The sequence below is a fragment of the Drosophila yakuba genome, chromosome 2L, assembly GCF_016746365.2.
Source record: "Drosophila yakuba strain Tai18E2 chromosome 2L, Prin_Dyak_Tai18E2_2.1, whole genome shotgun sequence".
Classification (NCBI taxonomy): domain Eukaryota; kingdom Metazoa; phylum Arthropoda; class Insecta; order Diptera; family Drosophilidae; genus Drosophila; species Drosophila yakuba.
In genome coordinates this window covers 10,288,592-10,430,204 of record NC_052527.2, presented here as the reverse complement: position 1 = coordinate 10,430,204, position 141,613 = coordinate 10,288,592, and the positions used below count along the sequence as shown (strand labels likewise).

The 141,613-nt window shown below is 43.5% G+C and overlaps 9 protein-coding genes and 3 long non-coding RNA genes across 22 annotated transcripts; 6 read left to right on the top strand and 6 right to left on the bottom strand.

Annotated features, from left to right (window-relative positions):
- The first annotated feature begins 18,526 nt into the window (after positions 1–18,526).
- Positions 18,527–19,636, top strand: LOC6527428 (high mobility group nucleosome-binding domain-containing protein 5). Its single transcript, XM_002088484.3, has 2 exons — positions 18,527–18,752; positions 18,861–19,636. The coding sequence occupies exons 1-2, from the start codon at positions 18,597–18,599 to the stop codon at positions 19,551–19,553; spliced, it is 849 nt and encodes a 282-aa protein (XP_002088520.1). The 5' UTR covers positions 18,527–18,596; the 3' UTR covers positions 19,554–19,636.
- A 7,817-nt stretch (positions 19,637–27,453) lies between these two features.
- On the top strand, positions 27,454–31,713 carry LOC6527429 (V-type proton ATPase catalytic subunit A). The gene is made up of 5 exons (XM_002088485.4): positions 27,454–27,588; positions 28,720–28,818; positions 29,171–29,868; positions 29,980–30,957; positions 31,025–31,713. The coding sequence occupies exons 2-5, from the start codon at positions 28,743–28,745 to the stop codon at positions 31,115–31,117; spliced, it is 1,845 nt and encodes a 614-aa protein (XP_002088521.1). The 5' UTR covers positions 27,454–27,588; positions 28,720–28,742; the 3' UTR covers positions 31,118–31,713.
- A 46-nt stretch (positions 31,714–31,759) lies between these two features.
- Positions 31,760–34,514, top strand: LOC6527430 (V-type proton ATPase catalytic subunit A). The gene is made up of 2 exons (XM_002088486.4): positions 31,760–33,169; positions 33,269–34,514. The coding sequence occupies exons 1-2, from the start codon at positions 31,889–31,891 to the stop codon at positions 34,349–34,351; spliced, it is 2,364 nt and encodes a 787-aa protein (XP_002088522.2). The 5' UTR covers positions 31,760–31,888; the 3' UTR covers positions 34,352–34,514.
- A 12,244-nt stretch (positions 34,515–46,758) lies between these two features.
- Positions 46,759–53,731, bottom strand: LOC6527431 (protein YIPF5). Its single transcript, XM_002088487.3, has 6 exons — positions 53,550–53,731; positions 53,282–53,487; positions 52,746–52,780; positions 50,851–50,961; positions 50,482–50,666; positions 46,759–47,273 (listed from the first exon to the last, which is right to left on the bottom strand). The coding sequence occupies exons 1-6, from the start codon at positions 53,642–53,644 to the stop codon at positions 47,111–47,113; spliced, it is 795 nt and encodes a 264-aa protein (XP_002088523.1). The 5' UTR covers positions 53,645–53,731; the 3' UTR covers positions 46,759–47,110.
- A 164-nt stretch (positions 53,732–53,895) lies between these two features.
- LOC6527432 (V-type proton ATPase catalytic subunit A) lies at positions 53,896–57,405 on the bottom strand. The gene is made up of 5 exons (XM_002088488.4): positions 57,281–57,405; positions 56,818–56,949; positions 55,786–56,483; positions 54,713–55,690; positions 53,896–54,654 (listed from the first exon to the last, which is right to left on the bottom strand). Exons 2-5 carry the CDS (start codon positions 56,891–56,893, stop codon positions 54,562–54,564), a joined length of 1,845 nt encoding a protein of 614 aa, XP_002088524.1. The 5' UTR covers positions 56,894–56,949; positions 57,281–57,405; the 3' UTR covers positions 53,896–54,561.
- A 368-nt stretch (positions 57,406–57,773) lies between these two features.
- On the top strand, positions 57,774–66,541 carry LOC6527433 (serine/threonine-protein kinase Tor). The gene is made up of 7 exons (XM_039371591.1): positions 57,774–58,301; positions 58,357–58,577; positions 58,740–59,306; positions 59,693–60,426; positions 60,482–62,423; positions 62,488–65,043; positions 65,117–66,541. The coding sequence occupies exons 1-7, from the start codon at positions 58,076–58,078 to the stop codon at positions 66,281–66,283; spliced, it is 7,413 nt and encodes a 2,470-aa protein (XP_039227525.1). The 5' UTR covers positions 57,774–58,075; the 3' UTR covers positions 66,284–66,541.
- A 208-nt stretch (positions 66,542–66,749) lies between these two features.
- LOC6527435 (ubiquitin conjugation factor E4 B) lies at positions 66,750–72,668 on the bottom strand. The gene is made up of 9 exons (XM_002088491.4): positions 72,303–72,668; positions 71,364–71,687; positions 69,692–71,104; positions 69,056–69,627; positions 68,525–68,921; positions 68,350–68,462; positions 67,718–68,042; positions 67,317–67,659; positions 66,750–67,256 (listed from the first exon to the last, which is right to left on the bottom strand). The coding sequence occupies exons 2-9, from the start codon at positions 71,580–71,582 to the stop codon at positions 66,988–66,990; spliced, it is 3,651 nt and encodes a 1,216-aa protein (XP_002088527.1). The 5' UTR covers positions 71,583–71,687; positions 72,303–72,668; the 3' UTR covers positions 66,750–66,987.
- Positions 72,669–72,928: 260 nt separating this feature from the next.
- On the bottom strand, positions 72,929–74,738 carry LOC6527436 (GON-4-like protein). The gene is made up of 3 exons (XM_002088492.4): positions 73,631–74,738; positions 73,310–73,438; positions 72,929–73,243 (listed from the first exon to the last, which is right to left on the bottom strand). The coding sequence occupies exons 1-3, from the start codon at positions 74,588–74,590 to the stop codon at positions 73,190–73,192; spliced, it is 1,143 nt and encodes a 380-aa protein (XP_002088528.1). The 5' UTR covers positions 74,591–74,738; the 3' UTR covers positions 72,929–73,189.
- A 606-nt stretch (positions 74,739–75,344) lies between these two features.
- On the bottom strand, positions 75,345–113,584 carry LOC6527437. Of its 7 annotated transcripts, none has more exons than XM_002088493.4 (7): positions 112,508–113,578; positions 103,307–103,348; positions 83,205–84,887; positions 82,353–83,127; positions 81,259–82,001; positions 79,969–81,196; positions 75,345–78,961 (listed from the first exon to the last, which is right to left on the bottom strand). In XM_002088493.4, the coding sequence occupies exons 3-7, from the start codon at positions 84,818–84,820 to the stop codon at positions 76,808–76,810; spliced, it is 6,516 nt and encodes a 2,171-aa protein (XP_002088529.2). In that variant the 5' UTR covers positions 84,821–84,887; positions 103,307–103,348; positions 112,508–113,578; the 3' UTR covers positions 75,345–76,807. The 7 variants fall into 7 exon arrangements, with proteins under 7 accessions (XP_002088529.2, XP_015053114.2, XP_039227446.1 ...); XM_015197628.3 differs by having other exon boundaries at positions 81,259–81,989; XM_039371512.2 differs by having other exon boundaries at positions 80,503–81,196; positions 112,508–113,576.
- Positions 113,585–117,764: 4,180 nt separating this feature from the next.
- LOC120320653 lies at positions 117,765–122,145 on the bottom strand. 3 transcript variants are annotated; one of them, XR_005560174.2, is made up of 4 exons: positions 121,302–122,145; positions 118,304–120,528; positions 118,145–118,227; positions 117,765–118,075 (listed from the first exon to the last, which is right to left on the bottom strand). It is a non-coding gene; the product is annotated as an uncharacterized LOC120320653 (long non-coding RNA). The 3 variants fall into 3 exon arrangements; XR_005560172.1 differs by having other exon boundaries at positions 117,765–118,227; XR_005560173.2 differs by having other exon boundaries at positions 117,765–118,227; positions 118,304–119,031.
- Positions 122,146–122,928: 783 nt separating this feature from the next.
- Positions 122,929–126,221, top strand: LOC120320654. Its single transcript, XR_005560176.1, has 2 exons — positions 122,929–125,047; positions 125,241–126,221. It is a non-coding gene; the product is annotated as an uncharacterized LOC120320654 (long non-coding RNA).
- Positions 126,222–135,063: 8,842 nt separating this feature from the next.
- On the top strand, positions 135,064–136,429 carry LOC26535644. Of its 3 annotated transcripts, none has more exons than XR_001454349.3 (3): positions 135,087–136,064; positions 136,144–136,301; positions 136,360–136,429. It is a non-coding gene; the product is annotated as an uncharacterized LOC26535644 (long non-coding RNA). The 3 variants fall into 3 exon arrangements; XR_005560142.1 differs by having other exon boundaries at positions 135,091–136,064; positions 136,144–136,286; XR_005560141.2 differs by having other exon boundaries at positions 135,064–136,064; positions 136,144–136,429.
- Positions 136,430–141,613: the final 5,184 nt, after the last annotated feature.

The following is a 141,613-nucleotide window of genomic DNA, read 5'->3' as shown; positions in this document are numbered from 1 at the left end:
TAAAAACGAACTACGAGTACTCTGCGAATACATATATCATAGAAAAAAATAAATGGAATAAAATCATCATTTAATTGAAAAACTCATCGCTTTTTGCAATTATCTTTGCAAATTGCTTAAACAAATGAAAATGAAATGAAAATATTTTTTAAAATATTTTTTAGCACAAAATTAATATATGTTTTTCCATTTAATGGAGGTGGTAATCAGCAACTTTTTGCATTTATATATTTTCAAAAATCTGCTAGTATCTTATAGACTGTTGTTGAAACGCACGAACGGGTTGCCAAATTAAACCCTTTAATAAAAAATTGGCTAAGGACTATGCTAATAAAATGTAGTATGATTTAACCAGTTTTTATTACCACTCGCAAACGTATTCCCCGAGTCATTATGCTCCTCCTGCAACAAGCCACGCCCCCGACCCCCGACTACCCGCCTTACCCTTGCACGCCGTCAAATAAACAACAAAGTCACTGAAATTTAATTTCCAAGCATCAGCAGGAAGAACAAAAAAGCCGAAGGATCCTGACTGAGCAGCGGGTGCGAGCGAGCGAGCGAGATAAAGAAAGAGATGGAGAGCACTTGGCAGCATGTTCATGTTGCTGCTGTTGTCATGTAGCGACAGCGTTCTCCCCTCTCGCTCTCGCACTGCCGCCGCTGCAGTAGCCGAAAAGTTGCCTTATCACTTGGGCGCATTTACATAAAAAAACCACAAATAAAAGTTGCCAACTAACGCAGCACCAAGGAGCCAAGGAAGCAGCAGCGCCACCAGCATCACCATCTCCATCAGCATCTGAATCGGAATCAGAAGAAGAGCTAAAGAAATAGGAGCGCAATCACAATTGCGTTTTGTGCACTGAAAAAAAACCTAAGGCATACTAAAAATTTAGTCCATAAGTAGTATGGAAAAAATAAGTTTACCTAAGATAACTTATGCAGGATTTTTAAAAATGTACCAACTAAAAAAATATGTCGAAACATTCGAAACCATTGACTCCTTTCCCAGTGCTATCCAGTCGAAAACCAACTTTTCTCTCGGTGTAGGCTGCTGCTGAGTGAGACTGGCTGTGGCACTGAGTGACTCTCCAAGTTCGTGGGGATTGTGAAGTTTGAAGGGGGAAGAGGGGAAAGGCCGGGGCGTAATGAAGGGGGCACAGCTTAAGCATTAAAAACTTTTCACATTAAAGCACATTACAACAACAAATCATAGAGCAAACAAAACAAACAAACGCACACAAACACAGACGCGCACACACTGACACACACACTCGCATATGTGGAGCAACACATTTAGATAATATGCTACAACTGCTGTGGCGCAAATGACAACACGAGGGGCGGCGGGGGGCTAAAAGGGGGGGCTGGAAAACTCATGCGAGTTGTAAAAAGCTTTGGCAACAATGTCGCCTGAATGTCGCGCATTGTTTCCAGGCCGCTGCCTCTGACACTACCAAAACTGAAGAGTAACGCCCCATTCCTATTCCAACTGGGGGGGGATTACCCCGCCCCCGCCCCCGCCAACGACGCCAGTGGCCAAAGTTTTTTAAACTTTATTTTTTGTTAAGCACATTTGCGCGTTTTCCTTACTTATAGCACACTTTTAAGCGCCAAAGCGCATTAGCCAGACAATGCATGAAATTAAATTACACATCGCGGCGTCTTCGCCGAAACATGACAGACCAGCACCGAAGTGCAAGAAAAGCGGGGGTTTTCTGATTAAAAATCTGGAAGGCATAACCCGACATTAGTGTTAAACTAACTGACTAGTTAGGAAAGAAATTTTAACACGCATTAGAAAGTATTAAACAATATTACCAAACACAATTAAGGCCTATAAATTCTATTTGATAGATTCTACAGTAAAGTATTAATACCTAAAGTCTTTAAGATCTTGAGCTGAGCATCTATTATCCGTTGCCTCCATCTGCACAAGGACATCTCTCATCGCATTTGCAGCACTCGACAGTTTCCGTTTCAGCCATAACTCTCTCGAATTAAGCTCTTCAAACGTTCTTGAAGATTGTTTCATTTGCAGCTAACAATGCGCTTTGCCGCCCCCAGAAGCAGACACTTTGCTCCGCTCCTTTATGCAATGACCTGCACTCAAAAATCAACGCGTTGTCGCTGACAACCCTGAGAGCCCGGAAAATCCGGAAAACCCTGGACAATGTCGCCTCGCCGATGGCTCGGTCGCCAGGGGGAATGGGCGAGCGCGGACATTGCTCGGCGAAAACTTGTTATGTCGTTAAGTGTGAAACTTATTTCGCACATGACGCCGCTTCAATGGAGGTGAAATTTGTATGGAGATGGGTTGGAGGAGGTCGAAGTGGTGTGGGGCTTCAGGGGGCGACTGCGGGGGCAGCTGCCGAAAATCGCAAAAGAAATCAGCAACAAAAGTTTACTTTCCGTTGATGCCGCGACCCCCTAGTCCACTGTTTTTACTTACACCCTATAAGTAAAGGCATGTCAGGCTGCTCATAATTTGAAAATATTAAAGTTATACCATACTGAAAATGTAACATAAGCATCTACTTTAAATACCACTGATAAGAGAACTATATTACCCCCTTACAATCTTAATTCCTTTTTTATTTTTATCTTTTCTTAAGTTATAGTAGAGCATTTTCGTTTTCGGTGCTTTGACCTCCGTTTAATTTTCATTCCCCTCCTCAGAGCGACACTTCAACTCTCTTTTTGTTTCTTAAAAATCAAAATAGCCAAAAAGTAGCGACAAGTGTTAGGGGGAGTGGGGAAGGAAGGAGCAGGAAAGTGTGACGAGAGTGGAAAACTTTTCGGCCAGCGAAAAGTAAGCGAAAAGCGTTAGCGATGCCACCGAAACAAGGCAACCAACCAACCAAAGTGGGAGGGGGAGGTGATGTTGCCACCCGGCCAATCTTAAAATAAACTGCAGCTGCGCGTAAAAAGTGACAAGTTTTGAGCGGACGAGGACAGTTCTCAACTAAAAGGAACATGTGTCCGCTGTCCGCTGTCCGCTGTTCGCCAGTTTTCCTGCCAGCCAGGATTTCATCCGGCCCCACTTTCAGTTCCTTCACTTATTGGCACTCGGACTTTTCAGCACGTGACATATTTTGCAACATAAATGTGTTTTCTTTTCTCTCTATTTGCGGACTTTGGCTTAAACTTAAGACAAGGTTGCGTAAGGAAAAAATGGAGGAGGAGGAAAACCTGATGGGCCAATGTGTTGACATATTGCGTGGTTTCCATTTGGCCATGGAATGAGGTGTGATGAGGGGGCAGAACTGAGAACAGCATGATGTTCGGAAAAGTGTTAACGATTTTTGGTTTCTTTTGGTGTAAAAGAAAAAAGCTGAACTGAAAGCAAGCATACAAATCTTTAGGTAATTTATAAATTTTGAACCCTCAACTAAGGAATTGGCAAAAAGGTAAACCAAAATCAATAAAAGGGCAAGTTTCTACGCAAAACTCGCACCTCAAATCCCCAAGAACTTCCTTGACTGAAATCCGCAATTTTCGCACTCCCTCCTTTGGAATTCAGCTGCATTTGCTCAGCTGACAATTCATCTCTCGTCCTTTGTTTTTTGGGCCATCCAGATGGCTTTTTCGTAGGTAAGACTGCGCCTGTGGTTAAAGGAAAATGCAAATGCCAAGGCAATTTATCAGCTTGGCGGCAACATTCAAAATTAAACGCAATCACATACAAAAACCCAAAAGTGCGAACCAGAATCGGGAATGGTGGAAAACTAAAAGAAAAGGCGGACGCAGCGGCGGCTGAGCAGGAAAAAATACAATTGAAAACTTTTGCAATACGCGGCTGAGCGAAAAAAGAAGAGCGAAGAGGCGGCTTTCCACTTGGCGGGGAAAATGAGAACTCTGCTCGGTGCGTTTTCATATCAAACTTTGGCTATTGCATTTTCATGTGTCTTACTTTCTTTTCACAGATAAAACGGCCGAGGCGGAGGCGGGAAGTTGGGGAGTGGTGAAGTCGGCGCATATCGTTGTCAGCCAAATGCACTTTAGCCGAGTTATCAAAGAGTTGAAATTGCATTGCCCAGGCCCAATGCGTCGCCAGTCGAGGAAAAGAGGAAGGCGCCACTTTTAGCAACAATTTCAAGCGCATTATCCAAAAAGCTCTGAAAGGAAGTGAGCAGAGAATGCAGCTGTAAGCAGGAATATGCCCCTATGACACTGGACATTTTCAATGCTAGAACTCTTTCTTTAAATCACAAATTGATACTAAGTGAATATTTAGTAAAGTAAGCGAGTCTAATCAGTATTGGGAAAGAATATGCTAATAAGACAAGGCACCCTTTCAAGTCCTAAAAAAAATGGTTAAGTTGATTTCACATCCCTAATTTAATGCTGAATAAAGTAATTTGTTTAAACAGCAGTTAGTAAGAATATAAAACTGTGATAATTTGACATTTTAAAATGCTAAAACAATGTTTCACATTTATTCGTTCGAAGAGCTTTAATAAGCAGCGCCTTATTGGAGAAGTAATGCAAGCAGTGTAATATAAGTACGCAAAATATGAAATACTTAAATGAAAATCCAAGGAGTAGTGTCATAGCAGCTGAAACAGCGGCAGCCGAGGAGGAGGAGCAGTATTCGCCCTGCGCTCCAGAGGCACAAAAGACAAAAGTCAAACTTGGCTGCTCAGACAAAGCCTGCGTCGGTCTGTTTATCTTGTAAGGTAAATCATTCGAGACTGAAAGTCAAACAGCAGCCAAGGGAGTCCACGAGAAATCGAGGAGGGACTCCAAATATGGGGGGCTGTGCGCAACTTTCGCCAAAGTAGTAGAGGCGACAAAGGCGGGAATTGAATTCAAACAATAGCCGTCATGGGACACAGCCGAGTTGCACCATAGCCTGCACCTCAGCTGCACCTGCTCCTTCTCCGCCTGCCCCACCCGAAATCCCCGCACCATCCCGCACATCCCATCCATTGACTCTGCCGCATTGCGTCGCTGTCGTGTCCTGCAAATTAGTTGCATATTAAAAATGCGTTGGCCAAACAATGACGAGTGCCTTGGGTGAAGTCGAAGCCGAAATTTCTTAGAAGTACTATAGAGCCAAGAACCTTGTTAGGAACACTTGAAAAATATTTATTTATCGACTACTGGGAGTTATCCTTGTTGAAGGATATTGTACAAATGTAAAACTATTTATGTTATTCAACATCAATATAACACTATTATAGTTTGACAAAAGCGTTAACTATTTAAAGATTTTATCAAATGTTGACTCATATTTTCTCCAAGTGCCCTGCTTATCGAGAAGCCAGTGCAACCCTCCGCTTTCCCGCCCCCTCCCCCTCCCCCTCATTGAGTACTCGATTGCAAAAGCGGCAGCAGGACTAAGTTTTGCGCTGGCGTCGCTGCTGCCGCCGCTGCCATCAAATGAGAAAAGTTTAAATGACGCTGCAGTTTGCAAATGCCAAGCCGTTAAAAATGGGGATATCTGTATAAGGAGTCGGAGGATTTGCAGTGCCAGGAGCAGGGGCAGCTGATTGGACAGGATGCGGGGAAGCAGCAGCAGCAGCAGCACCGAGCAGCAGGACGCGAACCAAGACCACTGGAAGGAGCAACAGGAGGAGCAGCTCCAAGGGCCCGAAAGGAAAGGAATGCCACTTAGGAGAGAGGGAGGTGCTAAAGATGGAGCACTGGAGGCAGCCCAATTTGTTATCTGCGGAAAAGTCGTGGACCATGGTCAGGGAATCATCAGTTAGCCGCCTTGATCCTGGACAATGAGGAGATGGGAAAAAGCGTTAAGATGATGGACGATGCGGCAGGGAGACAGCCAGATAAATGAGCAAATTATTCCAGATTCGAATGGAAAAACTCTTTGTACATTCGATGGTGTGGGAAAATACGAATTTGGTAACGAATTATTTAGTGCTCTAATTTCATTTATATCCTTTAAGCATTTACATGAAAGTGGCGTAAGTCGATTGATAAGTTTATTCATGAAAATTATTCAATAAAATAAGTTTTTAAAGAAGTATCGACAATTGAGGTAAGGTAGAACCAATCTGCAATTTAAAATACGCCATTCTTAGATACCCCTGATTAACGGGAAGAATATATATATTTTATCTGGAACTTGTTCCACTTTCTAATCAACTTTTCCGCATTCTTTAATCCACTTCAATTCATCCATAACCGGCATTAAAACGCAATCATTGTTTAGCATGTCCAGTTCCTATTTTCGTGCTTGTTTCTCTTGCTTACACTAAAACCACTTCAGATTCTTTCTGAATGTGGAAGTACTATGTGTGAGGGGGGGTCAGGGATTTTTCCCATTTTCCGCCACAATCACGAAGGCAAGTTGGGTTCCACGTTTTCCGATTTTTTGCCTTCCCACGCGACTTTGTCTAACTTTTTCATTAAATGTATTTCAATACTTTTCGGACCACACCCTTGAACTCACCACCAAGAGCACTGCCAATTTTTCCACTTGACCAATTCATTTTTGGCCAACTCCCATCCCACACAGTGGGATCCACCCGCTGCTCAGTCCACCCACCTAAATTTGATTTTGTTTTTTCTTCGCACCAACTTTTAGTTGATTTAGCTGCCCCGCGACGCGAATTGAACTCGCTTGCTCTGCTCAACTGATTGCTTACAGTGAGTGCAAACAGTATTCTGATTGGTTCAGGGCAATCAGTGGCTGGAGATCCCAGAACTACATCGAGATTTCGCCATTTTTGTTGCACTTTTTTGCAAAGCGGTCAAAAGCTGAAAGGATACATTCAATTACCAATTGAATTCCGCAAAGAAGGTAGAATTATACTTTATATTTGTCGGCGAAACACGAATGCTGTTAGCCTTAGACTTTTCAAACCAAACTCTTTGGACACTTTAAGCTCCGTAGCCAAGCCAAGGTTTACTTTGTTAATTAAAGCTAAAAAAGTATGCAGGTGACATGACCAACCAGCCTAATATTGCCAGCATGTGGTTTCACTTTAATTTGGCTGCACACTTTGCAAGCCCACTGTTTTGGGGGCAGTTCCAGCCAAGGATGTTCGAAATGAAATTCGGCCGTCAAGGTGATTGTTTTCAAACCTCAAGCGCTTCAGTTGGTTTACTTAGAGGGCCAAGTTTACAACAGTTGTGAAGCTGGCCGACAAGCCCCTCACATCCTCTTTTCTGGAGGTCTTGGAAGGCATTTGTAGGCGTTCGACTTAACTGGCATATACATATACATTTTTACGGTCAATTGCCGTTTGTCTGTCCTGTGGACTTCAACCCCAACCCCAACCCCAACCACATACCCTTTAACCCCAGTTGCCCCAATTCGCTGGTTTGCTCTCCTGTTACTCTGTTTGTTTGCTTGTTTGCCCAACTCGAATTTGATTCGACGAAAACGAGAAATAAAAAAAAAAAAAACAAAACAAGAAAAACCCAAAAGAGATTTGTGTGTGCGAGCCGCCTGGCGACGAACTTTTGACCGGGGCGAACGCTGAGCAAAAGTTTTTAATTTTATTTATTGAAAAGTTTGTCCTGTTATTTATTTGCTAGCCATGTTGAAAATATGACCAAACACGGTTGGGCCGCTCAACTAGCTTAAAGCCCCATTTTTGCCCCATTTCACTTTGTTTGACTTGCAGATGGAACCGAAAACTGAAAACACAAACTAAACCAGAAGCTCTTAATATCTTGCCTCTCACACTCCAAAAAAATGATGCAACAAACCATTGGGCATTCAGGTGGGTAATCGCTCTAAAGCCAAACAAAAATGTAAACCAAAGTTTACACAGATTTGATTTACTTTAACTGATAATATCGTTGGCTGCATAGTCTTTCTAAATTACTAAGCCATATGGAACATAAATATCGAAAACTCGCCCTGACACCCAAATAAATGATGCAGAGAATGGAGAACACAAGTTTAAAGCATTTTAAGCAAAGCTCTTAAGATGGTCTAATTATTTTTCTTAGTGGTGGCTCTTAGGCTTTTTGCCGGACATGCCGGGCTTCATTAAAAACTCATTGCCACTTGCAAGTTTCGTTTATCATTAGAAGGATCTGTCAACTGTTACGGTTTTACAGTTTTCAACAGTTTTCCAGGAGAGGCGGAGGGTCTGCGGAAAAACTCGCCAAAAATGTTGTTTGTTTGCTTCTGAAAAGTTTCTGTCCGAAGCCCATTTAAAAATAGCTTAAGACATGGACATGGAGGGCCAGTCCCTCGGCAAACTTTCAGCTACGAGTACCATAAATTATGGTTAGTTAAAAGTTGATATAGCCGAAAGAAAAACATGCTCAACCATTGACGGTACAGTCGCGCTCCCTAATTAACAGTTGACTTTGGGATTTCCTTTGCCTAAAGTGAAAATAGATTCGCGGATAACTTTCCCAGGGTTCCAAGTTAGTGGCAACTTTAGAATGACATTATAATTCTATTAGAATTACTTCCAAAATGTTCTCAAAATGAAATTCCTTTCAAGCAACTAAGATGGAACCCAATGTAAGTAAAACGACGGTTAAAGCTGTCAAGAAGTATAATTCATATCATACTTATGAGCACATGGAATTCTGTAACTTCTGTCATTCATTTTACAACATTTTTCCATTCTATTCCTAGAACACTTACCCAAATTTGAGCTCAAAATCCCAATTGCAATGCTTCATTTAACTCGACGCTCATAAATTTGCGCAAATCATTTTAAAGGAAGACCAAAATGATTTGAGCACAAAATTTTACATTTTTAATTGCTCGTTGCGTTTGTTTTGTCAACGCTTGTTGTTGTTGTTGTTGTTGTTGTTGTTAATCTAATTTACTGCCTGCAACTTTGCTGAGGAGAGCTTCTGTTTTTGCTTTTATTTATTTATTTATTTTCTTTTTTTCCTTTTTTTTTGGGTTTCTGTTTTTGTTCTGGCGGGCGGAATATGAGATGGCATACAAGTCTATGGGGCCACGCATTATAATGGAGGAACATTCTAATTAACTTTTGTTTTAGCACAAACTTGAGTGGAGTGCCGTGCTGCTGCCTTTTGCAAGTCAGGCAATGGTCTTGTGTCTAGTGGATACAACAATGACTGGGTAGCATATACTTGTACTCCTCTACTCCCACTCATTTATGAACTTGTGCCCTTGCAGTAAAATTAACATTGACAAAGCAACAAGACCAACACGAAGGATCCTTGTGCCTCTTCCTTTTCAGTTTTACTGGGGACAGGCAATTAAATTCGCTTTGTGTGCTGGGTTTATTGCTTTTCGGTAGATTTTTTGTTTTTTGTAATTTTTTTTTTTTTTTGGCACTCCCCCGTCGCTTTCCGCTTGTGTTTGTCTTTGCGCTTATTTGACAATTTTATTCGCCTTTTTGTGCATTTTCCTTTTTTAATTCAACTTTGTTTGCACATAATTTTTCGGAAACAAGCGTCAGAAAGCAAACAAATGCATGAATAAATACACACGAGATGAAACAAATGACAATGAATGCGAATGAGTGAATTGTTGCTGTTCATATGACCGCTTTTATTGTTGGTTTTTGTATGAAAAATGCTAAAGTCAAACAAAACACTGGCCGACGTTTTATTTCCTCTGATTTGATTTGATTTGATTTGATTGCTTAGCCGGAGGGAAAAACGGAAGAATGACTATTGGAGTTTAATGATTGATTATATTGTTGCAGTCCAGTTAACAGGAAATGGGTGCAAAATCTAAAGCGAAAATGTAAACTCAAAAATACACTTTAAATAAATGTATAAAGTTTTCGTTTTTGGATACAAAGGATCGTTGCTGTATTAACATTTCATCTGTTCTTTCGTTGGTTAAACTTTTTTAACATAATAGTATATAGTAGCATAATAGTATAATTTAGAATATAGCAAATGTTTATGTTTACACATTTATATTAAATTTAAGATGTTGGATTACTTTTGTTTGAAAAAAGTAATTTTTCGTCACATATCAGAACTTTTGTGTGTAGAGGTGCGATCGTCACTAGTTGTAACCTCCATAGAGGTGTTTTGTTTGACTTTAATAAACTGTTCAAATAATTCTTTGTTATTTGACTGATGTTAGTTAGATTGACTGTATGCAAATAAAAATAGCGAATAACTTTATAATTATTTTCAAATACAAAATGTCATACGAGTTTATCTCGATTGAGTTAATTTTAAAATGCAGTCCAATTAGGACTTACAAAACCCTAGTAATAATGTTTACGCCTAGCAAAAATATCCAAGTAAGCTGAAGTAAGCTAAACAAGCAAAAACCGTTTTGCAAGCGACATACCAAGTCAATTTTCGACTCAATTTCAGCCAGTTTATCATGGGATAATTCTCCTTAAATATTCAAGATGATTTTGCGTCCACCCCTTCACCCCTCTCCAATAACTCTCCCCTTTCCTGAAATTTCTGCATAAAGTTCTCCTCTGGCTAAGCTCTTTCCATCGACTACTTCAAAGTAACAATCTCTGGCCTTTGATTTGTGCACAAATAACCATAAACAAATTACAAATTAATAACATACTTCACTGCTTAGTGGCAGACAGGGACATTGTGTCTGTGTGTGTGTGTGTGTGTGTGTGTGTGTGTCTGTGTGTGTGCGGAAGGAGAGAAAAAAGCTTTGGCCATAACTTGGAGCTATCAAATGTTGCCGATGAGCAACAGCCGGGATAGGAACCACACTCGGAGAAAAGTCCATCCATTAGACGAACAAAGGTATTTTAAACATTTTTTAAAACATTACAGCTTTGTCCATATTCTTGGATATTATTAAATGTTATAGTGCATGATCTACCCTCTAATTACCTCGAAAATAACATTATTATACTATTATATCCTATGACTTTATTTAGAAAATCTAGCGCAGTAGTATTTAGCTGGCTTTGTTCCAAAACAACACATCTTTTGATGCGGTGCAAAGAGAGTCAAGTTCTGGACCAGGACCAAAAACAGGGGCCACAGACAAAATAGGCAGAGAAGTGGGAAAATATTGGGCTGAGCGGAAGGAGGACAACAGAATGCGGTATAAATTTACATATTTTATTGAAAATTGAATAGCGCCAAGCAGCAGAAGCAGAAGCAGCAGAAGTAGAAGCCACCAGCTCCTCGTCAGACAGCAACAGAAATAACAAAGTTAACAAAATCCAGAAGAGCATATCTGCCCCCTAAAACGAAAGAAGCATTCAATAGAAGGGCAAGCACAATAATAACAAAGGGAGCAGTGGAGGGGATGGATTTTCCGGGGGGAAAAACTGGGAGCCATAACTAGATGAAAATATGACAGTAAGTTATATGCCAAAGCCAAAACAGGAAAAGGAGCGGAAATGGTAGCAGTTACAGAAGCAGTAGTATCGACAAACTGCCGAGCATCGCATCGCAAATGGTCTTTGCAAATTTAAGCGCTGCTTTAATAATTGAACAAGTACTAAACAAAAAACCTGGTTCGTAATTGGAATTATTTTAGCTTAATAACTGCGTTTAGCTGTGCATTGTTGTAAAATATTGTATTATTATGGTCTGTCATAAAATGAAATAATAACAAATTTGAAAGCTAACAAGAAGATCAAAAAAAATCGAAATATAAATGACTAGGTGTATTGAAAAAGTGTTGAGGAAACAAAGCTATGATATATATTAACTTAATAGGAGCATATATTATGCATTGTTTGAATTAAATTATGTAAAAAATGCAATTATTTTAAATCGCAGTTATAGTATTTTGTTAAGTTTTCTCAAAGGAATATTCGATTGGTACGAGGGTCGTTTGATAAGTCCGTGACTTTTTGTATTTGCCGCGCACCTGCTCTAAATACAACACTGCTCCTGTCAGCAGTTATCGATTAACAGCTGACTGTAAAATTTTGAGAAAGCTGCGTTTTTTGACTTGCGTTTTATAGGCATTGAAAGCAGACGATCTCGTGAATTTTAACGAAAATGGAAAAAAGTGAATTTCGTGTGCTAATTAAGCATTATTTTTTGCGTAAAAAATCCATCACCGAAACCAAGGAAAGACTTGATAAATATTATGGGGACTCTGCACCATCAATTTCAATGGTTAAGAAATGGTTTACTGAGTTCCGTTGTGGTCGTACCAGTACAAGTGATGCCGAACGTTCAGGTCGCCCAAAAGAGGTCGTCATGCCAGAAATCGTCGACAAAATCCATGGAATGATATTGGATGATCGGAGAATGAAAGTGCGTGAGGTAGCTGAGGCTGTAGGCATCTCAACTGAACGGGTACATCACATTTTACATGAATATTTGGACATGAAAAAGCTTTCCGCGCGATGGGTGCCGCGATTGCTCACACACGACCATAAGCGCAACCGTGTGACCATTTCAAAGGAGTGTTTGGCGATGTTCAACCGCAATCCAAACGAATTTTTGCGCCGTTTCGTTACCGTAGACGAAACATGGATCCACCACACCACACCAGAGACCAAAGAACAATCAAGACAGTGGGTTTCTCCGGGTGAACGTGCACCAAAGAAGGCCAAGGTGGGTCTGTCGGCCAACAAGGTCATGGCCACAGTTTTTTGGGATGCACAAGGTATCATTCACATCGATTACCTTGAAAAGGGTAAAACGATCACCGGCGAATATTATTCAGAGCTTTTGGACAGATTCGATATTGATTTGAAGCAGAAACGACCGCATTTGGCGAAAAAAAAAGTGCTGTTCCATCAGGACAATGCACGGGTGCACACGTGTGTAGTCAGCATGGCAAAATTTCATAAATTGGGCTACGAACTGCTACCCCATCCAGCATATTCTCCAGATTTAGCCCCCTGTGACTATTTTTTGTTTCCAAACATGAAGAAATGGCTCGGCGGTAAGAGATTCGGGTCAAATGAAGAGGTCATCACAGAAACAAACGACTATTTTGAGGGCCTTGAGAAAACCTATTATTTGGAAGGAATAAAAAAATTGGAAAAACGCTGGACTAAATGTATAGAGCTAAAAGGAGATTATGTTGAGAAATAAAACGCTTCTTTGACGAAAAAAATATATTTTATTCAAAAAGTCACGGACTTATCAAACGACCCTCGTATATTTCTTCAGACCAAGACTTCCAAAATACCCAGTACTTTGAAACAATGCAATTCGTAGTTGCGAGTGGTGTGGTGCAGAAGGTGGTGTTACTGCAGTTATTGTGTTGGCTGACTCCGATTCCGAAGCGGATTCTGCGCTTGGCCTCGCTTACACGGAGATTCATTTCAAATCAATACACATAAAGAATAAAGGTAGCAAAACCACTGAACCACTGAGCACACGATAGGAAAATCGGAAGGGGGCTGAATGGTGGGTAGCTGGGAAAATGGAAAAGCTGAATCGAAATAAGCTGATGTCGGTGTGAGTGCCTTCGCAGGGCATCCCATAATTTAGACAACGTCTGTCAATGAAGTCGACCAATTGGATGCCAACGCCATCCTGCGAAATTCTGCATTCAATTTGGGAATCTATCTCAGGTGTCGAAACAATGTGAGATATTTGCCGTGTGCCTGGAAAGCTGTCATAAACTTCGATTATACCAGGGGAATCATATATAGGGCTCAGATCACCAGAGACTCCAAGTAATTCCCTGAATTAAGGTTAGTCGTTTGATGGGTTGGAAATATAACTCTTACTCATATTAAGCACATACATAAATCTGTAACTTAACTACAAAGAAAATCACACTCAGGAAATTTAAGTAGACTAACTAAATCTAACTGCCAAACAACCAACTGAAAAATTTTTAATCTGCTATATGTCAATAAAGGTTTTGCCGTGAAAATCATACCACGAAAACCACTTTTATATGCCGGATCAGCCCACCTTTTAAGCTGTAAAATAACAATGTAATTCCAGGAAAAAGTTCAAAAAAGCTAACACCTGTGCATGGAAGCCGCCAGCAGACAGACATATTGCTCATACGCCACGGTGGTCGCATTCCCACTCTCGCCAATCTGAGTTAATTAGCTTTATTCCGCAAGTTTAGCTGCTTTCAACTTTACTTATCGATTGGCGAGCACACCCATTTCCCTTTCCACCTCGGCTTAAAGTCAAGCCACAGAATCTCTGTTCTCCCGGGGCAAAGACTCGGCGTTTGGCCTTAATGAAAACTCGCGCTTTAACAACAACCACACATCGGATCCACGCCCCCAGCACATCATTTAAAATTGTACAGACACATGCCACGCCCTTGCCGCCCTTACACACACACACACACACACACACAAAGAAACGCGCATGGGACTGGAAAAAGAAGCAGCAGCCGCAGAGACTGAAGGTGAAATTGTTGATAAAAATGCGGAGCGTAAAAGTGCAGCGTACGTGCAAAATGTACCGCAAGCAGGGGCGTAGCTGAAAGGGGGTAGTAAGTCATGTTGCCCCATGGAAAGCCAACAAACCCTGGCTCAAAGTTTTCAATGCGCGCGTACCGAAAACAAAAGGTTTTTTATTGAATTTTGAAATGCTGCGCTGGTTGGTGAAGTTCCTTCTGTTACATCTCCAACCACAAAACTACCCACCACCTACTCCCTATTGCACTTCCGTCAACCCTTCGACCCACATTTCAATACCGCTGGTGTACAGGTGTATATGTGCGCTTAGTGAGAAAGCCGCGACTGTCACGCTGCATTTGCTGCAAGCTGCAAGCTGCAGCAGCATCAGCCAGAAGAATACCTCAGCCAGGTGCGACTTGGCACCTCAAGCAAAGCCAGCACGTGCCAGAGGGGGGCTTACACTTCGAGAATACACTATGGCATGTTTTGTTCCTTAAGGGGTCATATGTATTACCTTAAAAAAGTTGCAAAGGTCAGAGAAATCTCTAAAGACCATAGCTAGTATATTTTAGAGTATAGACAGCTTCTTAGCAAATACTAACAGATATTTAACTAAAATATATGGTTAGCATATCTGAAAGCAAAGGTGCAACCCTAAAGAACTAATACGCTGATGCGCCACCACATTTCCACATAAACTTCAATGCCACATTTTCCGTGCTTCGCTGTTTTATAAATGGTTTTCCTTACTGCATCGCCATCTCTGCCGACGCGGTGGCAGATTTTCCACATCGCCAGTGCGATCAAAGTTTAGCGGGGAAATTTTAAAGCTTGTCAAAAAAGGTTGCAATAAATAAACGTGGCGAGCTAAAGTCCCCGCCCTTCAACGTCTTGGGGCAAAAGGTGGCGGGAAAAAGGTGGCAAAGGCATTTGAAAGCGCTTGCGGGTAAATAACGCTTAACGGACATGCTTGCACCTTCGGCTAGTTGCCCCCAGGCACCTGTCAGTATTTAAAGTAGCCAGGTGAAAGGAAGCCAACTGGAGCGAAGAGCATTTAATTCACACGAAGAATTAAATGCATACAAAAATGTATCTGCAGTAAAATTCGCAGCTCAAAGAAAATTGAAATGGCTTTTGAATCCCTTGCTGTTATTGATTAAAAGAAAAGCGGTTTATCTTTAATAAAACTGGCTTACTTTTGCCCAGATGTTTCGATGGCCTTCCGTGGATAATCACTATTTTGATTCAGGAACGCACTACAAAAACGGTCTATCAAATTAGGGCAAAAGTTGTTGGCCCAAATCGAAGGAATTACTCAGAAATGACCTGGCCAATGGAATGATTACCTGAAGAGGATTCCGAGATTTCTTTTCATGGCAAATCCCACACATAGAGCCACAATTAAGCCTTTAGTCAATGCCTCTTGATCTTTCCCCTTTGCGACGTGATTACATAAATCCCAAGCAAAAAAGAAAAACGGACTGCGGAGGTCGTGGAGGTCGTGGGCGAACCTTTTTTGATTATGATTGGGACACATGGCGAAATGACTGCTGGTCAACTCAATATGGCTAAAAGCCAAGCGAGAAAGCCAGCAGGTCCTTGGGTATTAGGCTAATTCCTGAACCAACCTGAAAAGATATCCCCGGATGCGGATTGAATCTGTGGAGTGGATGAAACTCCTTGACTCATGTCAATGCCAAGCCCAGTTTAATCAACGTTCCACAGACTTTTTCTCCCTCACTTAGTTTTTGCCGGCATTTTTTAAGTCCTATAGTTTCGCATACTCTTTCTGTAAGTTGTCTTTTAGGGCAAATGTAAAACGAGTACTCTAAATATAAAATATATTGGACTTCCTTTGAAGCAAATAGTTTTGAGGAAATGTATTGATTAAATAATTCAAAAATATATGTATGTCTGCACGCAATTTCGTACTACTTATTTTGATTTATTTAAATGCAAGCGGAATTTTTTATCAATTATGAAATAATTAAATTCTTTTAAGCATTGAACAAATAACAGCTTACAATAAAGGTGACTTGTGACTATATTATTTTTATACTGCCCTGATTTTCCATTGCATTTTAGAAGAAGATTTTTTTCGTAAGAGTATTCGCAGCGTAGTCTCGTTGTTTATTCTTTTTTTTTTTTGTATATGTGCAGCCTGATGTCGGCAAATTAATTCAGGAAATTCAATAAAAACAAGCACCAAAACATGGCAAACAAAACTCGTCGAGTCGTCGAGAATTTGCCCTCAATGCTCGCAGCTCCGTGCAATCAAAGAGTGCATAGATAAATCACCCGGCCAAATCCAGAGAGCCTGGGACATGGGTGGGTATTTGGGAGGGGGTTCTGGATGCCTGTGCCGGGTGGCGGGGTTGCAGGGTTGCGGGGTTGCGGGTGGCGGTGGGTTAAAAAACACGGCCAAAATGTCAATGCAAATTTAATGGCTGACAATTTATATGCATGCCAAGTGACTTTTGGCCAACTACTGAACTTTGTGTGAATGCGAAAGCAGCCGGGGAACTGGGGACAGTTTGGAGCAGCAGCGGCACAAAAACCGGATGCGGATGCGGATGCTGGTGGCTAGATTCGATGGTTGGGCTAGAAAAAAGTTCCGAAGGTGCCAAGTGGCTGTCAAACTTTTGCCAGCCAGGCGAGTTGTTGGAATTCTCCTCGCCCAAATCGAATCGAATCGAATGGAATGAAAATGCGAAATCGAATGGAATTCCTCGTTTGTCCTTGCTGCCGCGGCTCATAAATTAAGCCAACGCAACCCCCCCTTCGCCGCCGCGCCACCGCCCATGTCCTTCCATGTCCTTCCCTGCACTCCATGTTAACATTAACGGTTTATTTATGCCGCCGCCGACATTTAAAATGCATTTCCTGCGACCAGGTTGGCCCCGCTGGTCCTCAGATGAAAGCAGCTGGCCAAGAGAAATGGCCAAAAAGCGATGGATAAACAGAGCTGGCAAAAAAGAGGATTAAGACGCGCCGCACGAAGAAATAACTTTAAGACGTGTATTTATAACGCAACCGGGCAACTTTATGGCGACGCATCGGGCGCATAAATACGGCAAGGTGTCGACGTGACTCCGGAAATAGCCGGTGACGTAGTCCCCAAAATGCCTCCGGGAGTAGTTGAGAACGCCAAGAAGTGGGTCAACTAAAAGTTAAATTTAACTTTGAACAACTTTTAAATGTGTTTTATGTGTTCTTACTCATGGCGATTTTTGATAAAAATAATTAGTTCCCATGTTTTGGCATTGCTAATTAATATAAGCTAAATACCAAAAATTATATTAAATCCTAAGTATAATAATAGTTTCAGACACATAAAGGAGTAATTGATTCGGTATGGAAGTCGTGACCACTTGCCACATAGCCGTCACTTACGTCTCACATTTGTCAAAATCGCCACTAAAACGCAGTCCCATCGCTTCTAAAATTAGCCCAAATTTTGTGGTCAAGAGCCCTTTGTCGTTATCAATCAGCCGCATACAAGACACTCACAAGTGGTTAATAAATTATTAATTAAGTTGAAAATCAAGACAGCAATGTCCATGATTGATGGGCATTTGCAGAGTGGTGGAGCGAACTTAACCAATCGAAAGGCAATAATGCCCATTGTGCCACTTGGGCATTCGGTTTCGGTCTTCTGGTCCCATGATTTCCAATGAAAACAACAAGGGGGGCAGTGGAATTGGATCGGTTTTGCAATGTGCAGCGTAACAAAGTCGCTTGTGTTTTGGCCAACGGCAGCAGCGGCAGCAACAGTGGCAAGAAAGAGCTCCCAAACCGCAAGAAGTTGGCCCGATCGAAGGGTTTTTTGTCGGGAACAACGTTATGCACTTAAAGACAAAAGAAATACGGCAAACAAGCAACCGAAAAGTAAAAAACAAATAACAGAGTAAAAAGGGTGCTGTATTTACAAATATTTCGAATGTTTGACACCTCTTATAAGGTGTGTATTATTATTTCAATGCAATATGACGAGTATTGAATTTATCCTAATCAGTATCTTTGTTGATACTGATACTAATATAGAACACACAAGTACACAGGACGAGCTAAAACGCTTAGAAGGAATATTGAATAGAATTATTTAGCACAATACATACCTTTGCAATACCTACTACTAAACGCAAAACACCGAAACGAAACCCAAATAAAAAGGGGTGCAAAAAGCTGGCAGCAAAGTTGGCAAATCAGCCGCAAACTGCGGCAGGGCGAGAAGGGTTTGGATAAAAAGCTTCGGCGGCTCGAGGCAAGTCCAGTAGACTGCGATAAGCGGGCGTGGCAGCCGCACCAGGAGCAGGGGCAAAATAAGCGGCCAACAGCAACCAGCCAGGATAACAGGGAGCAGCAGTGGCAGCAGTGGCATCAGTGGCAGTGGCAATGTGGCCGGCTTGGCAAGTGATAACGCTGCTGGGGCTTCTGGCCGGGGCTTTGGCCCTCCACTCGACGCCAGATGGGGCAATGGCCATAAGCGCGGCGCTTCTCGGCCAGGACTTTGAGGATTTTCAGCCATACTTCGGACATAAACAGGAGCAGGTAAGGAATTCTGTATTTCAAGAGATTAAGCTGTCGTTGGGAAAGAATTATAGAAATTTGCTAAAAGTATGAATATTAAGTATACGCCTCATAAACCACACCATTTAGGAAGAGGATCAGCTAGTGGCCGCCACAAAGCACGAGGAGCACTCCGAGGGCGGCGAGGAGGAGTCTGGGGAGGAGCACCACAGCGAGCACTTCCACAAGAAGGGGGGAAAGAGCAAGAAGGGCCACAAGCATGGCGAGCACTCCGAGAAGGGGGAGAAGGGTCACCACGACAAGGAGGGCAAGAAGGGGGAGCACGGCGAGGAGGAGGGTCACGAGAAGAAGCACAAGCACTCCGAGTCCCATCACAAGAAGAAGAAGAAGGGCTCCAAGGGCGAGAAGGGCAGCGAGTTCGAGGATCACGGCTCCTACAAGAAAGGACACTCCATCAAGGGCAAGCACAACGTGCACAAGCTGGACGAGAACAAGAAGGAGAAGAAGTTCTACGACGAGGATCACAACGAGGGCGGCGAGGAGAAGCACGGCGGCTTCGAGGAGTCCAAAAAGCACAAGAAGGGCAGCAGCTTCAAGAAAGGACACCACAAGAAGGGCGGCCACGAGGAGCACTACGGCAAGAAGGGGCACAGCAAGAAGGGCCACAAGAAGAAGGGCCACAAGGGGCACAAGAAGAAGAACGAGGAGTCCAAGAAGTGGGGCCACAAGAAGGAGCACGGCAAGAAAGGTGGCGAGGAGCACAAGAAAAAGTGGCACAAATCCCACAAACAGAGCAGCGAACACGACCATGGACATCACTAAATCTGAAGGCGACCTTCCTGCGACTTTCATTATTTTTCTTGTATTTTATAAGCATTAAAAACAGATAACTCAGACCCAGTAAAGAAGTAACTTTTTTACTGTAGTTCTAGCTTTATACAAGTAGATAGAGCTAGTTTCCAAATCAACCAACTAAAGAGTGTAACATAAGTCACCTCCATAATAGAATTTTCTTCGCAGAATCTGTTCCAATGCAGGATATTTAATTGGAAGTGCAATTCATAAGTCCTTCTTCATGCAGATAAATTATTCAAGAGGCACAAGGCCCATTCGGGTCACTAGAAATGACGTTCATGCCCCATATAGCCCAGCATGTACATGTGAGTACGAGTATAATGAATACAAAATGTCATTTGGGGATTTGGCATAGTTATCTTTAAATTACGACCCGAAAGCAGCCACTACTCATGTACGCAGCTGCTTAGAAAGAGATTACGCAGGACCCACAAGCTCATCATGCTGATTAAAGAAAACATAATTAGGAGGCAAATCGTAGTCATCTTTGGCCAAGGGCTCACAGTTCAATTGGCGATGCTGGGTCCTTCGCCTTTCGTCCTTGCACACCTGCAACCAAGCGATGGCCAAGTAAAATGGCTAAGTGAAATATGAATGTGCCAGGACTAAAGAGTGAGACGGAGCAGGGCGGACTAACCCGTTCGTGTCAAAGGTTAATTACGCATACTGCATGTCATTCCCTTACCCCTTACTCCCTCCGCCCTCCTGTCGCAACACACACACACACACACCAGCAGCACTCAACTATGCACACTACAGCCCACATATACGAGTAGTATGCATGTGGCATGTTTGCTTAGCCATTTCCGGTTCGATTTTAGCCCAAATCTTGTCCATTTTCTAGCCTAAGCAAACAAACGGAAACTGGCTTAGTTGGAGCAGTTGGAGCCGTTGGGGACTCTTGGCAAGCGGCTCTGTTTGGTCTCATATGCTAATCCCTACGACCAGCGTCATAAATCATTTTCAACCAACTGGAGAATGGATGGTGGCCGGTGGCCGGTGACCGGTGGCCAAGGGACAATGGAGGTCGGGGTTAAGTAAAGTTCGTCTGGGCCTAAAAGCATTTGAGGATGCCCTCTCAGCATGTGAGTTCAAGCACACATCCAAGGCGCATCTTGATTTTGGCTATACAATTTATGGCATGTTTTTATTAAAGTTAAGAACATATTTTGATTTTGCATAAAACGTTTGGTGTTTTGTAGATTGAATCAATTGCATGTGAACAATTTGTATTTATGGAATGCAGAAAATCATACAAAATGTATATAAAACCGAAAACGATCAATTCAAATTAAGAGCAATGCACATGCTTTCATAATTTTTTAAAGCATTAAAGGAACAGTATTTTTAGAAGCCAAATTCCAGTTCATGTAAGCAAACGTGCTCAGGATCATTTCCATCATCTGCCCTAAACTTTCGTGCGCATTCTTCAAGGGGGTTATCCTTCTTACCGGGGATGAGTTATGCTGCAATCTGTGGGAAGCAGGGTATAAAAAAAAGTATGCCAGATCCATAGGGATCTGGATGCTGCAATGCCCCACAACAATTGCAAGGACCCATAACAATGGCATGAATATAACAAAAGCTGCAGTCCCATAAGCAGCCAAAAAGTAGCTTCAACTGGGGCTCAAGAAGCGAGTTTTTGTGTGACTCAGCCTCTGTCTTTTTGGATTTTGAGTGAGTTGCAACTGCAAGGTGAACAGTCAACAGTTGAAATCCGCATAAAGACGACTACACTGAAATAAAAGCGAATGCTAAAAATGCCAAACTTTTAAAACAAGGCAAAACAGGTCTAGAACTAGTTTGAAATGTAGTCAGCCATTTAGATAATATAACACCTTTTAATAAAAGTGTGATAGCTGATTGAAATGCGTACTTCTCAAGCAAAAGCAGTACATTTTCTCTCTGTGCAGTGGTGCGTATTTGTGGTATCTGTTATTGTTTTTGGAAAATTGCCTGAGCTGCAACGACAAATATGGCAGCAGCAACGAGAATCCCACATGGCCAGTGCAAATGCATTAAGGAAAGTGGCTGAGAGTGCAACAGTGGCGCCGGCTTTAAGGGGGTGCTACTCACAAAGGGGGTGCGCGGGGGTGGTGGCAAGGAGGGGAGCTAACCTGACGCTGCCGTGTGGCCTGGTGTACCAGCACTAAGAGATCATAATTCACACAAGTCGGCTAATAATTCAGTTAAGTTGAAATGCGCAACACACAAGTTGCACAGCTTCCACGGCAAGGGGGGGGCAGGGAAAGCGAACGCTGATGAAGTTGGGCACAAACGGGGGGCAGGGGGCAGGGGGCAGAAGGGGGTGGGAGGGGGTCGAAGGATAAGTGCCACCACACACACATACACGTACGCTTGGGAGCCATTTGGAGGAGCGGAGGGGCATGGCGAGTAGCTCTCCAATTTGGGTTTATGGCCTTTGTTTGAGAACTCGTTATGGAGGGGCTATCAGTTGCGGTTCGAAATGATCCATAAATTAATATTTAGATATGCCATTTAAATGCAGTAAACCGAAGTTCGAGATAGCGAATTGCAACCCTTAACGATTTTAATTTATTTTTTTTTATAATATATAAATGATATGTTATAGAATCTTACAATAAATCTTACGATCTTAGGAGTATAGTTTATATTCCTCAACTTAGTAAGTGTAGCATGAGCAAATTTACAATTATTTTTCTGAGCTCAAGCACTACATGTGAATCAGTTTGGTTTTTACCAACTTTTTAGTTATACCATCCATTTTACCATGTAACTGATCCATAGCGCAGCAGTTTTAAGGGAATTTCAATGTTCTTGCAAATTAGTTTCAGTCTCCCACGTGGTTGAGTTTGTGTGAAAAAGTTTATTGCTTATAAGGACCAACTGCTCGACCTCCCCGTTGGTCCTGAATGAAGCCCGAGTTTTGGCCATGTTGTTGTTTGGCTCGTTGCGCTTGCCAAGTATTAGCTCTGTTTGCTATGGTAAAGTGCATCCTTTTCCTTAGCCCAAAAGACTTTACTGAAACTAATTTTGCTGACTTAATAAAGTATGAAATTACAGCCAAAAAAAGGAAACCTTAAATCGCGCACTCTTTAAAAGGTACAATCATTTTGTGACCTTTTCCTTGGTTACCATCAAAACTATAGTTTTATACAGAAAAATACAATATTGTTTCATTCGAAATGTATAAAACTCCGTTGGGTTATGTAAATTGGCTCATAATTTAAATATTTAGGCCACCGAACGGCAGGAGTGCGACCAACAGAACCAAGCCCCAAATGAGCTGGCAGCCTTGGGGCCTGAAACAGGGAGCGATGGGGCGATGCATCTGCTTGGGGACAATTAGTGCAGCTCGTAAATATGCCAGAATGCGCTCGGATGCATCAATGAATGTGTCAATGATTAGGCACGCCGGGACAAAGGACACGATGCCCACGATGATGGCGCAAATCGCAATGTTGCACTCCACGTTCGCTGGTCGCTTCGGGTGGGGAGGAGGAGCAGTGCGGGGAAGGGGAGACCTCGTCGCCTAATGCAACTGCAGTGAAATGGAGTAGGGCAAGGGGAGTGAGGGGTCCGATCGCCGACGGGAAGGCCATAATCAAGCGAATGGGAACAAAGGACAACGGCTGCCACAATACCCAGTGCACTGGGAGAAATTTTATAAAATTATTTAATAAATTAAGATATTTAAATTTAAATAATTCCATCCGAAAAGTAATTAATTGAGATATTTAGGTTTCCAAATAGATGGTATAAAAAGTAATTCCATCTGAAATGTATTTAATGTATGTGTTTAATAAAAATATTCAATAAATTGAGATTTATTATCCTAATAGATAATATAAATAGTAATTCCATCTGAAATCCATTAAATGTATTTAATAAAAATATACCACAATTGAGTTATTTAAGTTTTCTAATAAATGAGATAAATTTCTATTTCTATCTGAAAAGTATTTAATAAAAATTTAAAAATTTGAGATATTTAAGTTTCCTAATGATAAATAGAAATTCCATTTGAAACATATTGTAAATAAGATGCATTCATAAATGGGTAGTCACATTATACACCCAAATGACATCTACACATTTTTTTAAGTATCATTGAGCTGATAAGCAACCCGTGTTATCTTTTCGATAAGAAAATAACAAAAGTGGTGAACATGTGAGCCATTTCCAATCGTATTCATAATGCATGGCAAACATGCAGAGAAACTTTTAATGCAACTATCCACTTTCCAGTATAAAATATGGATAAGAATTGTCTGAACATTGAATATTTTCTAGTGCACACACCCACATGCGGCGAAAGATACACACACACACACACACACACGTGGTAGTGCCATCGCAGTCAATTTATTGTGACCAATATTACGCCGGACTGACTCGCCGGATAGCTTCCGTTTGGCGGAGGCCACAGAGAGGGGGAGGGGCAAATAGGGGGTGGCAAATGGGAGGGGCTGGGGTGCACTGGGTGCATGTAAATTGAAAATTATGGCAATGCGCAACAAGATTAGCCAATGGCCAATGGCTGCTGGTGGTGCTGGTGGTGCTGGTGGTTCGGAGCATTCCTAACAAGACCCAAATGAATTTATCGAGAGATGGAGATGTGTGGAGATGGTGGAGATGGAGGAGATGGGGAGGGGGCAGCGGTACGCGAGTTGCACAGACATAAACTAAATGAATGCCCATGGCCGCCAAATGAAGTTATGACTTAATGTATACAGTTATCCATATATGTATGAATATGGAGGTCGGGGAAAACGGGCAGATAGCAGTCGAAATATCTCTCAGTTATACGGAATATAAATACATACTCGCACTCGTATGATATGCAGATTTGCAGCAAAAGTTAGCACAGCCTAGAGCTCAAAATGAATCAACATCAGCGAATGGAAACCAGTAATACGCAAAATTATGAGCATTTTATTTTTCTGACTAACAGAACAAATCAGTTTCGAAAATGTACGGCTAGAAATAAAACAAGAGAGAACGCTATAGTCGAGTTCCCCGACTATCTGATACCCGTTACTCAGCTAGTGGAAGGGAGAAGGAGAGTCTTAAACACAGTTTTTGCCGGTTTGTGGGCGTTAGAGTGGGCGTGGCAAAAAGTTTTTTGGCAAATCGATAGAAGTTTACAAGACCAATACAAAAATGAAAAAATATCAAAACATTTTTCAAAAGTGTGGGCGTAGCAGCTTTGGGCGGTTTGTGGGCGTTAGAGTGGGCGTGGCAAAAAGTTTGTTGGCAAATCGATAGAAATTTACAAGACCAATACAAAAATACAAAAATATCAAAACATTTTTCAAAAGTGTGGGCGTGACAGCTTTGGGCGGTTTGTGGGCGTTAGAGTGGGCGTGGCAAAAAGTTTTTTTGCAAATCGATAGAAATTTACAAGACCAATACAAAAATGAAAAAATATTAAAACATTTTTCAAAAATGTGGGCGTGGCAGTTTTGGGCGGTTTGTGGGCGTTAGAGTGGGCGTGGCAACCTGAATCGACAAACTTGCGCTGCGTCTATGTCCCTGGAGTCTGTATACTTAATCTCAACATTCTAGCTTTTGTAGTTCCTGAGATCTCGACGTTCATACGGACAGACGGACAGACGGACAGACGGACAGACGGACAGACGGACAGACAGACGGACGGACAGACGGACATGGCCAGATCGACTCGGCTATGGTCGGAAACGCTTCCTTCTGCCTGTTACATACTTTTCAACGAATCTAGTATACCCTTTTACTCTACGAGTAACGGGTATAATTAATTTCTGTTAAATGAAATGCGTATGATATTCAAGAACATGTATCTTAGTAACAAACGAAGTTTTCGATGCTACAAGAATACATCCTAGATGGTTTTCACACTAAAAACTTGACGCAAATGGTGATTTCAATGCATATTTTTGATAAACACGACAAGGATCTCATGCAGGACACTGCAACACACCGAAAAACTCTGGAAAGTGGCCCAGGAATCGAGTGGATGAGGGTGTGCACATCCCAGCTTCGATGTGTCAAATTCATTCCACTTTGGCGCTCTGCAGTCAGCAGAGTCAGTCGAGCACTTTTCTGCGCCATTTTGACACCGAATCAGAATCCGACACACTCAGTCACTCACTCACACTAACACTCACTCACACACACACACACACACATCTGCAGTGCGGGGAATCCCCGTTCGCAGAGCTGATAGAAATTTGCAATGAATCGCAGGCAGAGATCCTCATGCCACATTCACAGCTGCCTTATTATGCAAATGCTGCGACTCGAGATGCGCTCTCGCCTGCCAACGTCATCGATTTATAAGTTATGCAAAGAACTTACATACCTACCCACTGGCAGGTCCTTCGTATCCTTCGCAGCTGGGAAACATCGAGGCTTTCGCTGTTCGACTTCTATGTTAGCATGGCTTTACGTTGTAGTTGCCACTTTTGCTGACTGCAATCCGAAAGTTTAACTAAATCAAGCTGAGTGCAGCGACACTGAAAGAAACTAAGCGGAACTCATAAAATAATATATGCACTTAATTATACATATGTAAGGGGCACAACGCTTTGAATAAGTTCAAACCCCATCGCGATTTAAGGGAATGTAACTAAAGTGCACTTCAATTGTTATCTTCGCTATCAAATATTTTACGTAATGATTTCATACAAAAATAATGACTTGTATACATTTACACAGTTATCAAATTGCACAAAATATAAAAATATATATTTGTAATATATAATATAAAAATATATATATATATAAATATAATTGAAATTAATATTAATTTATATTTAAAGGTGGAAAAAGAACAATTAGCAATGGAGAATATAAATACATACATATGTACATATATCAACATACTGGAAATGTTTAAAGTTTCAATTAAAAATGAATTTGGTTATGCGAATTTAGCTTTACACAAAAGAACACTTTTAAAGAAATTACATAACTAGTGCATTTTGTAGTATTTACAACGTTAAAAAGTATCTTTGAAATAGCACACAAATTATCTGCACGGTTAAATCTTAACTTTTTTGCCGCTCCATTCTCATTGATTACTGCCGCACAAAAACAAAGTGGGGCAAAAATGGAATCCTAACTAGAAGAACAGGAGATGGAAGAATGGATAAATTGGGTAAATAGGAGGGCAGCAAAAACTTAAATCATTGGCAAATATCTGTTTACGATGCGGATTTTAATCAACGTTTTTGCCACCGCAGTAATTTTCATTTTTTGCCTTACATTGTATTAAACAAAACTAAAGAAACGTTGTGCAAAATTGGCAAACACCGTGTAATGGTTAACTTATTAGGCGACCCTCGCACATTATCGCCAATTAATTAATTTAAAATTGCTTTTCAGGGCATTTAAGTAGGGAACTAATAGAGTGTGTAATTAATTGATTGCCATTTTTATTGATGGTATTTTACATCATGCAAAATACAAATGTATTGTTTTGCATGATTTTCCCTATAACATACGAAGGTAACTTAAGTATTGATTTAAATGGAAACATAAACAAAATGTTAATGTGGTTAATGTTTTCTTAGTTAAACCTAGATACACGACTTTAAAAGTTACCCACGAATTGCACATTTCTTTTACGGTACTTACATGCAGTTGATTTAGTCCGATTAATAATTGATTTCATATTTATTGTATATTAATAACCTATAAATGAAATCGTTAAGTCCTAAAACTTCAGTAACAGCCCACGAACTTCTTTAGGCCAGTGTGACCCCACCCGCTCTTCAGCTCTCTTTCGCTCCGTCTCGCTTCCGCACATCGATTGGCGAAAGCTCCGCTCGCACTCGATATCAGCTCACAACTTCGCTTGCAAGCTCGCCGCGGAAAGCTCGCGATCACACGGGTCGAAATCGAAATCGAATCGCGGAAGGGAGCTTTTCGAAGTGCGAGCGTCGACGTTTTATTTCTGCGGCTCAGTCGGTTTTAGTTCGTTCTGTTGGAGAAAAGCAGCAATCACACGTTCGCAAGGTGAACGCGAAGACACAGCAAAGTAAGCCCCCCCACCACCCGCCCAAAGCAAATAAGTAATCATAAATAATGGTTGCAAAACAGTTCTGGGCGATTTAAGCAATTAGCAAAAGAAAGCGGCATTGAAATCCGTCTTGAATTCGCCCCGAAAAAGTGACGAAGCAGCGATCAAAGCGCAGAGCGAAAACACGCACACAGACTGCAAGTGTGTTAGATAATAAGTGCAGCGCAAGCCCAAACTTGAGTAAAATAATAATAAAAAAGCCGACTATAAAATAGTTTTCGAAGGAGCTTGAGAAAGTGCGGTATGAAAACGTGAAAATTTGCGCGTGGAAAATTATTTTGCCTTGTCAGCTGACCCCCTTCCCCGTGTTGCTCCGTCTCTGTCGCACCACGGGTCTTGTGATCGCCGCCTCTCTGGCGCTCGCTTGCTCTCCCGTTTAAAAACTCGAAATACAAGTGGGAGTTTTTCGTATGCCGATAATGAAAAACCAATATGGAGAACAAGAGAGCTGAAAAGGCGCCCCCAAGATTTTTACCATTTCCCTTACCCACTTTTTTTTTCATTTGTCAGCTGACGGCAATGACAGTAGTCTTGTGATCAACGTCAAAAGCAATTGTCAAATATTCGAACTCGAATGGAGAGCGAGAGAGCCGTAGCGGAGAGTTACTCTCCCACTCCACTCTCTCTTGTTTTTTTCGCTGATAAATATAAAACCCGCATATTTTAAAAAACAAGCGTTTCAGTTACATTCCTACGTTGAATTTGTCAACCTGTGTGTGCATTTTCACAGTAATTATTTTATTTATTTTGCGATTAGTTTGATAAATTGCTCTGTTCGAACTTTCAAAGCTCTGTCACGTGAAGCGAAAGCTCTTCTTTTAAAGTTTTACGCAGCATAACCAAAGAGGGGGAGTTAAAAAATAATTAAATCAATCGAAATTAGTAGCTGCTCACTTACCACTTTATAACCTATAATCGAAAAATAGGGAGCTGTGGACTTAACCTGTAAATGCAGCAGATACACCTGCCCTTTGTCAGCTGACAGAGGGCCAAGCCAGAAATTAGTGATGAGAATGTGGTCACCTTTATCTTTGCCCTTTTGCAGCCAGCATTTTACAATTTTCCTCCTCTATTTTCCCTCCATTGCAGTCGTTAAAACAGAATAAAGCAAAATGTCCAACCTTAAGCGTTTCGATGATGAGGAGCGTGAGTCCAAATATGGACGTGTCTTCGCTGTCTCCGGTCCTGGTAAGCACCCAACTACACTGACTAACCATAACTCATGCTATTTAAAAGTTAATGTAAGCTATACAAGTGAACTGAAAACCTTAATTCTATGAATTCACATCTACACTTATATTTAATAATGGCGTCTTAGAAAACGAGCCAACTATTTATTATTATTCAACAAGTTGAAACAATAATATTTTTTCGAAATGTATTATTTAAAAATAAATACAATTAAATATCATTAACAGTAAAATGTTGTTATAAAAGAAAAATATCATGGCTTAAATAGGTTCCGTCTTCCTTGGCTGAGTTATGAAAACTTTATGAGAATCATGTAGCCTCTCTAACGCAAGTAACCGCTTTATTCCAGTCGTCACTGCCGAGGCCATGTCTGGATCAGCTATGTACGAGTTGGTCCGCGTCGGCTACTACGAGCTGGTGGGCGAGATCATCCGTCTGGAGGGCGACATGGCCACCATCCAGGTGTACGAGGAGACCTCTGGCGTGACTGTCGGCGATCCGGTGCTGCGTACCGGCAAGCCCCTCTCCGTGGAGCTGGGACCCGGTATCATGGGCAGCATCTTTGACGGTATCCAGCGTCCCCTGAAGGACATTAACGAGCTCACCGAATCTATCTACATCCCCAAGGGTGTGAACGTGCCCAGTTTGTCGCGCGTGGCCAGCTGGGAGTTCAACCCCCTGAATGTCAAGGTCGGCTCCCACATTACCGGAGGTGACCTGTACGGTCTGGTGCATGAGAACACTCTGGTCAAGCACAAGATGATCGTGAACCCCCGCGCCAAGGGAACAGTGCGCTACATTGCCCCCTCCGGCAACTACAAGGTCGACGATGTCGTCCTGGAGACCGAATTCGATGGAGAGATCACCAAGCACACCATGTTGCAGGTGTGGCCTGTGCGTCAGCCCCGTCCCGTGACCGAGAAGCTGCCCGCCAACCACCCACTGCTCACCGGACAGCGTGTCCTCGACTCGCTCTTCCCCTGTGTCCAGGGCGGTACCACCGCCATTCCCGGAGCCTTCGGTTGCGGCAAGACTGTGATCTCGCAGGTGAGAGAAGTCACTTGAATTGAGCGTTTAAGGAGCGATGCCATGTGTAGCCTCCATACACTCAAGTGTCAATAAAATATAATTCCTGACATATCCTTTATTTGCCCGCAGGCCCTGTCCAAGTACTCCAACTCCGATGTGATCATCTACGTCGGTTGCGGTGAGCGTGGTAACGAGATGTCTGAGGTACTGCGTGACTTCCCCGAGTTGTCTGTGGAGATCGACGGTGTGACTGAGTCCATCATGAAGCGTACTGCCCTGGTGGCCAACACCTCCAACATGCCTGTGGCTGCTCGTGAGGCCTCCATTTACACTGGTATCACCTTGTCCGAGTACTTCCGTGATATGGGTTACAACGTGTCCATGATGGCTGATTCCACCTCCCGTTGGGCTGAGGCTCTTCGTGAGATTTCGGGTCGTCTGGCTGAGATGCCTGCCGATTCCGGTTACCCAGCCTACTTGGGAGCTCGTCTGGCCTCCTTCTACGAGCGTGCCGGTCGCGTCAAGTGCTTGGGTAACCCTGAGCGCGAGGGATCCGTGTCCATTGTCGGAGCTGTGTCTCCTCCTGGTGGTGACTTCTCCGATCCCGTGACATCCGCCACTCTGGGTATCGTACAGGTGTTCTGGGGTCTCGACAAGAAACTGGCCCAGCGCAAGCACTTCCCCTCGATCAACTGGCTGATTTCGTACTCCAAGTACATGCGTGCCCTGGATGACTTCTATGACAAGAACTTCCCCGAATTCGTGCCACTGCGTACCAAGGTCAAGGAGATCCTGCAGGAGGAAGAGGATCTGTCTGAGATCGTGCAACTGGTCGGCAAGGCCTCTCTGGCCGAGACCGACAAGATCACGCTGGAGGTGGCCAAGCTGCTGAAGGACGATTTCCTGCAGCAGAACTCCTACTCCTCGTACGATCGTTTCTGCCCCTTCTACAAGACCGTGGGCATGCTGAGGAACATCATCGACTTCTACGACCTGGCCCGTCACTCCGTGGAGTCGACGGCTCAGTCCGAGAACAAGATCACCTGGAACGTGATTCGTGAGGCTATGGGCAACATTATGTACCAGCTGTCGTCCATGAAGTTCAAGGTGGGTCAACAAACAGATGTGGTCATTTCGTAGAGACTGTGTAATCACATTTTCCAATCCATTTCAGGACCCTGTTAAGGATGGTGAGGCCAAGATCAAGGCTGACTTCGAGCAGCTGCACGAGGACCTGCAGCAGGCCTTCAGGAATCTGGAGGACTAGAGACCGCGTTGGCCCTACTTTTACACTCTAATCTTATATTTGTTATATAGTTAACGTTTAAAAATGAAAGCAGTCAAAAACCACCCGAAAAGCCTAATCAAACACCAACAATTCCGTGCTGCATTCGATGAAAAACAAAAGTCCAACAAATACCACAACTTCTTGGTGCCTGCGAGAGATGTAAACATTCCGGCCTGCGGTTAATACTTCCCCTAACCACGCCCCCTCCGCCCGCTGAAGGGCAACTCAAGGCAACAACAACTACAACGTCCTGCTATGTACTTCCATTTACAACAACAACGACAACGCACACTTGAATAAAAGTACACGGACTTGGCGCACACACACAACACATACATAAAAGACACAAATACAAATGCATGCATAAATAGTATTATTGTTTAATGAATGGAAATTCTTGTTTATTTGTGAAAAAGTCATGTTTTCTCCTGTTTGTTTGTTAAATTTATGTAAATATTTAAAGTATGAAATATTAAATGTACGAATAAAGTGCAACAACAAATACATTTAATGTAATTGAAAGTGCATTTCACTGGCAGCAAAAAAGGATTAAAAAACTGTGTCATCGATAAAAAGATAATAATTTTGTAACTTCAAATATTTCTGTTTTTCATTATGAACTTAGTTTGGAAATTGATTTAAAGTTAAAAGGTGATAAACTTACTATAGTCACTTGACTACATAAACCCACAAAAGCAAAGAAAATATTGTTTCCTTTAAAAAAGTTACTATAATATAAAAAGGTCAAATATGATAAAATCTTATATTAATAGCAGTCATCATCCTAGTCTTTCCATACACTTCTGCCCATTTTATTCTATTTATTTGACAATATTAGCAAAAATTGTAAAAAGTAAAAAATTGTGTATATATTTAAACGAAATGGAAAAGAAGTCCTGGGTTGCACCGCTTACCTCGTTCACTCAAAGTAATACAAGTCAAGACGACTCCGTAGCCCGCAGCTCGGGATCGGCAAACCAAGATGCGGAGCCAAGGTCCATGCCAAAGCCACTCAGGAAGTGCACCTGTATCTCCTGCGCATGTCCACGACCTGACCGAAAAGCCCATCCGGTAGTCCCTGCCACCCAGCTTCGCAAACCTGTAGCCGAGCCGGAAAGCCCAGCCGATAAAAACGTTGACGAAGATAGACCCTCGAAACCATCGACGAGAGGGTCGGACCAATCCCACAAAAGCCTTCACATCACCATGGAAGACAGGAATGAGGACTCGGGCTTTGCGATCGAGCAGGTGGTTGAAACGCACAAGTATTCGTCGGATGAGGACGAAGACGAGGCGCCAACGGGTCGCATTTTCGGAGTTTCCGGCCCGGTGGTGAATGCCGAGGAGATGGCCGGGGCAGCCATGTACGAGCTGGTCCGCGTGGGACACTCCCAGCTTGTGGGTGAGATCATTCGCCTGGAGGGCGACATGGCCACCATCCAGGTGTACGAGGATACTTCCGGTGTGAGTGTGGGAGATCCTGTCTACCAGACGGGAAAACCGCTCTCCGTGGAACTGGGACCCGGCATCATGGGCAGCATCTTCGATGGCATCCAGCGTCCCCTGAGATCGATCAGTGAACTGACCAACTCCATATACGTGCCCAAGGGCATCGATACGCCCTCGCTGCCCAGGAACATTTCGTACCAGTTCACACCTGGAAAATTGAAGGTCGATGCACTGATCAACGGCGGGGATATCTACGGATCTGTTTTCGAAAACAGCATGATGCACGATCACCGCCTGATGTTGCCGCCCCGCTGCAAGGGGCGCATCAAGTGGTTGGCCCCGCCTGGAAACTACTGCGTGGACGAGGTGATCGTGGAGACGGAGTTCAACGACGAGATCACCAAGCACTCCATGCTCCAGGTGTGGCCGGTACGCAAGTGTCGTCCGGTGGAGGATAAGCTCCCCAGCACTTCGCCACTCCTCACTGGCCAACGCGTTCTGGACGCCTTCTTTCCATGTGTCCAGGGCGGCACCACCGCCATTCCGGGCGCGTTTGGGTGTGGAAAGACCGTCATCTCACAGGTGAGATTGAACCTTTTCTGATTGGCGTTTTCCTTGTCCTTGATGGCAAGGATTTATGGCCTTAAGAATTATTATTATTATATGAACTTATTACCCTAGTCCCTGTCCAAATACTCCAACTCCGATGTCATCATCTACGTGGGCTGCGGCGAGCGCGGCAACGAGATGTCCGAGGTGCTGCGGGACTTTCCACAGCTGGAGGTGGAGGTCAACGGCACCATGGAGTCGATTATGAAGCGCACCGCCCTGGTGGCCAACACCTCCAACATGCCGGTGGCTGCCCGAGAAGCCTCCATCTACACGGGCATCACCCTCTCGGAATACTTCCGTGACATGGGCTACCATGTGTCCATGATGGCGGACTCCACATCTCGGTGGGCGGAGGCGCTGCGAGAGATCTCCGGACGTCTGGCCGAGATGCCTGCCGATGCTGGCTATCCGGCTTACCTGGGAGCCCGCCTGGCCTCCTTCTACGAGAGAGCCGGACTGGTGCAGTGCCTAGGCAGTCCCGAACGTGAGGGTTCCGTGTCCATTGTGGGAGCTGTGTCGCCTCCTGGTGGCGACTTCTCCGATCCCGTGACATCCGCCACCCTGAGCATCGTTCAGGTCTTCTGGGGTCTGGACAAGAAGCTGGCACAGAGAAAGCACTTTCCATCGGTAAACTGGCTGCAATCCTACTCCAAGTACATGCGCACTCTGGACACCTTCTACGAGGAGTCCAATCCGGAGTTCAGCCTTCTGCGTGCCAAGGCCAAGAAGGTGCTGCAGGAGGAGGATGACCTGGCGGAAATCGTCCAACTGGTGGGAAAGTCGTCGTTGAACGAGGAGGACAAGATTACCCTCGAGGTGGCCAAGATGCTGAAGGACGACTTCCTGCAGCAAAACTCCTACTCCTCGTACGATGCCTTCTGTCCCTTTTACAAGACAGTTGGCATGCTGAAGAACATGATGGCCTTTTATGATGCGGCGATCCTCTCGGTGCAGAATACGGCGGACAATGAGGCGCGGGTAACCTGGGGATTGATCCGGACAAAAGGCGCTCACATTCTCTACGAGCTCTCCACCATGAAGTTCCTTGATCCCAAGGTGGGCGAAGCGTCTGTTCTGGAGAGCATGGACAAGCTGCATGACAATATCCTTGCCACTTTTCGGGATATAGAGGAGAATGTCGAGGACTATTAGAGGTTATAAGGGATTAGTACTGGCTAAATCAAAAATTACATGTATTGAAGCTTTTTATAATGGTATTATTACTGACTAAATCAAAAATTGCAAGTGTTTCCAATTTAGTTACTTGTCATAGCATTTTATATAAAGAATGAAATATGTTTATTGTTTAATATTATTTCAGAGGTATCTTTTAAATTTTGCCATATTGTTATACTTATAAAAAATGGTATAACAAATATTTATGCATATACTATTATTTTAATGGGGCTTTTATATTACAAGCTGTTTATTAAAACCCTGATTTTATTGAATTCAAAAATAAAAGCGCCCATTAGATAATTATAATCAAAATAGTACTTACGTTTGCCTGCAAATGAAGAAGAAATCCACTTTGAACCGAAGCGCCACCGAACAGCGATTATCGAGTAGTAATTGCACCCAACTTATCGCAATCATTTTCCAGTCGGTGAAAAGTCATTTACCCGCCAACGCGTTTTGCTCATTAGAAGCCATAATGGTGCATCGTCTGGCTGCTCTGAAATGTTCCACCTCCACACCAGCATCCCTGCGGATGCCAGCCGCAGTTAATCCTTTGCCGAACGTCGGTGGGAACGCAAAGGAGATTATAAAAAATTTGGTTGATTTATAGGAAAAGTTTGTTAATGCGCCAAAAGCGGCCACGCCCCAACAATACGGGACCGAATTTCCCAGCTCGCACCTCTGGCAGCCGCAATCGGAAAAGCAAACGTCAAGGCCCTGTGAAGGGCTTTTTTCCGCAGCAAGGGAGCGAGAGATCGATTTCGATTCAATTAGTGGAAATTAAATGTAAGTATATATGTATGTAGAAGTCGCCACCACGCTCGCTGCAGCGGCCCCGCCCCCTTGCCACCCACCCGGGGGATTGCGATGATTACATTTCCGCAGCCCGCCTGCTACCGCCCACTGCCCCACCCCGCCCACTATGGCAAACCAAGTCAGCCATAAAATGAGCGCCCAGCAAAAGAAGCAAGCCAAAAAATCAGAATCAGTTCAATTGCAAATTGAAAATCCCCCTACAACTTCCGTTTCCGCTATGCGAGGGGCTCTCACTGAGAGAAAAGCGAGTGCACTCGCATAAAATGGGTAGAACGACAGTTGGTGAACTGATTCATCTCTGTGTAAATTGTAAGAGAAAGTCTTGAAAGAGGCGTGATATGGAAACATTGACTATAATATTTATTTCATTAAGAAATAAAAGAAAATTCACATTTTCTTTATTTTAATCAGATATTCTAGCACTGAAACTCTAATACCAAAAACCGTGTATAATTTTAACAAATGGGGTACCAAATCTATGTAAACTAAATGGAAATTCACTTTTTGGAGTGTGTCTGCCTTTTGCAGACGTGTGTGTGTGTGTGTGTGTGTGTGTGCGAGAGAGAGAGCGGAAGAGTGCAAGTGTATGTGTGGGAGTCTGGCTGCCATGACAAACGTGGCGTATGAGCAATGCGCGCTAATTGGCTGCCATTCGATGCTCGCTCCGTTCCGTTCCGTTTCGTTGGCATCGCTCTGGATCTCAGAGAAGACGAGTATCCTTGCTTCACATCCCGACATCCTGCCCCCTTCCCCTTGCCCCCCTTAAGTCCCTGAACCATTTGCCATTTGCGAACTGCGAACTGCGAGTTGGGAGCTGAAAGCTGCTTGGGCTCAGCTTGGGATTGCGTTGCTGGCGGCGGAGTTTCACAGGACGAAAGTACAGACGATGATGGGGCTGGGGGTTTTGGGGGTCTGGGGACTTATTGCATAATTTGAAGGGGTTAAGCCATTGAGCTTTAATGCAAAATTTCAATTGAACGTCAAACAGTCAATTTTGCTTTAGCGGCGATAATCGTAAAAGGATAATGGCGCTAAGAGCGCATAAAAAGGCGGCAGTCAGGCGGCAAGGACTTCTAAAAGCCTGGTTGGTGTGAGTATGAGAGTGTGTGGTTGTGCTGGTGCTGGTGCGCTGTGTGTGTGTGTGTGTGTGGGTGAGTGTCTTTTTTGCTCTTCCGTCTGCTGCTTGGCCTAAGTGTGCACTCAATTAAAGGATTTTTTTCGGGACTGAGGCTAACGGCCACACAATATTGGAATGGTTAGATAAGCCCTGCGCCACTCGTTACCCTTTGCCAGATATTTGCCCCTCTCGGCATTTTTAAGCCGATCTGTGCAGCATCAGACTGCGCAAATACAAAATATAAGCGGGCTTGGAAATCCAAGTGAGTGCCATAAATAAGAACATCTAAATATGGACTTATTCGATGCGCCTTTGAGATTTGAGCTACAGATTGAATGAAATTAAACCGTGAAGCGTCAAAGCTGAAAATGGCATAAACATTTAGAAAATCTAATCTTATCTCCTAATAAACGTATCAAAATGTATTTATCAAAAAGTATCTATGCAAGTAGAATATAAAATATCAATTAATTGATTTATCGCAATTTTCTATAAACAAAAAACATTTATATGAGCTTAATTGGACACAGTCTTATCGTGTTATTAATAGATACGAGCGTAATTACCTAATGACGTTGCAATTGCGATTAAAATTGCTTACGTAACTAATCTAATCAACAGCTCTTGATTCCCATTAGCCAAAATAAACAAGCTTATAGATAGATTCAGTGGGCTTTTAACAGATTATACATTTCTCAACAATCGCAATTTACATGTTCACTGAACAATTAAAATTCAGAAAAATACGCCTAATCGCAGGATCGTTCAACTCCTGGCAGTTTTTTCTTGATATCCTATCTGTTAATTTAAGGTCTCAGCACCCAATCCTTAACCCATGCCCCCAACTCACCGCAAACGCTGACAAGTTTAACCCGAATGGGAAGCGTGTGCCGAGGCCAAGGACATGTCTCACTGCTGGTTATTGTTGTTTCTGGTTGCTGTTCCTTGGCCGCAGGGCCAAAAGGATATCATAAGCACATAAGATGATGAAGTTGGAAATGCTGTGGAAAACCCGGGCTGCGGGGAAAGGCAGGGCGCAACAAGGACATGAACAAATGGCAAAAAAGGGGGCGTGGGAACACGGATGAGGGCAACTTAATTTGCAACTTATACGCAAAATCCTTTTGATTTTGTTATGTCGCTGCTTAAAGGTCTTCAGTGTCCCCTGGTATATCCTTTTCCTCTGCTTGTGTGTGTGTGTGTGTATGTGTGTGTGTGTGTATGAGTCTCCACGGCTAGCCTGCAGTTATTTACCAAACTTAAGGGTGCAACCTTTTCGCCCGGTTTCCCCCGATTTTCCAAGTTCTTTTCGGTTGTTCTTCGGTTTCGGCTTGGCCAAGTTTTCATTTTCGGTGGAAAAAAGGTCCGCTGATCATTGTCCTTTTTGGCCCTAACCATACATACACACACACACGCACACACATAGGCGAAGACATATCGGGCTGCTGTTTAAGGGAATTTAAATTAAGCCTATGCAAATTCGCCTCAGGATGCTTTTCTTTCTTCAGCGCCTGTTTTTCTTGATTTTTTAAGGGAGATTGAACCGCCAACTGCTGGCTGTATTAACGCCGCATTATGGCTGCAGTCACGCCCTTTTTTGGACTCTCCCATTCCTTACAGTACAGTACAGTACAAAAGCATAAGATTGTTGATAAAATGAGGTTCAGGATCAAATACGTATATTTAAGATATGTATTGGAAATAAAAGTAATCTTATAAATATGGATAGTTAATAAGCACTAACCAGTTCTAAGCCAAAGCTCTGAGCAATGTTTCATTTCAACATACAAAAATGAATTTTAACTTAACCCTTAGAACCATTTTCCTTTTGAAGCATTTGGATGTTCAAAGCTTGTCAGTTCTCCCTTAACCAAGGCCAGTTTATTGGGTTTCCACTGTGCACACATGAATCAGCGCCTTAATGTATGCTCTGAAAAATGCTATGAAAAAGTTTTTGCCATAAAAATTTGCTCGCTTCTTGAAGCGTCGCAGGGAGGGGCAGAAGGAGAGGGAAGTGGGACTGGGAATGGGAATGGAGGAAAGTCCTCTGCCACTTGCTGCGGCGTGTCGCCTGTCACACAACAACTGCCCTATCACTCACTTTCCCCCACTTTCCCTCACCGCTGCTCCGCAGATAATGAAATTGTTGCGAGCGCAGAGAGAAAAAGAAACTTTTCGCTGTGTTCTGTGTTCATCAGGCGAAGGCAGGCAAACATTTTAAATACAAAAGGATATGCGTGGGCCAGGACGAGGAGTCCCTTTACAGTGACATTGATGAAACGCTTGAAATTTACTGCGCTACGACCTCCTCCACGCCTTGTTTCTCTTTAAAATAAAGTAAAGCGCACTCAAACAAATAACTACAACACGAATCTAGGCAATAAATGCATTTAATAATGGATAAATCACAGATAATCAAACAATTAAACCAAATATTAAAACCCATTTATTGGTTATTTAGATAAGGAATGGTTTCTTTAGCCACTGCTATAAATACTTTAAAGATGAAACACATTTTGCTGAGTGTAAGGGAACCACATTTTATGTCCTTTTTTAAACTTTGTGGTTTCCTCGCATCCTGGTCCTGGCTCTGGTCCTGATTCTGTTTCTGCTTGCCGGCATTGTTGTGCTTACTTATCCTTGTCGAAAAATTGCCGAAACTTGGTGGAGCGCGTCCTTGAGGGGGGGTGAAAATGGGGAGGGGGGGAGAGCGTGGGAGACTGACTGAATGAAGGAAGGAATGAAAGGAAGCTCTCCAGCTCGTAGTCAGTGCATTTAGTCAAAAGTGATTGAAAAGGCATTTTGTTATAATGCCAACTTAATGACAACGAAATTACACCAAAAGCCAAGCCGAGGGAAAGGCAACAACAATCGCTGCTAAACAAAATGAGTTTCCAAATACTTTGGGACCGAAACTTTGTCTCCGCCACGCATAGAGCGCATAGAGCGCCCCAAAATACAACAATTTCCCGCCATTTTCCCCTAGCTGCTATTCTTAAAAGAGTGTGTGTGTGGGTGTCCGCTTTTCCCGACCGCTTTTCCGGCCCGCCTTTTCCCCAAACACTCAGCTGGCCTGTCATGCTGGCAAAGCGTTTTAATTGTTTGTCGTGGCCATAGATTTCCCAGAATGTTTAAGTAATCGAATCAAGGCTGAAATCTTCTTTAAGATTAACTCGGTGCTGAAACTGATTGCAAAACTTTCGCCAACGGCTGCTAGACAGATAGAACTGAAGCTGAAGTCGGGATAATTAAATTGGTCGAAGAATTAAATGCGCGAAAACTTGGCTTAGCTTCAAGGAGAATATGTGCGCTTAATCGCAACAGCATATATATTATAGATTTTGGTAAATTTCCACTAAACTTCAGGCAACATTTTTTGTACGGTGAAAGCTTATCAAACCCATTTTAAGTTAGTTAGTAGTCTCTTAAAAAATGCAACCATAAATGCACTTATTTTACTTAATCAAAATCAATGTTCTCGATTCCTAGACTTTCTCTTTTTTTTTTGATAATAGTCTGCACAGCTTATCGCTTGTTTCCCAATTTCTGAGCAAATCGAATAGGTATTTCCTGCTGCTTGCACTTCATGGGCTCGATGAACTGCGAAATCCGGAAAGTTTTGTGCCTTTCATTGGCAGGCTCTGGGTTAAAAGGCAAAAGAGTTTCAATTATTCACGTTGAATAAAACGCATCAGAGCGCACACACACGCACTCATTCGCACATTTCCGAAGCAACTTTTGTGTTGCAAGTAGTGTAGGTGCAGATGGTGTTATTTCAACTTTAGCATTGTGAACAAATATATAATATAATATTAAAAAAATGCATTTTAAACATTTCCAGGCCAAGAAAATACCTATTTGGTATGTTGTATAATTCAATAGAATAAGGTTTTAATTTGTAAATAAATTTAACATTACTAGTATTAAGTATTATGCATATTAAGTATTTTCAACGAACAGTGTAAGCCTATAAATTTATAAATACAAGCTACGTTTATTATATTCAAAACTCTTTTACAGAAAGAGCTTTTCAATATGTTTAATACATATTCATATTTATATTTAATTAAAGGGTGGTATTTAAGTTGGCTACCGTTATTTTCACCGCTGCCTTGTGCTACACACACACACCCACACACACAAGCAGGAAGAGATTTCTGGGAGTTCCCTGCTAAACTGGCATCTGCATCTGGAGTTGGACTTGGAGCACGTAGCCGAAAAGTATGCTATTGAAATATTTATGCATGCTCGCCTTGCTCGTTTTCTTTGTTTGCGTCCGTCTACTTTGCATTCTTGTGTGTGTGTGTCTCGCTCTCTGTGTTAGAGAGGGCGGCGAGTGTGTGAGTGAGAGTGCAGGCGCAAGTGTGTGTGCGGCTGATTAAGCATTTGACATACATATTTTCCTGCTGCAACGACGAGTTCAAGGCGCATTAGGCATGCAAAACAAACACGTGCCGACACACACACACACACACACTCTCTATCTGCATCTCTCTCAGACACACTCTAAGCCAGGGGCGTGTTGTAAGGGGGTTTTAACTGTTTAATAGAGTGCTAGATGGTAGTAATAAAATACTAAATGTTTGATCTGAACTAGCACTTAACTTAAGGGGAGTTTAAACCCCCCAAAAAAATCCCCTTCACTGCTCGCTGCACATTTCGCTGGCCTATGTGTCGCATTTTCCTATTAGCAGGCAGTCGAGCAATTCGCAACAAAATATGCAAATGCAGCCAAGCGAGTGAGCCCAACTCCCCTGCCATCCCGATCCCTTTGACGCCCCTTTTTTGGGTTCCCTCAAATGTGTCTTTGCTCGGGATTTGCCGCATTGTTTTTCTGTGTGTTTGTTTGTTGTCGCCTGAATGGTTTCTAGCCGAACATTTGCCAGACAAATTTGCAGCACGTGATGCTTCAAATAACAATATTAAATAACTCCGTCAAAGGGAGTGTTAGGCCAAAGTGAAACTGTTGAGGACATGCCACAAATTTTTAATCACCTGAAAATGTATTGTTTTACGTTCTTTAATTTTCCAATGAAATAAATAATAATAATCAATTTTAAGCATTATATGGGTAGTTGCGGAGCTTACAACTCTTATCTGCAAGCTACCAGCTAGCACAGCAAATCAAAGTCTATTAAGATATGCATATTCAGAATCCTTGAGTCGTAAACTCAACTTTCACACTATGTGTAAGTGCTCGAGTTGAAGTAAAACGAATTGCTCCCAAAGTTCCTATATATTTTGGCCAACTTGTCGTGCTGATAAAACCCATTGAAACCACATTTTTGGCACCCGCTCACTCGATCCACCATTTTCCCCTTTTCTTTCAATTGTTCCTGCCTTATCTCAGTGAGTTCAGCTGTGGAGAGTCGGGGGGAAAGTAAGGAAAGTAAAGTAAGGAGCCAGCTCTGAAGGACAAGAGAACTGTTATGTTGGCTTTTAATTGAATTTTGAAACCGCATAACTGAAATCGCCAGCCAGCAGCCAAATCTTGACCTCCGCCCCGATTTCCCACTTCCATTCGACAGGCAATAAAAGTGTTGTAAAAATTTCGCCAAGAGTAATTTGCGCTAAGCAAGTCGCTTCCTTCAAGCGGGCTAGCATCGAAGCTGTATTACCCTCTATAGGGTACAATAAAAAATCATTATCAAGAAAATATGCGTAAAAGGGTATACATATACTATTTAAAATAAAATTCTGTTTTAAATATTTACTTTTGGGAGAGAGAAATCCATTGTCACTATGTATGATATGCCCCGTCGATAGTTTTGCACCCCTTTTGCAGCCTTAGTTTTTGGAGGAAATCCACCCGGCGGATTACAAGCGATTGCCACTTGGCGATAGCGCTGCCAACAGCTCGACCGAGGAGCAGAGGAGCCCATCCTTCGGATTGGCCCCCCATCCAACCCGTATGGCCCCGGTCAATTAGTTAGCGCATTAAAGGGGATTGCAGAGCTTTCGAGGCAGCGAGTTGGTAGGAGTGCGCCTGGCCGGTCGGTCAAGGAATTTATTGTGCTCCCAAGTCCAAGTCGGTTATCGCTGTAACCAGGCTGCTGGATGGGTGGATGGATAGAGGGAACCATTCTCGGATCGACTCGCACCGTAATTGACTTGTTGCCAAGTAATCGTTGCCTGTTAACTGCTGTTGTCAGGGGATTATCTACAGTTCACTTGAAATCGACTGCTCCACACACATCCGTAGGTCCCTAGGTAGCTACAAGTCAAAGTTCAGTCAAGTGCATAAGAAGTGAAAAACAATAAACATCATGGGGTGGCTACTTTGTCCAGTGCCTGCACCACCACCACCACCACTGAGTTGGGTGGGCTGATAATTTAATTTAAAACGGAATTCGATAGAATACTTGGTGTCTAAGGCTTTGCCCATTTATCCCTTGTGCAATATCATTTTAATTGGTACACTGAGCACTTAACTTCTCGCTTCGAAACTTCGAGGGAATGTCTTTAACTTTATTGTAAAAAAGAATGCACTTCGCACATTTCGCATAAATTGTAAGATGTTTCTAGCAGCTTAATGAAATCCCATTATTTTGATCGCAAATGAAAATGTACCTAAAGCGTGTACCTATTATAAATTCGAAACTGCCAAATCTCCCACTGCATGGAAACCAAACCACTCTGCAGCTAATTGGTTCTGCAATGGTCGAGTGTCCTAGAATATTTACCTGGCCCCTCGGCCACCCACCCATCCATCATCTCGCCGGCATGCTCAATCTCTGTCTGCAACTGGCGCACCGGAAGTGTGGCCGCAGCAATCAACGCGCCAAGTTGCAGGCAGCTCATCCCCTTTGTGCTGCACTGGCGGCCATTTTGGGAGCTTAACCATAAATGTTGCATTTCGCTTTTAAGCTGCAACCTAACGATGTGTGTGTGGCAGCCGATGCAGGGGGATCGAACAGCTGTGGGCGGTGCGGGGCGTGGCGGGTCAGGAATGGCGGAGGTCGGGGATGAGGCTTACCAGCAATTTGGGTTGGCTTTTGCCAGTCAAATGGGATGCGAGCTGGTAACCAGGCAGCATCTGGCCACCTTTTTACACGTGCCTCGGCTGCGGCGCGTCCTTCAGCCAACCGCTCATCTCCGGCTAATTCTCTATGCATTTCAGTGCCGCAGTTCAGGAAGAATCCACCTGCCATTATGGCCTCCTCCTCCCTGGCGAGTCCCTTTGGCCGGAGATGTGGTCTATTTGAATCTTCCACTTGTTGGTGCTCAGTTGGCCATCGGCATTCTTTGGTTAGTAATTACTTTTACTGTGTAGACTAAGATTCATAAATTTATTTATTTAAAATGACATTACAAATACAAAGATATATTGAAACAAAAAGACTTTAAGCGGAATTTACAAACATGGTTCCTTTAATGCAAAGTTGAATCTAAACTCTTGTTCCCTGTCTTCTTTTAATCAAATTATTAAATTTATTATTCAAGAAATTATGTCTCACATGTTGTATTGCTAAGCTGAATCTAATTTCTTATCATAAGTTGGTGGAAGAGGTGATGAATATCGTAATGATTTGCTAAATAGTAAAATTGTCAAAGCGATAATTCCAATGTAAAAATCATCAGCAGTTTTCATACAAAGTGAGCGCTGACTATACGCTCAAGATGAATACTGTGTGTAATTCACTGCTGAACACGTAATGAATGAAACTTGTTTCGCTTTAGCTCCTGCTTCGTTTACGTTTTTTTTTCGACCATTCAATGAGCTTTTAAGAGCGCTAATTAAAAATGTGGCAAGTGTAACCAATGCAGACGTCTCCGCCCCCTCCTCCCACCGCCTTTCATGCCATTAAGGCCTGGCCCGAAAGGATGCCACATAATGTGGCTGTCGTCTCCGTTTCTATTGGCTGCCGTTGAGCGTTTTGCGTTTCGGGGAGAGCGCAATTAACGCCTTTACTCTTGGCATTGGCAGCCCTGGAAAAACTAAGGAAAACCGCAGGAAAACCCTCAAACCCCCCACCCCCATCCCCGCAACGCTTTTCTTGCGCCCACCCAAAAGCCCCTGTGGTTATTGCGGCTTTGTTTGTGTGGAAAGCGTTTTAGATTGCATATTTATTAAAATGCAGCCAAAGTTGCAGCACATGAAAGCACAAACGCAAGACGAACGCGCCGAGGAAAAGCTAAAATGTAATAACTCTTGTTGGGAAAATTCCCATTCCACCCCTCGCCGCTTCTCTTCTCCCACCACCGCTTTCCGTTTTTCCTGGGCTATGCATTTCCGTAAGCAGCTTTTGTCCGCAGGTGTTTGCTATTGTGTTGGCTCAACGCTTAACGCTCGATGGAAAGCGGTGCGTTAAGGGACAGGCACTTGAAAAAATTATACACTTTAATATGGTTTCAAAATATTTATTTGAAGACTTAAAGGATATCAAAAACTTAATTTAAGACCATGTAATTATCGCCATAGGATTAAGTGGTCTAAAGCATTTTTAGATATACCTACCTGTTTTCAACTAAGAAACCAAAGAAGTTTGTCAAAAATATCAATTCATGTCAAGTTTTATCAATTGATCAAATTAAATATTACACATTTTTCTACATTTATGTTCTATTCAAAGAAGGCAAGCCAGGTGCAAGAGTTTTCATCAGTGAGCGTTCATTTCGTTGGCAAGGATTTTTCAAGACCAAGCTGCTTATTATCGCGAAAAATGCGAAAATGGAAAAACAAAAATGAGCGGCAACTAATAAGCTTATGGCCATGCAACCAGCCGAAGAGCCAGCCATCATCATCATCGTAGTAGTCGGTTCCAGCTAATTGTGAGCTAATTCTAATTATCAGCAACACATTCGAGAGGCACTGGCTCTCGATGTGGTCCTGGTTCCGGCACCACCAGGACTCTACCAACCCACGACCCCACCACGCCCCGCTCCCGCTCCCGCTCCCGCTCCCGTTCCCGCCCACGTCCTGTCTGGCAGCTAACGAGTGTTTATTAATAGCGCTAATGGCAAGCGACGCCTTTGATGAGCGCAAAATGCTTAAGCACACAGATCCTGGCCGGGCTTTTTGCTCCTCCTTCTTCATTCGGGCCACGCAATTAGCGCACAAATATTTCCGCGTCTATATATATACATATTTCTTCTCCTCTTTTTTTTGTGTTGTTGTATTCCCGCTGCCTTTCCGTTTTGGCCATAAAAATGCTCAACCGAATTGTAGTAATTACAACAATTTGCATAAGAGCAAAAGGGGCAAAGTGGTGGGGGCGGAAATCAAAAAGCGCAAAGCGCCGCGCCAAGCTCACAGAAGTATGCTACGCATTTTGCAATTTATTCAGGCAGCCAAACGGGAAAAGGACAACCCAAGCCAGGAATTTCGAAAAAATACAAAAGAGCGCTGTGAGAGAAAACGCTAATTATGTAATATGAAAATGCGAGGACAACGTTGAATTATTTGCATATGGTAAGGCAGCAGAAGAGGACAACTTGGAACCCTTTCTTTGCCCGATCCTTTTGAGTCATTTTTTATGCTGATTTGTTTTTTCAATCATTATCAAATTAAATTAACACTCCGCACGCGGTCAGGAATTTAGTGAATAATTTGTATTACTTTTACAAGAATAAATCGAATATTTATTTATATTTGGCCTGCATCTGCTGCACTTGAAATTTCAATTAGGCCAACGAATTCACAACTGAATGGATTCAAAAAACCTGCAAAGCTTTGAACACTGGATGTCGATTAGTGCCGCAAAGTGCAACGAACGAGCGGAAGGCAGAAGCCTTCATAAATTTCAACAATCGGAGGTGGAAAATTCAATTTTCATTCTAGGTTCAGTTCGGCAAGGTAAACGTGCTGGAAATTGCAGAAAAGTGCAAAGAGGATATACCCGAGTGATTCACCGAAATATGTAAACATTTCTTGCATCGATTCATGAATGTGAACAAAGCCGATTGCCAAACAGGAAATGAATGTTATCGTATATATATTTAATTCAAATGCAACAGTACATGTGAAAAGTTATAAAAGCTTCTTAAAATATTTCGTTCTTTAATCTGAAACATTTGGTAATAAAGAGATGTGTAATTTTTGTTGAAAAATACAAAACACGAAGATTACTGTTTTTCAATCTTCATTTTGATTATACTTAAACATAAATATTTATATTAATTCACTTACCCCATCTGGTTTCGCATGTTTTCCAAAGCTCATGCAATCGATTAACCAACCAGGTGAGTTTTCGCCTGGCGATTCGTGGCATAATACCCGTATAAATACCCACAACGCAATGCCAGAGTTCTTAAAACAAAAAACAATAATTGCACAAATATAGGGTGAACACGAAGAGTATTCCGAAAAAAAAGGGGGGCATATTGCCTGAGTCGCGTTAATTTTGCATGCCCCAAAAAGTGTTCAGTGCGACGGAAACGGAAACGAGAGCGCGAAATTTCAATATGCTGCTTACCACGACTACAATTGTGCATGGCAAAAAACCAATTTCAATTTGTTAACCATTTTTTTATTCGCAATCAAATTTATTACATCGGCTGACAACAAAAGTATTGAGTAAACGTGGAGCTTGGCCAGCGAAAAAGAAGAATATGGAAAACAAATTCGCAATCGGCGCTTATTTCCTTATAAATATACATATCCGTATGTGGTGTGGGTTGGCTTCTCTTGTTGCTTCTCCTCCTGACATCTGCCTCTGTGTGTGTGTGTGTGTGTATGTGTGTGTATTTATTGTGCTGCAAGAGTGTGTGTTTGCAGGACAATTAAAACCAGGCAAACACAACAACAGAGGGCGTGGTGGTGGTGCTGGTTGTGGAATAGCAGCAGGGATCTCGTAGACCTAGTAAATGGTAATCAACGCAAATCCTCCATAGAGCACCGCACACGGATAGGCAATCAGCAGCTGTTGATGGTCCATGGAGTAGGCGGTGGCGAACAGTTTCGAGGCCGATATGGCGCACCAGAATATGGAGATGCCGCTCACAATTAGGCCGAGTGTGCCTCTGCAAGAGTGAAACGAGATACCAACTCAGTCCAGATAGATATAGACGTCGGTGAAATCAATAAACAATGCATATGCATGAAGCACCAGCCCTACAGAGTAAGAAAATCCTAATCCTAACGCTCTTAACCTCCGATTTTAAGGCATAGATTAATGTGATCGACATCTAAGAACAGGAAATGTATTTACCTTCAATTTGAATCTGAAATTGATCTTAATTACTAATACTTGCGATATGATGTAGTTAAGCAATATACGTTAAATATAATTTAGATCCTTTATTTAACTTTAGATAGGCCTTCAATCGCGATCAGATAAAATGTTATTTTGTAAACCCCAGATAATTGAAATAATGATTGCTTTTGACGCATTTTTTCTCAGTTTATCGACTTGGGATACACTCTATTCGGCCGAGTGTTCATAAAAAAGGATGAGTGTGCATGTGGGTGTGGGTAAGTCTGAGCGTGTGTGCGAATGAATGGGCAGGGCAAACAAAGACAGCAGGCGATGTGCCGGCAAAAGGATGTGCAAACACAGTCCAACTACAAAGCGCACACATAACCAACACACACACACAACGCCCACACACGGGGAAAGCCCAGCGGAAAATGAAAAATTGATTTCAAAGCGATATACGGAAAATGTTACCTTTATTCCCTAACGCACAAGTCGGCGAAAGATTAAAGGCGAGCTTTGAGATAGCATCCGAATAATTACTTTGGTTTTACCGGTTTGAAGAAATATTTTACACATTATCCTTCCAAAGCAATTACTTATTTACTTTGAACTCAGAATGTTAGGCAAACATCTCGAATCCCAATATCTTACGATCAACAAACCAAAAAAAGGAAACAATATCAAAGTTATGTATACTTGAGTGAGATATAAGATTAAACACTTGAAAAGCGGAGAAAAAGTTGTGATCCCAGAATCTCGTTCTGTAAACCCATAAAATCCGACAAAGAAATCAATTTAGAAAACCAAAACATAAATCCCCATATTCCAGAGTTCCAATTTTCAGCTACACGCACCCGTTTAATGGATTGCCTTTCTGTGGTCTCGGCGGCTCGGCTGCTCTCCTCCGCTGTCACCTCCACCTTCACCTCCACCTCCAACGCCCTCCGTTTTCAGCCACTCAAACGGGCACCCGTTTTTTCATGGTCCCTGCAATCTTGCCCAGAACTGTGTTGTTGCCTGCTGGTCACAGTGTCCAGCAGTGCTGGTGCCAAGTGATTTTTTGGCCCCAAACTGGGCAGCTTAAATGGTCCGGCACTAGCCTAAAAACCAATCAAAACAATACTATGTAGGGCCGGATAACTCGACTGTCTGTGTAATTTTTGCGCACTTTTGCATCACCAAACAAACTCAATTAAAAAGTCTGTCTAAAAAAGGGAGCAAAAGGGAAATGGACAGCGGGGAATCGCAAAAATATTTACTGTAAACTTGGCCGGCACTCGCAGGACTCGCAGGACTATATGAACATCAAAGCTGGCACACACACACACACACTAACACTAACACACATACCACCACCCACAAAAGTGCAAGCGCTTAAAGCCAACAAATAAAAAATGCAGGCAAACAGGCAACCAAAATGGCAATTGCACTGGGCGGTTGGTTGGGTTGGACAGTTTGGTGATAGGGTTGTGTTGTGGGTGGGAAATCGGTGGTGTGGATTGGATGGCAGGATGGGGCAAACAAAACGCGCTTGGTGTCGAGTAAGCTCGGGCAATAGTTGTTTTCCACACACACGCTCATTTCCACCCATGACCACCCATGCCCACCCAGCACAGCACTTAGTTTCCCCGCGCTGCTCTGAAATTATGACGTGCCGACGGGGTGGTGGCTGCTGGGCAGGAGGAGGTGCATCCACCAGCAGAGAAAGCGCTAAAAACTCACGCAGCATTTGCGTGTTGCTCCTCGCATGGCCATCATAAAAAGCGTGGCGAGTGAGTGGAGTCAGTAAAAAAAACAAAAACGGAAATAAGAACACAAAAAATGCCGGACAAGAAAGGCGGGGAAAAGTGAGGTGCGGGCAACGGGGTTGGGGCGGAAAACGGCAGGGAAAAGTGGGCAGAAAGCCTGGACGAGCAAGTGCTGGACACATATTTGAAAAGGAAACTACGTGAACGAAACTCAACGGGTGGCAAAACAGGACATGGAACGTTAGACAGATGGACACTGGACCGCTGGGCAGCAGCGTTTCCACCACCAAAACCGCCCACTCCAAACGTTCTCAGCGCGAAAATTAAACGGCGCATAGTTGGCGTTATTCGGCTCCGCTTTTTGCCTGTCTTGCCTTGGCTTCAATGAAGTCCAAGCCTCTCCGTCCGTTTTGTCCGTAGTTGGTAGTCCTCCGTCCTCCGTCCACGGTCCTCGGTCCGCAGTCCGTAGTCCGTAGTCCGTAGTCTGTAGTTTGGCAGTTGTGGCCCTGGAGTGCACTAAAAGCGCAAATTAAGTTGGCTACTCGCTTTTTATTCGCATCCGTGTGTATGCATCGCTGGCCCAAAACTGCAACAAAATTAAAAACCTAAATTGTGCGAAAAGAGCCAAGGGGAAATCAAGCCCAAAGGATGCGCAGATAAAGAAAAATTAAACGCTGGCCGTGGAGGAATAGTAGTTACATACGAGAAATTAAGAATCCGGCTTCCATCATACATAGTAATAGATGCAAATTCAGCATTGAATATATCGTTGTATGACAACAATAGAACTAGCAAATTAAATAAAATATTCTCATTTCATTTGCGCCAAAAACTACAGCGACTACAGCCCCCCACTGGAAGATTTTCGTCGTTGCAAGGGCAACCATTTCATTGCAGTTACATGACCATATCAAACAGAACTGCAGACTCAAATCAAACAATCGAAAAACAACGCCCGCAATAACAATAGTAATAACAGCCAGAAGTGATCAACTTGAATGGGCGAGGAGCAGCAGCCGGAGTCAAAGCATCAATAGAACAAATTTCAGCGGTTGGAGCGGATCGAAAACGTGCTGCAGTCGCAGCTGGACGAGCTTAGGCAAAAGTTTGTAATTACAGGCCACAAACAATGAGGATTCGACGCCAATGCATTGGCAACTTTTCAATTAAAAACATAAATATAAAGCACAGCGACTGATGGCATGAATGGTTGTTGCTTCACTGCCCAGCGAAATGAATGGAGGCCAGATGAAAAGCCAGCGACTTGTGTCAACAATTACTTACTGAATGGTGATTAAAATGTTGATGCCCGACAGCACCACCATGGGCAGCAGACAATAGCCCAGCACGGAGGCCACTGCTCCGAAGGTAACCTGCGACCGGCTGACCATCAGGGACAGCAGGCAGTAGAAGAAGATGCAGCCCATCACTCCGATGCCGTAGATGTACGAGAACGTCACCTTACCGCTCTGTGAAAAGAGAGGATTTGGTTAGCTTAAAGATTGCTTTTTAATGTATTTTATAGGAAATATAAGTATAAATAGAATCAGTGATGAAATGTAGGCACAATATAGACATTAAAACGATAACCCTCACTTAAAACATTAATTGCAATTAATTTCGGACACATTTAAAGTTATCTGTAAAACTTACCAGCAGCAGGAAGCCGCCAAGTGTGAGGCAAAACACCAGTGGACCCGCCATGTCCGTGTCCTGGAGGATTTGCTGGTCGGTGCTGCGCAGCGGATTCAGCACGGCGAGCGTCTAAAATGGAATAGGGAGCGCGAGAGTAATACGATTAAAATTAGAGCAAGTGAAGGATTACACAACGACAGGAATAGGGGTTGGGTCGACCGAAGTCCGTCCGGCAACAGGCCATCATCACTCATGGAGCTGGCGGCAGGACACGGAATTCGGAACACGGGACTTTGGACACTGGAAACTACACAACACAATTCATTTGTTCGCACAGCGGTCATAAAATGAAGCCCAACTCCCGTTTTCCAAACATTTGTTCTCTATGCGTTTTGGTTTTGCGCCTTGTTTTTGCAGCGTGTGCAGTGGCAGAGAAATTTGAAAAATGGAAATTGATGATAAATGATATTGCTGACCAGCCAGCCAGCCAGCCAGCTACCAAGTGAGCCGGAGCTTGGAAACTCGGCCAAAAGCTGTCAACGCATTTGATGCATGCGAATGTGGGCCAGGGACAAGGGCTATGAAATTTGATATTATAGCCGACAAGGACCCACTGAAAATTGTCGATGAAATTCCGAGTGTCTCTTTGTGGGGCTACCAACATTAATTGAGACGGAAAAGAGTTTGAAGTGGAAAAATGCAACCCGTACATTGATTGTGGTTGCAAATTAGTTTTCTATGGCACTTTTTCGATAGCCAAAACAGGATCAAATTGGAGTTGGTTGTAAGTGCAATAATCATATTGAATGGAAATAGAACGAATTCGTTATGCATACTATACATTTTGTAATACAGCTTAGTGTTTGTTAGTTTTTTTTTATGCGGATTTTTCCCGTGAGTACATAAAAGCCTTGAAAATACCTCTGTTGACTTTGCCATTTGCCAACATTCCGTTCCATTACTTTAACAAACAGGACCAGAGTCACACACACAAATCTAACCATAATTCCCCCAGCTAGCTGATGAACAATTTAATTAGCATTTCATTTCATTTCAGTTTTATGATGGCACACGGACTCATTAACATTAACATTTTCATTTTTCAATTAACACAAGCGTAATAAATTCCGTGCCGGAGCGAAAGAAATGAGAATCAGGCGCACGCAAATTTTTTACAAAATGGACAAAAATGCAGAAAGTTACACAGCAAACGGCAGCGAAAGCGAGGGGGTAAAAAGTAAGCGAGAAAAACTTTAATTAAAAACACAAAAGTTGCTTTATTTATTTAAAAACAACTACGGCCAGACCGGTGGCGAGTGCAATGAAAAAATATGTCTTCATTAACGACACAAACCCGCAAGTGCAACGACAACATGGCGCACAATATAAAATGCATAAAAAAATGGCATAGAAGCGAAAAACAATAGAATTATTGCGCCATGAGGAGATGCTTGCAATAAATACAAAAGCGAAATGCAAAAACATTTAAATTTCAATTAAAACGGAGTTGGCCACGCCAGAATTGCGCGGCCTAAAGTGGCCGCCCAGAAGGAAAGCCACCCGTTGCGTTGCACAAATTAGAAAAAGGCACTGGGCCACAACCGGAACAGGGTCCGGGGAAAATGCGTAAAGGCAAAGGAGGAATTACGCGGCGGGTGGAGTAATTGTCTGGGCAAACAAAGTGGGCAACTCAAAACTCGTAGCTCCTTTGTGGCGTGTGTCGGTGGAATCGGCCGCATAAAATATGCAATTTGCCTGGCCCCTCTCGAGATCTCCATTTAGAAATGCGTTCAAGAGCAGCGGGCTACGGAAGAAGGGACGTTATCCTTCACCACCAGTCAGCTCCAAAGGTGGAGTACGCAAATTACGAATAGCAGCGGCGGAGCCTCCTTTGTTCTGCTTTCCTTACTTACCTTTTGGAAGATGTGATTCGGATTGATGCCCAGCTCTGCAACAGAAAGGAAAAGAAAGGGGAAATTTATTATGCGATAAAATATGCTGTCTAAAATGTGAAAACTTATTTTACTCAACGATTTCAATATATGTACATATATCAGTATACTTGTAACCTGATGAAAATAAATATCTGTGCGGTATATTGATCATTTTCATTTTGTAAACAAAACTAAAATGTTTTCGCGAGTTGAAAGCAAACCAAATACGATTAGAATCTTGAATGAAGTAGTTGCACAAAGACAAAAACACTTCTTAGTTCTACTATAAATATTAATTTTAAATTTCAATTTTAAAACGATATCATATCGATCGAAATCATAAAATCCGAAAATCTGTACAAGTTATAATAACCGCAGAGATGTATATATTATTAATAGTTGGGCTTAAATTCTTTAAGCAAGTGACTAATACATTAAGTAGCTACGGAATTCTAATAGGCTAAAGTTCATAAATACATATCGGCTATGTGTGCCCATTGGGAAGCCAATCTCACCTTCCAGAAGTGGAGGCTCGTCGTCGAACTCGTTGCCGGCTCCTCCGGGGGCAGCTGACTTCCCACTCTTGTCCTGTCCGTAACTCGTGTCGGTGTACGCCGTGGGATCGTAGAACCCACCCAATCCTTGGCTTGCGGGCTGGGCATAGGCCGCATCATAGTTGGGCGGCACTGAAGCCTGTGTGTTGTCGAAGGTTTGGAAATTCCTGCAAGCAAGTGGAGCAACAATTGTGAATGGTGTAAAGTGGAATTCCGGGAAGGTACTCACAGTTCCTGGCCAAATTCAGGCATATCGAAGTTGTAGCTGGCATCGCCCGAGGGCGCGGAGCCGTAAAAGTCATTGGGTCCGCCGAACTGAGACATAATTACTTTAATTTAAGCGCAATTCATATATTTACAAACTGATATTTAATTTAACAACACGTCAACTAGAGATGGCAAACAGCTAAATGTAACCGATTATTTGCGACTTTACCTATCGCTTAAAATGTCGACGGCTGATATCAATGCTATCTGAATGCAGCATCATCGATAATTTATCGCCAGTCGAGTTTTTGTATTCAAAATATTGCGCCACATTTCTTAATAAAAATAATTAGATTAAAACCAGATTATTTTGTAACATTCATAATACATTTTATTTCCATAGCTCCATTTGCAACACACACAAGTTACTGAAATAGCTATCCTTTGGTAGTAGAGGTACATGCTTTTGGGGCTACGTTGTTATTGCGTTCTTTAAAGGTCTATAATATGTAGGAATATAATATTTTGTAATTTCGTAAAGTTTCAAACGCCCTTTAGACTCGTTTAGTTGGTTTAGTTTCACATAATAGGGTAACGAACACAATCGATAACTATATGAAAATTTACTAACAATACATAGCTGTGAATTATATTTATATATCAACATAGATAATTATACATATGTGTCGTATATGTATGGTATTTATGTATATGGCTGGTTTAACTGCGTTCCATTTGCGCTACCGACTAATTATTGTTCGTCTTTCCTAACTCGCTGTCATCGTGTTGTTTTTTGTTTTGCGTATCTTCTGATGATTCGATTCTGACCTGACTAGACCTGAAGCGGGCCAAACTGTTGTTAAACTTATAAGTAAACTTGGATTCAAATATCTTATTATGCATTATGTAAATATGACTAGATTGAATGGGGAATTCGAAAAATAACCTAGCTTTGGTTTCTTATTTCGTTTGGTTTGCTTCTTTTTCCATTCCTCTTTCTAGGAAAGCCCGTACTTGTTTTTGGCCCTCCTCGCTTAGTCCTCCAGATTTCGGAAGGCCTGCTGCAGATCCTCGTACAGCTGATCGTAGTCCGCCTTGATCTTTTGCTCGCCATCTTTCACAGGGTCCTGGAAGAGTGCATTGTTAATATCTATGATAGCCAGGCGAACAAATAAACCAACTCACCTTAAACTTCATCGACGACAGCTGATACATAATGCCGCCCATCGATTCCCTGATGGTGTTCCATGTAATTTTGTTGTCCGACTGGGCTGTTGACTCAACGGCATGCCGGGCGGTCTCATAGAAGGCCATGATGTTTCTCAGCATGCCCACAGTCTTGTAGAAGGGACAAACGCGATCGTATGGTGAGTAGGAGTTCTGTTGCAGAAAGTCGTCCTTCAGCAGCTTGGCCACTTCCAGGGTCACCTTGTCGGTCTCGGCCAGCGATGCCTTGCCCACCAGCTGCACGATCTCAGACAGATCCTCCTCCTCCTGCAGGATCTCCTTAACCTTGGTGCGGAGTGGCACGAATTCGGGGTAGTTCTTGTCATAGTATTCATCCAAAGCACGCATGTACTTCGAGTAGGAGATGAGCCAGTTGATCGAGGGGAAGTGCTTGCGTTGGGCCAGTTTCTTGTCGAGACCCCAGAACACCTGTACGATACCCAGAGTGGCGGATGTCACGGGATCGGAGAAGTCACCACCAGGAGGAGACACAGCTCCGACAATGGACACGGATCCCTCGCGCTCAGGGTTACCCAAGCACTTGACGCGTCCAGCACGTTCGTAGAATGTGGCCAGACGAGCACCCAGATAAGCCGGATAGCCGGAATCGGCAGGCATCTCAGCCAGACGACCCGAAATCTCACGAAGAGCTTCGGCCCAACGGGAAGTGGAATCGGCCATCATGGCTACGTTGTAGCCCATATCACGGAAGTACTCGGACAGAGTTATACCAGTGTAGATGGAGGCCTCTCGAGCTGCCACAGGCATGTTGGAGGTGTTGGCTACCAGGGCAGTACGCTTCATGATGGATTCGGTGACACCATCGATCTCGCAGGTCAGTTCGGGGAAGTCACGAAGTACCTCAGACATTTCGTTACCACGCTCGCCACAACCGACGTAGATGATAACATCAGAGTTGGAGTACTTGGATAGAGCCTGCGGATGGTAGAAATATTAGATTAGATCATTTAGAAGGGATTGGTTTTTAAAAATATGTAAGCTGTGGATTAAATGAATAATTTGTAACTTGCCTGCGAAATGACTGTCTTGCCGCATCCAAAGGCTCCGGGGATGGCAGTGGTGCCGCCCTGGACGCAGGGGAAGAGCGAGTCGAGCACGCGTTGGCCCGTGAAAAGCGGATGGTTGGCTGGCAGCTTCTCTGTGACGGGACGTGGCTGCCGCACCGGCCAGACTTGCAACATGGTGTGCTTGGTTATTTCGCCGTCGAACTCCGTCTCCAGGACGATGTCCTCCAGGTTGTAGTTGCCCGCGGGGGCAATGTATCGAACGGTTCCCTTAGCCCTGGGTGCTACTATCATGCGCTGCTTCACCAGCGTGTTCTCGTGGACCACTCCATACAGATCTCCTCCGGTGATGTGGGATCCCACCCGCACATTCAGCGGATTAAATTCCCACATCTCCGAGCGCGACAAAGCAGTTGTGTTTACACCTTTGGGTATATAGATGGAGTTGGTCATCACGCCGATGTCCCTCAAAGGACGTTGGATGCCGTCAAAGATGCTGCCCATGATACCGGGTCCCAGTTCCACGGACAGGGGCTTTCCAGTACGCAGAACAGGGTCACCCACGGTTACGCCTGAGGTCTCCTCGTACACCTGGATGGTGGCCATGTCGCCCTCCAGACGGATGATCTCTCCCACCAGCTCGTAGTAGCCCACGCGCACCAGCTCGTACATAGCGGATCCAGACATGGCCTCCGCGGTGACCACTGAGTTGTGGGGTCAGTTGAAGGAGGAGAAGAAGGGGCAAAGTTGGAGGAGGAGAAACAGGAGCAAAGAATTAGCAGACGAAGTGGAAGGAACAAAAAAGAGATCATAGTGAGGGCAATGAAGACGAACAGGAGGTTTATGCGGAACAGGAGAAGGAGGAACAAGAAATCAGGACGATGGATAATAACAAGAAGCATGATAATGAAGAAGAATGAATGAAGGAGAAGGATGTAGGAGTGTAAATTCAAGAACAAGAGAAAGAAACGCAGGAAATATAGAGATTAGCCAGGTCTTGGGGGTCAGCGCATGAAGGACGCTGGTGACGTCGCTTACCTGGTCCGGATACCGCGTAGACACGGCCATACTCTGACTCGCGCTCCTCGTCTTTGAATTTCCTCAAGTTGGACATGGTCGCGGTTACTGCTCTTCTTCTTCTGCTTCGGTAACGGTCAAATCGTTCGTTGGCTGTGGGAAAAGTAACCGTTTTTTCTTATAAACAAAAACACGCATTTTCCATGCCCCCGAACGGAAGAGTTTTCCGTGAGGAAAATCATAGGTGGCGCTGATGTGCGGCAGCAGCCCCCAGTGAAAAGCTTCACACCCCCGCAGCCCAGCATCGATTTTCCAATACAATTTTCACACATGCCACTAACGGCCAGCTGAAATTTCCACCTTTTACGCATCTCAATAGCAATTTCCCCACTTCTTTTTTATTACACACTTTGGGGATAGTGTAGCAATTGTTTTGATGCGTAAAAACTATTTTTTTAGCTGCTCTAAAATTAAATTAGCTCACATTTGTTTCACCAGCTCTTATGAAAATTCTCTTGCTTTTTTGATTTCACTCTAGTATTGATCTATCGGTTATCGGCGAGGGGTCCTGGTTGTCGATAGAGATGAGCTCACGACGAACTCACTTGCACGCACGCACGTCACAATGAATTAATAGGCGGATTCCACTAACACAATCTGCTTTAAAATAAAAAAGTACCTGTTGGTACTAAATGTACTTAGTTAATATGTAGTTGGCATTTATGTATAGTTTTTTAAAGACTTCAATGTAACTTGTTCATTCATAATTTTTGTTGCCTTAAAATAACTTGAAGCAATTTTCTTTTTTTTCTTATAATTCAGCACTTCTTTTATAACGGTATTAAATTTATAAACATTTTCTTTTTATTTATTTTTTGAAGTTTATATTATCTATATAGTATCTAAAGTTAATGAGGGCATATCTTTGATATCGACATAAGCATTAAGACATATCGGAAAGAAAACATCGATTGTCAATTCATCGAAGTCTGTTTTACATCACTAATCGGCAGCGGCTGCAATAAATTTCCGTAAAAACCGAAGAAATCCGGAATTAAAGGTAGCAAACGACCTGCATCAGAGTGAGATCGTTCGGCACCGGTGCCGGCACATGAGATCCCATCGAGTGACCACAGGAACAGTGCGTGTAGCGCCCCGGGGCAACCGAAAAGATAACCTCCAAAGTCCGGAGACAGCAGGCAGATGCACCTGCTCCACCCTTTCCCCTCCCAAATGCAAGTGAAAATCGCCTTTAAACGTGAATAAACCCGGCCCAGCCATGTCGACGACGTCGGTGGTGCAGCAGTTCGTCAACGGGCTTAAGTCCCGCAACCGAAATGTTCAGAACAAGGCCACCCAGGATCTAGTCTTCTATGTTAAGACAGAACTGCGCGAGATGTCCCAGGAGGAGCTGGCGCAATTCTTCGACGAGTTCGACCACCACATCTTCACGATGGTGAATGCGACGGACATCAACGAGAAGAAGGGTGGTGCCCTGGCCATGAGTGAGTTTCTGGATCGCCGGTAGTTCTTTAGAGGATCTAACGTCTTTCCTTTCAGAGTGCCTGATTAACTGCGAAGGCAGTCTAACTGCCAGGAAGGGAATTTCGCCCTATCTCAACCGCCTGCGCGATCTTCTTCTGATCAACGATGTGTCCGTCATGGAGATTGCCGCCCGCTCCCTGGTCAAATTGGCCAACATGCCCACGTCCAAGGGAGCCGACTCATTCGACTTCGATATTAAGAAGGCTTTTGAGGTGCTCAGAGGCGAGAGACAAGAGGTGAATTACAAGAAGAATATTAATTTGAAGTCCGTTTTAATCTTGAAGAACATTACTCAAAATATTGTAATATAATAATAAAACTAGTTATCATTATAATATATTAGTATTAATATTTTGGAACCAAAATGTTAATGGTGTTTTAAAATGTGTGTTTTTCAGTACCGCCGCCATGCAGCCGTCTTTATCCTCCGTGAGCTGGCGATCGCCTTGCCGACATACTTCTACCAGCACATCCTGACCTTCTTTGAGGTTATCTTTAACGCCATCTTCGATCCCAAACCTGCCATACGAGAGTCTGCTGGCGAGGCTTTGAGGGCGGCTTTAATTGTAACCGCGCAGCGAGAAAGCACCAAACAGTCCAGTGAACCACAGTGGTACAGAATCTGCTTTGACGAGGCTAATGGGAGCTTCAATGCAGACCTGGCCGCTGGCAAGGATCAGAAGGGCGTGACCCGAGACGATCGCATTCACGGTGGCCTCATCGTCTTCAACGAGCTCTTTCGCTGTGCCAATGCCACATGGGAGCAGCGCTACTCGTCGCTGAAGACGCTGTTTCCCAAAACCCAACACAACAAGTTCCTGGAGGCCAGCAGTTCGTCGGGTATGGGTTCCCATCTGAACACTCTAGTGCCGCGGCTAAAGGTGCCCTTCATTGACAAGCTCGGCAGCACCCAAACACATTTGGGCGAGGGAGAGCATCACAAAGGAGTGGCCAAGTTCGCGAGCGTGAGTCTAACGATCCATTACCTCCACACACAAATGTATTTGTTATTTTCATTTATTTGCCTATTGGTTTACGTAGTGCTTTACATGTATCTAAAAACCAACAGATGCCTGACGGGAAGAAATCAGCTGACCTAATTATAGTTTAAAAATCGTGTAAAATGTCGAAGTATTCAAATTTAGCGGTAGAGTGTGATAGCTTAGCACAAATATTTGTGGGCGGCAAATCATTTAGACAACCGTGCTAATAGTGAAAAGTAAATTTTTTGATTTTTTTAATTTAAAAAAAAATCTTGAATATTTTTGGTCAATTTAAAATACAAACTATTTAGATATATGTATTTAGCAACTTTAAAACGCAAATAACTCATAATATCGACATTCCACAGCACAACGTTCTGGAGTCCGCCTATGCTCAGGAGATCCTCCAGGAGCACTACACCACCATTTGCGATAATGTTTTGGAGCAGCGAACTTCCAAGTCCCCGTATGTTCAGCAGGCACTCCTTCAAATACTGCCCCGATTGGCTGCTTTTAACCGCGCTGTTTTTGTGGAAAAATACCTGCAGACATGCGTGTCGCATTTAATGCAGATCCTGCGGGGCAAGGAGAAGGATCGCACGGTGGCCTACATTACTATTGGTTACATGGCTGTGGCAGTGCAGAGTGCGATCGAAGTTCATCTATCCAGTATAATGACCAGCGTGAAGGTCGCTTTGCCGGCAAAGGATTTGACCAGCAAACGAAAGGTACCAGTGGATCCGGCGGTATTTGCCTGCATTACGCTTCTTGCGCATGCCGTTAAGTCGGAGATAGCCGACGATGTTAAGGATATCCTTGAGCAGATGTTCTATACGGGTCTTTCGCCAGCTCTGACTGTGTGCCTAAGAGAACTCTCCGAGAATGTGCCGCAACTTAAGTCGGCCATTACAGAAGGATTGATCGGAATCCTGTCCCAAGTACTGATGAACAAGGCGACTGTTGTACCATACACTGCTATGCCATCCATCGCCATTGATGGCTCGCTGATGCAGAATGCTGACGGTGCCACCACAGTGCTGGCACTCAAAACACTGGGTACCTTCAACTTTGAAGAGCAAAACATGCTGGACTTCGTGCAACGGTAAGCCATATTTTTTACATTTTAGTCACATTACAAGGTATGAACTTATTTTCAGATGTGCCGACTTCTTCATTGTACACGAGCAGCAGGAGATTCGTCTGGAAGCAGTGCAAACCTGCACACGACTCCTCAAACTGGCAGTGCAATCCTCTGAAAGTATGGAGAACTCCAAGACTCTCAGCGACACCGTTTCCCACGTCATTGAGCGCCTGCTAATAGTGGCAATTACTGATATGGACTGCAATGTGCGAATACGTATTTTACGTTCGCTGGACGAGACCTTTGATGCGAAGCTTGCTCAGCCAGAGTCTCTAAATTCATTATTTATTACGCTGCATGACGAAATCTTCGAGATCCGCGAACTGGCAATGGTTACCATTGGAAGACTGTCGTCCATGAACCCGGCTTATGTGATGCCCAAATTAAGAACCACCATGATTGAGTTAATCACGGATCTGAAGTACTCGGGAATGAGTCGAAACAAGGAGCAGAGCGCCAAGATGCTTGACCATCTGGTGATAAGTACGCCCAGGCTAATATCCTCGTACATGAATCCGATCCTTAAGGCCTTAGTGCCCAAGTTGCATGAGCCGGAATCTAATCCAGGAGTTATTTTGAATGTGCTGCGCACCATTGGTGATCTAGCAGAGGTAAATGGAGGCTCCGATGAAATGGAACTGTGGGCAGACGAGCTTCTATCTATTTTACTCGAAATGCTTGGGGACGCTGGCAGTCCGGATAAGCGAGGCGTGGCTCTGTGGACCTTGGGACAGTTAATCAGTGCAACGGGCAGGGTGGTTAGCCCATATCACAAGTACCCCGTGCTCATAGACATTTTGATTAATTTCCTTAAAACGGAGCAACGTCGTTCCATACGAAGGGAAACAATCCGAGTGCTGGGCCTTTTGGGAGCCATGGATCCCTACAAGCACAAAATGAACAAAGGCTTGATTGATAGCCAAAAGGATAATGTTTTAATAGCATACTCCGATGGCAAGGTAGATGAAAGTCAGGACATATCCACCGCTGAGCTGCTGGTTAATATGGGTAACGCGTTGGATGAGTATTATCCCGCTGTGGCCATAGCTGCCTTGATGAGGATCCTACGCGATCCCACGCTAAGTACTCGCCACACCAGTGTGGTGCAGGCGGTGACATTTATCTTTCAAAGCCTGGGCATCAAATGTGTGCCGTACTTGGCCCAAGTGCTTCCAAATTTGCTGGACAACGTACGCACTGCGGATAACAATCTAAGGGAGTTCCTCTTCCAGCAGCTGGCCATTTTGGTCGCTTTTGTGAAGCTGCACATCATTAGCTACATGGGAGATATTTTCAAGTTGATCAAAGAGTTTTGGACAATTAACACGCCACTGCAAAACACTTTAATCAATTTGATTGAACAGATCGCCGTGGCTTTGGGCTGCGAGTTTAGGGATTATTTGGCGGAGCTGATCCCACAAATTCTACGAGTGTTGCAGCACGATAACTCCAAGGATAGAATGGTCACCAGGAGGCTGCTCCAAGCACTCCAAAAGTTTGGCAGCACCTTGGGGTACTATCTGCCGCTGATTGTGCCTCCAATTGTGAAACTCTTCGATTCTCCGTATGTACCACAGCAGGTGTCAATGGTTGCCCTGGAAACGATCAACAATCTTGCCTGCCAGCTGGACTTCACCGACTTCTCCTCGCGCATCATACATCCGTTGGTTCGAGTGCTGGACACTGAACCAGAGCTTCGGGACCAAGCCATGATTACCCTCCGCTCACTGGTAAAGCAACTGGGCAAGAAGTACCTGGTGTTCGTGCCAATGGTCCAGCGCACTCTCAACAAGCATCGCATTTCGGATCCCGAATACGAGAAGCAACTGAGTAAGATTCAGTCCAACAGCACACTGGCGGATTCCTCTGGGGCCGGAGAGTCAGATTTGCGCACGGCCAAGTTCAAAAACAACGAGCCATTTGTGACTGACCGGAATAGTAATAATAAAAATCTGCAGGTTCGTTGATGATAGTTTATGTTATAGTTTCGTTCAAGCTCTGAAACTGTTTATTTCCTTGTAGGTTACCACAAACGAACTACGAACGGCGTGGCAGGTGACGCGTCGGGTGTCCAAAGATGACTGGGTGGAGTGGCTAAAGAGGTTGTCCATTGGCCTGCTAAAGGAATCGCCCTCGCACGCACTAAGAGCCTGTCGTTCGTTGGCCCAAGAGTACGATACGCTGTTGCGAGATCTTTTCAATGCCGCATTTATCTCCTGTTGGACGGAACTTTCGCCAGATCTGAAGAACGAGCTTACTCAGTCGCTGATTCAAGCCCTGCAAGTTACCGACATGCCGGAAATCACTCAGACAATCCTCAACCTTGCTGAGTTCATGGAGCATTGTGACCGCGATCCAATACCAATAGAGACTAAGCTATTGGGTACTCGAGCGATGGCTTGCAGAGCCTATGCCAAAGCATTGCGTTACAAGGAGGAGGAGTTTCTGCTGCGGGAGGACTCCCAAGTTTTCGAGTCCTTGATTCTAATCAACAACAAGCTGCAGCAAAGAGAAGCAGCGGAAGGTCTGCTTACAACCTATCGGAATGCAGCCAACGAACTAAATGTTCAAGGAAGATGGTATGAAAAGCTTCACAACTGGGATCAGGCGCTGGAACACTATGAAAGGAATCTAAAGACGGATTCCTCGGACTTGGAGGCCCGCCTCGGTCACATGCGCTGCTTGGAGGCCCTCGGAGATTGGTCGGAGCTGAGCAACGTGACGAAGCACGAGTGGGAAACCTTCGGTACGGAGGCCAAATCAAGAGCAGGACCCTTGGCTGCGGTAGCTGCGTGGGGTCTGCAGGACTGGGAAGCGATGCGGGAGTACGTGAGGTGTATACCAGAGGATACCCAAGATGGAAGCTACTATCGAGCTGTGCTCGCGGTGCATCATGACGACTTTGAGACCGCACAGCGCCTTATTGACGAAACGAGAGACCTCCTGGACACGGAGCTCACATCGATGGCGGGCGAGTCCTATGAAAGAGCCTACGGCGCCATGGTATGCGTACAAATGCTGGCGGAGCTGGAGGAGGTCATCCAGTACAAGCTGATCCCAGAGAGGCGAGAGCCCCTAAAGACCATGTGGTGGAAGCGTCTTCAGGGAGGGCAGCGACTGGTAGAGGACTGGCGAAGAATCATACAGGTGCACTCGCTGGTGGTAAAACCGCACGACGACATACACACCTGGCTGAAGTACGCTAGTTTGTGCAGAAAGAGCGGTTCTCTCCACTTGTCTCATAAAACTCTGGTGATGCTACTTGGCACCGATCCCAAGCTGAATCCGCACCAGCCACTGCCGTGCAATCAACCCCAGGTGACTTATGCGTACACCAAGTACATGGCTGCCAATAATCAGCTGCAAGATGCCTACGAACAGTTGAGGCACTTCGTAAACACCTATAGTCAGGAGCTAAGCTGCCTGCCTCCGGAAGCACTGAAACAGCAAGATCAGCGACTCATGGCACGCTGCTATCTGCGCTTGGCCACCTGGCAGAACAAGCTGCAGGACAGCATCGGACCGGAGGCCATACCAGGCGCCCTCGAGTGCTTCGAAAAGGCCACTAGCTACGATCCCAACTGGTACAAGGCCTGGCACCTGTGGGCGTACATGAACTTTAAGGTTGTGCAGGCCCAAAAATCGGCGCTGGACAAACAACAGCCTCCGGGGGCCAGTATGGGAATGACAATGGGCTTGGGCCTCGACAGTGATCTAATGATCATACAGCAATACGCCGTTCCGGCAGTCCAGGGATTCTTCCGTTCAATCAGCCTTATAAAGGGCAATTCGCTGCAGGATACGCTACGTCTCTTAACCCTTTGGTTTGACTATGGCAACCATGCGGAGGTGTACGAGGCGCTGCTCTCTGGAATGAAGCTGATCGAGATCAACACCTGGCTTCAGGTTATCCCGCAGCTAATTGCCCGCATCGATACCCACCGTCAGTTGGTGGGTCAACTGATCCACCAGCTCCTTATGGACATAGGAAAGAATCACCCGCAAGCTTTGGTCTATCCTCTAACAGTCGCTTCCAAGTCGGCGTCATTGGCGCGGAGGAATGCCGCATTTAAGATCCTCGACTCGATGAGAAAACACTCGCCCACTTTGGTGGAGCAGGCGGTCATGTGCAGTGAGGAGCTCATCCGTGTGGCGATCCTGTGGCACGAACAGTGGCACGAGGGTTTGGAGGAAGCGTCGCGACTTTACTTTGGAGATCGTAACGTTAAGGGCATGTTTGAGATTTTGGAGCCACTGCATGCTATGCTCGAGAGGGGACCGCAAACGCTCAAGGAGACATCCTTCTCGCAGGCCTATGGACGCGAGCTGACGGAAGCCTACGAGTGGTCGCAGCGGTACAAGACATCGGCGGTGGTGATGGATCTAGATCGAGCCTGGGACATCTACTATCACGTCTTCCAAAAGATCTCGCGCCAGCTGCCACAGCTTACCTCGCTAGAGCTGCCGTATGTCTCGCCCAAACTGATGACGTGCAAAGATCTCGAGCTGGCCGTACCCGGGTCCTACAATCCTGGCCAAGAGCTCATCCGGATTAGTATCATTAAAACAAACCTTCAGGTAAGGAGGACATTTTCTTTGAAATTTCGTAAGCTTGTGGGTGTTAATTTAAGTTTCTATCCTTACTTTTCAGGTGATTACATCCAAGCAGCGCCCACGAAAACTGTGCATTCGTGGCTCCAACGGCAAGGACTATATGTACCTTCTAAAGGGACACGAGGATCTTCGTCAGGACGAACGCGTGATGCAGCTATTTTCCTTGGTGAATACATTGCTATTGGATGACCCGGACACGTTCCGACGTAACCTGGCTATCCAGCGGTATGCTGTTATCCCGCTCAGTACCAACTCGGGCCTTATTGGTTGGGTGCCACATTGTGACACCCTGCACACGCTTATCCGCGACTACCGCGACAAGAAGAAGGTGCCACTTAATCAGGAGCATCGCACAATGCTCAATTTTGCGCCAGACTATGATCACCTCACGCTGATGCAGAAGGTTGAAGTGTTCGAGCATGCGTTGGGTCAGACGCAAGGCGACGACTTGGCCAAGTTGCTGTGGCTGAAGTCCCCGTCCTCCGAATTATGGTTTGAGCGAAGAAACAACTACACCCGCTCATTGGCAGTCATGTCTATGGTTGGATACATCCTGGGTCTGGGCGATCGCCATCCATCGAATCTTATGCTGGATCGCATGAGCGGCAAGATACTGCACATAGATTTTGGCGACTGCTTCGAGGTGGCAATGACGCGCGAAAAGTTTCCCGAAAAGATACCCTTCCGTCTCACCCGGATGCTAATCAAGGCGATGGAGGTCACTGGCATCGAGGGTACCTACAGGCGCACTTGCGAAAGCGTAATGCTGGTGCTCCGGCGCAACAAGGACTCCCTCATGGCGGTGCTGGAGGCGTTTGTCTATGATCCGCTGCTCAACTGGAGACTGTTGGATGTGGACAAGAAGGGTAACGATGCGGTGGCTGGGGCGGGTGCTCCAGGCGGAAGGGGGGGTTCCGGAATGCAGGACAGCCTCAGCAACTCCGTGGAGGACTCCCTGCCCATGGCCAAGTCGAAGCCCTACGATCCCACGCTGCAGCAGGGCGGCCTGCACAACAACGTGGCCGACGAGACGAACAGCAAAGCCAGCCAGGTAATCAAGCGGGTCAAGTGCAAGCTAACTGGCACCGACTTCCAGACGCAAAAGAGCGTAAACGAGCAGCAGCAAGTGGAGCTGCTCATCCAGCAGGCGACCAACAACGAGAACCTCTGCCAGTGCTACATTGGCTGGTGTCCGTTTTGGTAGGTCAAGAGATCCGGCGGAGATCCCGTGCGACAACCGGCAATTGACTGAGCGAGATTACGAACTTACGATTACTACTACTAACTGAATTGGGTGCAACCATCTCTGGAGAGGATTCCGAGGTGACTGCAACTAGGAATTAAGTATAAAATATTTTTATAATTTATGTTAGTGATACGCTTAATTATCTATTATTTGTAAATCAGATTGGAAAATAGATTCCAACTTTGTATAAATCATTAAAACCCTTGAAACAATCAACGTTTTGAAAGTGTTTGATATATTGGTTTACCATCTGAACAACCGCAAATCAATCGAACCATTTGTGGTATTCATTATTTTTTATTTGGAAATCCAATTGCAAATAAATTCAATTTTTCAAATCACCAAGCCCGCACAACGTTAAGGGCAAACGAACAATTCGATATTGCGTCGTACTTTCGCAACCAAATAGAAAAACAACGAAACATTTGCAAAAATTTTCAATATTTTTCAAAACATCTAAATTATTAAGACTCCTATCGGGAGCGGCGATTACTGATAACTGATAATTGCAGGCCAGCCAAAAATCGGGGGCGCCACAAATAAACTAAATCCTGCACAAAGAATATTTATATTTATATGTAGACGATAGGTAGACACTAAAACTGCACATTAAACTAGTCCTAAGTATAGCAGTATCGGTTGAAGGGGCATGGGAACGAGGCTTAGCTGTTGTTCCGCTTGCCGCGCTGCTCCTTGCGCCAGGCGTCGATGCGCTGCTTCAGCTCAATGTTGGGCACCAGCATGTCCTCGGTGAGGGGCTGTCGGTTGAACGGGTCGGTGCAGCTGTTGAGCAGGTGGCGGGTGATAATCGCCCGGTCCATCACCGTGCCGGAGGGAAGCACCACTGGGTCCGACATGAGAGTGTCCATCAGCGGATCCTTGAACTCATCGGGTGCGTCGGCGCATTCATCTTCAGTCTGTTGATTGGTAACTGTAAAGGAAACATTTGAGTTGTATTATTTTTTCTTTCGTTGTTTCTCATCGTTCTTACCGTAGATTTCGTGGGCTCTCTGTGTGAGCGCCTTGAATCGCTCTACTTCAACCGCCGATCGGAGGGACAGTCGCTTAATCCTCGATGCTGCCTCATTGCAGATTTGAACGTCGAAAGAGCGCTCGTCGGCAGCCAGGGCCTCAGCGAATCTATCACAGTCCAGGTGGAGATATATGTCGAAGATCTGGGCCAACAGACTGCGTGGCTCCCAGCCGTATTTGGCCGGGTTCTTGACCTTCAGGTCGTTGCACTTGGGCCCGGCTAGTTGCTTCAGATTGAAGTTTAGCATGGAGCTAAGCCGATCTACAAGCTCGGCGCGCATGAACGGCTCCTTAATGTCGCTCTAAAATTGATAACAGTATTACATTTATGTAGCATTGGCATTTTCTATCCCCACTCACTGTCAGATAGTGAAACAGATCGACTGTCTCGCGAGCCAAGGTCAAGTAGGAGCGGCACTGGCGCTCGTCCGTCGCCAGCTGAGTGAGTCGGCTCTGTTGCTGCTCCGCGCTCATCTTGGTGAGATTAGCCTTATCCGATAGCAGCTGCTGGGTCTGGTGGATGCGCTTCAGGTTCTCCAAGCACTCGTCCAGCAAAAAGGTGGTGTCGTTCATCAGCATATTGACAAACTTCACGAACTGATTTCCCACTCGCGATTCACAAATGACGGCCTGCCGATGGATGGGATTCTCCCACATGGATTTGAACAGATGGCTAATATGGTATCTGCACAGGGATAATATTTGATTAATTATATTTGTTTGTAAATCGGTCATTAAACAAATTGGGAGAGTGCTGTGCATTAATGGGTGTCAGTATGAGATATATGCATATAAGCATATTCGTATTGCGAAGATAAATCATTAAAAGCAATTAGCTCTCATTTACTGTATTAATATCTACACCCCAAATAATTTTTAGAATTTTCCAGAATAGGTCACCAATATGAGAATTCGTTGACGACATTATGACTCATTCTAAATTGTAAAGGTAGCTCGGTTGCTCGGTTGGGTTCATTGGCATGCTCGCTCACCTTATGGTAAACTTATCGTAAAACTCAGTGCTTTGGCCCGTTGTCTCTACGTCCACATAGAACCTCATCAGTGCGCTGACCAGGGCGTTTTGGGCCAACTCATGATTCCACATCTGTTTGGAGCACACAAACAAAGCTTTAGAAGTGTCATTAAGCGATTGCAACCGGAACCTACCGCCGTGTTAACCGAGTTGGCTGGCTTCAAGGAGAACACAAACATCACCTCAACCAGCTTGGCAGTCACGTATGGATTCTTGATGAGGTGCGAGGCACAGACGCAGGTCAGCAACCAGGTGATGATTGAGTGGTCGATGCCCTGACGGATGTCCACGTTGGCATGCTGCATAGTGAACAGGATGAACTCGGCGATGTCGTCGATGTACCACTCGGGCAGTGCGGAAAATGCATCCGTTGGTACCAGCTGCTGCACGGGCAGCTTGGAGATGAAGGGTCCCTCGATCGGGCGTCCCTCGAACTGGTACAGCATAAACTCGCAGACAGTAGAGTAGAATTCCGTGCAGCGCTGGAGCAGGGCCGGATCCAAAAGGGTGATCTCGCAGCAGGTTTTTGATCTGAAATTTGGCAGGGATTCGAAATAAGATCCAACGAAATGCCATACTTAGGTGGAAGTGACTCATAACGCAAAATGCGTGAGTACAATAACCTTAAATAAATAAAAGTATACAATGATTTTCAAAAAACCTACCGATTTAGCTTTCGCAGCTGCTTTTCCCAGCGTTCCTTAAACTGATTATTACGGTTGGCGTAGCGGGAGTTCACCCAATGGGGCTTGGTACGGTCCAGTTCGTCGATAAGTTTTTGAAGCTCTTTAATGGCGCGCACCTTCTGGCGGTAGCGCTGGATGGCAGGCAGGTAGCCCAGATGATGGGCCTGTAGGGTGAGGAACCAACACTGCGTCTGGAAGTTTGTGTTCTCCACGGGCTGGCTAAAATCGCGGGCCAAAAAGCTGCGGTACTCCTCCTCGCTGTACCTAATCTTGGTGTCCTGCTCGATATTAACGAGGGAGTTCTTGTAGTAGTGGAAGTTTGGCTCAATGCGGTCCAACTTGATCTTAACCGACAGCTGCTGCAGCACGCTCATCAGGTTAATCACAAAGCCGTCCCTGGCCAGTAGCTTCTCGTCGCTGGCGAACTGCACACGACGGTCGTTGTGGCGAAGAATATTGCCGATGTATTCTAGCGTCTTGGGACGACTGCTAGCATTTACGCACAGCGAATGGAACACTACGTGCATGTGAGTCCGCATAGAGTGCAGCTCCTAGAAGGTAACATGATTTCAATCAGTACTTCTACGAAATCAAACTAGTACATTAATTACTCACCCATCGCAAACGAGAGCTGGCAGCATCTTCGAGCTTGTTCTTAGTGGTAAATTCTGCAAACTTGACGTTCTCCTCTGCGAAAAGCGACACGGAGAGAAAGGGTCCCAGAAAGCTGCATTTTACTATTTCACGACCGGAGATCTTTGTGCAGAGGGGTGGCAGGAAGTTGGGCTGCCTGGACACGAGATCTGCGATGGGCCGCACATTGCCCACCTTGATGACCACCAGTTTGGCCAGCCACTCGATTTGCTGCACACTGATCTTGGAAGTGCAGATATTGCGCTGCATTCCGGCGAAGAGGCCACGAAGCACCTGACTGAAAATTGTGTCGAATGCGTCGCGATCCTGGTGTGTGTGAGCTATCAAGTCGATGAGGAAAGACTCGCTCACCTTGTCCGTGTACATCAGCTCCAACAGAGCAGACTGATCCATGTGGCCGTTGAGATTCTGGTAAATGCGATCGGTGAGCACCAGAACGGTCATTCGCATCACCTGTTCAAAGGCCAGCTGCAGAGCAGGCTGGGTTAGGGGCGTCTTTCGGGAGCACTCTGTCTGATAGTTCTGGTAGCACCGGATTAAATAAAGCAGTACGTGGTGCTTGGTGGTGGTCACGATGCTAAGCACAGATGGAGCTACGCAAGTACCGGCTGCCTCGGCACTAGTCGCTTCAACTGGTCCAGAAGCGCCAGCAGCAGCGGTTTCCTCGGTGGCTGTTGGTCCTCCGGTGGCTACCGCGTTGGCAAGGATTTCCTGTACTTCCGTATCATCTGATTTTATTTTCTTGGCCGAGGAGAACTCCTTATCGTCCGCTTTCACGGAAACGCCCTCTCCTTCGTTTAGCTCATCGTTGTAGATCTTTAATGCAGCCTCCATTAGCACATTGGACACAATGCACTCAAAGTCGAATCTGCGGTGGGGCTGCTGTTCCAGGAAGCTGGCACTCTGGGCACAAATGATGGACCCGCTACCGTACTCATTCCACGTTGCATTCAGCAGGCGGGAGAGAAGCTGTTCGTTCTGCTCCTCTGCACTTTTGTTTGGACTGCCTACTGTTTCGATGGACAACTCAGCATTTCCAGCGGATATCGTGCAACTCTGCAGCACACTCCTCTTGGTGGCCTCGGTGGTTGGCAGGCTGAGCGCTGGCGTCATATCCACATCTTGCACTGGTGTCGAGGCCACCGACTTCATCTCCACATCCATGTCCGGTTTTCCGCTCAGTACCGACCAGGTGGGCGCCGGGGTGGGCAGTGACACATCCTTGTCGCTGGGCGTGGCTTCGCGTACCAGTCGAGACTCGCCAGAGACATTGGTCGGCTTCCGTGGTTCCTTCTCCGGACTGGGAGTCAGGGGCGCCAGGACACTCTGGATGCCACTTCGGGCGGCCAAAGTCCGAAGACGACGGGCGCGCATCTAAAAGAATCCAAGAGGTAAGTTTAAAAATTTAGTTGTAACCAATTAAAATACATATATGCGTTGCAGCGTTTGTAACTCTAAATATACCTTTAGGTATTAACAAAATGGAATTTCCAAAAATCAGTGATAAATTTTCTTTTTTTTTTGTTTTTTAAAGCATTTTTGGAGGTAGAGTAATATTTTCATTCGCAATAGCAGTGTGATACAAACAGTATCATATGTATATATTCTTTTTTTGCTTCATTAAGATACTTGCCTCCTCGGCGGACAATTCGGTGACCACAACAGCTTCCGCCGGCTGTGGTGGCTGCTCTTCGGGATTGTGCTCCTCGGGCTGTTGCTGACTGGGCACCTCGCTCTGCGCCCTCTGGGGCTGCAGATCCTGCTCCTGTTCGTGGTCCTGGTCCTGGTCCTGCTCCTGATCATCATCCTCCTCCTCCTCCATGGGCTTTTGTGGCGGCTCTTCTTCCGGCATTTTTCGGATCTGCTGGGAAACAATGCGCAGTTGTGCGACCAAATCTGTTTTCGCCTCTCTCTGTTTTTGTTTGTTTGTGGCGTAGTTTTTCCGCCGCTTCTTCTCCTGCAAGAAAATAGGCGATGATGTGGGTTAATGAACCAAACAAAAGCACGCGCAGTCCACAAATAAATAAAATAACAAACAGTAAGAAAATTAAAACAAAGTCCAGCGGTCAACGTCAAGTTCACGAGAAGACAATGCCGCCATCGCGATGCATCGCCAAAACCAGATGGATTGGCCGTTTCTCTTTGTGCTCAACTACGCACTAGACGGATGGTGTGCAGCATATCTGGGGGGCAGGACAACTGACCTGCCGCACGCAGGCAGCATGCAAAATCAAAATCGGCCGCAGATCGACCGAGGTTGACAAAAAATGCACGGCTGCAACTATTTTTAGAAGGGGATTTCTCGAGAGCTGGGCGCACTGCACCCGAAACAAGTGCAGTAAACAATATCATAACATATGCGGAATCGGATGGCGAAACCTTATATAATGGTTAGGGATAGCCGATCAGATCGGCGCGGGATATGGCCACCATATGTAGGTGCTCATCTGCGCATTTGAGGAAGCGGATAAAGTACACAATATCGTGGGATATATAATCGGACATCGGGCCGATGTGAGGGTGAGAGAAATGCGGAAAATCGGGGGTTGCGGGGCCATATATGCGCACTTACCTGACTCTACGGACCGACTTTCACCTGCTGCGAAACGAATTGCTTGTGCTCCAGCCCGTAACTATTGCATTTTACGGAATTCTGTCTGGTTTAGCAATTCACCCGATCAATTCCACGTCTGGTGACCACGCAAAAAATTTCTCTTTTGTTCCGCGACTTTCGAGGGGATTGGTTATCGGCCCTCGGCTGGCTATATCTATTGGGATCGCCCGATTGCGATCCGGATATTGACACTACTGCTTCTCTGGCCAGGCGATGTGCTCAGCAAATCTCACAGCCTTCTTAACAGAGCAACCTCCAATCGAATTACTTTTAATTTTTGGTTTCGCGTCCGTCGTCGAACTGAGTTTCAGTTTGGTCTGCTGGCCGACGGTCACACTGGCCGCAGCGTGGTCACACTTAGAGACGGAATGCTCGGCGATAGTTGATTTAACCCTTAGCAGGGCTCTCACTTTTTTTTAAAAACCCTTCATTATCGAATTTAAAGTTCCGTTAAACAACGAAAAAGTTTAAGAACAAAAAACATTTTTAAGAACAAAAAAATTTGCTATCACTTTTTTTTAAAACCCTTCATTATCGAATTTAAAGTTCCGTTAAACAACGAAAAAGTTTATGAACAAAAAACATTTTTAAGAACAAAAAGATTTGCTATGGGGGTTTTTTTAATTTCGCTTTTGAAAATATCTAAATACTCCAATAACTTAACTTATGAAGGCAATAGAAAATTAGACAAACTAATATATATATTTATATCTTACGACATAGAATGAAAGAAACGATTTGTTTAGTTATTTTTGTTCAACAAAAGAAAATCATTTACTTCATTTTACAAAAATGTTACAATTACGTGGAACCTAGTTATGAACCTAATACCTAAGTAACCGCTACTAGAAATCCGTGTATCGCTGTCGCAGACTCTGCCGTTTGGCAACGTGATGCATCTGCAAAACAAAAGTATTACAATTACAAACTGTCATTATGTGGTCTTAATTAAGATAAGAACTAACCAAACGCTGCTGACGTCGTTCCCGATTCTTTTCGTAGGCCTTTAGCAGCGAGGGGCACGTACGCTTGATGAACTCCTCCGATTCCCAGAAGAGCCCGCCTTGGTTTTCGTAGCGCAAGAGGAATTCAACCTGCAAGGATATTTAGGTTATTAAACGAGGCTTACAATTAAGATGAATGCCCTGACCTATATTCACAGAGTAGAATTCAAAAAGTTTCAAAGAGGTTTCCTACATTCTATTCTACATTATACATTCAATTGGAATTCCTAGAAAATATTTGAACCCTGAACCAAACTAAAAGTTCGTTTCGCATGTGCATACCTTTCCCGCCTTGGTCTCCTTGCCCAGAATGCGTTCAATGCCGTTTTCGGGCTTGATGCGTCTGAAGAAGTCCTCGTCGTTGTACTCGGTGACCACCTCCTCGCCGACTTCGTTCAGCATGTCCTCGATGCTGAGCAGTCCATCCTGCAGCCGCTCCCCATTCTGTTCGACGCGCTGCACGAACGTCAACGGGTGCTGCTTGAGGTAATCCTCCGCCTCGGCGATTGTCTTGGCCAGATCGAACTCCTCCTCCGCCTCCTCCTGCTCCTCGTCATCATTGTCCTCGTACTCCTCCTCGGCTTCGCCGTCCAGCTCCATGCCATCACAGTTGGCGCCGCTGGGCGAGGAGGTACGTTTGGTCTGCATGGAGCGCCGCTTTCTTTTCATCCAGTTGCCGCCGTCGTTCTCCTTGACATCCGGATGGAAGCGTACCTTCTTCACGCGGACGGACGATGAGGCGGAGTCTGTTGTATCGGGGGTGGAATCGTTGGGTGTCTGCTGCGACTCCAGCATGCTGCTGCTGCTGGAGGCGGACTTGGGTGTGGGTGTAGATGTGGATGCTGATGCTGATACTGAGGCGCCGGTACTCTCGGCCAGAGTGGTTTCCTTGAGGTTCTGTGAGATTAGCTTGACTTTCGTCTCGAAGGCAGTGCATGGGGACGTGGGCGATTTGCTGGCCGGATGTTCTGGTGGGGATTGGCTGCTCTGCGGACTGTCGCCCTCGCCCCGCGTCCCCGTTACAGCTTCAGTCTTGTGATCCGCCTGCTTCCCGGCTTCCTCCATCGAACCCGATCCCTTGCCCATCGATTCCGCAGCGGAATCCCTGCTGCAGTTGTCTAGATCTCCGACTGTGGAGTCTCCGTCGCCCGTCGCCGTTGTCTCCACCATCACACACTTGATTTGCATAGATTTGTCCAGCGAGTCACTGCCAGCCGAGTCATCATTGGACTTGGTATCCATGTGGTTGGGTGGCTCCGGGTGATCTGCGTTGGCTCTCTCTCGTTTTGCGGGGCTGCTACAGTTCAATTTTGGCTAAATGCATCGCAATTCAATTGTAATCTTTCATCAAAACGGCTTTCTCAGTGTTACCGTACCGCAAACTATGAAAAATACCTTCAATCGCATATGGCAATGAAAATCACGTAGCTGACTTGGCAACGATTGTGAAACGGTGGAATCGGCATAACGGAGCTATTTTAAATATATTTATTAATTTTTATTTTTTTTCACCTTGAGGTCGTTAGCATAATATTTTTCTATAGTGTTAGAATTTATTTTGGATCGTAAATATCACCTTACGCAAAGACCTTTGCGTGTGTAATAAGAAAAATTATTCAGATTCTAAATATGTAGACCATTTACATATACCAAATTTAGATTCTTTAGTTCCCTTTCTCTATTCATTCTTTAAAAGAAACGAAAAGTATTAACTTTTCCACATTCCATCGTCCCATCCAGCGAACCAGAGTTACCATATTTTAAAAGTCCCGGTAAAGTCGGAATACCGTTACCTACACCGTTACAAATTCAATATCCGCTAAAAGAGTTATTGAAATTTTATTTGTGTGATTTATGTAAACTAAAGGTAAATAATAAAGTTATGGACGTGTCTTCAATTTCACACTGTCAATGAAATGATTTGCAACTTTATTTCCATTACAGTAAAGGAGTATTGGCGTTAAGATAAAGTTTAAAAAAGTACTAAACATACAGATAGGCGGTCAATTGTAAATGCAACTTGTGTTCTTTTTATTTGATTTCTTTATTAACAATTGTTTTTGTACATTTTCTCTTTTGTAATTCAATGCCGTAAATCTTATTGTGTTTTTGTGGGGTGTGTGTGTGTGTGTGTAAGTGTTGTGTGTCTGTGTGCGCAGTAAACAAAACTAAGTTATTTACACTAGCTTTAAGTTTAATTGTAGTTCAAAGTTAAGGACTATTTAATATATAATATATTGTGTGTATAGATATCCGTATCGATATAAGATGTATATATGCATATCAAAGGCGGTTGCAGTTATATCCAAGTAAGATTCTGTATACATATCGCGTTTTTGCGCTATATCTTCTGGTTTTGTTTTGTTTTGATTTGCTTTGTTTTTAAATGTTTCCTTGCATTAAGTTTAAACTATTTAAATATGGCCCCGCTATTCCACATGTGTTCTTTTTGTTTGCTTAGAGTTTAATGATAACATTTTGTTTGTAGTGTTACGCCTACACTGTGCTACAAAGACGCCTTTTGTTGGAAAATATTCGCATAAATGATGAGAACATAACTATTCCATAGTAGAAACTAAATTCTATCAACTAATTTTAACCGAGTACTGCACTTGTACAAAATAATATTGCAAATATTGCAAAAATTTCCCTATTTACTGTTGATTTTTGAATTGCATTTTAAATGTGTTTTTTTTTTAGTTTTTATTTTTGCAGCAGCTGTGTGTAAATATATATATTTTAGATTTATATAGTATGTATATAGTACCATATTCATTGCATGATATACGCGCTCACTTTCTTTTTTTTTTTTTGCATTTACAATTATCAATAATCACAGTTCCCATTCGAAAAATTAAACGAATTATTTGTAGCAAGACATAATTTTGAATTTATCTCTTTTTCTCCTGTACAAAGTTGATTTCCTTGAAACGCTTTTGGATCTTGCTCGGATTGGGTTGGTTTTTCCATTTCAGATTAAGCCGATGGTAAATATAGGTTCTATGTTATAATGTTTCTATAGTTATCTCTTTGATAAGTTACAATACGATTAGTTAAAATTACATTTTGCACCGTTCTAGCATGTAATTACATTAAGAATTCCGGGTTATCCCATTTGCAAAGTATTCGAATTATGGGTTCTCTTTTCTTTTCTTTTAGTTTATAAATTATGGATACGTAACTCTAACTTAGGTTCTAAAAAACGTAAAAGTGGAGGAACATGTTCCAACTAGGTGTGTATAAGTGGGTGTGTTTGTTAGTGACAATAGAAATCCTAAAACAGGTGCCTAAAACGAATCCCCAACTCCACTAACGCATACCCCAAAAAAAAGGAAAAAGCATAAGCAACAACAAAATATTAACAAAACCAAAACTCACTTAAATCGAAATACAAAATAAGCTTAGATCGACAACGTGATTAAATTAAATTAAAGAAAAGAATCCACCCCTGGATGTGGCCTACTTTCTGGAAATGACTTTGCCCGTCTGGGCATTGACCAGTATCATTTTGTCCGGTGTAGCGGGTCGCTCCTGGCCGGAGGTGGAAGTGGCGTCCTCCTGCTGGTTGGCACTTCCGCGGAGGATCCTTCTGCGCAGGCGATCGCTGATGTTCTCGCTCTTCTGCGACTCCGAATGGGTGCCCTCATCCTGGGAGAGCTTCACACTCAAACCGCCATCGTTCTTGTACAGAATCAGCTTGGTGCTGGGCTTCTTGGACGACGTCTCCTCCATCGCATCGCCAGCTGGCTGCTCATCTGGGCTGCTGCTGCTCGGCTGCTGCGGCTGCACATTGGCGTTCAGCACATTGTCCTGGTTGTTGTTGTGCTCGGTCTGCTCCACCTTTGAGATGCCGCCTTCCTCCGGTTCCCGCTCCACGCTGATCTCCAGCTGATCGTAGCAGGTGAAGAACTCCACGGACTTGAGCTTCTCAGTGGCATTGAAATGCAGCGACGTGTGCTCTTCCAATTCCGTCTCCTCATTGGCATTGTAATCACAGTGGTCACATTTGTGGTAGTTGGGAGGCGGAGGATTCACGCAGGCGTGCTTCTGGAGATGCTGCATAAGCTCCTCGTGCTGCTGCGTCTCAAATGGACAGTGGAGGCAGCGTTCCGGTGCCGGAACGGACTGGGGCATGTCCACGGAGCCAGCATCACTACTGCCATCTGCCGCCAAGTCACTGGTAGCCACAGAAGCGCTGGTCGAGGGAGTGGAAGTGCTACGTCGCTCCTCTTCCTCCTCGGGGGTTTCCGCCTCGTTTTTGGTCACCGATGCTTGCCGCGGAAGTGCGACCATCTGGCCACCGCCCGATTCCAGCTGCTTCTTGAGCAGAGAGTTCTGGTTGTCAAACCCGCCGGTGGAGGTACTAACTCCGACTTCGGCAGTCTGCTGCAGCAGCTGCAGGCTCAGCTCGTTGTCCACCACCCAAATGGTCTCGGGACCAGTGAGCTGCAGCAACTTGGGTGCCGGATACTCGACATCCTCCTTGCAGTTCCGGTACAGCTGCTGGCACTTCTCCTGGTAGTGGGACATGTGCACCGCCCGGTGCAGTTGCAGCAGGGTCTCCTCCGACGTGCGATACTCACAGTAGGCGCAGACATAGGTCTGATCCTGATCCTCGGGCTCCTGATCGCTGTGGGCCAGCAAATGCTGCTCCAGCTCCTGCTTGGCATTGCGCTCGTCATTGTGCTTCTGGGCAAAGCGAGCCGGACACCTGGGACAGTAGCTGATCAGCTTGTACTGGTACTCCGGCGGCAGTTGCTGCGGATTAAGCTCCGCATCCGAGGCAGCATCCATCTGGATCTGCGATAAATCAATGGAGAGCGGTGTGGAGGCGGGCAGTTGCTGCACCTGCTTGGCAGCAGCGGCCAACTGGAGGGCCACACTGAAGTCCAGACCCAGTCCTACTCCCCCCCCAACTGCTCCTCCGGCTGCACCTGCTCCCGCTGCAACCATCTGCTGCTGGTGGACCGTCCGCATGTGGCTGCTCAGATGCTGCTTCTTGGCACAGACAAATGTGCACAGGCGGCACTCGTACTGCGTGGGCTTGTGCAGCGACACATGGTAGTTCATCTGGGATTTGCTCTCCGAGATGTACGGACACACCGGGCACTTCTGCTGCTTGCTCTTGGTATTGTTGCCGCCGCCGCTGGATCCGATGGCGTGCTCCGCCGTCGTTGGCAGGCGGGTGATCTCGATCTGGTCATTCTGCTGCAACTGCAGCAACTCCTCGGCGCTGCTGCTGGCCACCACTGCCTTGCAGGCTGCTGCCCAATAGGCCGCCGCCGCCTGGATATCCTGCTGGGTATTGGCCGCATTCACCACCGCTGCGGCGCTGGCGGAGAGTGGGGTGTGGAAGATCTGCTCCAGCTGCTTGGTGGTCAGCAGCAGGGGCTGGGCACTAGTGCTGCTTTTGCCGTTGGCATTCGTGCTGCTGCCTGGCTTCAGGATGTTGCTGGTAATGGGATTCGACGGATTGTGGATGTGGGACTGGGATTCGTTGCTGGCACCTGCGCCCAAGGGTCGGTAGATGGGTGGTGCGTTCGCCGAGACACTGGCTCCTCGCTCAAGGGTCTCGATCCGAATATCCCCGGAATGCTTTAAGCGACAGTGCCGCTGTTTGGGAAAAAACAATTGAAATAAGTCAGCAATTAGTACAACTTTGTATGAGTAAATGCTATTCATTGAGTGTCCTTCTGTTTTCATGTATATGTATGAGTGTATATGTGTGTGTGAGTGTGTATGTATGTAGTGTGTATGTAGTGTGCCCTTATTCAGGGATAATAAACCATGAGTTTAGCCCAATCGAAAACCCTCGCACCGTAATGGGAATCCCTTTAAGGTTAGCTTAATATTTTTATGGTGTCATGGGTTTGTTTTTTTTTTGTTTATGATTTTGGATATATGGATTACATTTAGTTCGAGAGGTAAATAGAGAGCAAGCAAGACTTTCACCAATGATTTTCTTATAGTTAATAATCGTTTATCATATAGAGTACAACAAAAGCAAGACCAGACACCACACATTTAAACAGTCAGAATCGGGATAATTATAAAAGGGGAGCTTACAAAATAGACTTTGCATATTTACCAGCGCAGCGCAAGGACTACGGACACAGATGGAGTGGTGAGATGGGTGGCAGAAGGTGTCGGATCGGGGACTGCAAGATGTCTAAGTTGAGTGCTAAGCTAGTAAGGGGCTAACTCGGATTTCCTAAGAATCTCAGTGGCTTTTTTTATCTTTTGGAATTCCGGATTCAAGATTCCCAAAAAGTTGTAGTATGGCTGATTTACACTACATTTATTCCTTTCCCAAAAATCATTCGCAAGTTCTTCTATTAGGAAAATAGTTACAAAATTACCCACTCTATTTAATAATATTTTTAAAACTGATTTTTTAATTATTTATGAACATTAAAATGCTTCTAAAAAATTTTTAAAATATTGCGGACTCAAGCTCTCCGACAGATATCCGTGGATCTCTATACTATACCTATACTATACCTAGAAGTTAAGGATTTCTGACAGACTTCGGGTCAAAACGAAACTTTGGGGGATTGGCGGCTCGTTGCGGTTTTTCAATGGGACAAAACACAAATCCATTAAAGTGCACTGGGCCATACCTGGATGACATGTTTCCAATTCGAGACCTGGTGGCAGTGGCCGCAGCGATACGGCGACGGGTCGCGTCGATCGCCATCGGCCATGGTCAGGAGGCTGGGACTACCTGGACTATGGCTATGGAATCTCGTCTGCGGATGCGACATCTGCGCAACGGTTGGCGTCTGCTTCTGCGGCGCCATGGCAGCCAGGTAGGCGGAGGATGAGGCTGCCGGCGGCGGTGGCGGTGGCGACGATGTGGACGCAGAGCCGGCGGCCGATGAAGTGGAGGCCACTGATGACGATGATGACGACGACGACGACGACGACGACGATGACGAGGGAAAGGAATTGGAGCTGGGATTGGCTTTTGTGTTAGTGTTTGTGGTGTGGGCATGGGTTAGACCCGACGCCAGGTGGCAACCATCACCGGCCATGTGTGAAGGTGGAGCATGATTTTGGTCATTGTGGTGGGATGAGGATGAGCTGTGGTTACCCGCACCCAGTTGATGAGCCAGCGGTGTGGCAGTAGAAATAGGAGTAGGAGTGGTAGTTACTGGCAAAGGCGATGCATTGGGCTTGCTGACTGAGTTGGTGGAAGTTGGTGGTGGTGGTGGTGGTGGTGGTGGTGTTGTTGTGGTATTGTTGGTGGATGAGGCGACGTAGACGGCATCCAGCCGGAGTCCATTTCCCACAACCGAGTTACTGTTAGCGTTAGAAGGATGAATTCCATTTCTGGCACTGCGCGGTGAGGTGAGCAGATCCTGCAGCGATCTGGCGGTGGTGTCTTTGGTGGTTCTACTAGTGGTTGTGGTGGTGGTGTTCGGCGACGTCAGACTGTCGGCACTTGCCTCGTTTTGACTCGCTTTCTGCTCACCGTGCTCTAAAATGGAGGCGGCACTGGCTTTCGTCGTATTGGCTTGTGGCTTTCCGCCCGCCAACGCCAAAGCAAGTCCGCTCAGAGCGCTGGCGTTCGGAGTGGGCGAGTGCTGGGCCTCCTGGATTGCACGCTGCAGCAGTCCGGCCGAGATGGCCGGACTCGTTCCGGCGGACCCGGAATTGGGCGATGACTGTGACTGCGTCTGCGACAGGCACATGGCGGCGAAGACCTTGTTCATGTAGAACTGTGGACTACCGCCCACGGATACCTGCAGCGGCGATGTGCTGGAGTTGCCCGAGTTGGACTTGGGATAGCTGGCGTCCTGGTAGTGAATCTTCACGTGCGCCAGCACAGCGTCGCGATTCTGGTGCCTATTGTTGGAAGTACAACATTAGTACATTAAAATGGTGCTGTTCCCCTCTCCGAAACTCACCCGAAGTTACACTTGCGGCACCTGTAGACCGTCTTCTTCTCATTGCCCTCCTGGTGCACCTCAGTGATGAGGTCATCGCTGGGCTTGCCCTGCATTACGGCAGCCTGATTGGAGCGCTTCACCGGGGAAATGGTCACCGAGGGCGTGATCATCGTGGACTGGTGCTCCTTCTGCTGCTGCTGCTGGTGCTGCTGCTGCGCCATGGCGGCATTCATCATGGTGGCCAACAGGGGAATCCGTATGAGGTTGTCCGCCAAATGGGCATCGTCCAGTACGTTCGGTTTGTTGGGCAGCACTGGCTCCAATGTGATATCCTGGCCGGAAACCGAGCCCACCTTGGCATAGTCCTTGAGGAATGCCAGCGAGGCCACCTGGTTTGGCGTCATCTCGCCGGACTTCATCAGCTTGGGATCACCATCCTCCTCGGTTACCTTCATCAGGGTGATGTACTTGTTGTACTTGGTGTAGTTGCGGCGACCCGTCTCGTCGTTCATCAGGACCTTGGCCGTCTTGTGCGAGGGATCGCGGATGGTCTTCAATCGGATGTGCTTGGTGATGTCCCAGCGCCAGTTGGAGCGGTACGAGCAGAGGGAGCACTCAAAGGGCTTCTTGTTCAGATGGCCCACGATGTGCACGTGGAAGCGGGACGCCGTGGAGGCCCAGAAGCTGCAGTGCGGACACTTGTACACCTTCTTCAGCGAGGAGTTGGCTGCCTCTTCCTCCGGTGTCATCTTTTTTGTTACCTGCAGTGCGTGAAAGAGTCAAATTTCATTTTGACGTGGCATATGCTCGTGCTGGGTCAGGGGATTCAACTAAATGATACCCTAACGAAACCAAGGAACCAAATCAATTGGGATTCAACTAAATGATACACTGATAAACTAAGGAACCAAATCAATTGAAATATAACTAAACTTGTTATATTTGAATTTGAATAATTCTCCCAAAAGAAACAAGTTTTATAAAAATATACTCTTTGCTTTTAAAAAACTATGTGAAACTATCAATTGAAATCATATTTTATTTTCCAATAAACACACATAGAAACTTAACAGGCAGCCGAGGGATCTGTGCTAAGTGAACTCCGGACTTACCTCGCCGTATCCGGGTGCCGTTTCCACGCCATAGTAGCTGTTCTCCTCGTTGCTGGCCGCCTGACTTCCGGTCGGCGACTTGATCAGGCTGTGGTTGTGCTTCTCCTGCTGCAGGGATGCGGCTGCTGCGGCGACGATCTCCTTGGTGGCCTTGTTCCAGATGCACACACGCTGCTGCTGGACAGCCGCCTGCTGCTGGAGGCTCTGCGAGTCCGGGCGCCGATCGCCACTCTCGCCGGAATTCGAGTCGTACATCTCGTTGGCGCAACGGATCGCCTCGACGCACTGCTTCAGGTGGTGCATCAGATCCGTGGAGGACTTGCAACGGTGCCGGCAGTGCTGACAACGCGTCGAACCCGTCACACTGAGATTCAGGGCCGAATGGGAGTGGTGATCCTCGTCGTCCTCATCGATTTCCAGCCGATCATCGGCATCGTCCTCGTGCAGTCCTGCATCATCCTCGTCGATGATCACCGCGGAGGCGTGGCAGCTCTTGCCGTGAATGATCGACTCCGAAAGGCACTTGGCCACATGACCGCACTGGCACACCAGATTCTCGTGCTGCGCCCCCGTCTTCAGTTTGTCCATGAAGCTGGACCTCTTGGTCATCTGGCTGCGCGTTGAGTTCTGGGAGGCCACTGTCGTTGCTGGCGACAATTGTGGCACATGCGACTTGTCAAGCATCTCCGAGATCTGTTTCTCATTGAAGAACATGGAGCCAATCTCCGTGAGGGAACTGCGCGAGGCATTCGTCTCCTTTGAAAGGTTTAATACACTGAGAAGGATAATACAGTTTTAATTAATCTTTCCGCTAAAATGTTAAATTTGGATTGGTGGTCTAAGGATACTTACTCTTTGGGCCCCTTGCTGATCGGGATGAGATTGGGCATAGTTCGCTGTGCCCTGGGTGTGGGTGTGCCCACACTGGAGGTGTCCGAGGAGCATCCGCCTTTCTGCGAGAGATCTGTGGGTTCCTCCTCCTCGTCGTACTTGCTCCGCTTGCCGTAGTGATGGAGGTGCATCGGTTGCTCCTCCCCGCCGCTCATTGCCTCGTCGGCATCCTCGACGCCGTCCAGTTCGTCGTCGACATTGTTGTTGTTATATTGATCCTCCAGCTCGGCCGAATCGCTGAGGAAATCCTCGCACATCTCGCTCGCTCCCACCTTATTCTGGCGTCTCGGCCAAATGGAGCCGGCATTGCCCACCGGCGGCACATGGTGGTTCATCTCGTGCACCGTCAGCGATTGCTTAATGTCGGCGGTAAAGTCGCAGGCGGCGCATTTGAAGGCGCCCGCACCGCCGTGATTCTTCATGTGCCTGTCCAGATTCCATTTGTAGGGCGTGCGGAAGTCGCAGGTGACGCACTTGATCATCGGCATCGAGTGGTACTTGACGTGCTTGCTGAAGCGCGCCTTGATGTGGGTCACATAGCTGCACTTGTCGCAGCGGAAGAACTTGGTCTTGCCGTGCTCGGCCAGCTCGTGGGCTCGCAGTTGGGTTCGGTAGAGGGTGGTGAACTCGCAGGCGCTGCACTTGAGCAGCCGGTTCTGGGGCTCCTCCCCGTTGGAGGGTGGCGTTGCCGAGCCACTGGTGGGCGAGGGCGTGGGTGGCTCTGCGGGCGACTGGCGCTCGTAGTCGCGAAGGACCTGCATTTGTCGCTCATACGCACTGGTGGCCACCAGCTCCAGTTCTCGCTGCTGTTCGCGCTGCTGCTCCTCGCGTTGCCGCTGGTTAAAGGCCTGAATGTCCCGCTGCAGCTTCTCCTCCTGCAGGAGCAGCTCCCGCTTCACTTGCTCCAGCGTGGGCACATCCGGCACAGTGACTGTCAGCGATTGGCCACCCATTACACCCACGCTCTCCTCCAGCCGCCGCTTGCGTGCCTCCCTGCTCATGCCCCTCTTGCCCCTGGCCTGACCATGACCACTGGGAATGCCGTCCGTGCAGCCGTGCACCATCTTCATGTGCCGCACCAGCTTTTGGAAATGTCGCGAGGCGTACAGGCACAGCTTGCACTTGTTGATCACTATCTTCTCGCCGTGCACGTCGCGCAGGTGGGTCAAGTGGTAGCGCGGATTCTGTGTGAAGTACGCACAGTGGTTGCAGCTGTAGTTCCGCTTGATCTTGCACTGCGGCAGGCCCTCCTCCTTGGCATCCATGCCGATGCCGACCTGTTGTGGCTGCTGTTGCTGCTGCTGCTGCACGCTGTTCACAACTGCAACTGCAGCTGCCGCTTGCCGCTGCTGTTGCAGCAACTGCTGCAGCCGGAAGCGCTCCACATGTCGCTCCAGTAGGGATGAGCCCGCCTGTGTGGCTGGCGTTGTGCCGGTCGAGTTGCTTGTGATGAGTCCTCCCGTGTTCCCGCTGGTGGGCTGGTGGCCACCCTGCTCCGTGTACAGCTGATTGCCGCTGACCACGCTGCGCACGATGAGCGTGTCTCCTGAACGCTGCACCATTGAAGGCAGGTCCATTTTTCTCCCGGTCTGTATGGTCTGTATTTCTGTCCTGGCAACTCCCTCAAGACTGGCTAGTGGTGTGCTGCAAGAGGAGGAAATGTAATCCAGTTAAATGTGGTTGGAGATAATCTCATTTAAGCCACATGGCAGCATTATGGTGTAGATGAAAGTTTGCTCCCCTTATTCAATATGGTGAAACAGTGTTTGCTTGTAACTCTACATAGACTTTTTTAGTTGAGATGACACAGCTTAAATATCGATTTAATTTATGTATATATCATTTGGGTTTTATTAAAAGTTTTATTTAAAGTTTTATTTATTAAGAAACCATTTAAAATATTGTGCCTGTACCTTTCACTACTACTATCGCATTTGTGGCTATCAAATTGGGGAAAGGACAGAGGAAATGAAATCCCATATGCGATACAAAGGATGTCTTAAATGCAGATTTCAACACTTGCCCAACTCATTACACATACATTAACAGAAGCACACACGAATCGCCTGTTTCTGTGTGTGTCTGTCTCATAAATATTTCAGCATTTTCCCCTCGAAGCGCCGACATTCCCGACTCCAGCCAACCTTTATCAGCAAAAGTTGGTTCGCTTTTGCCAACTTGCTGGGCAGGATATTAAAATGAAATGTTTTCTGTCCGCCGAAAATGCGACAAAGTAGCGTAAAATCAACGGAAAGCCGGCGAAATTGGGCAACGGAAAATGGGAAATCATTCGAGAGTTTTGACAGGGAAAACGAACCCTAAGAGCCGCCTCAAATCTCGGAGGTAAACGTATTGTAGTTTGTGCGTAACACAAATCCATTTTGGGGCTAATTGAAGTTGGCCAAGTTGAAAAAGGGAAACGGAGGATGAGTTCGAGTAAGAGAGCTGGAAAATTTCAATGCTCCCACACAAACACACACATAAAGGGTCGGGATGCGGTGAAGGTCAACCTTTTTTTTTCTAGTGGAGCCCACGTTTGCATGAGTGCACAGCAGGGGAGAAAATTCGGGGGGGGGCTTTCCCCACTTGCGGCTAATCCTTGGGGTGTCGTTTTTATCAAATGCAGTAATTTTGCTTTTTAAGCGTTTTTTATTGCCCACCCGCAACACACATGGGTATATGTGTGTGTGTGTGTGTGCACAAGTCCTTTCCGCACAGAAACCGCAATTGTGTTTTGGCTTAGAGGAGGACCATCGAAAAAAGAGGAAACAATTTGATGGAGCATCTCTCTGGTGCCATCATTTAAGTAACATATTTAATTATAAAAAGAGATGGCGCGAAAAATACATTAAGATAAACATATACACATGTATGTGTGTATATCCTGCACACACACCCTCGTGTCGACTGTGTACTCTTGACATTCAACACGTTTATTGTCGCAGAGCAACAAGCTCATCATCCTCCCAGCATCCTTCATCCAACATCCTCATCAGCGTCAAGGCGGAACTCATTAACAACACGAGCGAAAGAGAGAGAGGCCTCCAAGTGGGTGTGCGTGTGTGTAAGTGCGTTCGTGTGGGTGGTTGGGTGGCTGCAGGGCTGGCAGGACAGCATGCTCGGTAGTCACTGTTAGCGATCTCTGGACGGAAGGACACACCCCATATTAATTTAACCTGGGGTCGGCCAGGTGAGCTGTAATTGATGCACTTGTACTTCGGAATATGTGCATTGGAACTTCACAATTCAGCTAAGCAAGCATGGTGTATGTCCTTCTTCCACGGTATAAGGATTCATTTCTAAATATGATATTTTAAAGTTTGGGATATATGTAATACCCTCTATGCTTAATGCATTTTTAAGCTTGTTATTAACAAGTATACAATAATTTAAAGTCTAACCCCACTTTAAAGCACGGTTTCTGGTAGCCCTGGTTCTGGACAGGATCGCCTCATCCTTATGCATTTGTTGACACCGCGCTTATTACGGAAGGCACTGGAGAAAGTACGTCGACGACGAGCTGCTTCCTGCTTATTTGCCTTTGTTTACGTTTTGTTTTTCTTATTTTTGATGTTTTCTTTTTTCCGCTCAGTTTTCAGTTGTTGGCCTATTGTTATTGTTGTTCTTGGCTGTGTAAATACGCTTATACACACACAGACACACACACCGGGGGAACACAGACACACAGACACACAACCTGCTTATGCGGCAACACGTTTTGCTTTGAAATTTTAATTTCTCACGCGACGCCAAAAAGTATGCTACAAAGGATGAGGCAAGGATGTGTTGGGTGAAAGGCGCTGGCGTACGCACTTGCTGTTCCCAAGCTGTTGCCATTGTTTGCCCCCCTTGTTGTTGTTGTTGTTTTTCCTGCTGCTGTTGCAGCCTACGCGGACTTAATTAATCTTGCTGTGGGCTTAGCCCGTTGTCCTGGCAGTGCTCGGTTATCCCGCTTATCCTCCACCCGTTCCCGCAACCCATGTCCCCCCTCACCAACCGGTTTGACGCTCTAAGACTTCTTTTCTGCCATTTCGGTCTGTTTGTGCTCTGTTTTTGGTGATAATGAGGCGACAGTGCTACGCCTTTTTTTCAGCGGCTGCATTAAACACTGTTGAGCGTCGGCGTTTGATTGATGGTTTTTTTTAGCTTTTTAGCTTTTTGTCACTTTAATTAACAAGCGCGCAGACTTGGTGCTTCTGTAACTTTTAAAAATTTACAATAACGCAAAGAGGTTTTATTTTCACTCTTAATATGCTCCAAAAATGTGTTTTTGGGATATTTCAACTAAAAAGGTTCTTATTTTAGATAAAAGCTTAGATAAAACCTTTGTATTCCATCTTTAATGAAATTACTACTTTAAACCAAGTTCCATTTCCCTAATTACTTCATTGCACAGCTGGGTGAAATGTGAAAGTTGCATAATTTGTTCATTACAGCGACTTAAATGTCCTGAATGTTCGGTTCGAATTTTCGCAGCTTAATTGGCACTGCAATCGTTAAGTTTCTGTGGACCAAGTGGCGTTCGGGTAGCCAATTTCCTTGTTTGGTCATTTGCTTGCGGAGCAGCTGGAGGAGGAGGACGAGGAGGGGCGGCGAGGAACCGGAAAGGGAAGTGGAGCGACTGGAAATGGGAGAACGGAAGCTGTGTTGTTGCTACAAATTAACAGCAAACTGCAGTCAAGTAAATAAGAAATGTGCCAGAGGGAAAAGGTCTCCACGGACGGTCGACAAAATGTTTATTCATCATCAATTTGTTTATTCGATGGCAACTAACGCTTTCGATGCTCTTCATGCTGGCCATTTCGTTTTAATTTCATGATCCTTTCGAGAGGAAGTTATCGCCTTGTTTACTGCTGTGCGAATTGCCATTGAAAACGTATGAACAGCCATCGTAAAAGTGCGATGTAGCTGAGCGTAATAGCAATGTTTATAATTAAGAGTGTTTGGAAAATGTTCTTTTTTAACACAATTTTCTACTTTAAAATTGTTATTCAAATTGACTACGCTTAAGTTTAAAAACAAGTTATCCAGATTTTTACCCATCGCCTTCGCGCTAAATAAAGTTGATGAGGGGCGGAAAAGTTTTTGCCATTCTTGGCCTGGGTGTTATTACTTAAAGATTCTGTTGCTAAAACTAAATCGTCGAGGCAGTCAAAACTTTTACAAAACATTCAGCCACTCCACTTCCTCGGCATCCTTAGGAAACGCATTTATATTGCCTTCACATAAATCTCAACAGACGTCAAAGTTTATTTCGCATTTTTGAAATTAAATAAAGATTTGTCACGTAGAAATCCATTTGCTGAAAGTCACCCACACATATTGAGTTGTCCCAAGCACACGCACACTGATGAGACGGCATAAAGTAAGACTGTATATCCTTATTTCCTGCTCTCTTTTCTTTATTCTGCTAGACAAATACCAAGGTCGAAACTTTGCCTGCTAAGATATTCGAGCACTTTGGCATTTCCATTTTTTGTCGCGAAAAAAAGTTGACCGGAAGTGGGCAGAGTTTCCGTTTCCGTTTCCGTTTTAGATTAAAGTTGAGTGGCCTGAATGTGCTGTAAAATCTAAATTAAGAATTTATCAAAGTGCTACGAAAAGTCGGCATTTTTCGTTGGCTTTTTTCCTCATTTCGGTTTTACTAGGGGCGTTGGTACGAGCATATGTTGGCATATGTTGACAGTCACCTGCTGCGCCCTCTGGCTACGAGTGTGTGAATATATTTCCGTGGTCGCTCGATTTGATGAGACCCACCCACAAGTCGCCCTGTCCCTTCATACATAAACATGACGCGAAGTTGTCAGTTTCACCTCTTGACACTCATACGCCATGTTGTCCATCCGCAACTCGTACTCTTTTTTCCAGCTATATAGGCTCCTCCCACAACTAGGAAATATTTGGTCGGAAAAAGTAGCAGCCGTAATCAAAATAAATACAAACATATGCTTCAAGAGCATCAATTTAAAATGGTAAAAAAAAACTGCCTAAGAAGTGCATATGAAAATCGGCGTTTAGAAAACCCACATTGTGGTAAAAATCTGAGAGATATCTATGAAACCGCGCACATGCAAATTAATAGGCAGCACAAAAATGGCAGGACAACGTTACTAATGCGCCCCGTTTGCATTGTCTGCTCGCACACAGCTACACACACACACACACACTTACTTGGTTCGCCTGTCGTCGGATTTAACAGAAGGATTTCCTTTTTTTAACAAAACAGTAACAACAAAAAAACGTCTCTCTTTTTAGCGCTCTTTTCTTTTTCTCTCTCTCTCTCTCTATTTGCCAATGTCTTTTTCGCGATTATTTCGCAGCAGTCACACAACGCGTCGGTCTAGTGGTCCAACAACAACTGAAGAAGTGACCGCCGTGGTTGGATTTTCACAGCGAAAATCCTGTGAAAAGGATGCTGCTGTTGGTGCTGCCTCAACTGCTGCTGCTGTTGGTAAGTTGGCCTCTCTTGTTCTGCAGATACAAGACTGTTAAAGGCTGCCTAACAGTTGGACTTTTTGGGAAGAGACGCCTTAAGAGAACGGGAATGTGTCTTCTCTCTTTGCACATGTAAGGCAATATCAAACATAGCAGGATGTTAAGTAAGAAGGATGTTAGTTAAAAAAATCTTTTGGCTTTTAGCAGGATGGCTAAACTTTTAAAAGATATTTTACTTTGTGCTTTTAAATTTATTTTAGTTAGTTAGAATGAAGAGATATAATAAAATATTAATAATATCCCAAAAATAGCTAAATCTGAATTTCCTTTCTATGCCTAAACATCATAGTTAATGCATAACTTATTTAACTGTTCAACAGTTCCGCAAGCAAAGCCAATCGGTGTGAACCACAAAGCCTGTTAAAAGGCAAGACAACATCTCCATTTACACCATTTTAATTTGTGGCAATCCGAATGACATTTTACCGCACTTAATTTGTTAACCAGGCAGAAGAACGAGATCCACTTGAAAAGAAAAGCTGACGGACAAAAAGGAAAGCCATCGGGGAAAATAATGTGGAAATCAAGCGCACTTCAGACGGGCGGCAGTTGTCGAGAGGCTAAGCCGAAACCGTAAAATGAGACGAGCTGCGATGCGGGTTCCAGTTGAGCTTGGGTTCGGTTTTTGGGATGGCTTCGTTTTGGTCCTTGGACTGAGGGCTGCGGCACTGTTCCGTGTCCTTTTTCAAGGCAATCAACACAAATGCTACTTAAAAATTTATTTGTGACACGCACGAGACGCAGACACAAAGGGAGCGGGTGATGGGCGGGCGGAAAGAGAATCCAAGTGAAGGCGTTGCAAAGCACAAACACTTAACACGCACACTGTGGCAGCCAGACACACAACACAGTCACACGCACCCGCAGATACACACACACAGAGACGCATGAGGCGCCGACAAAAAAGGACAATCAACATTTTAACACTTTTAAGGCAAAAGGATAAAACATGGAGGCGGGGTGCTTCAGTTGAGAAATGTGTTGCGGTCATGCATTTTTATTCGCTCTGCACTGCAAAATATTTAAGATTAGAAGGAGGGGCTTTGGGTACTACTAAGTAGAATCAAAATTTGTTACAACCCCACAATATATAAATAATATAAAAGAAGAAAAGTTTTAGGGTTCGCAACCAAGTCTTCTTCTATGCCAAATATTTGTACTATTTTTCCATGTGCACACACACAAAAAAGGGAAGGAGAGAGGTCAGAGCAGCGGGTTAGAAGGACATGCAAGCCCGGAAGGACAGGAAGCATCCATGGCCAGCATCAGACACGGACACTTGACATTTAAGCCTGCCATTGAGATGGGTCCTGTATGGTTTTCCTAACCATGATGCACTCACCATAGGCTTGTGATAAATGTGGGACACTTTTGTGCCTTCAGTTAATTCCTCAGATTTTTACTGCATTTATGAACAGGACATGCTGAACAAGCTCACGTTTCTACGGCAAATATTGACCAGAAGGGCGAAGTAGTTAAACTGCAGCTGCAGTACTGACGCAAATCTTTTAAGCAACTTCTCTGTAAACTTTTCTAATCAAACACTCGGCCACGGAAGCGTTGAAGAGTGTTCCCGGATATGTGGGCAGATGGGTGTGTTAAAGTCCGTGTCTAGCCGAAAACTCGACTTGTTTGCTTGCCTGTTGCCCCAATGGAGCTGCACTTGTATCATGCTGCTCGACTCCTTCCCCAGCCAAATGAAGCAGCTCAATTTCGCCCACAGAGTGAAGAGAAAGTTCCTGGAGTGCAGCATGTGGAGCTTGAAGTTTTTCCATCTGCAATCCTATGGGCACACAGAGACCGCCATCCATGGCGATGTGGTTGCAAAAAGTGTTGCTTGGTCAGTGAATGAGGCGGTGTGGGCGGGGGATTTTGCCAAGGAGATGTAATGAAGCCGCACAAATGCACACAACATTGTTCGGGGGTTTTTCGCAGTAATCAAAAAGAGGAAAAATGAAAAGTAATTTGTTGCAGTTTGTTTGCTTGACCCGAGACTGGCATGGGAAAATTAAAGTCGTACTGTGGAAAAGTTGCGTTATTCCAATTGGTTAAGATTTCAACAAGTGCCAAGTTAAGTTCGTAAATTATGGCACTTTATAAAATTTTTATTATGAAACAGTTCAACGAAACTTAATACAGTTATTTGAAGAAAAACGATATTGATGTATTTTATCATAACCCACAAAAGGCAAACTTTTTTAGGGATAAGCGATAGAAAGGGCTGAAATGAAATATCAGTCGTAAACAAAGAAAATGGTAAGCAAATAAATTCTTTATGTTAAGGCCAAATCATCACCATCAATATGTCAAAAGCTTTTTTAGTCGATGCCTGTTGTCAAAAATCGAATTGGCAGTATTTCATTTATATTTCATTGCCTATTTTTTAGGGATTTAAATTTGCTATTGCCATGCTGCAGGCGGCTTCATGGCTTCACACGCAAATACGATTGGTTCTCAAAGGAGTGAAACAAGCATACACGTGTATTTTATTTTTTGCTACCTTTTTCTGTGGCATGTGTGGCAAGGAGGCAGGATGCACACGCTCGCCTCGAAGTTGCAGCAAGTTGCAGTCAAAGCCGCAGCCGCAACCGAGAGCGGTACTTCATCAAACGAGCAACTTGCCGCAAGGTAACACACTCACACACACACACACCCACACACTCAAATGCAAAACAGTTGAAGGAAAAACAATAAATTCATATCACAAGCAAGAACTTCATTTAAAGAATATGCTGTTATTAATATTCTGAAGTCACAGACTTTTAGCGCTCTAGAAGTCCTAACATATTTGTGCATTTACCATAAATTCATTTGCTAACTGTCATCTTTAGTGCTATCACCTTGTCCGTTGCTGTGCGTGTATATACACCATGTAGTTAAGAACTCTTTGCTTTGGCTGCAGCCACAAACTGGGAGCTCGCCACTTGTAGACACGTGCACAGTTATAAAAGCATATAAAATTTCCTATTTAACTTCCGGCATGTTTCAGCACACACATACAAAGCAATAGGGATATATAGAGTCGGGTCTGACATGGTAAGTCTAAAGAAAACATATCCGTGACAAAGTAAACCACCTCCAGGTGCAACCAACAATAATAATACTTTTAGTAGTTGATTTTTTTCCTTCACTTTTCGCTTTATCTGCCATGGTTTTGCTCCGCATTTTTCTTTTTTTTTTCGCAGTTTTTCCTCACGGACTTGCAACTGAGTTTTGGCTTTGATGGCACAGAAGATGGCAGAGGCACTAAGCGAACGACAAGAAATTGAATTGGGCTGCAGGTGGCATGTGGCAGGTGGCGGGTAACACCTTCTCCCCACCCACCTCCTTTGCCGCCCAGCTCTGCAGGATGTGTGACAGGTTTTTGAGTCGACTTTTTGCGGCACCTTGACAGCCGCAGGATTTAGCGGTCCCCAGTCGGGGCTTTAATATTTAATAAGCTGACTTCGGTCTAGGCAAGTTCAGAGCAGAGCTAAGCTAAAATACCCCATTGGCTCACAAAAGGAAAAAAATAACCGAATGGCAGCAGCAGCAGCAGCGAAAGCCGTCTTCAATTATGCAAAAGAGGCGTGGCGTAAAGGCAAGTTGGCCCAGACGGTGACATGGCCAATGAATTGGGGGAAAAACAAGACCAAGGCCGGATGGAAATTATGCAGTGGTGTGGCAGACTGCAAAAGGTTTTATTCTGTGGCAAAAGGTAGCAAGAAGTTGGTGGTCTGGTTACTTAGCGTAATCCAGGGTACGAAAACTTAAACCAGAATTAAATTTATTTCTATATTCTTTTCAATTTTTCTTCTTTCGAATTGTAGAATACCCTACCAGCACTTCTAGCCGACTTTAATCATCAACAGAGCCGTCTTGCTATTTAGCACATCACCCCTAATTATTCACTTCGTCACATATTATCACGTAATGCCTGCCAAGTTTCCATGTTTGTTGGCCGGCTGAGTTCATGGCGGCGCATATTTTAGCACACACGACTCGCCTTCAAGGACTCGTGTTTTGGGTTCTATATGGCGTTCCATCTTGGTCTTTGGTTTTTGGTTTTTGGTCTTTAGTATTTTGGCCTTTTGTCTGGGATTTTGTTAGGCACGTCCGATGCTGTCGCCCACGGTTCATATGCACGTTTTTGCTGTTCTTGGGCGGCCAAGTTTATTGTTTGTTGTCGGCACATTAATCATAATTTAACGATTAGCGCAAGTTTTGTTTATTAAATATTCTTCGAGCCAGTCGAGTGGCGAGTGTGGTTAAAATTTATGGAGCAGCAGCGACAACGTCGCCGATGCCACGCGTCGATATGCCACAAAACTGTCATAAATTGCAATTATTTTCACAAAAGGAGAAACAACAATTTATGCATCGCTGTTGCTTTAAGCAAATTTATGGTTCACTCTTTAATTATGTCGCAGACGAAGGGCGTGGCAATGAAATTTGCATATTTTGGAGAACATTATTGCATTTCTCTACACAGTCGTATAAGAAATGTTGGGCCGAATGCTTCAAAATATGTGGCGCAGTTCTGTCCTCAGTTTATGTCCTCAGAAGAGTAAAGCAATAAATGCCCCATTTTCCCCTTATTCTGGGAATTTTGCACACTTTGATCAACGTGGTTTTAATCTTTAATTTTGATGCTAAATTCCTATAAATCAAAAAGGTTTGCTTAGATAAAAGTAAAGTTGTGTGGTGTGTGTAACTTTACTGGTGATTAAGTTGTTGAGAATTTTGTTTAGCACTTACAATATTTTCTATCCCTAAATCGCGATAGCAACTTATTATTTGTGCATTTTAAATGAAACACATATGACGATCAACTGATGACTTGTTGAAATGGATGAGCCACAGTCTCTTTTCCCAGATATGAAGAGAAACAAACACTGAGTGGAAAAAATAAAAAGGCAAATGCAAATTTCAGCGGCCTTGTGTTGTGAGATATTTAGCATTTGACATTGGTCTATTTGTTTCAGCCAGGGATTGAGGAGCGATAGAGGCAGATAAGGAGTGTGTGCGGTGTTTACGGTGTCGGCTGAGACTCCGCAACCTCGGCTATCTACTACTATCTGCCTGCTAAGGTCAGCCACTTGGGCCAGTACGAAACTAATTGATAATCAAACAATTGTCCACAGACACACACACTCTCGCCTGTTCGTCTGTTCGGCTGTTTATCTGCCTGCAATCGCTAATTAGTTGCATTGTCCGAGACGAGGTCAACGCTGCGTATGCGCAATGTGCAAATATGGCACGGAGAAGTGTGATATGGCGCAAAGAATATGCGGTTCACATGCTCACTGCACTGCAATCGCAATGAGAACGCACAAGTTCAAGTTTATTACGCATACGCACCGGTGCCGAATGGTCGAATGGTCGAATCGAGAAGAGCGCAGAGAGCACAATTCTAATTCTAATTTATTGATGCCAGTCAATGCCATGGCATGCCTATAAATGTAACTCAAACAGTTTTCAGCAGCTGTATCTGTGAGTGTATCTGTATCTGTAGCCGGCCGTGACAACAATTGTTGTTGCTTTGGCTGCGTTTTAGCAATTTGCAATTGGTTCAAGATCAGCAGCAAAAATCGTTTTGGCTCTGCAGCAGCATTGCGTGCAGAACGCACGGGGCACAGAAGGAAATTCAGGGGACGTGGTGGTGGTTAAACCAAAGTTTGGCCTTGTGACAATTGATTTTCGCAGCCACAAAGAGCGACAACGACAACGACAGCAACCACATTGCTGCTGCAATGATTATAAAACCAACACCAGAGTGAACCACTTTGGCATCCACTCTTGTGGTTAAAGCCTGATTCATAATTTATTCTTAGCGGTGGAAAATAACAATAACATTAATGACTCAAAATGAAAACAGCATTTAAAGCCAAACAAGCACTTAAAATGCTCTTCAACAATAACATTTGAAACGAACATTTAAAATAGTTTCTTACAAAAGTACGTAATGGAGTAGCATTAGTAGAACTCAACATCTCTTTAGAAAAAAACTTATAGTAATCTAAATAATCCCTATGAATATTATAAATGGACAGATTTGAAACTATTTTAACTAATTGCGGGATTATACTGCATTATACGGTAAGTTCTTCGATAGAGGGTATCGAAGATCCATGGCAATGTTCCAGTTATTATCAGAGCTGACTTCTTGAGTCATTTGAGTCGCAGTTTGACATTGCGGTTGCCGTTGGAGCAGCAGCAGCCGCAGCAGAAAATCGCAACAGCAACAGCAGCAGCAGCAACTACTGATGATGAGTGCACAATCGAGGCTGCCAAGTTGCTCAATGCTATCTCATCGCAGTGTGTCTCCTTGCCCGCTCGCCTGCCGTCTCGCTCTGGCATCGTGTTGCTATCTCAGTTGCTGCAGCTTTCAGGGTCTCTGGTGCATCTAAATAAACAGAGTCCGTATAGTACGAGTATATATACAGATTCTGTTTTAGTGTGTTATGGCCTGGCATTCGACGACTTTGAGAACTGTGTTTGCCGAATGACAGCGCTCGCTCGTTGATACCATTGGAACCTATATAGATTATGCGAACAATATCTGAAATTACTGCATAGTAGAAGGCCCACCGCCCACCGCCCACCGCCCACCGATGGGTGGCCAAACACTTGCACTTCGAGTGCCGCACACTGAAAAGTTCGACTTGCCAAGGCTTTTATACTCGTACATACATATATAGGCCCTCTATCCATTGGCTTGATAAAGTGGGCAATGGCAGGAGGGCACACGTACATCAATTTTCATTTACTTATGAAAATTAATAGCATTTCGCTTAACTTGCGCTCCAGTTTTCCCAGCCAGGAGCAGATTGAGCGGCCTCAAAAGGGGTGTGAGAAGTGGGTGGAGTGGGCGGAGTGGGCGGAGTGGGCGGAGTGGGCGGCTTCTGTGCGTGGCTAGCCATTAATCAGTGAGAGAGAATGTTGCCACAAACAAAATTAAATTGCTGTCTGCAGCTGATGGAAACCGTCTACCCCTCCGCCCTCTGCCCCTTACCCATCCACAAGCGGAATTTTCTTTATTTTATTGCCACTTTTATGCAAAATTTCCCTTTTTTTAATTATCCGCTCTTGGCTTGACAATTTCATTAAAACATTATTAATTATTGCATCTCGCATTTAATAGAATTCTGCCCAATATCGAATTGCATTCATAAATATACAATTTGATTGCTTTTTGGACTTGGCAGAGAATTTAATTGGTAATACGAATACATATACGTAATATGTATTAAAGAGAGCGAAAGAATGAAAGGATTTTCACAAAATTTTAAAATATTTAGTGGAATTTCTGTTGAGCCCATAAACGTATTGTACGTAAATATGAAATTCAAAATATATTTAATTAAAATGGATATTATATTGGAAATAAGAAAAAATAAAATGTTGAAACAAATTAAAATGGTTTTTTATTACAATGATTTAAGAAATGCATATGTGTGAAATGTATATGACTAAAAGAAATAAAATCTTTAAACTTTAATTCAACTTTAACGTTGCTTTGTAGGTCATATGTGATTTCCCAATTTTGTGGCATAAATCAACTACATTTCTGAAGATCCTTTTGAGTGCCGCACAAACCTGAAAGTTGCATAACTCTTCCCACCTTTCGATGGCTCAAGCAGAGCGAATCGCAAGCAACAAGTTGCAAGTTGCTTGTTGCCAGTCGGTGCAGTCTTAACTGCCGATCCCCTCATGATCACCAGATGGTTGTTGGCCAATGTCAATCAAACACATGTGTGCGCGAACTTGACTTTCAATGCGAGGCGCACAAGGCGAAAGCTGCGCTGCTCTGCCGCTCTGCCGCCGTCGACTGCGATCAACGAGGCGCTGCAGCAGCAGCAGCAGCAACCTTGACCCGGTTCTTGAAACTGCAATGGCAGCAGCAGCAGCAGCCGCAGCAAGCCGCAACAAACATCAGCTGCAGCAGCACTGGTGCAACATTGAGAGAGGCTGACAAACTGGTTTCGCGTTGTGCCGGCAAATGCAGCGCTTTTTTTCGGTTTTGGAACCGCGCGCATGCGCACAATTCGCAATGCGTCAACACGCATTTATTAGCTCGCTAGTTGTACGTGCACCGAAAAAAAGTGTCAGAAAACATAAGCATTGAACAAAAAAATAAAAAAAATTAATGACAGATTTACTAGCAATTAATGCTTATAAAAAATCTACAAGAACAAATAAACAGTATAAAACTATCATACTAAGAATCATATTTTTATTTTTATAATTATAATAATTATAAAAATATTTTAAAATATTATAATATGTAAGCGAATATATAAACTTTTTAGTGAGAAAATCTCAAAACGAAATATTGCCTTTGAAATTTCGCTGCTTTGGCTTATTATTGATGTCTTGATGTGGCAATCGGCGATGGTCAACTGGAATTGAAATTGAAGCGGCAACTGGCGACTTGCGATTCGCGACTTGCCCACAATGTCCACCGTTCGGCATTGAGTGGCTGGCTATAAAGCAGCGAGTGACGTCAGCCAGTTGTCAGCAGCGTGTTGTTGCTGCAGTTGTGGTAAGGAGAAGGTCGAGGTTAATTAAGTTGTCTTTGCCAGTGGCAACCTTGTTTGTTCGCAGTTGCAGTCTTGACATTTTGGCTCGAACCAGTCGCCCCTCTCTGCGTGTAATTCATTATTAATTGTGTCATCTCCTTGCGTTTTACCAAGCATTTACCTGCATTTCCTTCATGCCTCTGCTCCGAACGCATTTTGCTGGTTAATTGCTCTGCAATTTGATTAAAATTAAACTGCATTTGCGGCTCTTCGCCAGTTGGCAAGTTGCTTCAAGGGGAATTCCCTTCCGATTTTCTTGATTTTCCTCATTTCCACTTCTATCACGTTGCTGCCAACATATTTTCTTATTAAATTCCAACGCGCAAACGTGAGTGAGAGAAATGTCCTTCCCCCTTTTCTGCTTCCTGAACGACAGCCGTGCAAATTTAGTCACAAATTGGTAAAGTGAGTGCAGTTGAAAGGCGTCAAGTTGCTGCTGAAGGTCCCTATACACACGTGTGCACAAAAGCAATCAATGCCATGGCACCAAGCACGAAATGCACTTCAAGTGGAATTTAAGGACAAAGATTGGGTTCCCAGTATTTATTTTAATTTGGCAACGCAAAGTTAACGAATCACAAGAGCTGTGCATATAAATCTAAAAATAAGAATAAACGTATACCACAGAAATGGGTTTCAGAGTTTATTTAATGAAATATTCTGGTTTCTAGAAACGCAAAGTTACAAAGAAACTCTTTGTCTTTGGAAAGTTGTCAAGGGAATCATGGAAGCAGAACCTTGGTGAAATAAAAAGCACCAAATGCATTGAAACTTTAACTCTAAAAAGGGGTTTATACTTTAATATATTTATTTTTGCCTATTCAACAATTTACCTGGACTCTTTGCTTAATTATTCGATCAAAGCGACCGCTGGCCACAAATAAACCGAAAAAAACACCACAAAGGAAGCAACAAGTGAACATCAATGCCACCCTTAAAAACCCCGAAAAGAGCAAAAGGGAAATCCCGCAGAGGAAAAAAAAAAACAAACAAACTTTTCCTGCTATTTGCTTAATTAAATGCGCAACGTGAGGGGAAATGGAAAGGGAAAAGGGCAGGCGGTCATCAGATAGTAAGCAAAGCTCAAAATAATCAACGAAAAATTCCAGGGAATGGGAACGAGAGCAGATAAGTAAGAGTGTATTTGATTACAATACATTAATACGAAGCGGCAGCCGGCGAAAGGTAAAAAACCATCGAGGATAACGCCGGAAAAGCCACGCCAAAGAAAAGCAGCCGCAGCGGAAAATGCCGCAAAAGGGAAAGGTGCAAAAGGTGGAAAGCGAAGTGCCAGAAATCAAGAAATCATAAGGCGCAAAAAATTTAAGTAAAAAAAATGATCAGCAATGCAGAACAGTCAGGCTTTTTAAATAAATAATTTAACTTTAAAATGGACTTTACCCATAATTTTAGTAAATATAAATTGCCTATGTTTTGTTAAAAAATACAAAAATATCTCAAAATAAGGAAAAGACTATATATTTCCATTTTGAATGTAGCCAATTTATTTATTTTACGCCCAGTTTCTTTATTTTTTGCTTAGCTATATTTTAGGGTATTTTCTAGCAGTGTAGGCACGCTAAAAACCAGCAATATTTGCGGCAGCACCAACAGCATCTGCAGGTAAATCATTAAGGCTCCAACTGCGGGTCGGACTAAGCTGTAATTAATGAGCAAGTGGAACTTGAACTGGCGGCCCAGGTGAGTAAAGGGATGAATAAGGGGGGTTGGCTGGGGGTCGAAGGTTGGGGGTTCAAGTGCAATTAAAGCAACGCCGCATTTTGTCTTGTAATCATCTAATTTTCCCCCCCCCTTCCTTTTTCCATTGCTGACGCGGGCAAAAGAAAGCGGAAACCGCACGAAAGTGAATATAGAGTAAACAGAAGAATTTCTCAGGATTGAATGGGGAAAAGTCCACTTTCCCCCTTGCGAAAACTTGTTAAGTTTCAAGGTATTCCAGGGAGGATTCGCTGCTGCTGAATTGATTGGCATAGTTCAGCCAATCAATGAAGTTAAGATGTAATATGATCTAAGATTATTTCGAGTTCACTTTGCAATTAAACAGATTTTATTACCACAAGAATGGATTCAAATTAATAACCTCATAACTTCGAAGGCGTAGGAATACTGTTTACTCGAACTTCTTAATTAAATCGCATCACCTTGCCCATCAGAGTTTAATTAAATGCATACATGAATAGTCTTAAGCCATCAAATTCGATTCCAGGAATGGTTTATTATACCGCTTCGATGAATCGCAATTAATCTGCAGAGAAAATCGATTGAGGGAGAACCACCTAAGTTTCAGTTCTTGCCGCAGGCCTTAGGTCGATCTTGGTATCACATTGAGGCTAATCTTACTTCTGATTTCCACGTTTTCCATTCATGGAAACCCCTTTTGATGCGACCCCCCATGACCTTCAGTTGCCACATCCTTATTAAGCTGTATCTGAGTCTTTTGTTGAGAAAGCCTCAAAGTTTTCACGCCCCAACTCCAGTTAATTATTAAGTAGAATACACAAATTTATGGTGAGCACCGAGTTGAAGGTAACATAGCCCCCAGCCACGCCCCCTCCCGCCCCTCGACGAGTGTTTGTTGTGTGCGTTGAGGTGTAAACGTGCGGATTAAGTGTCTCAGTGTCGCTCCCGGCCTAGGCGATGTATATCATTGGGCTTTCGAGAGGGGGCGTGGTGGAAAATACATCCCCAGTTTTTCCTCTTCTTTAACCACACGAAATTTCCGCTTCGTCCTTAACTTTGCTAATTTTTGTTGCTGTTGTTTTGGTTTTCCTTCTCCTCAAGGTGAGCGTTGAAAAATGGATGAGATTTTCTTTGCTTTGGTTTTGAAGCTAAAGTTTGTCGACACTTGAACTTTTCCATCCCGCTGTTGGAGAGGATTTTGAAAAGGAATTTCCGCTCAAAGGGCAAGGTGAGCAGAGAAATAGGAAAAGAGTTTTCTATTTAGATAGTTCAATTGGCGTGGCAAGAGCAGAACAGGAAAAAAGCAGTCTAAAAGGAAAAGCCGGAAAAGAAAAACTGTCATAAGAATGGAGCCTCGGTTGGGTACAGTAAGAGCCAAGATAATAGATAATAAAAGTAGAAAATACAAAATTAACGGCTAGTGGTAGATAATAAATGTATAAAATACACTTTTAAAGGATAGTGGATTGAAGTGTTTCACAGCAATAACATGAATTGCTCCTTCCTTTCATTATGGTTAAAAAAATTAAGGGAAAGAGCATTTTTGATTTAGGATAATCCTATATAGAGGAAGGTCACAATAGAGCTATTATGGGTATTGCAGTTGTATATGCTCACATTCATTCATATTCATGCAGGAGCTTCAGGCAAGAAAACAAAATAAATAAAAATTCTGGACATGAATTTATAACGAGACTGCCTAAGCCATATTGATTGAGGCTGGAAAATAAAGCGACATGCAGCGAGAAAGGGACCGAGTGAAGGGGAAAGTGGACGGGGAAAACTGAGACAGAGTTGACGGAGCACTTGGAAATTGCCAGCATTTCTCCAGCATTTTTCCAACATTTCTCCCGGGCGCAGCAGAGTATGCAAGGAAAAGGAAATAAACGACAGTCGCATGCAGGAAATCAAACTTCACTTTTGATTGAGTTTCGTTTGGAACTCGCTCGTAACCATAAGCCGATTTGCGGTCCCTTTGGAACTTTGCCTTTCTTTCAGTTGCTTTCCACGATTTTAATTGAATTTTTATTCCGACCTGCTCTGGATTTGCCCGTAGCGAAAATTTGAACTGAAGTTTCAGTTACTTAACGGGTTAAAGGGACATTTGGCATGCCAAGGATATTTCTATATCCCAACGGCGCACACACAAATGAATATCAATGAACCGTCATAAAAGCAGCATCCTGTGCAAGCGAGAGAGCAACTGGCAATGACAGGACTGACACGTAGGCAAACATTTAAGCACCCAAACACAACAACAGATGCAGGCAAACACACACACAAACACAACAAGCTCAAACGCACACAGACGACGCTCACAGACACATAAGATTTACACTTGACAGGGGCCATGGGCGTAGGGCAGGGCATTTAAAGGGGGGCGTTCTCTTTCAGTGACAAAACAAAATAAAGTGTGGTAAATAATGTAATGTAAATAAATATTTTCTTGGAAAACTCCCAAAACCAAATCAGAGAGAAAGTCCCAAAGAGTTGCGCAACCCAGGTGCCGCCACATTAAACATTCACTTCTTTCGCCCCGAAAAGGTCAGCTTTTCTCATCCCAATGAATGGTTCTGACCCCCCTTTGCGACGCTCCTCTTTGGGGTTCCTATGACGAGCACGCTCGGGTCACTTTCGCCCTGCCAATGACATGTGATTTCAACTAATGACAGCTTTTCGGGGCGTTTGTCATCGCAACAACAACAGCAGCAGCAATGGAAAGTCGGAACCCAAGCCACATTTCGACCCATCACGGACTGAGAGGCAGACTGACAATAACAAGCTTAAAATTTAATGAAATTTTCATGTGCTGGCTAGAGTTTCCTTCCAACCCATAATAATAATCCAATCCTGTAACACATGGCGTATGATTAATGTGGCAGGATAGACCAGAAAAAAGGGGGTCCCAGAAATTTGAGCCTGTCAATTAGATGAACTTTTGTCAAATATTCAAACGAAAAACTGTGAAATTGTTTAACCAACACTTTCATATGTGGAAAAGCACAGACAAACATGTTTTGTTTTATTTGCTTTGAAAATTGCCAGCATCTGCATTTGAATGGGACTCCATTTTCTTGCTTTAGTAACGGCTGCGTTCTCTTTATTTTCCTTTCCATTTTGCGTCCTTGCGGTGTCAATATGTATTTTTGATTAGCTTCAATTTCATGCGTTTTTGGGTCACGCCTCTTGGCAGCCACCCAGCGAACCCCAATAAAAACTTTGAATTTGCATATGCAATAAATTTTTAATGATCCCTAATGCAGAGCATACGCCACATTTATTTGGGGCACGGAAATTTCCACTTACCGATATGTATAACGGAGTGTTCCTCGCCTTTGAACATGTCAACTGCAAAGAGAGCAAAGGAGTATGTGATTAGTATATGTATATTTGGGTTCTGTCATGGTATATAAGGGTTAGGATATACCATCCATGATATTCAAATAGATCCATAACATTTTGTAGTTTGCATATTTATTTTTTCTTCCATTCCAACACCCATCATGTTTGTGCCATGTGAGAGCACAGGCTTGAAATGAAAATGTTCTAAACACTTAGTGCCAATGGCCCAGATATCGTTTGCTCACTGATGCATTAAGTGATGCACTTCACACCACATTCACACATTCACACAAGCTTCTCAAACACTCACACACACAAACGCGCGAATTTTCCGACGCCCTCTTATTGGAACTTTCATCGTTGACAAGCGCTTCCCTTTTGACCCTAAACGCAGGCGCGATTGGTCGCTTGACTGATTGATTGATTGACTGATGGATGGTGGGCGAAATGGTTGATTGGATGCATCAATTCGAATTGAGATTTAGTTGTCAATTGGCTCGTGCACTCCCGCATTGACACATTATGATGCCGGACTTCTTCGTAAATAGCATACATTTCAGGGCTGTGAATAACTTGCATTTGATTGGATGTTACATTTCTGCATTTGGTTGTATGTGTTTGGATAACGTCCTATCCTAACTTGAAAATAACATTTATAAGTAACATTTTCTAGTCCTGTTCCTAGCTGGTTTTGGTCTGCAATTGAAGGCAACAAACGCGGCCTCAAATGTGACCTTTTGTTTGGCTCGCCGCCACAAAGTATTATCCTCACACTCGTTCTCTTTGGCCGACGCGACGTTCCATCCTCCGCTCTAATGTTAATGGCTTGTCTTGGCATACAATTGGCCGCTGTTGTTTTGTTGGTTTCCCTCCCACAATGTTGGCCTAATTAGCAGCTCAAAGAGAACGGCCATTTGCCGCAGTCACAGTCACAGTCACACAGACAACCACCGCTCACATGAGCATTAAGGATAAGCCAAATGTTGGCTTGCATTTATCACGCATACGCCGTGTTGGCCAAAAAACCACTTTGTGTGGGTAGAGACGGAAAGTGCCAAGGAAATGGTGGCGGTGCGACTAAAAATGTAATTTTGGCATTAGGCGAGCTTGGCAAACATAAAATTACCTTGATTAGAAACTCAAATGTGGCTCATGCCGAATAAGCCCGGGAAAAGGGAGATATGTGTGCGATGGGGATCTGGCGATTGCCACGTGACCATATACATATATCAGCACCGACCTAAGCCTAAAACGACTTTGGCCCGCTTCGCAGCCACCCCCTCTGCTTTTGGGCCAACCTCAAGCCCATATATCAACGTGCACCTGTGCCAAAAGGGGCTGCGGGGCAATGGGAATAAAGCCAGGCCCAAATGATGCTGCCTTGGGTGTTGGCCGCCATCTGAGGAATGGCTGAGGTTTTATGTCTGGTGGGGTGGGTGTAGAAAAGTGGGTGGTGGAGTAAGTGGCACAGTGGGTGGGAGTGTTCTGCGGTGTGAATACCCACATTCATGCATCGCCTGTTACCTTGAGGCGGACCAAGTCGTAATAAAAACCAAGCGTCACACATAAAAAAGCAAAGAGGCGGAGATAAAGGAAACCTGTTAAAAGTCGACATGAAAATGCACTATTGGCCATTAAAATATATGTGAAAATGCCATTAATAACTTTATATTTCCTTATTTAGTTTTTAGAGTGCATATGAAATTTTATAAAATATTAAACTGTTAAATAAACATATTTATACCAATAACTTTTATTATTTAGTTTCCTCTTAAATTATTTCTTATAGCCTGTATAGAAATATATCATTTCATACCCTGACTGAAGGAAACTTGGTCATATGGGTGAAAATTTGGTAAACTGCTGAGGCATGTCCTCAACTTCCCACTTCCTTTCCCGGCACCATTCAGTATCAATTACATAACATACGTGTGTGTGCGTTAGCATTTAGTTTTTATGTTTAACCATAACAAACACCAAAATGGTAGAGAAAAAGGTAAGCTGGAAAGTCCTGCAGACACAAGGCTAACCAACGAAATTGCTGCTGCCTTTTAGATGGCCAGCATATGGCTGGCTAACCTCAGCTGAACTCTGCCTCTGTTCGGCACTTCAAGCTTTGATTAGAGGGCGTGGCATGATTGATGAACCATCGAATGACCCCCGGAGTACTGCAGTAAATCCCTCCACTTGTCCACGACTTTGTTTCGTGCCGGAAAACTTTGAATGAAATGAGTGTTGTAAAGTTTTGTGCCACCCCTTAATCTCTTTTCGCAACATTGAAAAAATTTGCAATGCAGCATGAAAAGTGGCACAAAAGCCCTGACGGCAAAGTTTTTATTCGTTGCTCTCTTTTCAACAGCAGCTAAAAATTAAAATGAAGCTAAGCAGCAGCTGCAGCAGTTTGCATAGCCGGGATTCTATCGCCATTCGGGAATGGCATTAACAAACTTTCAGGTCAGTTAAAAGGCAAAGTTGCCAGCACTCAAGGTGAGTCAATCAACAAAAGGATTTCAGCCAGCTGAAGCTGTTTTTATTCACGGCATTTTTTGGCGGCTTATTTACTGTCCCTTTAGAAGTTGAAATATAAGAACTGAATCCACACACTTCGCAGTTTATTGGTGAGTTTCGCAAATTTAATAATACGGATCCTAGAATAAGAAACCTTTTTGTAACTTATTAAGAAATTTGGACCAAGAACTCAAGGGTACTTTTACTATATGCAGATCAAACAAACATATGTTCTCATTGAAGAGCACTTTCAATACAAGCTAAAACCCCTCGACAGCGCCAATCAACATCGCTATGAGCCAGCAAACAAAGCACTTGAAGGGCTCGAAATTCGCTTGGCTTTGTCATTAGGCGACAAGTCGAAAGGACATACTTGAACGAGTATGGGCGTACTTTCTGAATAGATGTGGAACCATATTCAAAACACGCAACACTTGTCAGCAGCAGGCGTCGGCAATCATTCAACATGAACACACAACCGGGGAAAACAATGAACTGCACCGAAAAAAATACACCCATCAATATTATGATTATGGGAAATACTATGCTAAAAAGAGCATTTTCTATTTTTTCATAACTTTTAGTAATGCAATCCTTTTTTTGGTGCAAGAACTTTATTCCACATTCACTTCCCCACTATGAATACCTAGTAGTACGGTATGATTGTTCACTTCTGTGTGCCTATGAGTTTGAGCGAGATGATTTAGTCCTTGGCTTTGAGCTGAGCAGTTTTTCTGCTTTTCCTGGCCTGTCATCATTAAGGCATCCCCCATCGCAGCGTTTCCTTTTGTTGCTCCTGTTGCTTACGACTTTTAGTTGCCGCTCGAAGGCATTTGGCACATGATTTTGGTCCTGCGAGCAGTTAACAGCAGTCCTTAACACTCATTCCCCCACCAATAAATTTCTGTGTGCACGTTCACGCCTTAACACCTGCAATGACTTTGTTGACAGCTGAGTGGGTTGAAGGCTGAATCCAAGGAGGGAATTAGGAAACGAGCTGCTTATTATCATATGAGCCAATTTATGGATAGATCGTCGGCTGTGAGTGTTAATTTAAATTACTAGCTTATGATAGAACAAAAAGTTGTATTGACCATATTTTCATTATTCATCATTCTCAATCGATTTCAAATGTGCCGCCCGAGTATTTGTGTTGCCTACTTGTGAGCGCAATTGGGGCACAAAGGCAAACAATTGCTTGGAGGTCGACTTTCAATTGCCTGGCTAAGCTACCAGAGTCTGTCTGTATTGGTGTTCCTTTGTTTGTTTGGTTGGCTTGCACTTCACTTAATTGAATCAGTGTGATTGACATGTCTGCTCTGCATACATATATGTATGGATATGTATGGATTGGCTTCGAATTGTGCAGAATGTGTGTGCTTAGAGATGATCTCTGGCCAGTTGTGGTCCGAGTGTGTGAGTACAAGGGTGTCCCCTAGTGCAGCATTCACAATGTTCATCAATTATCAACTAAGAAGGACGCAACCAGAGGGAGGCCTCCCATCCCTCCCATCAAGAGCACAAACAGAAAAAGCAATAAATCTAAACAAAAGGCCCACCGGGCCAAAGCGAATGATATGGGTGGCCAGCAAGGACGTGGTCATAGATTATGCCCATGTATTCAGCAGCTAGAAAGTCTTGTTTATGACCACCTTTATCCCATGCCGTTGTTAGTTTCCCTCTGGTAAAACGGAGACCAAAGGCCAATGAATTGGCTCCAGATTTTTGGTTCATGGCCTGTTGAGGCAACATACGAGTATATAGCACTCCGTACATATGGAGCTGCTGGATTTTGGTATATATGACTAAGAAATCCCTGATTTTTGCAATGCTTCTCCTTCGCTCGAAATTGGTTCGGGCAAAAAGCGAAAAGTTAAGACCAACCAACTAACCGGCAGGCACAAACTACATGCTGGCACTTTTTTTAGGCGTTCAAAAAGGCAATATTCCGGGGAGCTTGGGTGAAAAGTGGCAGTGTTGAAGCCTTGTACAAATACAATTTAAGTAAAACAAGCTTGGCAACAAAGTTGGAGCAGTGGAAAATGTTCGCTTTCCTTTACTCTTATTTTACTTTACTTTTTTCTACCATTTTTGTGCTCGCTCTGCATTTTTGTAACTCAGATGCAGTTACATGTGTGGAGGGAGGTACTGTTAGAACTGGGGATGAAGAAAGGGTGGAAAAGCCAGGAAAATGGGACGCGGAGTGTGAAAAGAGGCGGTAACAGGAGCGAAAGGAAGGATCAAAACGAGTAAAAAGCCAGAAGGACAAAAGCGCAGAAGAAAAGCGCTTGCCAAGGAAAACTCATTGATTGCAACACGCAGACAAGAGAGAAGGACACCGAGATTATGGGGCAAATGGGGGAGGGGGCGGGGCGGCCAAATGGGGGCGGGAGTGGGCGTTCAAAGGCGTTCACATGGCAAACATAAGTCGCACACTCAAATCAATAGCTTTGACAGCTTGGCATTGTTTGAAAAACGAACCGAAAGAGTCAAGCCAAGAAAGGAAGGTTGATCGAATAAGAGATACACAAGTGCAGGGGCGTGGTGACGGCCTTTTCCAAGGGGGTGAGTGAGCTTGCTGCCCCTGTGTGTGTGTTTGTGTGTGTGTGCCAATTGCATTCATTTGACTTGACTTGGCTGCCAATTGTCTCGTTGCAATGGAAAATTTCTGCCAGACGTCATTGAAGAATCGAAAACACACACATAAAACTAACAAACCAAATGGATAGAAAATCGAAACTCGAATGCAAAAGAGCTTCTTTCGATTTGAAATCAATTTTTTTTATGAGAAACCAGATAGCTTAATTGTAGAACAAAGCTTAGATTTCAGGGATTTTTCCTTAATTTCTGTGTGTGGGTAATTGTGGTTATATTTTCGGAAAATTTTTGCCACCAGCACGTGCTATTTCTGCACATTTTCTTCGCATCTGGCAAAGGAAAAATAAATAAATAAAATTAAGCAGATGAGTAATGCAAAATAAAAGAGACAGCCGGCAATGAGAGCAAATGGGCAAAGAAAAGAGAAAAAAACAAATTGTTCAAGGATTGCAAATTGCAATTACAAAAGGCAGCAACAAAAATCAACTAAAGCTGCCAGACGACCCAACAACAACAACAACAACAGCCATCACATCAACAATGAAATGGCAAAGTAAAAAGATAAAAACTACCTTGGCCCAGTATTGAAAGCGCCTATAAAACTCATCGCCTCTCTGTGTGGGTGTGTCTTATGCGATACTATATATGTTACTATATCCGTGCATACAGTAGATACAGATACTCGTGCAGGAACCAACTGATTCTGATTCTGATTCTGCTTCTGCGGCAGCAACAACACCAATAACCAGTAAGAATAAATGTCGTTGCACACCATCGAAAAACCCCGCTTTCCCCTTCCCCAATCCACGTAGCAAAGTGCATTGAAGACGTGACCAAGTCGCCAAAAAAAACACAACCAAGACAACTTTCGTTTCATTTCATTTAAGTTTCAGTGCAACGTGGCGTATGGTTATTATGGTTCTGTTTGTTACACTGCAAGCAACTGGCATACAGTTTGGCATTACTAGGTTCGAAAATGATATAGTTAAAGTAGACATAGAAAATTAAGTGATATGCTTATGCATAGCTCATTCAAAGGGGACTAATATAATGCATTTAGAAGTTGGTCATACAGTTTTCAAACATTTTAAAGCTCGCGAATCTTTTTTCCGTGTTGCGAGCATAAAACTGAAGAGTTTCGAACACGAGCACAAGGACGGTTGATCAGGGGTGTTCAACAGTCTTATCAGTGACAAAGTTTGCCCAAGCCAAGCACTCGACATATTTGTCGACCAAAGATTGGAGGAGGCACCACCAACCAGCAGTAGACGGCACAGAAAAAGTGCAAACAAAAAATATAAAAAAAAAAGATGGAAAATAAGGGAAAACCTGGCCAACCTCAATGCTGTCGCTGCAGCCTGATAAGACACACATACTCGTACTGTGCAAATTGGCCAAGTCATAAAGGCGAACTCAATTTGCTGTTGATCACGTTCCTTTTTAGCCATTTCCCGCAGACCAACTAGTGCAACAATGGAAATCTTTTTATTACCAAAGAAGTGGGCCAGCCAAATAGAAGAGTAAGGCTAAAAGAAATACAATTAAAATTATTTATTAGCCAGCCGACAACAGAAATTGGCCGAGAGAAGGGATGAGATGATTGGGAGGCTGAATTTTGGACGATGGGCTGGGCAGCGAGAACTGGCGCACATTTGGCCATGTCTTTTTGGCCAATTGCCAACCATAACAGAGCGGCAGTGGCAGCAGCAACAATGCGACCAAGTTTTGCTACGCCCATTCTGTTGCCTTTTTGGCTTCTTGGTCTAGAGCTTATTTATGTGCGTTGGCTGCAAAATATGGCGCAGAAAATATTTTCCTCTATTGCCAGCTTTTCATTTTGCATTTTTTTTTTATTTGCAGCAGGAGCAGCAGCATCTTGTATATTTTTTTCTGGCTTATTTACTGCACAAGTAGCCAAAGCTAATTGGGTGGCCATTGAGGGGGTGGCGCGCGGCCTGAGTACAATGCATTCTGCATTCTTAACAATGTTTATGAATGGAAAATATTTGTTCGCTACTCGTATTGCTGACATGGAGAGGCAGTCCTTCAAAGGTAGAAGCTGCAGCCATTGGACCGTAATTGTCGCCACTAAATCCGTTGACTTTACCAATTAAATATAAATAATTGGTATATTGATTTGGTGTTGTTTAAGGCTTGGAAATATGCCACGATTTATTGTATTCAAATGTTTGATGTAAAATAATCCTGAAAGAATTTCTTATTCGAACCATGCATTCGTCACCATTGAATCTAGAAATCTCTCGTGTTGCTGGACAACTGAAAATGCAATGCAATCACATTAGCAGCGGCTTCGGTTTCTTCGGCGTCTCAGCCTCAGCAATTCTTATCAGCAGAAAAGAAACAAGAAGCCCGAAGAACGAAGACCGAAGACCGAAGAATGTTGAGCCAAAAAGTTTCAGCAAGCAGTGATAAGTTAAGTCACTGAACTCGATCTCCACAGAAGCACACAACCCACGGTTCTTATCAAGAGCGCGTATTATTTACTTTACCCAATATTTTCGGGGCGCTGTCTCTAAAATAATTGGCAAAACACGATGGTTAGGGAAGCAAAAGTGAATGCTGAATGATTGACAAGTCGTGGGAACGATACTGAGATGTGTATCTAAGGAGGAAGGGCATCGCAGGACAAGACCGGGGTTCAATTACCTGGCAACGGGAAGGTAAACGAGCCAGATAATAGATTCGGCGATGTGAATAAACTCATTTCTCTGCTGCACTCGCATCACATCATTTGCCCTGATGTATTACCTCTCCCAAAAACAGATTTGCTAATTAAATGGCAGCCATATATAAGGCGTAATTCCAACAAAAATTAATTAAGGAATTGTCACATCAATCAGGCTGCAAATTATGGCTCTCGTCTTTCTTTTCTTTTCTTCTCTTCTCGTTGTGCACAAGAATTTTTAAATAAACAAATAAAATGCAGAAAATAGATTTATGCCCGTGTGCAGCAAAATTTATGACAGATGTAAAAAATGTCCCTCGTTCTATAATATCTTTCCTTGCACGGTTTCATGTATGACGTTGATTCCGGTGGCAGAAATGCGATTTGCCATCCGAGAGCTCGAGAACTAGAGAACTGAGACTGACCAGCTGCCGGTGGCCATATTCATGGCCCTGACTGACACTTTCACTTATAGGGAAATTGAAAAAAAATAAAGAAAAAATGTGGGAGTGCAGAAAACACTTGCGTTGATAATGAGAAAAGTTTCGTCTTTTTGTTCTGCCTACACTTGTTGTTCTTTCTTGCAATTCTTTCTTTTGTTTTTACGATGATCCTTGGTCTGGTAATGAGATATGCACTCGGGGACTTTTGTTTACAGCGCTTCGTCTTATTTGTGTGTAAAGGGGCTCAAGTATTATTCTTTGAAAAGATCTCGCACTGGGCTGTGGCCAGGTGTTTGGGCTCTGTTCGCAATGGATTCGTTTTCCCGGGAAAGTCTGCCAGGCTTTTTCAATTACCTAACCACCAGCTGGGCATGCTTATTCCAATTAAAATCAGTTGGTCGAATTTATTAAACACGTCTGATCTTAAACCCTTTTGGCTTATATTCCAGTTGACTTACAAATAATTCTGTAACTTTTATATATTTGCTTGTCTGAACTTTTTCATGATTTTTTGTATAACTAGCAGCAAAACTCGTAAATTTAATGAAATTTTTAAGTATACGCACACTTAAATTAAAAAAAGGGGAAACTAACCAAACTTGTTTTTTTGAATAATCATTTTTGATCATTTTGAACATTACACATCTGCCTGCAGCCTCTTTAAATATTCAATTTCACAGTTTTAACTTCTGTTCAATATTTCAATTTTAATATTGTGTAAAGAAACAAACGCCAATATTTCTTGTTTACACTTTCCCATGGCCTTTTGCTTGCTCACAAGCAGATTCTTACATTGGCCAACCTGTCGTATGCTTAATGACGTGTGCATAATATAAATATTTTGCGACGGCAGTAAACGGATTTCTTTATGTCAGTTACAATCTATTACTCAACAATCACAGAGATCACAAACATTCGTTGTGTACCAACCTTTTGTGAAATTATTTCCTTCTGCCCTCCAGTTCGATTGGCAACGTATTATACGAATGTGTATATATATATAAAATTCATTAGCACGGATATCCAAAATGCTGCTGAAGTATTCCAAAATGCAAAGTTTACGGAGTATCCAAGACTTAATTTATTTTAACACTTTAATGCGGAACTAATGGATTCCGACTCTTGTACTTGTGTTTAGTTTGTATTCCAAATAAAAAACGAAAATCTTTATAAAATGCACGAAATGTGAGTAGAATTCTCTTCGCTTCTCTCGTTTCGTTGGTTGTTTATGTTTTGGCAGAGATTTATAAATATTTTTGCACTACACTTTGACACTTTGCTTTTCCAGATTGAATATACAATTCAACAAAATGCAGTTTTGTGTTGAGATGGGCAGCAAAATAATCCCAATTGCTTCTTCTGTGTTGCGGTTTTGTATTTGTTGCTTTATTTTTAGAACACGCACTTTTTCGAAGTGAAATTCTTGTGTTTTAAATTTTTTTTTTTGGCACTTTCGAGTTTCTACCCTTTTGGTTTTCGGTTTATTTCTGTTTCGGCGGCAGCACTTTTTTGTGTGTTGCCGTCTATTTTAAGCAGTAGAAATATTCTGCGGTCAGCGATTTAAAAATAACAATAGCTCCACGAGCAGGAAAACTGAATGCACTTCTTGTTTCACTGGCGTTTTGTTTTCAATTTATTTGGCTTGAGGAATTGGAATTGATTTCCAGTTTCCAGTCGCAGAGATGAATTGGCGTTGTTTTGATTTGACTTTGATTGGAGCTGTTTCCTATTTGTGCTGGCGTTTCCACTCGAAGAACGCGATTGTGCTTCAGTTGTTTGGCGATTTCGGAAGCGAGCTTCTTCGGCTGCTCAAGAGTCCACGTTTAACCGCTGCGGCGTTCCACTCACTTCGATGAACATCTTGTAACTATTTTCAAAAAGCGCACGAACGCAGCTGCAGAGCGACAGCCAACCAACCAGCCAACGCCAACCAGTCGGTGGCACAAACCAAAAGAACCGAACCAGAGAGCCGAGCGGAGCGGAACGGAACTGAACGGCACAAGAGAGCTCCACGCTTAAGAGAGCGAAGAAGAAGCGAAGGGGAGCAGGAGCATCCGCGGTGCTGCTGCTGGTGCTGTTGTGTTGAAGAATGTTGAAGAACGCAGATGCTCTGCTGTAACACTGCCGAAGCGAGTGCCGAACGCCAGCCGAAGTCACACGAACAACTGGTTGGTGGGGGGCATGCGAAAGAGTCAGTCCGAGAGCGCGAGAGCAAGCGAGCGAGGGCGCAAAGAGCGCCAAGCCAAGCCCCACAGTGCAGTTCCCAAAACACCCCCTCCACCCACCGAACTACACACCCAACAACTCACCGCTCTGCTAACCGCCCACTGTTAGCCGCTCTGTTAGCACCGGCCGTTTGTTGTTTTTGGCTGATAGAAGCCATATGTTCGCAAATTTCATGGCTAAATGCCCAATCTAATTGCCCAAAGAAGCCACAGAATGGCATCTCAGGCCACCCACTTAGCCCTTTATCGGGAATGAAACAGCACTGCATACTCGCCAAATTGTCCTATTTCTTTCAGTATTTGCATTTTTCGATAATATAAAATGATCGGATAAAATAATCCTACGAAAGTGGGAATTTTCCAAGATGGTCTAGGCAGATATTACTGTACTCCAAAAGTGTAAGGACTCCCTTAACAATGTTTGTTCCGTTATTCGATTGCATAAATTCTTTTAACACAGCAATAGTAACTTGTTTTTAACATTTAGTCAAATTTCCTTTTTATGAAAATGGCATGATTATATAAGTTAATTTTATAACAAAGAATTACGGACAGTATTTTACGTTTAACCAAACATATTCAAGTCAAAATATTATGCTTTTATGGCACTTAAGCAAGACGAAGAGGATTAATACTTATTAAAGAAAGCTTCCCACCGTGCAATCAAAACTCGGTTGTTCTCCAAGTCTAATTTACGGATAAGTCCTGTTGGTCTTGGTCTTACCAAATCCTGGCAAAGTTTGCCATTTGCTTGGGCTCGATTGTTCCTTCCCGGTCATTAAAGTCACTGAAAGTATTAACCGAACAACACAAATAACTATGAACGGACAACAATGAGGCTTAAGCACAATAAGCGCTTATTAAATGCCCTGAATGCGAATCAACTTTCAGCTAAATGGAAAGTGCCAGTCGAGGACGCGGGCAAAGTAGCGGTAAAAACAATGAAAATGCCATGGCCGGAAATTCATGCAACGGAAGTTGAAGAAAAGAAGAAGAAGTTGCGCAAGATGGGGATGCTGCCAATGCCACTTGGGAGCTTCAGTCACCCGCAAGACAGCTCCCAGTCGCCACCCCCTCGGTGCTTTGCCCCTTCTCCCCAAACAATGATGGCCAGCTGCTACTCAATGAGGTTTCCTTATCCAGACTCTCTTCCTGCTCCATTTGTTTCGAATTGCCAGCTTATAACTTTGTAGTTTTAAGGGAAATCCTATTTGTTATACCTAACAACTAAATTTACTGCAAGTTTTACAATCCATAACCATAGTAATAAAAACAAGACATAGTAATAATATAAGACAGCAATGCGTATTATACAGTTAGCTTAAATCATATTATTAGGCACTGTGTTGATAATATTGTGAAAAAAAGAAGTTAGCAAAAAAGAAGTTGGTCCTTAAATATGCGTCCCTTCTTAAAACTTTCATTCGCCTTTCTTTCCGGCTAGTCTTTCGTTTTTGCTTTCACATCCGATTGCTCTATATCCAGACTCAACCCGTTTCAAGTATCTTTTTGCTCGCTGTACCATTCCTCCCTCGAGTTTTCCTCGAACTCATCCGCCATCCGAAAATTTTGCATGCCTTGGCAGAAACAAAGCGAGCGCAAAATGTTCTGCCGCCTGGGAATTGAAATGGCTAAAACAAGTGGAGGACAGGACACAGAAGAGGATGCTCTCCGGCCCGATTGAATTTCATGCGAAATGCTTTCGTAGCAGGCGCAAGGATAAAGGATACAAGATGCCACACGAAATGTGGCAGGGAATCAGCAGGAACGGACTGCAATCGAAGGAATTCTAAAAATCAAAAATAATATTCCAAGGCATAAATCAAGGCGGTCCAATACGTCCCGCTCCTTCCAATTTGACAAATGACTGCCTCGGCACTTAGCACGTGCTCTCAGTCAGTCCTGGGAGTCAGTCACTCACTTTGTCCAGGCATAAGGACACATATCTACATACATGTATATAGACGGGGACCTTTGCAAATGTTATTTATGGGACTATGGGCGAATGCAATTTGTTGTGGTCAACAAATCGCTACACACGAAACTCTGTTTGTGGCCAAAAATGAGCAAGATCATTAGAGAGTCGGATGATGGGGATGGGAATGGGAATGGGGACAAAGGTTTATTAGTCACTTCCAAGGAATGCGAGTCCCAAATCCCGTGTGGCGATGGCGATGGCGATGGCACCACCGCAAAAGGTGAAGGCGAGGCTCCAAATATCAAACACTCTGCACTAAAAGCAGCCAAAGAAACGAGCTTAAGCCAAATGGCGTTAATCCATGAATTATTGCCTAAAAGCATGCCAAAGCGCATTAAAGTCGAGGGGTGACAATGACATCGAGGAGCTGTTGGGGCGAGGGGGATTCCTCGGGGCGGGGGGGCGAGCGGATCAGGCAGGTAGCCAAAGGATGGCTTGCCCAACAAGATATCAATTGAGCATTAGAGGGTCTCGAGGAGCGGGATACTCTTTAAAGTAAACACATTTTTTGTAAAAGGAAGAGATTCAAGCATAGTCTAGGATATATGATTTTTCTGAAAATTATGTTTTTTAATAAAATATTTTTAGATGTATACCATTTTTATTTGTCTATATATATATTTATTGTATTCATCTTAAGTTGCAAAACTTAAATACCCCGTATATCCCCCGAACATTAGGAATGCCCATGAAAGTGCCAATGGAGAACATGAAACATACATTTTGATTTTTTAACTCCAAAACGACACGGCGATAAAACAGAAAAAAACGCCAAACGCAAAAAGGCAAAAGCAAAAGCACTGACCGCAAAATAAATAAGAGCCCAACGATAATAAAAAGGGGTAAAGCGAGCCAAATGTTTTGGACCGCACCCATCAGCAGAAGCGGACCAATCAGCCACGCCCCCTCGCTACGGCGCATCCCCCCGCCCTAGGCTATATATGAATATATATATCGCACTTCTCTGTGTGTCACAAGTTTGGAGTTATTCATATCTTTTTTTTTGCAAACGGCTTTTTGTTGTACGAGCATTTCTGTTGTTTTTATGAGTATTGACATTATAATCAACGCCGTTTTCAATTTCAACCAACCTTCCTGGGCCGCACACCAAAAAAATGGGCTTTCCCCTTCCGCTGGACCGAAAAAAACTCCTGTTTACTTTTGGGTTGCTTTCTGCTCCTTTTTATTTCCACTCTTCTTTTGGCCAAAAAATATGTAAATTATGGCTTCGTGTGTTCGTGTGTTTGGGCCATGCGTCAGTCACCTGAGTATCCCACTTTTTCCGTGCTGAATGCTCCCGTTTTTATTGGTCTGGCAGATAGTTTTGGAGCTGAGCTGATGCCAAATCCCCAAGGAATTTCGATTTGAGACGTATTCCATTTCCATTTGGCTGATGGCCAGGCTGGGAATCTAAGTTACAGTTAAGTTAAAGTCGTTATGATTTTAAAAATTGTAAAGACTAGGACAAAAACGTATTATATTTAGTATTAAATTTCTATAAAGATAAGCTATTCATGCATTTAAGAGATATATTTTTATTTCATAAAGATTATTCTTCTTAAACATAACCTACCATATATTCGATTCAACAGTTGGCTTCCTTTCTTCCATATATACCTACTTACGGGTCAAGCATCTCACTGGAACTCTTCTGGCTGACAATTAGCTTAAACTGTTCCCCGGGCGACCTAAATCAATATTGGGCCACTGACCAAGTCTGGCCATCATTGTGATTTATGGTGCACCTACACCGCCCCCTGCAAAAATGCTGCAGTTGAGTCAATATTTCTGCAGTGAGCAGACCTATTCGATTTCAGAGCTCCAGCCCCGAATTGTGGGATTTAAGGTGGGGAGGGTGATGTGTGACGGGCGTAAGTTGACCTTTGTTTCAAAAGCAAACAATGACAATGAACGATGTGAAAGACAAACCGAAAGCACAAAACCCAAAACCCAAAACCGAAAACCAAATGAAAGTCCAAACGAATTAAGTTATGGTTATTGACATTTAATGCACACATTTGACTTGCTCCCTCCTGGATTCCCGTTGACAGACGAGCTCTGTCCCAAAAGTGCCTCCGGAGGGGGTGGTGGTTAAGTCCAGCTAAGCGTTTAATATGATCCCAGCGAGACTCCAACACATATATACTCGTACCTCCAACAAACGACTCCTGCCTCTTGTATCTGTGCCTGCAGCTCTGGCTGCATTTGAATCTGTGAGTTTTTCTTTCGGTTTTCAGTTGGACATTCAACGCCCTGCACAAACATTTTTTTCCGCATTTACAGATTGCAGCCAAGCTGTTGGTAAGATGAGATCTCACACTGAAGTACACCTTTTTCATTTTTATTGCACCAATCTTCGATTACCTGCTATACTTTATTTGTATACCAGTTAATCGCTGGGCAAAATGGGTTATAATGTGACAGGTGGAAGGAAGCCTTTTCGAACCCTGTAAAGTAAATTCATTAGTTTAGGATCTATTTAAATTCTACGGCTATTTCCGCTGCATCTTCGCTGTCCCTCACCTTGCAATCCAATCGCCGACAACATCCATCATTACAAATTTTCCATTGTCTTGAATTTCAAGTGCAATGTCTGGCCACCGCCTCCTCCGCCGGCGAACCACCCACAAGCGTTCGTTTGTTTCCCACCATGAGCTTTGTTGTTGTCTGGGTCACGTTGCCCATATAGTTGTTGCTACCTTTTTTTATTGGCCACCCTCAGGGCCAAATCCACCCCCCTGCCGCTAACCGCTAACCTTTTGCGAGACAATTAGTCTGCGCGCATGCGTCGCCAGCTTCATTGTCAACTTGGCTTTTTGGCTTGTCCGCCAATTGCCATCCGTCCGCACGTCCGTCCATTTGTTTGTCCGCCGGTTTCAGTTTCGCCGTCGTCGTCGTCGTCGTCGTCGTCGCTTTTCCCATATCCAAAGTATCGGGCGTAGTAAAATGTTAATTAAATTCAATTAAAATGCGCTGCGAGTCTTCGACGAAATGTTATTCACATTTCAAGGTTAATTTGATGTGCCGCCTCCAAAGCGCTTTGAAGAAGTGCCAAACTTTACAGCGGTTTTCGGCTTGATTTGTGTGTGCTTGGACCAACTGCAAAGTTCAATCGTTCACTTGGTTCCGCAACATTGGATGTATTTTATGTGCTTAGTTGACTTAGTTGACGGCTAAGCGAGCTCCAGTACAGAATGGAAAAGTTTTTAATTGCCGATGGCAAAAAGTCCCCGGCATCGAAGGCTGCGATTCTAGGGGATGTTTTGTACAATATATGCATCTATTAAAAGATATCAGCATTTATTGATATCATTTAGCTTATTACTAATTATATAAACAACAAACACTTTGTAAAAGTTTTAATAATTTAGTAAAATATAAACAGATATTCAAAAGTGTACCATTTACACATAAATGCATATAACTCAGTGATTTTTAATGAAAATATATATGATTTGTATTGATTTATAACACATATGACACAAGTCTGCCAAACTTGCATCGAGCCCAAAATAAGCTTGTATAGAAATCCATCTGTGACCTAACCATCCAACCACAAAATTTCGAAAGCGCATAGTGACGCCAGTGCCAAGCGAGGATATTAATAATAAATTGACTAAAACAGCATTAAGCCGAAACCGAATTGTAATAAAAATTATTTAGCTGGCCACAAATTGCGGGAGTCGCTGTGCCCCAGATCCAGATCCAGATCCCATTCCCCCCCTTGTCGGGGGTCGGTGGCCACCCCCTGCGGCGTCAGCTGCCACTTAATGACTGAATGAATGGCCAACACGTTGCCACGCGGTGGGCGGTGGGTAGGGGGCGTGGCTTAATGGGGGAGAGAACGGGGCAAACATGGCCAACAAAGCATTTAATGTTTTTATTTGCGGGCGGCAGAACCTGAAAGTGGCAGCCTGCGCTCCTCTTTAGTGGGGCTTTGCGGCAGGACTTGTGACAAAACGGTTGCTGCCCAGGGGTGGTGGGTCGTGCAACATGTTGTTGCTGTGCCGCACGCTTTAAAGGGGATTTTTCCTAGAATTTAATTCGGGGCATTTGCCCCTAGAAACGGTTTACCCAGCTCTGTGAGATTAATTGGGGAAGGCCGTCAATGATCCAAGGATCAGCATTGCTGCTTGTTTGGCTTATAATTCGACAATTATCGAAATGATTGTGGGGCTTAGTCTGGTGTGGTTTCCAGGTGATTTCAATTGGATTATTCTAATTGATTTTGAGGGAATTGGTAATGCGATATCAGGTCAAATGTAATTATGTGCCTATTTATGTGTAAGCATTGCACGTAATTTAGACGGCACTTGAAACAAGTCGTTATGAAGTACATTTCTACCATACTCATAATGATTTTAATGTAAGCAAAATATTTACAATTTTTTTAGGAAGTATATTATTGTATGTAATGAACTATGAAACGGAGTGTAAATGCTTTTAACTCGATTATTTGTATCCAGCACCTCCACACAATTCCCTGCCCACTTAAGCTTTCAATTTCCCCACCCAACTCGGCATATTTTCCCACATTTTCCTCGCGCCAACAGCCTTGAACCCTCACCGCCTTCAGTCCACTGATCGCACATAGTAGTTCGTCTGTTCTCGTTTTCTCGCAATGAATTTCCATTTCATCTTTATTAGTTTGGCCTCCTTTTGGCGCGGTCTTTAAACAAGAACTTTGGCACAAATTGCACACGCAGAGCGAACATTCCGACTTGCCTCGAGATTTACAGAAGGCGAAACTGAAACAGAAACAGAAACAGAATCACAATCTGAAATTTATGCAGTTCGTCCGCTGGTGACCACAAAAATAGAAGCCACTTCAAGGCGCTGACTGACTCAGCTCGACTGCTGCTGCTGCTGCTGCTGTCGGCCCAATGTTTGTTTAATCTGTCTGCCTTGGGATTTTCCTTTATTTCCCCGTCGCTTTTTGGGTCAGTTTTCAGCTTTTCAGTCTTTCAGTTTTGCGAAAAAAAATATAGAATTTATTTCTTCGCTTCTGCTTAATGCTGAATGCTTAGACCTCTGCCCATAGAAAAGGGAGGGCGGCGAAATGGCCCGTAAACATTTTAAGTCTGCGCTGGCCGGTGAGTGATTATTTGCCAAGTGTATCTGCACACGTCAAGCGATAAGCAAATCAGCGAATTTAGCGACAAGTCCCGGCCACCAAATGTATGTTTAGATAGCTCAACAAGAGCCACAAAAAAATATCCAAAACAAAAGAGCCCACAATAAGGGCCCACATCACGAGAGGTCCGAGTGCCATGATAAGCGGAAAGAGTAGGCCAATCAACCCAAGACAATGTGTGCACAAGGTTAAGATTTGGTTAGATCCGCTAATCCCGCGGCTTATCTAGTTCTAAAAAATATTGCTAAGCAAAGATGATGACAAATGTATGCAACTACAGTCAGGCGATTGCTCATTTACATAAGAATCGTACTCATAAAGTCATTCACTTAGCGCTAATGTAATTTTTGGCTATTAATCATCTTTTCTATTTTATTTGGAACTTACCCTTACTAGTAATCAATCAGTCTTTTCTCAAATATATTTTTTTTAAGCAAGAGGTTAGAAAGCATATAAAGTTCCAAAATAAGTTTACTGTAGTAACAAATGCGTTAGTAATTTATGGCTCGACCTTAGAAGAAGTGCCTTCATCAGTGGCTACCAGAGCCATTAATAGAGTTTCTGAAATCTGCGATATTTACGGGCAGCGCCAGTTTAGAAACTTATCCAACAAATCGCTGGCCATTTCGTCTTGAGCCTCAGAAGATACATATGTATCTGAAGCTGCGAAAGTCGACTAAATAAATAGTTACGAGTAAGTGCGGGGATTTCGGGGATCGGCGGTGGCCACGGGCACTCTACACATGTCGCGCACAATTGCCACTAATTTAACGTTGGTTTTTCTTTCATTTTCCCTCTTGGCGCAAAGCTTTCTTATGCTTAAGTCTGCCTCCAAAGCTGACACTTTGCGCTGCTACTTACACACACATTACACTCGCACTTGTGTGCTGTGTGTTGTGCGTTGTGTGCCCCCACATACAGATGTGGCGGAGGGGGCTGGAATGGGACCACACTTGAGAGCATTACTAATCTGTGTCTTTTTATAAAGCCACGCCACTGCGAGGTCAGGCCCCAGAAGAAGACACCAGCAGCAGCAGAAGTAGCAAAGTAGCAAAGTAGCAAAGCATCCACGACAACGACGATGATTCGCCGGCAAAGTATCTCTAATGAGACATAAGCGCAGAGCACTTCAGTGCCCAACTTAGTTGGACATCTCTCTCGGATTCTCGGATTCTCGAGTTCTCGAGTTCAGGGGGCACTCTCCTCTCAATTCTTAATACCCTACGTAAAAGGCTATTCTTTGTAGATGAATATACCTTAAAATCTGCTTAAGCTTTCTCGGTAATCAAAGAAGCCACCTTCGTTAAAATGACAAGCTAAGGTAAGTTATTAATACTAATAGATTTGTACTGTGTTAAAATTGGTGTAATGCACCTTTTATAAAAGGAATTAGACTTCCTAAACTCCGTTCATATTAATTAACCTAATATCTTTGCATTCTAAGGTTGGTCCATATAATAAATTTGATATTACAAATTTTAATTAAATTACTTATTTCCACTAAAATGGGAAAAGGTGGAAATTGTGTGGACAAAAATGATTATTAAAAAGAGCAACTCATTGAAAACCTATAAAATTAATTTAGTTCTGTCTCTAAAGAACTATAGAAAGATTAGTTTTATTGGGGCTTATCATTCTTCATTCAAGGGTATTACAAGTACCTAAGAACTAATAGTTTCTTGTACCCTTTACTTCTGATTGTGGCCCTTGGCTTGTTGGCTTGGCCCAGGAAAACGTCACATTGTGGACAATTTATGTAACCGAATGATTTTAGGTGTGCCAGCAACTCCTCTAGAAAGCCTCCTCTCTACAGAATATTACCTAAGACATAAAGCATTTCCCAGGCGGGTGACAGAAAGCAGAAGTGCGGATCGAGGGAGATATAGTAGTGGGAATGTGCATTGTAAAGATCTGGAAATCAACGCTGTGGCCCCAACCGGCGATAAGAATCTCAAGTGCAAAGCAGCCAGCGAAGCGTTCGACAAAAAAAAAAAAAACGAAACGAAACACAGATACACAGATACTGAGAGACAAACACAGGCGCAGATAGAGATACAACTACAGATAGGGAAAAGTATCTGCTACTGCTGGTGGCTTTACAGCCTCAATAGTTGGCTGCTATTTGAATAAGTATTTTTCATTGAATTTCGTTTCGTTGTGGGAGTGAGAGTGTCAGAGTGAGAGAAGAGGGAAAAAACTAGTAATTAAGATGCACGAGGCAAACGGCGGAAGCGAAAAGATGGCGAACCTCTGCTCAAATTGTGGGCGGCATCGTGGGAGGGGGCGTGGCATGGAAAAGCTCGACGCCCGTTTCACATGAACAATTCGTGGCGATAATTTATAGAATAAATGAAATACACTTCATGGCTACACACACAAAAAAAAGAAGAAGAAAAATATAAAACGAATACTATATACTCGTACTAGAAAAAAAAAACTACCTCCGGCGGCGAACAAGTCCGTTCCGTAATTAATCTATCTGCGGTTTTTGACGTGCTTTGAATAGTCCCAGCGATTATGGCTCGCTGATCATCATCATCAGCATTAACATCAAAATCAACATCAACATCAAAATCAACATCTCAGCTCAGCTCAGCTCAACTGAACTCATCATTGTGTGGGCTTACCACAAAAGGTACCGAGCTTATTAGATGCCACCTTCTTTTGACTTATGACAAAACAACAAAAGTGCGCACATATATACTAATAAACGACGCGACAGCCAAAAGAATGCAACTTAATTTGTATGCCAAAAAATATGATAATAAAACGACCCAAAACAAAACGAAGCATAACCAAACGAAACGAAACGAAAGAAGCGACAAGTCAAACAAAAAGTTGAGCACCCAACAAAGGAACATCAGACAGCGAAATGTCTGCGAGTATCTCGGACTCGAACTCGAACTCGGGGACTCGGACTCGGATTCAGAACCAGACTCGTATTCGGACTTCAAATGAAATCAAAAGTGCAAATGACAACAAAAGGCAGGAATGGGGGGACTCAGGTTTACGGGCAGGCCGAGTCTGAAGAAGATTGAAGCACAGAGGGAAGGGCAGGCGGCTGGTTAATGAGAGCCAGCAAAAAAAACTCAGATACAAGTACAATACCACGGCGCAGAGGAACCAGCGGAGAAAATCATTTTCGAGGTGGCACTGGACGATACTTATTGATTAGCATATGGCGAATGTTGATTGGATAGGGTTCGACTGAAATATACTCCAGTTCTGACATTTCCTTTTTCAGACCAGCACTCCACCATTTTGCTTGGTAAATAGCAATGATTGGTTTTCAGTTACATAAGGCAGAAAACAATAGAAGACAAATAAATAAACAGTTTGGATTTTAAAGGTATTGTAGCAACTTAAGACAGCTTTTGTTCGAAATTCAGTTTATTTGAACAACTGAAGATCGTTTCTTTAAACACGTTTTTCGCTCAAATACATCCGACAGTTCTTATAAACCAAAGTTGGTTGATATGGTATTGTTAGTAGATTTACTTAAAAATAAAAATATTCTGCGATTTTAAGAACCCTCCACTTGTACAGGGTAGCACAGCAAAATGTATATCATCGTGTGCAAAATGTGAAGACAAACCAGCAGCACCAACAAAAAAGCCAGCGCCAATAATCAATTGGAGTGTCTGTCTTGGGTTTTATTTTTTCGGGGCGTTAATGGGAGGTGGTGGGGAGGTTTGGTGCTGCTCTTGGTGGCTCGGTGGCTCGGTGGTTCTGCTGTGGCTCGGTGTGGTTAGTTACCGCCAGCGGCGGCCGCATAAAGTGGAAGACAAGTGGCGGCATGGACAAGTGCCATAGAAATTGCGATTGTCTGTGGGTGGGTGGGTGTGTGTGAGTTTGTGTGTGTGTGAGTGTGGGGATTGCACAAGAGCCAAATGAAAAGAACGCAATGCAAACGCAAGATACCAAAAAAGCAATAGCAAAAGCTAAGAGAATCCAAAGCAGAAGCACAAGCACAAGCAGAACAAGAAGAGGATGGAAGGCAAAGGCACAACACTCAAGCACGCACTTCAGACGCAAAAGAGACGGACGGAGTGCCAAACGGACGGACAGCGCGGACGGACAGCGGCACAACGCAACAAGAACCGCCGGACGGGCCAACTTCAGATACTCTTCTGGTGAGACATCTTCTGAGACATCCGTAAGATAGTTACATTATTTACAAATAACTCCGGAAATTTACAAATAACTTGAACTGTTTTCGTTGACGGTTAAAACCATGTATCATAATCATAAGGAATGTAATTATGATTAATATACTCTCACAACATTTACTTGGAATTCATATATGTTTTTTTTATACATATTTAGGCATTCCCCAAAATGACATTCAACTTACTGTACCCCATTTGGAAAAGGGTATCAAAGAGATATAGACAAGGCACAGGCTATTTTATAGCTGCTTGCTGATGAATGACTTGGGCGGTTTGCTCTCAAGGAGGCGGGGCTACGGGGCGTCAGGTGCGGAAATGTCATTTGAGCCATTCGATTCGATGACGGTATGGATGGTGATAATGATATGGATGATGATGATGATGATGAAGACGATGACGAACTACGTCCATCCACGAGCTCTTGTTGTGCACGTTCCATCGTTGCGAGTTCCAACCATTACACATACGAACTTTCAATAGTACAAAAGTACGAAGAGAACAAAATCCATGAGGAGGAGCACAGTCACCCACCAGTTAGCAGTTCAAGTGTTTTTCCAGAAGCAGAACAATGGAGGTGGAAGAAGCAGCAGCAGCAGCAGCAGCAGCGGCAAGTAATGCAAACAAATTTTGAGATACGAGTACGAAGAGTTAATGAAATTATGTAATTGAAGCGACGGACTTTTGATGATAAAGAGTAACAAGTAGGTAGTAGCAATATAGAGAGCAAATTTAGTTATTTAATAACAAAACAAAAGGTTGTAAAGGTTGTATTCCGATGGAGTGATAATATTTTAATATATCGAATATTTAATGAGCAAAATACGTACTAACAGTTCACTCAATGCCAAATCTCGGAGCACTCAAGAACAGATAAAGGCAATTCAATAATTCACTTCCACCAGCGCAATTAACGCGCTGAAAACATTCGCAATGTCAACGCGAGACTTGGCTGCAATCCATCAAATCGAAAGATTCAGTGCGAGCAAACTGAAGAAACAGTAGAGATCGGTTGGAAATGGAGAGGGGCAAAGCAGATAAGTATAAACTTCCCATAATAGCGCTAATTGTATGATATTTAAAGTTGATTATTAAGCTGCCACTCAGAGAGCAAATAAAGCGCATTTAACAATAAAACAATTAGCTTTAGTAGTTTTTGTATATCAATAAAACATAACAGCAATTAAAATGTCACTGGCGAAAAATCACAAGCGACTGCAGTCGCTCCTCCGCTCGCACGAACCCATAGATACAGATACAGATACAGATACATTTGTATCTGGCATTGCAAAATGTTTGTATGTCCGACTAAGCACACACATGTTTGTCTACGCGAACTTCTGCTTCCAGTTTCGCTGCAGCCGTACTTTTATTTATACGTATTTATGGTTGTGTAAATTTTAATTTAATTGCCAATGATACGCGTCATTCAAACCTCGATGCGATACATTACCGATGACGACGACGATTGACCACGACTGTGATGTTATCAAAAGTAAACAGTCATGTACGAGTATGTGTGTGTGTGTGGAGGGAGTTGAGAGTGTTAAGCGAGTAATGCGGGGGTTTTAGTGCTCCATGGAACTGCAAATGTTGCTATGCAATGACCGATGGGAGTGGTTGATATTCGAAGGGGGAATTTTATTATGATGCTTATTAGAAATGGCTTTAACTTGCTTATCAACAATTCATTTTCATTAATCACTTTATTTGAAAAACACATGTTGTTTGTTGTACAAGCATTGAACATTATTAAACTATTACGATGCATAATTAAGTCATTTCAAATAAAATTTGAAACCTCTATTTTATATGTTCCAAAACTTAGTTTTCATAATGACTGAAAGAGCATTTGTAATTCTGCGATTGCCACTAGCTTATTTATTGGCTTATTTAAAGTCGTTTGGTACTACACGATAGCAGACTAACCGATACCGTATGAAATGGCACTCGAGGGGCCACTTTGGAGTTTGGAGTTTCCTTGGACTGATGGATAACTTGGAGCTGCATTGAAATTCAGCTAGCTTTCAATTTAAGGTTCGCCAAAAGCGCCCAGCTTATGTAAGTTGAAATTCAGGCTTGATAAATTGTTTGACAGCCCATTGAAGCGTGTAATTTTTCGCATTGTTTCACTTGCCATTTGAAATGAGTTTGCAGGGTGAGTTTGTAGAGTGATCTATCGCCGCCAACCGATCTCGCTGGCTTTCCTGTCTTTCTGTGTGCCGGAGGGTGTTAGATTTAATTTATGGCGCAACACAAACGCTCCATGCTCTACATATTCCGATATTCCGGCTACCAGTTGGTTAAAGGTGTGCCACCCCACCGAAACCGAAAATGTTTGGGTCAGAGACAAACATCATGCGCCCATTCCACGCGGTTCGATGCCATCCAATCCAATCCCATCCCATCCCGTCCAATCGCTAATTGTCATCGACACGGGTCTTTGTTGTTCTGCAGCTGACTGAAATGAATGGTTGGAAATTGGGGATGGGCCACCGGGTGCTTCTGCTGCTGTGGCCGATGCACTGCAAGAAATAGCGATCGAGAAACCAATTCCCTATGCATTACTATGTAAAACGTATATCCTATTGGGATATGCAATAGCCCAGTTTTGGTGCTATGTTCGAAACAGCACATTTTCTCACTAGGTGAGTTTTAAAATATGAAGTCAAATATTATTTTTTTTTCCATTTTTTTCTCTTCTGCTGTTGTTGAAGTTCCTACTGCTGATGATCTCCATTCCATGGCAATTGCCTATCTGCCGAAAATTATCAGTCGTCGACTGAATGACCTCGCCGCGCGTCTTCTTTTCTTTTATTTGGTTCTTCTGCTGCTGCGACTGGCTTCGCATTTATTCAATTTATTTCTATTGCCGCCGCACTCATATCGCCAGTTTTCGTGTCGAGTTTCGTGCCGAGTTGAGTTGAGTTGCGTTGAGTTGAGTTGGGTTGAGCCAAGTCGTCTTCTTTAACATCTCCTTGGTCTTTGGCCACAATTGTCATTGTACTAATTCCATTAAATGATGGCGACTTGCGTGCTTTTGTAATTGAAGTGCTCGTGCAAATGGAATAGGAAGCAGTACAGTCAAGCTACAGTATGGCGAACTGCTGCTTATCTTGGCACTGAATGCGAGGTAGTCTTGCAATATCATGATTAGAAGTCTTTTTTTTTTCATTTATTTATTAAAAAATATACCTCTTTAACTATACACCTAACTGTAGCTTAGAGAATCTTCACAGTGAAAACAGATCATCGGCAATGGGACAAAGCATCAGCATACCTAGTACGTAGGTCTGGAGTAAAGATTTGGAATTAATTAAATCTTGGTCAAACGGGGGGAGGGAGGAAGGGGGTATGGAGGTGCCTGAATAGTGTCTGAAAAGCTGAGACATCGGTCGAAAAAGAGCAGCTCAATGACAGAGCCACGCCCCATTCAGCACACACACATACATATGCGTGCCTAAGTGTTCGCTCTGCTCCTCGTATTGAGACATTCGACGCCATCGATGTTGCTGCTGATGCGGTTGCTGCTGCTGATGCGGCTGCTGCTGATGCGACTGCTGCTACTGCTGATGTTGCCGCCGTATATGTTGCTGCTGGCTCGCTCTTATCTGTTGCTCGAAATTCCTTCAAGAACGAGGGAATGTCTGCCACTGAAACGCACCGATAAAATGATTCCCTTTTATTAATGATTCATTTTTATATTCTCAAAAAACATTAAAATTCTCACTTAACATTAAAGTCATTTTTATGAACGAATATTGAATAATTGAATAATTTAATATACAATTTTAATAATATTTAATTTTTTTTTCTTGGCAAGCAAGAAATTATCCATACACAGTAATAATACGTCTATGATGAATACTTTTAACAATAGTGTACAGTAGTCGCTAAGACTCTAACAAATTAGGGTATTTCTGTCGGCTGCTTCAGCTTTTCACGCCTTTCGCCCCTTTAACCTCTTTTCCGCCCATTTTTCTTCGCTCTTGTAACGAATGCTTATCGTGAGGGCAAAAGCAAAGCCAAAACGAGGCCGTCGTTGTTGCTGCTGTAGAATGCAATTTTCTAATAATTTCGCTTTTTTTCATTTTGCGTTGTTTTTTTTTTGCCATATATGTGTGCACTTGTAATCACCATTAAACGCGCTTGAAACTTTCTGCTCGCTTCCTTTGAGTTCCAGCTGCTGCCCCCTCAACCACCATGCACTACTCTGCACCACTCTGCACCACCCTGCACTACCCTGCACCACCCTGTACCACTCACACCACCACCCTGCACCACCCACACATATTTACTTATGCAACCCAGAACAGCTTCCCGCCAAATCGCCCCTCTAATCGCCGAACTGCAGCTGCTCAAGTTCTAATGAATATGTTAAATCTGACCTAATTTTGCAGCGTAGAAAAAAATTCAAAATTGTGCGCTTAAATGCATTCGCATAATTAGATGCAGCAGGAGGGGGCGGGCCAGGGGGGCGTGTCTGCAGTAATGCGTGCATTTTAAGTGTTGGCGTGGTGTGCAAAGTCTGGGGCGAAGGGCAAAAAACGTTGATACGAGCAGAGCCTTATTTTCAGTCAATTTCATGTAGAAAAGTTTGCAAGATTCACGGAAGAACGTTTTTAGTTTTGGAGCATTTTGGGCAGATACTCGGAAATGTAGATAGAAAAGTTTTGCAATTAAGATACAACTTTTATCGTAAAACTAGTTTTATAAAATTGCTGGAAAATATATTAAAATATATAATTCTCGTTTTATTTTTAACTGAGAGTACTGTATTGGCCCCATTAAGTTTATAATTATTTTTTCTACATGGTTTCAAGTTTAAGCCAAAAAACAGGAGTCCTGTTTCACTTTAAAACCACCTTTAACTCCCCTAATATTCCCACTGCGTCAATTTGAAAACAATTCACTCAAAGTCAAAGAATAATAAAAACAATCAAAGAACAAACCAAATTAAAAAGCAATTCCCAGCATGGAGTGTCATAAGAAGTTTCGTGCTGTTACCAAGTGGACAACGCTTACAACCTATCAAAGGCATCCAGGCCACCCCATAAAATGTCTCAATTTTGCGCTCGACAAAACTCAAAAAGCAGACCATATAATAAACACATAAAAGTAAATAAAATCGCAATAAAAAACAAGAAGAATACAAAATATCTAACGAACTGAAAGTGGACAACCCGAAGTGGAGATGATGAAAATATTGGGCATTGCCAAAAATACAAAAAATGGCTTTTTTCGGCCAAACCAGCAATAAAGTCGAAAAGCAGTTTATCAAATCTCACCGAGGGGGTGGAATTTCCTGGGCAGGGGGTGGTTTTCTGAGATGATGTCTCCCTGTTGCCACAAAACAAACAACAAAAGCCCCTGACGATTACGCATCGTGTGTCGTCGCCAGTTTCCTGACCAAATAAACAATGGAAAATAAGAAGAAAAGGCCAAAGGCGATTTTTTAATACCCTCGAAGCATTGGAAGTAATCCAAAGGCTACTTACCAATGTATAAATATAACATATATATTACTTATACTAAATATTACTAAAATAAAGATACTGTATATAAGTGCTAGCATGAATATATTATAAAACAATTTTTAAGTTTTCCCAAATTTTATACATTTTTTTATCTCACAGTTAATAAATATACATCGTGTGAAGTTCTTATTCAGTAAATGGATCCGTTTACTGCTCAGTTTCTTCCTTCGCAGCATTTAAAAATAAACTTGCTGTTAACAAACAATTAAAAGAATACTTACAAAGATTCCTCGAGGCGTCGCAAACTTCTAGCCAATTTCATGGAGCCATTTCTAATGGCCTTGCAACATCGCAATTCCCGAAAAACTTTTGCCGCTGTCTTCTCGTCAAAAGGACACGCAAACCGCAAATTGCGAGGCAAGCAGCCAAAACTGGAGATGAAATGAAAAAAGCGTTAAATGTCTTAATTTTCCTTGGCGTCTTTCGGGGGTGCGAGTAAAACGCGTGACAGGCAATTTTCGCAAAAAGTTTTTTAAGAAACTGGAAACTCAAAACAGAGCGATAGAGCGGTGGTTGAAATGAAAAGCGCCCTGAGTTCAATGAGCCGCACAAATGAGCAATGGGTCAGGCGGAGCACTTGTGTGTGTGGTCAGCTTTTGGTTTGAATTATTGACATTTGTGTCAGCTCTCGTCTGCCCCCTGGAAAAATACTGCCCCTTCCATACTCCATCCAAAGTTCTGGGGCAAAGTTTCCGATTTCCGTGGCGACAGCTGTTCGAGTGAATAGTGGATAGGGCTTGGATTATATGGAGTGCCATGAGCATTGGCTATTTGAGGAATTTATGCAATTCCAAGTGACTTCTGTCTTTGCCGTTTGGAATTTGCGGTTTGTCGGAATTTTTAATTGGCGCAAAGCGGCCGGAGATTGCAAATGAAATGCAAACATTAAATAGTTTGCGTAGAATGACGTGAAAATTATTGAAATTAAGTCATAAGCAAAGCAATGAATGGCGTTATTTAAAATCCATCATGGATATTAACGATATATATGTATTATTAAAACTATATAATTTCAATACCCCAAGCTCAACTTTGTGTGAGAGAGAAATCTAATAGCAATATTTCTCTATATTTTTTTCAATTTGATTATATGTATTTAATATCCATAAATTGCATTTGAGATCTCAATAAAACAAGTACCGTCCAAGTGCCGGGGTAAGTCTCCCACAGCCATTAAGTGATGACTAATTTTGATATTTGGCTAACTTTCCGTTTCGCCTGCAAGCCTCTGCAATTGTTAACAATTATTGTGCGTCTATATACTATAGACATGTATGTTTATATATATTTCACTGTGTGGCTGGGCTTTTTTGTTATGGCAACAGCTGCTGGGTGCTGCGGCGGCTGTTGCAGTCCGACAATAAATAAACAGCGGGCCACTTGAAATTGGATCGCCAAAAAAGAAAAATAAACAACGAGACAGACGGCAGCCATAAACCCGCACACCATACCCACCATACACCATACACCATATTCCGCACACACCACACACACTCACACACACACACACAAACACGAAAACAAACACTCGCCCAGGGAGTTTTCACTTTTCTGACACTTGACTTTACTTGGTTTGTCCAGGGTCCGAAGTCGGCTGACCCTGCCCCTGCCCCCAAAAAGCCCCCCAAGTGCCCCTACACGCGATGATGTCACAGCAACTGGCCATAATAACTCATAAATGAAAAGTGAAAATCGTGCGGAGGCCCTGCCTTCTGCTCGCCGTAGAAAGTTGCGCAAATTCTTTGGCCCTGGGGGCCTCGGTTGGAGATGGAGATCGGGATCGGCTGGAGATCGGGATCGGCTGGAGATGGGGCTTAACTTAAATATTTGTTGAATTGTCACGCTTCTTTACATCATCAGCATCTTGGGGCCGATTGCCATCGGACTCATCATCGTCGGCGCTGTCTTCACCTTCATTCCAGCCACATCCTGCGTACGTTTTTGAGGACAGCTCTCGATTTGTTTTATTTTTTATATCGCTCGGATGGGTGAAAAGCATTCAAGGCAAGTGAATTTCAATACCCTATGAGTTCAGAGCTTAATGGAATTATTTATTCGCCCAGTAATTGGTGCAAGGTAACATTTGAAACTTGTTAATTTGATGGATATTTAATACAAATATGCTTGTTAAATTAATGCGGTGGTAAATTGCAATTACAAAGCCGGACTTTTTTCTCTCTTTCCCGTGACATAAATTCGTAAATTACAAAATCTTATAGAAATAGTTTTAGGTAATTGTTCGAATTCTTATTCACATCTGTATTTTTATAAATACCATTTCTTTACCCTTCTTAAGCGAATCTATTTATTTCTTATCGAAGAGTAACTTAACTTCGTGGCACACTCTGACAATCTTTTATTGAAGCACTCTTATTCGCTTTGTATCTATTGACCGCGCATTCCGACACTTGCATCCAGTGACGCCCCAGTCTCGAATTTTATTCCACAGCTGAAACGAATACGTATCTGAATCTCAGCTTGCAGCTGAAGCTGAATATAAAGCTTTTACTGCTGCTTCTGCTGCTGTTTTTGGCCTGCGGCAATTATGAAACGGCAGGCAGCAGACGGCGACTGTCGTTGACATTGATAAAATCGTTGGGCGCGTGCTGCGCCCAGACGAAAGATCCGACGGATTCGGCGACAATCGGAGATACGGATGCCAGAAGGTAGAAGTCCAAAGTTGCTGGAAAAGCATTGGAGGTAGAGGCACTTATCGCTGGCGGCGCACAAGCGTTTTTCAGGCACTCCGACTTTTGCTTTCATCGCAACGGTCTTCGAATTCTTAGAAAATTGCTTCCATTGACCGAATGCTATCCACATTCGAAGTTGTCTGCATACGCTTAGCATAAATTTCCAGCTTTTTGCCTGACACTCGCTTTCCAGCTGCTCTGCGGTAATTTATGTTGCTAAAGTTCTACCACGGGTCACTTCGCAGACAGAAAGGGCAAGTAATCTGCCTGAATGGGTAAAATATTCTTTAGCTTGCAAAGGTTTTAAACTTACCGCATGAGTTTAGAATGTTCAAAATTTTATGATTTCTAATCTCAGCCTCCACTTAATTATTAATAGCTTCAGCTTAAGCTTAGATCCAAGAGAACCAATTTTTTGAACCTAACTTGAAATATTTGCGAGCCCAAAAACCCATAGACCTACCCAGCTGTATGCTCCCCAGTTTCGGTTGTTTGGCTTTGGATTTTCGGGTGGTTGTTTGTTGTCGCCTGGGAACCGGCAGCGACGTCATTTAAATAAACAATGTGCACTGGTTCAAATTTATGCGCATATCAAGCTGACAAGGTTATGAAAATGCTAACACAGCCTGCGACTGCCAGACAGCCTGGTTCCTGTCCTTGTGTACTCCACTTTCCCCCCGGCCGCCAACTCTGGAAACCCATCTCCGAATCCTTCAGCTGCTTACCCGTAGGCTTCCCCCGGCTTAAGGCTGTATCTGTCTTTACCTTTCCTCTTAGTCTCAACTCACCTATGATTCATATCTGCCGTCCTGAGTTGTCTCTTCAGCTGGGTGACTAACTTTTTGGGTCGGTGGACGGGTGGCGGTTCTGCTGGCTGGCATAATTGAAATGTAAATTCTCGGGTGGAGTTTTCAGATGCAGACAAGTGAGGTGTCTTGAGTGAAATTAATATTTTGTTTGCCATCTAACAAAATAAACTAGAAATGCCATAAGAAAGTAAGATGCAAAAACAAAGCCATCTAACGAGTGAAAGGAGTACGAATGTGAGGACTTGTTAGAGAGTTGAATGGAATAAGTTCTTGTAAACTTTTTAGCACGCATTGGAATTAACTTTGATAGCAATATTTGTGTAGTTCTTTAAATATTCAAATTATCATTAACATCCTTAAGGATAGGTATGACATTAACAAGCTAATAAAGAACAATTTATATGTACACTATTTACATTAATCTATTGTAATAGATGTACAGTGTATAGAAGATATAAATTAATAGATGTAAAATACGAAATATTTGTTCATATATATATACATACTTTTTCGTACTTCCTATCATTTGAGGTCTATTCTATTCTATTCTATTCTATTCTATTCTATTCTATTCTATTGTTTTCATAGCAACAACCTTTATATCGTCAGCTGCATTTCGCCAGCCAGCAAATAACCACCCCCAACCCAACCCCACTCCACTCCGCCATCTAGAGACAAAGCAACTCATTTCCCTAAGCAGATGCAAAATACATATTTAGCATATTTTTTGCTGGAATTTTTATTTTTCTGGTTTTTAGGTGGAATAGTACATCTTTATGGCGGCCATTTGGTTACACATTTGGTAACTGGCGTCGCTCTCACAAAACGTGACTTTGCCTGCATTTTTGCGCCACTTGCGGGTGGATATCACCGCCTGTTTCCCCTTTTGCCACCACCACCACCCACCGTCCAACGCCCAGCAGCACCACCCCCACCCCCCCGCTTGATCTACAAAGCAGACACACTTGTGTAAGACCCACTTTGGTGGTTTCATAATCAACACATCCAAGTGGCGACGACTACGACGTCGGCCATTTTGCGGCCACCATCAAAAAATGCCCAGCAGAAGTGGCAGCCAACCACCTCCACCCACTGGGAAAACTCTTAGGAAAACTCTGCCCCCCGCTTCCCGCTCCGCACTTTCATTCGCTCAGTCGTTGTGCATAAAACGCTGCTTATTAAATTTCGCTCAATTTTAATAAGCAACTTTTTTGTGCGCACATTCCCAAGAAACAAAGTGAAAAATGCTGCAATTATGAGTGTTTCTCCTCAACCAAATATTTGTATTAAAAAAGGAAATCTGTGCAAGGCTAATATAGAAAGGTGCTCTTATGCTCTTAAAATAAATTTTAAAAATAAAAGTTAAAAACCAATTAAGAATGTAGAAATGTTTTTTAAAGAAATTATCCTCCACAGAAGAGGCAAACCCATTGGCTAAGCGACCATACCCTTTCCTAACCCAAGTAAAAGAAAGTGTATTTGGGCACAGGGTAAAGCAAAAAACAAAACAGCAACGGACTGTGATGACTTTTAATGAATTTTTCACGCGCGCTTTGCAAATGAAACTCATTTTGCTGGGGCACGTTCTTCCCCCTCGCATTTCGCATTTGGCGGGGAGCGTTTTAAGCAGATTTGCTCGCATGAAAGCGAAAACTAGCGAGACTAAAATGTTATTACGCATACGCTCTGTTGGCCGACGGATGGCCCTTAAATTTGGGTCAATTTTAGTTGTTTTTCGTACACGAAAAATTTCCAAGCGCAAGTGTTTCAGTTTTACTCGTTTCATGTTTTTATTTTTATCATTTTTTTGTAAGAAGACTCAGCTTGGACGACAGTTCATCGACTGAGAAATGTTTAAACAAAAGCCGAAGAAGCAACAAGCTTTTCTCTAGTTTTTGCAAACGAAATGAAAGAAATGAGTTCACGTGCCCCTCCGTTTATTTTAATTGTAAGATATTGTTGTTGCTGCTTTCCTTTATTTATATTTCTTCTTTTTTTTTTGCTTTGTTGGCTAACAAATAAAACAGAAATGAGCTGGGTTTTGTGGCCTAATTAGTTTCACCTGTGTCAATGTGCAAACAAAGCCGCCAAAGCATATGGAATGTATGCCAGGAGCTTTTGTTGCTGCTGATGAAGAAGACAACAACGGACATATACACAAATATATATGGTATGATATTAAAAGGTAGCCAGACGAGACTGCATCCAAAACAATACCAACATTTACTGAAAAATCCATCCAGGGTAAAAGCTTCATTTTGTGTTCCCTACACAAGGCACCAATAAAGGAAAAGAATAAACTCTGCCCATGAATGCTCTCATATTTTCGTTTTCAGTATCACTGCTCCAAATGAAGTAATTACCGAAAAATGCTTGATGCTTAAAGAAAGATAATCATCATTTGTTTTAATAAATTTAAAATTTTTATGTGAGTCATTATGATATGGTATTTGTTATATGGGATGAATGAGCTAGAAGTTTAAAATATTTTACTTTGTGCGCGGCGTGGGTGTAATAATCAAAATGGGTGGACTCTAAATGATTCATGGTCCTAATCCAGTAAAGCCACAATCATGACTACTTTTCTCTTTGCTGATAAGAACAAGCCCTTTCCAAAGTGTGACTGTGCTGAACAACAAAGAATACACTCAGTTCATGATGTAATTACTAATCATTCAGTATAATTTCTTACCCGCTAGCTTTGGCATATGCACATCTCTTGCATTAAATTTTTAGACTGAATAATATGGATTGTGCCACCGTGAGTAAACCCCAATCTGAATCATCAGGCGTATCCCAATCGGCTATCGAAGCCGAACTTGTGGGTATCTTGCGAATGCTAAGCACATAGCCGGGAACTACACACACTTAAATTGGTTTCATTGTCACTTCCGAGAAGTGTTTACCCCAAAGTCTGGCTCTATACTCGTATAGATGGTTCTTGGCCACACCAGCCATAACAGCCGCCGAGTTCTTGGAATCTACGGGCATAATAAAAGCTTTGGTGGTACACGTAAATCCAAATAAATTACGAATCAAGCTAGCAAGAACCTGCAATCCCGCTCGACTCAGAAATAAATAAATAAATAAATAACTGAAGAAAATAGAGAAACAAAGAGCCGAGCCATACAGTAAGGTAAAAAAATGTAAATTATTGAACGAATTAATTCAAAGTTCAAGTCGCACGTTCTACGTGCGAAAAAGACAAACGCAAATAACATGACAAAATAAACAACAAGAAGGCAAACGAAAGCAAAAGTTGCCGGGAATTCGTGGCACAAGGGAAACCAGACTAGAATAAATTTTTAATTTCAATTTCAGAATCAACAGCGCAGACTTCGATGTGGATACCATACCATGGCGCATAAACTCTCTATGGCACTCTGATAGACCTAAATCTGGTTTTCGTGCGGTATGATTGGTATTTCTGATTGCACTTAGGAAATTTTTGTCAAATGAACATATCCATTATTATTTTTTTGCTTTTGTTGTATGGGAATTGCTTTTAAAAATCAAAAAATGCGTCTTTAAAATTAGTACTTAGAAGACCTAATATTATTTAAAATCTTAGAATTGTATTTGTTTTTTGTCTGTGTACTACAAACGTACCAGCAGGGCAGTCTGCTAATTGCGTAGGCGCTGTCCCGCATGACCAACTAGATTTTTCAGGGGCTACTAGACATTAGAGGGGACTGTGGTGGATTTTGGGGCCCCAGGTAGGTCTAGGTGGGTCTAGGGGGTCTAGGGGGTCTAGTCTCGCCTGAGTTGTAGGTGAAGGTCACCATTCTGTTGTTCTATTTACGTTCTGTTATGTTAATTCTAGTTGGTAGTCCGCTGTGCCATTCCATGTACATCAAAGCTGTGTGTTTTATGACTATTTCTTAACTTGTATACATTAATCATTTATACAATTCCTTATCGGCACATTTTTAGTTTGTTTTTATGTTCGTTTTGTTGACACACGCCTGGGTCAGATTCCTTTGGGATTTCTTTGGGTTACAAGAGTACGTCAACGATACTCGATGGACCAATTTCATTGGGATTGTGCCCATTAGGAATTCTTTAAATTGCATTGATTATACGTATGTTTTATCCGTATAGAAAATGATTAGAAATCTGGTGAAATAAAATTTAAGCGGTATACAACTTGTAGCGAAAACTAAAAACCGGAAGACTCCACTACTCGTATTGTTCTCAATGGAAACATGCTAAACATTTCGAACGTGGAATATCTCACCTTGTTGTAAACTACCAAAAATTACGTATCCGCCGCGTGTTGCGTGTCTCGTGAAGATTCACGGCTAAGAGAAGATCACAGCGATGGAAAGAGAGACCAAGAGAGGCAAGTATGTGAAAATAGCTGAAGAAACGACTGCAAATTGTATGGCATTAAGAGACTCTGTTTGCCAGAGCTAAGTGCTTTTAATGTTTATTAATTATGCAATTAAATTTTGCTGGCCATTTAATTGTTTAATACTCATATACAATACAAAATAATACTACAATACTACAAGTTTATATGCTAGGCGAGTGGACGAGACACATTTGGCCGTCCAGCCTCTGCGGTTTTCTCAACTGTCGGATCTTTGTAATGAGGCGACTAATGCGCATTTAATTTGACACATTTGACTTGGCTTTCGACTTTTCGACTTCTACGACGACGCGGGCTCGTGCCTAATGGGCCAGTCTTTTACGGCTCTTAGCCAAGTGGAATTATGTCAGCTAATTATTTAGTTAACATCGTTATGCGCCCGAGAGTCCGACAAACAATTGTGAGCAATTTTTCTATTCATTGAGTGGAAATTGTTTTTGTACAGCGTTTTGTTAGGTGCCGCCACTGTGCTGGCATATAATTTTCAAGACCCTGAGACCGAGCCAAGGTCAGAGTATTTAGCATTAGTTAGATGGCTCTGTCTTTTTTGTGCACTTTTGGGAGTCACGAACCGGCACGGAAGACGTCACCGCCAACGGCTCACAATGAGCAAACAGAACTCTTCTTTAGTTCGCATTCATTTCCAGATACGTAGATACATATATACATACTCTTAGACTTTGTATACTCGGCTACACAAGACTCGGCTCCACCGAAGGCCATATAAATTATGATAATCATAAGAATTACTTGTGTCTCCCCCAACCGCCCTCAGCAGAAAATTCTTCGCCTCTTAGCCTCATTTGCGTCTTTGCATGTTATGTAATAAAACTGAAAAAGGAACAGTCACAAAAGGGGAGCGAATATGTGAATGTTTGTGCAAAATTTCAACAAAATTGAATCGAAACAGCGACTTGGCTTTTTTTACGATTTACGTGCTGTACTTTAAAATTTCTTGAATTCATTTCCTTTGCGGTCGCTCTGCCATTTAATTCAGCAATGGATTCCTTATAAAGCACATACATATACGAGTGTGTACACCCAGTCACTTTTTTCCTGCCTTTCATTGGCTTTAAAATTGATAAATGTTCTTAAGGTTTCTTGGAGAAGGGTCCTCTTTGCCCGAACAAATCATTTGAGCAGCGAAAATGCATTTTGATGGGCATTAAGGCTTTTGAATCGGGCTTATCGATAAGCTCTTTTGTGCTGCCAATGGAATTATTTATGAACTCTCGTTGAAAGATGTTTTCAATGGGGTCGATTCGGTTCTTAAGAGTTATATTTATATATATTATGTGGCTTAATAGGAAGTTTTTTGTTAAATAAATGAGAAAAGAAATAAAACTTTAATAATAGAAATGCAAAGGGAAGTAAGTATGTTATCTTTCATAACCACAGACTTCTATATTTAATCCGTCATAATTGTAAAAACCCATTCGAACAGAAAATAATTTCTTTTTCAGCTAAGACAAACATTTCTTAATATTAACTTTGATTTATTCCTTCCCAGTCTCCTACCGCTTTGTTAGCCATTTCTTGGTATTCAATACCTGATGGGACCGCCAATTGATTAATGGTCTCGATAAGCTCGGATGATAAATATTTAATTATTTCATTTAACCAAAACAGAACTTGTCACATTATTTATCTGCATGACATGGCCAAACAATTTCAATTGTCACAGTATTTATTTTATTTCGTCTGCCCCATTGTTGTTGGCACAATCGACCAAATTTGTGGAAGCCATTTGATTTGAATCGTTTGCGTATCGATTTAAAATTCAATGCATTCTGCATCCGCCATCAGCCACGCCCACACTTCAACGGATGGATCGGACGCCCCAAAAATGGATTCGCCAAATCGTTTTTGGGGTGATTTTTATATTCAAAAGCCATCGATGAACTGCAGCTTTTGTGTCATGTACAACATGCTGAAGTCACTGCCGTTGATGATGATGATGATAGTGATGATGTTATCGACGATGATCACGACGTTTGCTTGTCTGACTTCTGCGCTTTAAATTTATTAAATTCATCACCACTGACAGTTGACAAAACAAATCGCCGCCTCAGAACGGCAGTGGCAAACAAATTGCTGGCCAAAAATGTGACAAAGTCTGATCTAAAATAAAATATGGCAATACGAAGACATGAATTCAGAGTGTTCGTTCGATGATGAAGTGGGTTGTTGTAGTTGGTCTACCCTATATGGGTACTGGTATTATACGAATGTACAAAGGTGGAAAACTCTTTAAGTATTATAATTTATAATAGAAGATTTTATTGGGGTGCAAATGCTTATGCTTTATGTCATTGTTGCAGTGAAGCCACTTTTTTATCAGATATATTTTTATTAAATATACTATGCCTACTTAATCTTTCTCATTTAAATAACTTTACGAAGAAAGGATTTTGGAGATAATTAATGAATAGAAGTGTCAAGCTACTTCATTGCTTACTTTCAATGTATTTAAAGTATTTAAGGGTATTTAAATCGTCGGCCAGACTTAAAGTTAACCATTCTTCATTCTTGTTTGTGAAGCTGCTGCAGCCGTCCAATCATCGACCACACGTTTGGCATATGAAATGATTTGTGCCCATTGTTCGATTGTTGGACGTGTCGGCTCCTCGGGCTTTGTGGCTTCATTGGGTTCCTGGCCCGTTCTGAATTGATTTGGCTCTGGATGCCGGTCTCCAGTTGCCGGTTGCCGCTTGCCGGTTGCCAGTTGCCTGTCGTCCGCTGTCGATGGCGCGTATTGATAATTGAAATCAGGCATGAAATCGCTGCGGCCACTTGAGTTATGGCGTTTGCCCGGCGCTTTTGTTCTCGCCACACTCTCTCCGTGCACTTGGCCACCCCAAAGACATCCGACACAGTAGCCGCTGAAAATTTGCATAACAATTTGAGATTCTCGGGCAGTAACGAGAAGGATGGAGGATTCCCTCGCCCGCAGCCCCCTCACTCCATCTGATTGATTGCTCCACACGCTCGGGCACTTTGATTGTAAGCAAACTCCCCCTTTGGCCACCAGGCTATTTAAAATTCCAACTTTTTTGGGCCTGCAATTAACAAGAGGGATCCTTCCCCTACACCCGAACCTCCCATCCATATGTAGGCGATAAAAT

Coding starts and splice junctions, on each gene's coding strand:
- LOC6527432 (XM_002088488.4), bottom strand. CDS start 56,893: ATGTCCAACTTGAGGAAATTCAAAGACGAGGAGCGCGAGTCAGAGTAT. Junction 56,484..56,817: donor CTACGCGGTATCCGGACCAG/GTAAGCGACGTC, acceptor CCCACAACTCAG/TGGTCACCGCGGAGGCCATG. Junction 55,691..55,785: donor GCAAGACAGTCATTTCGCAG/GCAAGTTACAAA, acceptor TACCATCCGCAG/GCTCTATCCAAGTACTCCAA.
- LOC6527430 (XM_002088486.4), top strand. CDS start 31,889: ATGATAAAATCTTATATTAATAGCAGTCATCATCCTAGTCTTTCCATA. Junction 33,170..33,268: donor GAAAGACCGTCATCTCACAG/GTGAGATTGAAC, acceptor TTATTACCCTAG/TCCCTGTCCAAATACTCCAA.
- LOC6527437 (XM_002088493.4), bottom strand. CDS start 84,820: ATGGACCTGCCTTCAATGGTGCAGCGTTCAGGAGACACGCTCATCGTG. Junction 83,128..83,204: donor ATCAGCAAGGGGCCCAAAGA/GTAAGTATCCTT, acceptor TATCCTTCTCAG/TGTATTAAACCTTTCAAAGG. Junction 81,197..81,258: donor TGCCGCAAGTGTAACTTCGG/GTGAGTTTCGGA, acceptor TTCCAACAATAG/GCACCAGAATCGCGACGCTG.
- LOC6527435 (XM_002088491.4), bottom strand. CDS start 71,582: ATGCCGGAAGAAGAGCCGCCACAAAAGCCCATGGAGGAGGAGGAGGAT. Junction 71,105..71,363: donor CCGAATTGTCCGCCGAGGAG/GCAAGTATCTTA, acceptor GGATTCTTTTAG/ATGCGCGCCCGTCGTCTTCG. Junction 67,257..67,316: donor GAGAGCCCACGAAATCTACG/GTAAGAACGATG, acceptor TTTCCTTTACAG/TTACCAATCAACAGACTGAA.
- LOC6527436 (XM_002088492.4), bottom strand. CDS start 74,590: ATGGATACCAAGTCCAATGATGACTCGGCTGGCAGTGACTCGCTGGAC. Junction 73,439..73,630: donor AGGAGACCAAGGCGGGAAAG/GTATGCACATGC, acceptor ATATCCTTGCAG/GTTGAATTCCTCTTGCGCTA. Junction 73,244..73,309: donor AACGACGTCAGCAGCGTTTG/GTTAGTTCTTAT, acceptor TTTGTTTTGCAG/ATGCATCACGTTGCCAAACG.
- LOC6527428 (XM_002088484.3), top strand. CDS start 18,597: ATGTGGCCGGCTTGGCAAGTGATAACGCTGCTGGGGCTTCTGGCCGGG. Junction 18,753..18,860: donor TCGGACATAAACAGGAGCAG/GTAAGGAATTCT, acceptor CACACCATTTAG/GAAGAGGATCAGCTAGTGGC.
- LOC6527433 (XM_039371591.1), top strand. CDS start 58,076: ATGTCGACGACGTCGGTGGTGCAGCAGTTCGTCAACGGGCTTAAGTCC. Junction 60,427..60,481: donor ATGCTGGACTTCGTGCAACG/GTAAGCCATATT, acceptor ACTTATTTTCAG/ATGTGCCGACTTCTTCATTG. Junction 62,424..62,487: donor GTAATAATAAAAATCTGCAG/GTTCGTTGATGA, acceptor ATTTCCTTGTAG/GTTACCACAAACGAACTACG.
- LOC6527431 (XM_002088487.3), bottom strand. CDS start 53,644: ATGTCTCAGTTCGGCGGACCCAATGACTTTTACGGCTCCGCGCCCTCG. Junction 52,781..53,281: donor CGAGCCTCCACTTCTGGAAG/GTGAGATTGGCT, acceptor TTTCTGTTGCAG/AGCTGGGCATCAATCCGAAT. Junction 50,667..50,850: donor TTGGCGGCTTCCTGCTGCTG/GTAAGTTTTACA, acceptor CTCTTTTCACAG/AGCGGTAAGGTGACGTTCTC.
- LOC6527429 (XM_002088485.4), top strand. CDS start 28,743: ATGTCCAACCTTAAGCGTTTCGATGATGAGGAGCGTGAGTCCAAATAT. Junction 28,819..29,170: donor CTTCGCTGTCTCCGGTCCTG/GTAAGCACCCAA, acceptor GCTTTATTCCAG/TCGTCACTGCCGAGGCCATG. Junction 30,958..31,024: donor TGTCGTCCATGAAGTTCAAG/GTGGGTCAACAA, acceptor AATCCATTTCAG/GACCCTGTTAAGGATGGTGA.